The sequence below is a fragment of the Nannobrachium achirus genome, assembly GCF_963921795.1.
Source record: "Nannobrachium achirus genome assembly, chromosome: 5".
Lineage (NCBI taxonomy): Eukaryota > Metazoa > Chordata > Actinopteri > Myctophiformes > Myctophidae > Nannobrachium > Nannobrachium achirus.
In genome coordinates this window covers 46,092,755-46,214,650 of record NC_137814.1, presented here as the reverse complement: position 1 = coordinate 46,214,650, position 121,896 = coordinate 46,092,755, and the positions used below count along the sequence as shown (strand labels likewise).

The following is a 121,896-nucleotide window of genomic DNA, read 5'->3' as shown; positions in this document are numbered from 1 at the left end:
ATGCTGTGATGCTCACATTGTCAAAGAGTGGCACAAGATAAGAGTGTCAGTAACTTCTCTCTCTCTCTCTCTCTCTCGCTTTAGAATAAATTACCAACCAGATATACAGGACATCCAGCCAATGGTGGAACATACCGTAACTCAATTTCACAGCATTAAATGAAATTAATATAATTATAATCTAAAGAAACAAAAAAAAAAGAAAACTTCAGATTGTGTTACATTGAATGCACAAATATAGTGTAGCAAAAAAAACTAAAAAGATTTATACAATTTGCAAAAACTGTTTGCCCTTGAATGGGAAACCCCTTTGAATCAGGACTCAGGCTGACCCATGAAAAATAGATATGGAATAGATATGGAAATGAGAATCCAATCTGACAGCGCATCTGCCTTCAGTCATCCCTCCAGTTGAAAATGAACCAAAGGATGCTTATTATGCACCGAATAGAGTCTGACTGGAGGAAATGCAGACAGACCACCCCCACTGCCAACGTGACTATCGCCACAGTTTGGCTGAAGTTTCCTCTAGCAAAAGTTTGTTGGAGTTCTTTTTGAACTACTGTGCTTGCAGACGTGTGGAGGAGGTCACTTTAAGTTGGAGGGCGGCTGTTGTTTTCCTTTATGTTGTTGTTTCTGCACTTCTGTGTTCTGCATTACAACCATCTTCTGCTTGACTTATGGTTCAGCAGATTGTTCGAGTTGTTTCATCTGCTCCCTCTCGCACAGAAAAACAAGAGTGCCTTATATTCTTGGATTCAGCAGAGGAAGCCAAAATGTTCAATATTCTATAGGTTCCTCATCCTCACCACCGAGTGGTCATAAACAAAACTCTGGACTGCATGTGCACCGAGGACAACAATCAACCAGCCGGGAATAGCAATGCGCAACTTAACAATTCTATGCGTTATACCGTAGATATGTCTTGGGAATTGTAAGGATATGAACATTAGTGAGTAACCCATAAGGAACATGTGCTTCATGTCTTTACATGAGATTGCCTCGTCCCTGGAGAGCAAAGTGCCAGTGCCAACCTGTTCCAGCCAAGGTCATGACAGCTGCCAGGACGGGTTGAAGAACTTGATGGCGTGTGTCTTGGCCCATTTGGCAAAGACCGCCTTTTCTGTGATGAAGCGGTGGCCACCGTAGGGGGCGCTCTCATGAAGCGTGTACTCGGCGCACTCGTCCCGGCTGCCTGCCTCGTAGTAGTGGTACGGCACCTTTCTGTAACCACCCGTCCTGAACAGGAGGAGCGAGAGAGAGAGAGAGAGAGGCAGAGAGAGGGAAAGAGAGACTGGTTAAGTGAATTGAAAATGTGCATCTTAGTTGACAATAGTTGTCTCACAGATTTCCCCTGGGAGTTGTAACAGTCTAAGTTACAATTTGCGGTTTTACACACCTTACCTAAGGGAAACTGAGGTAGTTGTGGAGAGAGCGGAGTGATTCTCATTCACATCCTCAGCCCATAATTTCCCCACTGGTTCTGAAATTCTAAAGCGGGGAACGGCAGGGCCTCTTCTTCTCCAGCGACTGGAGTGCCATCGCCCCACACTGGTCGTGTGTGAGAGAGAGAGGCTTACCTGTGAATCTATGGCCCTTTTTGTGAGAGGGAACGATATGGGGCAGAACAGTAAACCCGCTCCACTGCAGACTCTAATAACAAGCGACAGCTTTACAAGAGGAGGACTTGTGTAACAAGTTTTATTAGGGGGATGAACAAGCTTAGGGTAGAGGGAAAAACAGCAATCATAATACCCAGCCGGTGTGTCCACCACAGCGGATGCACGTGCAGACAGTGGCCGGCTGCCAGTTTAACGCATGGCCCCCTGCAGCAGCCGTTCATCTCTCTACCTGTCCTCTTGTCTGTGTCACACAGTGGCGCACGCACACGCATATCAGCGTTAACAAATCGTTGTTGTCGGGTGAAACCTTGTATGTCCAAAACCGTTTGTTTTGTATTTATAATTTTTTAAATGATTTAAAATAATGAAAATAGATATTTTCACTAGTTTTGTGCGACAGTCTTGTATGATGAAGCAGGAGATACGAGGTTTCTGCCCGACAGTGATGAAATGCTTTCAATTTTGGCGCCTCTGCCGTGCCTGTTGAATCTCGATTACTGCACAAAGTGAGCTAAATTGGAGCGTGACAGGGCAAAGAGATGACCTTCCTGCCAAGCAGGCCAGTGCATCCCCAAAAGTGTGCTCTCCGCCACCTTCTGTAAACCGTCTACTCCGAAACATGATATGGTGTTGTCTCTCACTAGACCAAAGTCAATGAGTGAGACAGAGCTAGCGAGAGAGAGCGTGGCTCCACCCTGCTGCTAAAACTATCATCCTTATGATCTGCTGATGAACCTCTCTCTCTTCATCCCTCCATAATAGGTAAAGCATTTGATTCAGAGTGTGGGTGGGTGTAGAGAACTAGAGGTGGAAGTGGAACTGTGAGAGTAGGGCAAGCGACGGCGAGAAGGGATGCGAGCCGGCTTCGATTATGGAGACATAATATGAATGAGCAACCATGCCCTGAGCAACAACATCTTGTTGGTCACCCTCCCACCGCCTCACAACCAGACAGTAATCACACGCCCGAGAGTCAATGAGAAGATTCCAGCCCCAAAATACAAATAAACCTTTAAAAGGGCAGAGGATTAGGGGTCCTGGGGTCACAACTCCCCTGCTACGAGGGACAGCCTGCTCCGGCAACCTGCTGGGCAAAATGTAATGGTATTTGCTTTTCTACGTTTTGCAGGGGAGGGATGTATATTTCTGTGGTTTCTGTCAGGTGGAAACCATGTTCTAAAATACTTTTCAGGAAATGTAAAAAGTGAACCTGTGTTCCAATGGATCCAATGTAGTTATTATTTAGTCACAAGCTATTCTAAATACTTTTAATTGGTTAGCCCACAGCTAGAATTGATCACTTGAAGTTAAAAAAATAGCTACAAGCTCACACTGTGTTACATCGCAGATTCGTGGTGCATTGTGAGCTAGTAGATCAGCTCTTTTTGGTACTTTTGTGCGACGGTGTCGGATGACGAAGTAGAGCATTAATTTATGGGGAAAAAAACATGAAACATGAAATATGGAGATTTCTGCCCAACAGCAACGATATTCTAGTTGGTGTCTTACTTGCAGTAGGTGTCATTGATCATGCCGTAGATGTGGATCTCCTTGCACATGTCCATGGCTAAGATGAGTGTGAACCAGCCGGTGCTGAGGTAGGAGCCCGATTGGATCCTAAAAGTAAAAGTAAGATAAAGACAGATTGTATTCTGTTATAGAGGTATTTTCTTTACTGTATTCATCAACCATTCAATCAATCAGCACAAACACATTTAATCCATTTTTATCGTCGTAAAATCTTATTATACTTCACTGTAAAATGGTGGTGTAAAAATAGTGAAAAGGCCAATTTACAATATAGTTCACAACGCGTTGCCACACAATGTTAGCCTCGTAAACCAGACTCTCCTTTCATTCGAATCAGAAGGCAGGAGGAGTCTAGTTTACTAGGCTAACACAATGTGTCTTAATGGAGGCAAATATTAAAGACAATTGCATTGCATCCTACTGTTCAACATTTTCTAACAAGCTCTCTTATATTTTATATTCCACACTGCTCTATTAGACAATACAATGTTGTTAATACAATAATATGTATTAACACATCACTCCATACAATAGATCTCTTTGCCGTAAGTTAATTTCTGTCTTTTCAATAGTAGCCTACTGTACATCTAGTGACAGGGTCTCTGTTATTTGTTGTTACGTTTGTCTGTGCAAGGCCAAAGACCTTGATGGAAATAAGTCTTTGACGTTTTTTCTTTTATCCTTGAAGTGTTATTTCATTGAAAAGCATGTATTTCATGTACTTGTCCTTTTAACATGACATCCAAATAAGTCAAATCAAATCAGGGCTCTTGAACTTTGCACTCCTTACTTGATTACTTGTAAAGCAAGCAATCTCGTGGTGTAAGGGACTGTATTGTGCTGCTGTACTCTAGTTTGAAGCAACTCTATTGAATACGCTGCAGATAAAGTACAATATGAGCCCATATACTATCGTCTCAAAGCCAAAGTAACTACGAACAAAGATTTGACTGAAAAATGATCTTAAGTTGCACTCATTGTGTATCTGTTATTTGAGGTAATTGTTTATCCAAATCACGACGGCTAATTTGATATTAGGGTACACAAATAAGTCAGTGTGACATGAATTGATAATGGCTCAAAAATCTCTTTATTTTAAGTACCGGTACAGGGCGTTGTGTGTATATAATAACTATATCAACATAGACAGTGGAGATTGTGTGCCCTTTGCGAGGCGAAGCATTTGTACTCTGACATTACTGTTGTTCAACTTTAAAAAAAAAACTGTTCTCACATGGTTTTTATGTTTGAGAGATGCAATTAACTGTGATAGAAAGAACCTAGAACTGCAAAGGTCACGAATGGAGGCGGTTTCATGGAAACAATGGGGGAAAATGTCAATGTTAATTGCACGAATGTAAGTGTGGCGCACAAGTGGATTCATAACCATGTTCTTACCCATACTAACTACAAATACCGACATGCCGGCACACACACACACACAGACACGCGCACACACATATATACACACACACATATACTGTATACGCACGCACGCACGCACGCACGCACGCACGCACGCACGCACGCACACACGCACACACACACACACACACACACACACACACACACAGCCTTTGAAAACAACAACTGGATAGCTTCCCCCGGCAAAATGTACAAATAATTGTGTGTGGGGGCGTCCGGGTGGAGCAGGGGTAAAGTGCAGAGACTAGGGGTTTAAATCCTTCATGGTGCCTCCAGCTTGGCCACCATGCACTCCGACCGAACCCAATTGGAGGCGTGTTTGTATACTGTATGTGGGTGGGAAGTCGTACTACTGACTCCTACAGGTTGTTTGGGGTGTCTGTTCAGCACGCGGTGGAACTGGGAAGGACAGTGTGTTCCTCTAAACTGGTCTTAAGACTAAAATGACTTTGCTGTCAAAAAATTACTTTGCAGTCAAAAATCAAGAATAAAACAAGAAAATAGGGTTAGAATGGGCTATCTTTTGATATGAAACATTTTGCATTTGTCATTGTGCCATTCTATTCTGCATAAGGTGCTGTGTGGATAAAGTTAATGTAGGCTATGTTGTGGGTTGACTGGTGTAAGCATGTTGGCTGACTGGAGTAATGATTAATGTAGTAAACAAGAACTAAAGAAAATGTAGTCACCATAAATGTGAGGAAACAAATGGCTTGAGTTGAAGAGACAGAGAGGGGGCTAACAAGGAGTATTCCGACTAAGCTACAGAATATTGTCTCAGACCACTTAGCCAGCCCAGTGCACAATCGTACACATAGACTGGGGTTGTATGGTGAAACCACATAAAGGGCCATCTAACATATAATTTTCCGAATGTCTGTCTGTCTGAGTGTCTGTCTGAAACCGCGTTTCTCCTCAGTGGCTGGAGCAATTGATCTGAAATCGCATCACCATCAGCATATGAACACACCTGACATAACTGTGAAGCCCGTTTGTCACTTTCACAAATCGTATGCTGTATAATTGCATTTTTATGGTGTATCTATATCTATTTAGCCTACAGTACCTTTTGTGACCACACATGTTAAGGGAGGGGCGCTGTTGTTCAGGCCATGCACAATCACACACAAACCCACACACACACAGACACACACACACACACACGGGGGGGGGGGGGGGGGGGGGGGGGGGGGGGGGCGGGGGGGGGAGGGGTTGGGGGGGTGGTTCTGGCCCTGTTACAGATGTTGTCCAAAATCATGCAGATCGGTACACAGTATCTCTGTAGCCGTTAAATGGAACGGGTATTTCTTACATTGATGCTCCTACATATTAGCATGCAAGCACCAGTTAAAGTTACTTTCCATCCCTCATATACTGTGTGCACAGTGCACATCCCATAATCCACACACTGCACATCATTTCGGAGCTCATATCTTTGAACGGGTAAGGGCTAGTTTGTAGTAATAAGGGAGTAGCATAGGAAAATGGCATATTTTTATATTCTGTCAACACCATTACTGTGTATATTCATCAGCTATTAGCCACTCTTGCAGTCAGACTGCTTGCGTGCTTCATGCATAAACACACAACACAAAGACAGAGACCCTTGCGTCCATGCACTCAGATACAAACAACGCACGCACGCGCGCACACGCACACACACACACACACACACACACACACACACACACAGTCACGCACACGCACGCACGCACGCACGCACGCACGCACGCACGCACGCACGCACGCACGCACGCACGCACGCACGCACACACACACACACACACGCACACACACACACACACACACACACACACGTGCGCGCCACACCTCAGCTGATTGCCAAATATCCCCTAGAAAGCTTGATGGAATAATTAAGGAGGTAGGATCTGCTGACCTGATACTTTCCATTAGATTTTGAATCAGATGTCTGGAACTGGGGAGAAGGATTGACAGATTCAAGGTCGAGACTCGAGAGCATACCGGTACCATGTGTTTACCACTGATTATTACTACGCAGAGCTAGGATTTAACTGTGAGGGGCCACACAGTGAGAAGTTTCACCTGTCCTGTAGGATGAAATGCAGTGCAGAGTGCCGCGTACCGAGTGCCGCGCTGCGAGCTTGTAGATCTGCTATTTTTGAAAAACTGTGAAAATGTGTGCAAGTCTTTGGATATCTTTGACACGATCTTTGACCCGACTTCTAAATCCTTCCTCTAAATCAGTGCTTCTCAAACTTTTTCATGTGAAGGACCCCCAAAATGACATGTATTTGGCCAAGGACCTCCATTTCGAAATATTTTGTTTCAGGGACCCCCAAAAGCAAAGTTTGAGTTAAAAACATTCACTTTAAAAATACATATATTCAAAGATTTGCACACATTTTCACGACTTTTTCAAAAAATAGCAGATCTACAAGCTCGCTGCGCGGCACTCGGTGCCGCGCTGTGAGCTTGTAGATCTGCTATTTTTCAATAGTTAAAGCATTCACCTGTAGGATGAAATGCATGCAGAGGAACACGCCATTACTCTCCTTGTTTTTGTCCTTCCCCCCTTCTGCCACCCAGGTGGAAGAACGCATTGCTGCATGTCTGGCCGACATCTCACAGTGGATGTCAGCCCACCACCTTAAGCTGAACCCGGACAAGACGGAGCTACTCTTCTTCCCAGCTAAGTCTTGCCCCATGCAAGATCTCACTATTTCCATAGATAATGCATTTGTGACTTCAGTTCCTACTGCTAGAAACCTTGGTGTGGTCCTGGACAGCCAGCTATCATTCAAGGCACACATTGCATCAGTCACCCGGTCATGTAGGTTCACACTCTATAACATCCGTAAAATCAGACCCTTCCTCACCCAGGAGGCAGCCCAGCTCCTCATTCAGACATCTGTCATATCAAAGCTTGACTATTGTAACTCTCTCCTCACTGGTCTCCCGGCATGTGCACTTAAACCTCTCCAACTGATCCAAAATGCCGCGGCACGACTGGTCTTCAACCAGCCTAAGTTCTCACATGTCTCTCCCCTTCTCCGCAGCCTCCACTGGCTCCCGGTTGCGGCCCGCACTGAATACAAAACACTGATGCTGACCTTCAAAGCAGCCAAAGGTATGGCTCCTCCATACCTCCAGAAGCTGATCAACCCCTACACCCCCACCCGGTCACTTAGATCAGCCAACACAGGGATGCTGACAGAACCCTCGCTCAAAACTCCAGGGCAAAAATCCACTCGTCCGAGACAGTTTGCCCTCCTGGCCCCCAAGTTGTGGAATAAACTCCCTGTCGCACTTAGAACAACGGACTCACTCGCTAGCTTTCGCCGTGGACTGAAGACTCACCTTTTCAGACTCCACCTAAACCCTTAGCACTACAGAAAAAGAATCAATGAATACATGAAGCTAGTTAGCATTTGTTTTTGTTTTTTAGGTTTTTTCAGAACTTTGATTATATTGTGTTTTTTCTAGATAGATATCCATTTGCATTTGTTATATTGTTGATGATGTACTGACATATTATCTTGTTTATTATTGTGATGTTATCTGCTTATTGTAAGTCGCTTTGGATTAAAAGCGTCTGCTAAATGCCTAAACTGTAAACTGTAAACTGTAACTCTCGGTTACGCACCGCGCTGAACAGGTGCCCCAAGCAACCTGTAGCAGCCACCAGTCTGGCTTCCCTCCAGCGAACAAGGCCAATGGCGTTCACTGGAGCACAGATGATTGAAACCCTTAGTCTCTGCGGTGGTGGACAGTAACTTTATCTTTATCTGCACAACCTGCATTTCCTGGCAGATTTACCTGTTTGACTGCATACCCTCAGAGCCCACGGACAGAGGTATAATGTGATTTGCTTGTTTTGTTAGAGAGAAAGCACTAAACACAATGCTTTGGCTGTGCTGCCTGTATCTAAGCAAGCAAACAAACAAACATGGTGGCGTGCGGCCTGTCTCAATGTTGCAGTGCTATTTTCGCTGAATCATTTTGGATGTGCTCCTGCACAGCCTTGTTGAAAAACAGAACATAATAAACTATATTTTGAGTATAGTTTGGACCAAGACACCAACATAAAAAAATATATAAAACAATTGAACTCAAATAAACTCAGCGAAAGCCATAGTTCTTTCTCTGTCCCTCCCACTCTCCTAATCTTTAAATCTACAGTGTACATGAACCTGAGACAATTGAGGCAAAGGGATTGAGACTGACATGCTAGAACGCCATGGTGCTGCTGCCGCAATGCATTGGAATGAAGTCTGACACTTTGAACTGGGCCCCTATAAGTAAATAATCCTCAAAGTCTGACAGAGCTGGAGCTTGTTGTTCATTACCTGCTGAGTGCTGAGGGTGCTGGGAGGCAGGGCAGAGCACTGCCCACTGACTAGTTCAAGCCTGCTCTTCCCTGTTCATTATTCCAAAGGATGCTTTATGATGGGCTGTGCACTCGCCCCCAAACAAGAGATGACATCTGTCAAGAGCACTTAGCGGTATAGAGCTCTTCATTCCACTATGAGAAGTATTCCTGTAGACCTGAACTACTTAGCTATGGGATCAACTCAGCAACCCTAAAGGAAACTTCAGACATCATTTCACGAAAATGCAACTGCTCTGAAACTCGCTTTGGCGCCATTCAGAGCAATATTCCACAGTAGAGCATCTAGCCTTATCAGATACAGCTGGGGGGCGTAATTCTAACATTACAGGGTCAATAGCGAACTCGGATTCGAGTTGATGAAACTGAAGCGCAGTAAATTAATCAGGGGAGTGTAGGAACTTTCACTATTTCAGCGAGGTCAGCACTTGCTGAGTCTATGGCCGATGGAGCGCATTCATCCTCCATTTCAGGGCCAAATAGGAGGCAGCGTTCCACTAGGCCAAACAAAGCCTGTCGCCTTCTACGAAGAGGATGGACATTATATCAACCTGCCTGCCTCTCTCTCTCTTTCTCTGTCTGTCTATCTAACAACTAGTAAGACACCTGAGGGTGGAATGCGACTGATAGTACAATATGTTATTGTTGTTTAACATGGTATAGATATCATTCTCAGTGTTAAAAGTCAATGCCATGATGTTTTGATCTGATAACTAATGCACGAGACGAGAATCTGCCCCACTCCAGGGACAGAAAGATTGACCAGCGAAATGTCAAAGTGTCCCGGACACTGGATAATGAGAAACCAAAACATTCTACATCCTTGCTTCTGAGTTCACGAGACTCAGTCACAACACCATCTCATGATCCATTGTTATGCTTAATTGTCCAATCATAATGTGACTAATGTATTTTATGCTGTACACATTCAACTATATATGTGGAATCATTATGCTTTGTACTCAGAGAGCTTACGATGGGTGATTTTGCTATACTGTACTTGTACAGTACTTTGAACTCTGACTAAACTTCAACACAAAAACGCATATTCTCCGGTGTGGTCTCATTCATTGTGTGGAGTATTTTATTATGATTGGGGAAACTGTTTATCCATATGGAATATGATCCAAAATTCCATCAAATGGTCCATTCGATTGCCGGATTAGCTCCGAGGAGATATTGGTCTCTTCCGCTGCTAGAACCAGTTAACAACCAGCCAGGGATATTATCAGACGTTTCCCCTGACTCCCACGGAAAGGACTATCTCCCACACGTTTTTTCCTCCTGCGCGAGGAGAAATTACCTTGGGACGCCCCGAGCACAGGGAGGCAGAAAACACCTGCCGAAATCTAAACAACCTTTTTACAAACGGAACAATTGCACCATTTTTGAGCTTGAAGCCTCTCTCCAAAGCTTGGAGAATGAACTGATAACAGCCGTAACGGCTAAGATAGACGATGAGGAAATGAAACAGTTGTTTCTAGGTGCCCCACAATTGCACCATTTTTGCCCATATGGAGAAAGGAATTCAGATATGATGACTCTCTCCCACATCAACATATCGTCTGAAGAAAGACGAAATGGAGGCGGCCAGGGTTGGCTCTGGCACAGCGTTCCACACCAGGGACCGGACACAGACAGTTTCTCTCACAGAGACTTGAGAGGCGGGCTTCATTCTCACACACTGTCCTAATTCAACAGAACCCAGGTCATACGTTTATACCTGCTGTCTTAAGAGTCTAGCTAGCTCTTAACACAGCTGCGTTTTTATTGTTTAATGTTTTGTAGTCTATTGTTTTTTGTCGCTTTTTGTTACATGTTTTGAGGACATAGCAGCCGTTTGGCCACGGAGATTGCTTGTCTAAGGTTGGGTTTGTATCAGTACGAGACTTCAATATAGATTTCATTTTATGCTCTAGAACGGCTGTTTCAAGAAGTTCTGAGAAGAAATCTTTTTATTTGGGGCCAGAACATATTTTGTTCTGAAGGAATGTCTCTTCGGCCAGTACGATAACCCAATACGGCTGATTAGAGCCACTTAATCACATAAGAAATAGCGTGGTTATTTTAATTAGGAGATTTCACTTTATGCTCTAGAACCGAACGTTCTGACGGAAATCTTCATGCTTTAAGCTTCGTTTTCGTCTTATCTTATTTTATTTTTAATTTCCGTCTCAGGCCACTCTGAGATGTTGAATACAGGAGCTTTTTATCTCAGTGCTCCCAAGAACATTTTTAAAGAAACATGACCATTCAAGCTAAAGAAGCCCCTGCTCCGAGAAGCAGTGTTTTTATCGTGTAAAACCTGGAACCACACGGATGAGATGTTACAATCTACTCTGGAACCAACAATACCTAAAACTTTTCCTGGAACATGTCAATGGATATGTGCGGAGCTGTGGAGAAATCGGACATTATTTGCCACTGGATGTTCGAACCTCATCAGGAAGGAACAGAGGACGCAAGCAATGTTTTCAAGATGCTGAAGGGCTTGACAGAGCCCCCCCCCCCCCCCAGCCGAACCTGGCTGGCCTTTCACTCACAACGCGATGGGACGCGTTGTGAGCTTGTCGATCTGCTACGTGACTTTCATGGATTACAATGTCCCGAAAAGAACAAACACTCTTGACCCTTGGGACGCCCCGAGATAATGGTACTATATATTTTGTTTACTTTTGACTAAGAACGACTTCTGAAAAGAAAAAAAAAAAGAAAAATCAAGTTCTGACTGACAAACCTGTGGGTTAAATGTTTTTGATAATCTATGTCTGTCTAATCCTCTCTAATCCCATTTTCCTCCCGTGGTTACATTTTGGCCTGTCTATTATGAAAGCAGGAAAATCAAACCAAGTATAAAGTGAGCGGTGCTACTTCTGTGTACAATAAGGTACAATATGTGCTTGGCTTATGCTGCTTGCTTGCTCAATGCCTGCTGCTTGCGTGAGCTGCTTACGCTGCTTATAGGCTGGCACGGCCTATGTGTTATTTTATTGTTTTATTTTGAAAAAAACTATGAGGGGATTGCTGGAATTGTTTTTTATTTCATTTTTCTTATTTTTACCTTGAGAGGCCACGAGCCGTTTCAGTTTCTGTGTGACCTTGCTCTCTCTTTCTCTCTCAAAAATGGGTTTCATTCGCTCTTGTTCTGTATAATCTACTGTTTACATTCTAATACAGGGCTTGATAACAATGTGCTGGGGTTATATTTGAATCTGTCTTATTTGAATCTGTCTTGGGTTTTTCTCCCTCTGTTTGTGTTCTAACTCACTTGCCTGGTTTGCAAAACTAGGAATTATTTACACATATGACTGTCTCTCTCTCTCTCTCTAAAAAGGGATCTCATTCACTCTTGGTATGACTACACTCGTACTCAATAACAACCAACGCTTGGGTTTATTTGAATGTTGCTATGTGATGCCCCTAACGTCTTAATAATTTTTTTTCCCATCAATGACAGGTGGGCTTTATTTTATTTTAGGGGACAGGACGGACTAATGACATGGCAGAACAGGTATAGTGGAACTAACTCCACTAACTCGCTACCAACTTAACTGACTGATTATCAGTGACTGACTGACTGACTGACTGTTTTATTTCAATTTTATTTTAACCTGTTTAATTTCATGACTGTTTATTTCATTTTAACCAGTTTTTCTCCTGTCCTCCTGTCAAAAACACCATATCCTGTGAAAACCGTTCCTCTTGCAGAGAACGTGTAAACAACTGACTTGTTGAGATTGTTTTCATTCCTCTCTAAAACAACTGATGGCTAGAAGACATCTGGCCTCCAAGGTCAAATGGTCTGTGTGTGTGAGATTTGTTGAACTTCTCTCCTTCAGTTAATGTCAACATCCCCCAACCAACTCAAAATAGATCCTCAATTATTTAGTAATCCTTTTCTTTTAAACCACATCTTAGGGACATGTACCAAAAACGTTTACTTTCACCAATATTTGCCAAAATCCAGTTTTAACGCATAAACTGCAGTTATGCGTTAAAAAAAAGGAAAGGCTAAACCCTGTTTTATTCAACCTTTTAATTTATCTATTTGGGTAATCCTTCATTCACTTTGATTACTCCCTCAACAGGCTGAGACCATTCCAAAAACAATTTAAATAGCTGGGCTCCATTCAAACCCTTTCAGTCAAATTCCACAATTATTACAACCCTACTGGGCTTATACGGGATAACACATTATGAGAAAGAAAAAAAAAAAAAAAAAAAAATGACATTATGATTATGTTATGTATTTTATTATTATTATTTTACCTATTTTTATTATTATTATTTTACTTCTTTAAAGTCTCTCTCTCTGGGGCACTTTCAGTAGAGAGGCTTTCAGCAGGCCTCGCTAACTATTGTTTTGGGAAAACCTTATCTTGTTATGATACACTTCCCCCCTCACAGGCCTGGAAGCTCACTAACTCTGACAGTGAGCAGAATCACTGTCCATCCACAAGGTTTACTGTACCTCTGGACCATCTGTTTCTCATTTAACCATATTGCCTCCAAACATCAACAAAACAATTTTTGTCACACCCAATATTTTTGGCTGTGGCAAACGGGAGGGAATGTGTTTGGAGAATTAATATTTAGAATTAATATTTTTTCATTTTAATTTATTTCTTTCATATTTTCATATTTTCTGAATTCATATTTCATTTTCTGATTTCATATTTTCATATTTCATTTTGTTTTCATTTCATCCCATTTAAATATATTTCATTTTGTGAAGTTGATTCCAATCCTCAACAGGGTTAATCTGTTTCCCCTAACAGAACAAACTGACACAACTTGTGTCCCCTTTTTGGTGATGTATCTAAACATTTCAATTTAATTCCTATATATAAATACCTTATTGCCTTACAGTATGGATTGATTTGTCCCTTAGGGAGGGGATTGGGCTCCCCGAACCTAGGGGACAACAGGCGGCGGCGGAATCGCGAGGTTCCGAGGGCACGATAAAGACTGTATATAGTGCTGGGGAGTTACTGAAGGCCCCCGTGTCTAGTGAAGGGTGAGTTAACATCCTGCCGTGGTACCGTCTAGTCGGCGTGATTGTCGCACATCGTGAGACCCTGTGAGGCAGTGTGGAGGCAACACGTGGTACGTGGATGACAGTCCACACCTAGCAGAGGGTGCGGTTTTTGGGACGACCTCTGTGAACAGGCAAGGCTGGTGAAAACGGTCAAAGTTTCAATTCCCATAGCCAAGTGGGGTTGGGATCAGACCGTCGGCTTCCTCCCTGGGTGACCAATCATCACTACGGGGTCAGGGGTCGCTATCGACTGGGTCACCGGCCGGTCGGGTCACATATGGCAGTAAGACCATGCAGTGCCTGTTGAGGACTGATGGCCGCTGTGCTCGATCCAATGTACAGTCAGGCCACAGTAAGCCAAAAGCGAATGCGTCAGTAGGCGAGCTGTGTCTCCTGTGATCGGTGGGCTTTGAAAAGAAGACACCGGGAAGCAGGAGAACTTGAACTCTCTGTCCAGGGTTGCCTGGGCGCAGACCTCGAGTGGAAAGGGGTCTCTGCCCGGGACTGCGCCTTAAATGGAGGTCCGAAAGACTTAAGTGGTCTTTTCCCTTGTCTTACAGATAAAGATATTTTGAGATGATAATTGAGAATGATTTGACAGACACATACTTCACTACATGTCTGTCCAAAGTGGAAATGTCAAAAAGGATGAGTGAAAAATCCATATGTATTTCGTGAGTATGAAACTGCATCACACACGTTTTCCCGCTGTAAAGTGTTTTCTTTTAGACCTTGACTCGGACAAAAGCCAGTAAGGAGGAATAGACAGTTGGCTTTAAGGCGGCTCCGGTTTGACACCTCACTATAAATGTCCCCAACCTGCAGGGACAATTAAGACCACTCATTACCTAAAGGTAACCTCGGAGGTGTACGAATTATGACCGCCAAACGGCTGATTTTCGGATGCTGTCTAAATACATTTTGAATGCTTTTGTCTTTAACCTAAATTATGGTAAAGAGTCAAGTTCGTCTTGTTTTGACTAAAATCGGCCCCAAATTGTAATAACCACCCGGGAGCGTGATGCTGATGTGTTTTTATCTTGCTTGACATGGATAATTTCCAATCAATCTTCGACACATTGAACCTTTGTAAAATACATATATATAATAATTAATAATTAAGACAATAAAAAATCTTTTACCTCTACTTAAAAAAACAAAAACAAAGTTCAATTATGATATTCTGATTTAAATACCTTTGGAAATATACAGTTCTTTTGACTCTACTCTTCAAAAACTATCGAAATGTTTTTGACTTAAATTGTTCAATTATTATGTTCTGTTTCAAATACCTTAAAAAAAAGTTTAACCCATGTTTTCTTCCCTTGTTGTTTATGCTGCCTTGACATTTAACACTTCAAATGCTATCTCAGGAGGGAATTGATAGTACAATATGTTATTGTTGTTTAACATGGTATAGATATCATTCTCAGTGTTAAAAGTCAATGCCATGATGTTTTGATCTGATAACTAATGCACGAGACGAGAATCTGCCCCACTCCAGGGACAGAAAGATTGACCAGCGAAATGTCAAAGTGTCCCGGACACTGGATAATGAGAAACCAAAACATTCTACATCCTTGCTTCTGAGTTCACGAGACTCAGTCACAACACCATCTCATGATCCATTGTTATGCTTAATTGTCCAATCATAATGTGACTAATGTATTTTATGCTGTACACATTCAACTATATATGTGGAATCATTATGCTTTGTACTCAGAGAGCTTACGATGGGTGATTTTGCTATACTGTACTTGTACAGTACTTTGAACTCTGACTAAACTTCAACACAAAAACGCATATTCTCCGGTGTGGTCTCATTCATTGTGTGGAGTATTTTATTATGATTGGGGAAACTGTTTATCCATATGGAATATGATCCAAAATTCCATCAGCGACCTCAGGGTGACATGCGACCTCGCCCTAAAGGGCGAGGTCGCGCCAATTCTTGACTATCTGGCCAACCACAGCGTTTCTCTGACGATTCTAGTTGTTATCATTCTGGGGGGAGTTTGTTCATGTTTTTGTGAGGGTATCAACCCTAGGAGACACGGGGAGAACATGCAAACTCCACACAGAAAGGCCCTATCGCCAACCCTACCTAGGGTGTGAGCGATAGGGCCTAAACATGGAGATGTGGAGAACACTATATATGGAGATAGTCCAGTCCATCATGTCATATGGGACTACCGTCATAGACAGTAGCCATTGTTAGGCCGGAGTCAATGGCTGTCTGTCTGACTGTCTGTACAGGAAGTGATGTCACATGACATACTTTTTATGCCCATATATGAGTCATTCTGTACCACATCTCCATGTTTGGGCCAAACAGGTTCGCTCCATTTCTCCATGTATAGGACCAACGTCGAGCTTGACAAGGAGGATACCGCACATTGTACCTCATCCACCCTTTCTTCTCTCTCCTTTTGGTATCTTTATCCTCCTCCTCCTTTTTTCTTTTTTATTCTTCTCTTTTTTTCACAGCCGCCCCCATATTTACTTTAGAAAATATATATTAAATTCTAAGAACGTTTCGAGTACCAGTTTGATACAAGAGCGAATAAGCGATACACTTCTGGAATCCTGTGCGTCGACTTAAAGTCGGATCCAGGCCTAATAACTTTATCTAGCCGCCCCCGTTGCCACCTCCTTTTCTTTTCTGAGACACATTGTACCTCATCCACCCTTTCTTCTCTCTCCTTTTGGTATCTTTATCCTCCTCCTCCTTTTTTGTCTTTCTTAGTCTTGTGTATCCTTCTCTTTTGGCTACTGTCTATGACGGTAGTCCCATATGACATGATGGACTGGACTATCTCCATATATAGTGTTATCCACATTTCGTGTAGCCGCCCCGTACAGGAAGTGATGTCACAACTCGCTGACATCACACTGACATCACAGAGGTTACGGAAGGAAGGAAGGACACTCAAGCGACACGGTTTTTCAGAGTATATGCGACCTTCGGTCGCAATCACTCGTCCTTTTCTCTTTCTTGACCTCCTTCCATGCCTTCCTCTTTCTGCTCCCTTTCTTACAGTACTCCTTTTCTATGTCTTTAACCGGCTTCCACCCAATTTCTCTCTCTCTCTCTCTCTCTCTCTCTCTCTCTCTCTCTCTCTCTCTCTCTCTCTCTCTCTAGTTCTCCATCGTTCTCAAGTTGTCTTGCGCTTCTTCTCTCCAGCCTCCAAGATGGGTATTATCCTACGTTTATCTCACTTCTGCCCATCTTTTTCTCTCTCTTCATTTCTCTCTCTCTCTACTCTTCTGCCTAAAAGAAATTGCCACTCATGTGAAGTCCCTGTGGTTGGGCTAGTAGAGGGACCATAAAGCCATCTTGGAGAAGCACATTTTCTTCTAATGAGGTTTTTTCTACCAGACTGCTTTAACAGCCATGCATCGATCCACATGGCTGTTCTCTCTCTCTCATTTCTCGTTCCCTACCTGCACCCTGACCTTACCCAACCATGTGACCTTTCTGTCCTTTCTGTCTCCATCATGCTCTCTCTTTCCTAGTAGGATGCATTGATTTGCTTTCTGATGCAAATGGCTGTAGCATTCCATAATTGATTGGCTCATCTACAATAACAAGCAAAGACATAAGTCTGCAGAGAGAAAGAGCAAAGGGAGGCAGGGAAAAAAAAGCTTCTCTTTGCCTCTGAAAGAGCAGCAAAGCCCCCCGGGACAAAACAATGACAAAACGTGAGAATAGAACCATGGGACGAATAAGGGAGGTCCTTTATTGTAGTTTTTGAAGCTTTTTTTCACATGCTGTACCACAGAGCACAGCAATTAATTTTAACAATGGGGATAAAGCAATGTGGTCGGGCTGAGCTGTTTCTTTAAAGTCTACCGGAGGCGGTAAGATGAGGCTTTTGTCGGGTGACCTTACGAGTGAAGTGCAATTTGCTTACCTTCTGTTTACTTTCAAGTAGTCTATGCAATGCTGTTAATAAGAGGAGCGGGGCAGGCAATATTATTTATCATCTATTTTGTGAAGATCATTTCCGTTGTTTGTGTCGAACGTGTCGGGTCAGCAGGAAGTCCTCTGGTGGTGATTATTTTTCATGTCACACTCTCTCTCTCTCTCTCTCTCTCTTTCTCTCTCCAATGATGCTCTGCCCATCCCCCTCTCCAGCTCACTCTCAATTCAAGCCTCTTCTCTCTCTCTGACTCTTTTCAGCTCACAATAGACCGCTCTAGTCCCATTCAGGGTAGTTCTCTCTTTTTGTACATCCTCTCTTGCCACCATTTTCCCCACCATCTCCCCGATGATGACCCCTTGGCCTTCACCCATTCTATTTTCTTCACACTACGTTTATGACCCTATCTCTCTTGATCCCTCTTCTAACCTGCCTGTCTGCTCTCTCTCTTTCTCTCTCTCTCTCTCCAGCAAATCATTCACTTGCCCTTTCCTGTCTTCTCTATCACTCTCTCCTCTACTGACCCTCTCTCTCTCATCTGTCTGCTCAAATGCGACTCATCTATCCCTGTCTGCCACCTCTCTCTCTCTCTCTCTCTCTGTGTGTCTCTCTCCTCTCTTTACTTCTATCTCTGAATCTCTTGCACTCGATGTGCCTCCATCTCGCTGCAACCTTCTCTCTGCTCTGACCCTGTGTTCCCTTTACTTCCTGTCTCCACACCAGAGTTAATGGCCTTGTTGTCCACTTACAGGTTATGTCATTGGCTCTGGACTCCCCGTGTGCCTTCCATCCTAGTCAGACCGCCAAATAGTTTTGTGACATTGCACTGACTTTTCGTGCTGATCCTCTTTTCTTTTGCAGGGGGAAGGCCACCCGCTAAATGGGGCAGTCCTGGCTGTAACACGGTAAGCGTTTAGTCATTGCTGCCAAACTGTTGTTGTGGTTCTACTGACTAGTACCATAATGCCATAAAAAACCCAACCTCTGTTTTACTGTGAGCCTAATGGATTGAGGAGATGGGCTGGGTTACATTAACCCTTGTGTAATGACGAATAGAAGAGGGCAAGGTACAACAGCAGGCCGAATAATGTTTAAAGTAATCTCTTATTTTCACAATTACATGATTACGATTAATTGTGCAGCCCTACTGGCAGCGAAGTGCTCAGTGTTGTTTTGCCTGACGCAGTCCTGGACATTTTTAAGCAGCAATAGTGGATCTACAAGTTATTTTGTAGATCATGTATTTTCGCTTATTCTTTGGGGGAAAAATATTTTTTTTTTTGATAAAAGTTCGTCTATAACGACATTCCCAAAATAAGAATGCCAAATTTAAGTTGTTAATAAATTAATGGATGCATACAATAAACCACTTTTCTAAATTATAACACGTGTCACATCGATTGGGCTGAAATCAGGTTAATCTGCTAAAACCCTGGTAGTTGAGATCACAATGAATGCAGACTTTGAAGAGTGGGTGTGGTCCGAGTAAGGGATCTAGTGGAGCAGGAGGCAGGGAAGAGGCCATTGGCCCTCCTGCTTTCCTGGAAACAGTGTCACCCCTGTGAAAGAACCCATCTCTCATGGCTGCCCCGTAGGGGTCTGTGTTTGTTGGCGTTAGCCATGCTACTGACACATCTGCACGTGTAGAACATCCATCAACCTGAAGTGGCATTTATATGTGGTCGCTTGCCAGTTTCACGTGCTGAAAATAGCACGTCTATAAGCCGTTGCGCGTTTGTGAACTCGTAGATCGTGTATTTTAGGCACGCGGCGCCGATGCATAAATTAAGCATAACTCTCACCACACTCGCAGACCTGACAGGGGTCACTAGTTCCCTTGTTGCGTCTTTTTTAAATATTTTTTAATAAATAAAAAGAGAGGCATGGGGAATTGGCTTACCCAATTGGCTAAATTGGGTATACGAAGGGGAGAAAATGTTTTTCTTTTATTACCTTTTATGGGCAGGGTTTTTCTATTTCCTACACTATACTTTGTTCTTAGATAGCCTCAGATCTCATGATATTGTGTGCTAACAATTACTGTGATGGGAATGGGATTTGGGGTGTCATCAATATGTATACCTGCCTCAATGCAACACTGTATTTATTTTCAATAGAAAGATTTGAAAAGAAAAAGATAAAACGAGGAAAACATCAGTGGTGTAAAGTACTCAGTACTGTTACTTCTACTCCACTACATCTGGGATCCAAATATTGTACTTCTACTCCACTACATTTATTTGAAACCTTTTCAGATATAAATTATAATATTATAAAATATACATGAACCACTTTAGCCCTATTTTATACCGTGGCCATTTGAAAATAGCCGATCTGAGATCTGAACGCATCGCGACGCGTTGTGAGCTTGTAGATCTGCTATTTTAAAACATTTAGTACTTTAAGTACATTTTGATGCCAATACTTTTGGACTTTTACATTTTACATGGACACAAATACATTTTGAATTCTGGACTTTTACTTTGTAACAGAGTATTTCTACATTGCAGTATTGATACTTTTACTTAAGTAAAAAATGTGATAACTTTATCCACCACTGGAAAACATCCAAATGCCCGGATGACCAGATGGCGCTAAACGATTACAGCCAAAAGAACATTTCTTTTTCCACTCTTCCCTGCTCCTTCCTCTCCGCCTCCTGAGTGATCCCCATCCGTATGCCGGCCCCTTCCCCTTCCCCTTCCCCTGCCAGCAGTGAAACGGCACGGAGCCCTGCAACAAGGAGCCCCCTACACAGAGTCCTGGGCACCGAGCACTTTAATAATTCTCTCAGTGGTGGTAAAGAGAAATCTAATGCTTTTAAGCCCCCCCCTCCCTCCCCCCGCACATACACCACCCCCAGCAGTTTTCTCTCATTAGTTTGGTAGCAGCCTGGCTGGCAGAGAGAGAGAGAGAGAGCTCTCCTCAGAATGAGCATCTGAACATCAGAGCTCCAGAAACACAAAAGTCACATTCTAATCCCTTTTTTTCTTTTTAGAGATTCAGAAGAGTCTCTGAAGATGGCACACTCGCACGCAAGAATGCATGCGCGCACATTAAACACGCACACACCACTCCTTCTCCCGAGTAAAATGAATGGTGGATTCCATCACCAAGAATATACGGAGTTCTTTTGAACAGTCGCGGGCTTCCCAGGATTCTCACAAGCACTGTGTTACTGTGAATTAATTACAGTACTTTATGGCTCTGATAATGAATTAGAATCTGTGCACGGCGTGCAGCACAGACTGCGCCGATCCCTAAAATAGAGTATTGTACAAAGTTTTCCTGCTGCCATTACCTTTGAAAGATAGAAAGATCCATAAACTGAATTCATTTAAAAATGTCCATCCATGGCCCCAGGGATATATTTTTTTACTGAGTGAAATGGTGTGTTTTGTAATATCACTCCCATTTATTCTCTCAACCGGGTTCGTTTGACTGCTCTCACATAACTGATAAGTGTTTGAAAGCCAAAAGTTCTGGCAAAAGCCTGTGGTGATAAGTTATTTCACATTTACTGAGATGGCCTTTTTTTTACACTCCTGTTTCATCCAAAAGTGGATATATATTTCAAACTGATTACAAAGTTACGTTTGCATTCCAAAAGCAAACTTAGCCAATGCTTATCTCTAGAGTAGACGATAGCAAACTGTAGAATATTTTTTACATTACATTAGCAACATCAACCAGAACCAATGTGTGAGGGGTACAAAGTTCAAATTCTTAAATATTCCTGCACTATGTCCTCAAAACAACACCGGGATATTCACAGTCACATTCACAGTAATGTATATACAGTATTTATTTATTCACGGTCTGCCCCCTTCATGTTTTGATGTGAGTAAGCAAAGCCACCTACTGTACAGTATGTCACTTTGTTGAACCAATAATGATTAGGTGCCATGGGATAATGGAGACAGGCCAACAACCTTCCCATCTGTCAACAATTAAAACACTAAAACTTAATGGGCACGAATGGCAAGTTAGGGTTTTCATGAGCCTGTTCTAAAAGCTTCCATGATGATGAAGAGGCAGTGACATCAATTAGTAGAGACTAGAGAGATATGCTCACCAGTGCCCAGAGCTCTGCCAAGGAGGCAGCTTGTCCATAGAGCATAGCGGTGCCATGGCATGAAGGCCTGGCAGGGTGGACAGTAACTAAGTACATTTATTCAAGTACTGTACAAGAGACGTGCTGGGCCCCTGATTCAGCCCGGGAAAAAGAGTTGGAGAGGCCCTCATTGCGCACTATAGAGAGAGATCTCTCTCTATAGCGCTGCTGCTACTCAAAGATTTGCCATTTCAGATCATGACAAGCCAGTGGGCCAATTACTGTACATGAGTTATATTTCGTCGTTTTTGGGTGGAAACCTTGTATGTCCAAAACCGTTTGTTTTGTATTTATAATTTTAAAAATGATTTAAACTAGTGAAAACAGCCGATCTACAAGCACACAACGCCTCGCAATGCGAGGCGTTGTGTGCTTGTAGATCTGCTGTTTTCACTACTTTTGTGCAACGGTGTTGTATGATGAAGCAGTGCTTTGCTTTGCGAAAAAATACATACATTTGAAACTTGGAGATACAAGGTTTCTGCTCGACAATGACGATTTACTTTGTTGGCCGCCCAGCACCCAAAATGGAACGAAGGCCAACATTTTATTTTAATTTTTTTCCTAATGGCCGGCCTGGAGTTGTCCCGCTTTTCCCAATGGCCAGCACGTCCCTGTACTGTACCTTTACTTTACTTGAGGATTTCTATTTTTTGTTTCTCGATACTTTAATACTTCTAGTCCACTACATTTCAGAGGCAAGCTTTATCACTTTTACTACACTACAATTATTTGCGAGCAGTATTTTGCAGGGACCAAGTTGATTTCCTCAGCTTAGAGGAAAAGCAAATCAATGCAAATCAAAACTTCTCCTGGAAGAAAAGATAATAAACTAAACTAATGAAAGTTAATATGGACACAGAAAACAATATCTTAGGTTCAAGCAGTTCAGCAATATGCTGCTTGTTTGCTTAACCCAGTAAGACCTGAGGCCGACAACACTTACAAATTCAGAAATAGCAGATGTACAAGCTCGCAGAGAGCTTGTAGATCTGTTATTTTTCAATAACCAACACTAAAATCTAAAATTACACATATTTTAATGTTTTTAATGGGTTAAGTGCCTGCTTGCATGAAATACATCCCATAAACAGAACCTGACTTAAAGCATTTCTAACTTACTGTGTATGTAATGTTGGGCCATAAGAAATAAGCAATTGAAATTTTGGCAATATCCTTGTCATGGTGCAGAAAGTTATGATCCACTCCAGTAAGTGAGTTTTTCACATGCTTTATAATGTGGTAGGTTTTGTAATTTGTATTCATGCAATTTCAAGTATTTTTGAACAAAGGTTAATGGTACATTTATGGTCTTATTAGCAAAAACATTGGCCAGCATTATTTCAGCAAACTAGACAGATTACCCTGGACCGTTCAGTTCCACTCAACAAAGTGCTAGTTAGAAGCTTGTTATTGTTATCTTGTTATTTTTATCATCATTATCAGATAAAGGGGTGACAGTCTTAATATGCTTTACAAATGGTACAACCAAAATTAGGACACTTCACTCACTTGGGAAAAACACAAAGGTACAAAATGGCAGAACATGCAAAAGGTGGAAGAAGAGAAATATAATTATTTGGAAAAGGATTCCATTTTTATAAGATATACTGTAATTTGCGATTCAATTGGGAAAGGAAAATAGGGACAGAGCCTAAGTTTACCACATGCATGCATGCACCACTGACCACAGTGTCCTTACTATGGCCATGTCATACAGTAGGTGAACATTCGGCAAAAATAGGTAAAATTGCTGATCTTATACAACAGCTATTTTCACTATCTGAAATTCAACAATGTTTTTAGGGTTTAAGTGGCTACAACTGCACAGTGCACACAGCCTATTCTACATGCTGTAGATGTCCTGTCCTACTGGACCCGTGACCATGGGAATAAGAACCAAGGATTAGCGAAACAGATGAAGACGAACTTAAGCTATTTCCATGGGGACCCAGAGATCAAGACAAAGACCTAACAACATCCCAAATTACATGCAGAACTACTGATTATTATTGATTTGAGGCTCAATAATCAATTAATCCTAGATGTAGTGCTGAATAATTTAGAGCGGCCTGTTCCTCTAGCTTTGCACCGTGGATAGCGAACAATAGGGAGTAATCCTGCAACTCAGGTCCAATGACCATAGAACTATTAAGTTCTCTAAGACCTTTCAGTCTGTTCTTAAGCCGCACAAGGTCTGTTCTTTTAGCAAGGACCATTTAATTAGTTCTGACCTTATTAATATGTTTCATTTGGTACAGTAGTTTCACACATCTGCAGGGCAGGCGAGGAAACACATCTCAGACTGACAGATAGGTACGGTAGGTAGAATCAGGTGATAATAGATTTTTGACATAATTCATAATTTAATAATAATGTGTGAGGGAATTATTCTGAGAAGGGAAAAACACGACGGGAAGTCTGTTGCTATGATTACAATGATTTGTACATCAACACATTTAAAACCAAGGAACAAAATACTTAGCAATAACAGCCCTGTTTCTGATTCATGCACATTGATATGCCCATGTTCTCCAATCAAATGATCGAATTATTATTTGTTGTTGCCGGAGATACTCTCGAGGATGGGTGGTTGTACGGTTTGGAGAGATGGCAGCTTGACAATAGCACAAGCGGATTTTAATATTGAGCTGCCAGGAAGGGATTTCTTCCCTTCTCCTGTATAGAATTATAACTATAATAGACTGATTCACATTCCCTGTAGAAACAAACGTGAAAATAATGGTTAAAGTGGTTAAAATCTAACGCGACTCGTGCGCGTTCCAGGTATTTGAGTGATAATAGACTGATTCACATTCACTGTAGAAACAAACGTGAAAATAATGCATTACAGATGATAAAGCAAGAAGTATCAGGACTGCACTTATGCACTTATTTCATTGTCACTGGTAAGAGATCGGTCAATATTCCACGCCAAGAGCATCACAAGGCATTGATTGAGAGAATAACAGCAGTCAGTGTACCCCGCCATCAGAATGACCAATTTGAAATTTCAGGCTACAAAATATGAACTGCAATGAGCGGAGGTGCAAATGCTGGTGCATTGGCAAGTCTGAATTATGATGAAAGCTGTTCTTAGGCTCTGACACATATCTTGGCTTGTAGAACACACCTTGCCCTTTACTGAAAAACAAGTCTAAGTGGCCTATTTTAAGGCAGGCAGATTGGCGTGAGGTGCAGCGGATGGGCTGAATTGACCATTTCCGGAGGTGAATTGCTGGGTATTTCGGGGACACACAGTGCTCAGGTGTGGGAGGAGAGGTGCAGCAGGGAGGGTGTCATTTGCAATTTAGCAGCACACTGCTATTTTGGGGTCAATGAGGACCACGATCTGCACCATCTGCCGCTTGCCTGCTTGCACCAGCTCAGCTTGAGCATGCGCTCGTTGCTATTCTTGTTACTCTGGCTGGTGTAGGTGCGTTCAGATAAATGTCTCCAAAATCACACAAACCCCCTTTATTCATGTTATGCTTGTCTCTTCTAGCTTCGTAAACCAGGCTCCCCTACCTCGAATCAGAAGGCAGGAGGAGTGGTTTACTAGGCTATGTCTCTTCCACTTTGTTACGGATTCCCTCAAGCTGGAAAGCATCCTTTAGCACGTTTTTGGAGCGGTGAAAGCGCTCCCAATAGACAGGTATGTCTGTGGCTGGCTGGCTGGCTATGTGGCTGGCTGGCTGGCTGGCTGGGTATGTCTGTAGCCTGGCAATACCTTGAGTGGCCACACAAGTTAAAGGAGGGGCGCTGTTGTGCAGGCACAAACGCACACACACACACACACACACACACACACACACACACACACACACAGACACATACACATACACACACACACACACACACACACACACACACACACACACACACACACACACAGATTCACCGCTCCACTTCGAACCGAGGTTTGATTTTTTTAAATGTATTCTAACCCCCGCCCCATGTGACAAAGTGGTGTGCGTCATGACACACACAGAGAACACTTAAAGCATAATATCCATATCGATTTCTCATTCATAAAAGGCACAATGATTGGTCAACTAGATAGACTATTAAACATACTGCCAGGTTCTGTTTGGCTCGTCTCCAGACATCACTGAACTGTGTAGTGTTTAAACAGACACACTGTAGGGCAGGGTTCCCCAATAGGCGGCCCGCGGGCCGCAGGGCTACTGTCTGGCCCCCACCAACCCCAGTAATAATGGTGGTATAAGAGAAGCAACAACACTAGTATATTGTCGATGTCGGGTGGAAACCTCGTATCTCAAAATGTGTATGTTCTTTCGCAAAGTAAAGCCCTGCTTCATCATACAAGGCCGTCGCACAAAGGTAGTGAAAACAGCAGATCTACAAGCACTGTGTGCTTGTAGATCGGCTGTTTTCACTAGTTTAAATCATTTTTAAAATGATAAATGCAAAACAAACGGTTTTGGACATACAAGATTTTCACCCGACAACGACGATATCTGAACTGTCGCTGGAGTAGTGGGAACGCTACCGTCGCCCCCTACAATGCTGTGGCCCTCGGCTTGGTACCCGAGACATAATTCGGCCCTTGGGGAAAACTAATTGGGGGACCCTGCTGTAGGGCTACAGGGATGGAGAGTCCAGCAGACTGTCCATGGCCTTTCATAGTCACGCCTCCTAGGAAGAAGTCTGTAGGCTGAATATATTTTCAGTGGGTATGTAACAGATGAATTCAATCATGACCAATCAAATGATTGCTTTTCATTTCCTTTAAGAGCAGCGCACTGTGCTGAGCACAAGGGTGTTCTGGTCATTTTCACAGTGTCATGGAAGAAAAGCCTCAGAACGCAGGTTCGTCAGACAACAAATCTACAGCACCTCAAACAGGCCGCCAAGAGCAGATGATGTAAGATTATCTTGGGAGGATATTATAAAAATGCTGATATGCCTGGCACTGGTCCTCTGGGAAGCATTATTCACAGGACCCTGTTTCATGAGCTTAATTCAGAATCAAATAGCTTATACTACATGGATGGATCCACTGACTGTGGACCTCCTAGGACCTAGGAGGTGGATGTCTGTTCATAGTGCTCAGGGTCCATTTTGGGTCCACTATATGTTGGGTCCGCTAAATACTACAAACGGCCTTGTGGTTAGAGTGTCCCCCAAGATTGGGAGGTCAAGATTCCATTCCTCGGCCAGGTCATCAAAGATTGTGTAGCCTACAGTATACAGTAAGGGCTCGAACACACTGCCCGAGTTTTTGAGCCGATTGTGCCGTCGCCGACCATTTTTGGCACTCTCTGACAAAAACGGCGCTCTGCCGCAAGATCGGGCTTTGCTCGCCATGGTTTTGCTCGTTGTGTGTGAAAAGCACTGCGAGAATATCTGGCCACAATTATAGCGCTCGGAGATTTCTTCCCGAACGTTTAGATATCATACTGTATGTGAAAGAGGTTGCGCACCCTGAGAAGATCTGTGTTAAATGAGAGCAGACAGCATGTGATCACAGACAGAACGTCTGACTGTCTGTCTGGATAAATGGATTTATATCATGAATAGGCTAATAGACCTTTATTCCGAGGGTAAATTCAGGTGTCATATTGGTAGTAGGCTAATATTGCTGTTCAATAATAGTCTGTTTCATGACTTTCATCATGATAATATAGGCCTAGATGCTGTTTCCTAGCAATATAAAACCAACGCATCTCACAATATGTTGATAAAACCATGCAGCAGCAGAGTGTGCTGTGTGTGTGTGTGTGTGTGTGTGTGTGTGTGTGTGTGTGTGTGTGTGTGTGTGTGTGTGTGTGTGTGTGCGTGTGTGTGTGTGTGTGTGTGTGTGTGTGTGTGTGTGTGTGTGTGTGTGTGTGTGTGTGTGTGTGTGTGTGTGTGTGTGGCACTGCGCGCGCACATGCATGCACAGCAAGAGAGGAAAATCATTAGCGCCCGCTCTCGTGCACAATTAGAATAACAACAAATGTAATATTGGCTATGTATCGGGGATGCATCCTGGTGAAATATCTTTAGCGCCCGCTCTCGTGCACAATTTGAATAAAAACAAATGTAATATTGGCTATGTATCGGGGATGCATCCTGGTGAAATATCTGGCAGTGTGTGACACCTTGTCGGTAATCAATCTTGTCGGCGAAAACCACAACGAGACGATTTCAAGAAAGTCACTTGTTCAGTGTGAAATACTCTAACAAGCTGATGACTTGCCGACCACGCAATATTGAAGGCTACAGTGTGTTTGAGCCCTAACACATGAGTCGTATACACTCACGCTAATAAAATAAATCACACTGTAAACTATGATGGCTATAATGTGACGTCAAGGTTAGGGTAAATCTTTCCTTTTCCTTTTCTATACCAAATCTCTTCAAGCTCACAATGTGTCGCAACACTACACGTTGTGAGCTTGTAGATCTGCCATTTTGGCTGAATGTTCCCCCCAGAAAAGGGATGCTAGGGTTCAAATGGTTAAAAACAACAGTGCAGCCCTCTCTGTACATTGAATATAAGACTGTGTTTTGAAAGCCTACATTAAACTATATCTAACATAACAACAAGCATGAAGTATTTTAAATGACGGACCACTGGGTCTGTCACTGGGTCCATTCTCTAAATATTACAGAGGGAAGGTTACTGATGTCTGTGACCTAGAATGCATGAGACATATAGGATTAAGCCCTGGTTAGCCCTTCCCTGCTGCTGACAGGTCAAACATTCTGCACTTCAAATGTCAGTCAAACACTGGCTTGGGGAAAGAGCCGGAGGATAACAAGCAGTACAGATTTACAGCATAGTCCTGTGAAACGTTCTCAGCCCTGATCACAACATTCCACTTTTTATTTCCCCTTTCACAGCCAAAGGCTCGCTTCTAGCAAATACAACAGTGTGCACTATACACACACACGGCCATCCTTTAGTTTAATTTCTTAATTTCTGAGTTCACATGTCTTAATTTACCTACTGCCTAAAACAGTCAGTCTAAAACTGACATATAGTTAGTGATTTGCTGTGATTAAGTGAAATAGGAAACTGTGAATTTGGCCTTGGGCAAAGATGGGCAAATGTTTGGGGTCAAAATTGGTCAATTTAAAATGAAATGACCAGTCTAATGGATATCCTATATGTACAATAATGCATCAGAATCACAGAATGACCGAATCAGTGAACAAAGCCAAAGAATCAGTGTACAAATCCAGTGAGTACAGACCCCTTAAAGGTCCATTTGGTTCCTATCTACCGGTAACTAGCATGTAGCTGGGGACCCCCTCAACGGCCCACAGGGGGTCCCTGTGCCCCTCCTTTAGAACTAGTGGATTACACCATCTCTGTCAATGAGATTGATATGATGCACAGTATTTTACTGTAGCTTCTATCACCTCTTCTATGAAGAGGCGTCTTTACTAACTCTAGAGATATTTAAGATATTTTCAGTAATAGGTGGTCCTTGAAATTCTTCACCCAATTAAAACATTTCGATTGAGAAATGCTCAGCATTGTAAGAATATCATAGAAAAATACATGAAGTAGGACATGAATTAAAGAACTTTCATGTTTATGCTAAAAGGTAGAAGGCACTTAAACGGTGTCATTTTGACATCTTTGATACATAATGCATTAATTCAAGACCAGAATTATCCACAACCCGAATAAAGTGACAGCGAGTCAATCTACAAATCTATTGCTGACAAGAGAATAAAACCCATGCTTGATATTTATGAGTCTACCGAGTGATGAATTCCAAGCAACGTTTCTGTGAATATCTGGATGAATCAACCCCTTTATAAAGACGGAATACTTGCAGCAGAAGATAAAAGGTCTTTTGCTATTAATGCAGGCCGTTGCTGATGTCCCTTCGCCACAAATAGTTTCGCTCAACATCCCAACACTATCATTATGCTATTGCCACATAAATGCTAATGGGCTTTAAGGAACACTGCACCCTGACGATCGCCTCATTTCTCTCTCAGATGGGGTCATAAGAATGCTGAAAATGACTGGGTGCTTACCCCCCCTTTTATTTTTCAAAGGGGAAAGTTTCATTCTTTGTCGTCACTGTTGGAGGTTTTGACCTATGGAGCCCAGCCAGAAGATGGGGGTCATTTTGGATGAGGATTGCCAACCGCTCCACTTAATAAGATAATTTCACAGTAATTACAGGCAATCCGACGCGGGAATGTAATGTGATTACACACTTGCGAAGCGACAAATGCACGGTTTGGATGCAAGTCATTACATTAAACACATTAAATGGAGGTTCTATAGAATGAGAGCCGCTGCCTGACACGGCTGAGAAATGCAATGAGTCCTACTCTCTTTCGGGTTGCGTGTAGTGGTAAGCATGACATTATGGTTGTGTGATGCTGTTTCCTAACTGCAGCAGCTTGCGTTTCACTCCAACAAACCCTGAGCAGATGCTACAGTAACTGCAGATTTATACAGCAACTGCATCGTCCATAGTTACCCCTTCTCTTAAAGCAAAACATGCAAATCAACTTCACATAATACTGTACAATGCAAGAAAAACAACTGCCGGTACAGTCACCTACTATAGGACCAGTATAAAATACAATCTGAACTGGAGGAGGAATATTTAAAGCAATGACTCTTCAGGGAATGAATAGCAATATTCTTGACGTTCCTAAGCTGTTCTTGTGAATCCAGCAGGGTCAGGGATCCTTTAACTACAGCAACTCATTTCTATACATTAAGGAACTCTCTCCAAAAGCCACAACTAAGACTAAAGTATAAAAGTCAGCAGATGCTGTGCAGACAATGAATGGGAGACTGATTTTAAGGGCTGGCAGAATGTTTAACTACTGTTAGTTTAACAGAAAGTTTTCTGCTTAGGCAGCAGTGTTGTCAGTTCGTGAACATGTACCACTATCCCCACCAATGGGGATCTTTCATGTCACATTCACTGTGGTCATGGTTGGTTACAGGGACACAAATAATCTATTTTTCTTCTTCTTCTTCTTCTTCTTCTTTCCACTTGGTGTTTGGCCAGGAGGAAGTAACAGACTATGAACTCTCCAACCTGCTTTCCCCCTGCAAACACGGTCAATTGTCAACTTTACTAACCGCATATGCTGAATAATACTATTTTAATGGAATTAAGACAATACTAAGTAAGGGAGAAGTATATAAATATAATAGTAACCGCATTTACTAACCGCATATGCTGAATAATACTATTTTAATGGAATTAAGACAATACTAAGTAAGGGAGAAGTATATAAACATAATATTAGAAAAATGGACATACAGTATGAACACCTCAATTGCACTTCTGCTGACGAGTTAAATAAAGAAATGTTGAAATTAAGCAGTCATCCAGATAGGCTGGCGGTGACATTAACACCTAGTATCGCTAAAGACACGGCCACTTCAAACATACCCAGTCACGTTGCGTCTATGGATTCAAGATACAGCCAGCTATTGCTGTTTAGTAAGTTACAGAAATAATTTTGTGAGCACATCATACTATGGCAGAGAAATCACACATAATTAGCAGAGCTCACAAAATGCTTAATTAATTGGACACAAATTACACCATAATCAGACAATATTCAGTCCCGTATTAGTCACTAAAATAGGCACCACTCAAGTAGACACTTTAAAATGGTGATGAAGAATATTTTCACAGGCATAAAGAAAGCTAATTAAGTCACGCCACCTAACAGTGCTGGATTACTTGAAATATAGTCTGACAGGGTGGCAATGCAGGCAAGACACAGAACCCCAACAGCTCCTGATGAGCAGGTCGGTGCCTTCAATGCCTTGCATTGGTGTGTGTGTGTGTGTGTGTGTGTGTGTGTGTGTGTGTGTGTGTGTGTGTGTGTGTGTGTGTGTGTGTGTGTGTGTGTGTGTGTGTGTGTTTGTGTGAATGGGTGAATGTAATGCACATGGTAAAGTGCTTTGGAGAAAGGCGCTAATACTGTATATACTGTAAAAGCACCATTTACAAATCAAAGAATCTGTCTCCCAGAGAAGCTATGTTTCAGCTTCTCTGGGGCATAATAAATTAGGATGGTAGGAACCGCCGGGCTAGCAGGTTGTCGGGTTTCGGTTATCGAAAAAGAGCAGATCTAAGCACACCCTCTCATGCATGCTCCGCTCGGTTTGTGAATTGTTTTGGGAACTATCAGAAAGACACAATTCATTATTGTCTCTAAAATGTTTTAACTGACATTTAGGGATCTAAATAAATTTGCTCATTAGGCTACCGTTTTGCTCTTAGAGGGAAGAATATCCGGGCACAGATGAACTTTAGACTGACTTTAGTATCTATAAAGACTGTCTGGGCTAGATAAATTCCTCCGCAGAGATCAAACCAATGTTATTAGTTTGCATAAGTGTCTTCCATTGAAATGGTTTATGATGCTTACTCCCCTTTGCTATTACAGAGTCTATGGGTCCCAAGCCACAGGTCCAGCATAGTCATAAGCTGGAGGGAGATAGCCAAGCAAGCAAGCATCGTCATGCTGGGAGGATGGAGAAAGCCATGCCTTTGCTTTTGATATGCATTTACTTTTAGGGGAAATGCTTGTATGTTGATATACCGTACTGTACAGTATATGTTTATATGTTTGATATTTACAATACATTGATACATTTCAAAAAAATAAATTATGTGTATATACTGTATATAAACGCACACACACACACGCGCACGCACGCACGCACGCACGCACGCACGCACGCACGCACGCACGCACGCACGCACGCACGCACACACACACACACATTATACTGTATATCATTTGACCAATACATTTTAGTCAGGTACAGCCCTAGTGTCAACCCCTGTAAGCTTAATTTTAAGCTAATGGTGGTTTTGTTTAAGTTCAGTTATTTTCCCTTCCCCCATCTTCATGCGTCTTGAGAATATTATAGTTCTTGCAATAATTTACTTGGCTTATCACTACTGCAATTAAATCTTGCTCGTTCACTTAGTTTTGTCTCATCCTTCTTTATACTGTACATGGGTTAGGGTTTATGCATGTTGCTGCACCCCTAGACCAGTGGTTCTCAACATGAGGTCAGAGGACCCTCAGGGGTCCTTGAGGAGATCCAGGCTGTCCCCAGCATAACGGGTAATAATTACAGTAATTATTATTATTACCCTTATTATTATTAGTGGGTTATGGAATTCTGAACCAAAATCATATACAGTTTACTGTAACAATGAAACTCTTATTAGATTGGGGTCCAGGAGACTAAATCTAATGGGGTTCTGTAGCCTAATCATAATCATGCATAGAAAATCAGGGTCTGTGAAATTAAAAATCACACCCGTGTGAACTGAGCGGTGGTTCTCCCCCCCCCCCCGTGTGTGTGTGTGTGTGTGTGTGTGGCCTGGACAACAGCGCCCCTCCCTTAACATGTGTGGTCAGAAAAGGTACTACACAGGCTTGAGGCTACATACAGACCCACCCACATACAAACTAACAAACTAACAAACAAACATACCTACACACACGGCCACGCTATGGAGACGGTGTGACCACCGCTCAAAAAGGTTGAGAATCACTGCCATAGACAACCACCATGGGGACATCTATACTATAATTTTGCGAATGTCTGTCTGAGTGAGTGAGTGAGTGAGTGAGTGTCTGTCTGTCTGAAACAGCGTTTCTCCTCAGTGGCTGGAGCAATTGATCTGAAATCGCATCACCATAAGCATATGAACACACCTGACATAACTGTGAAGCCCGTTTGTCACTTTCACAAATCGTATGCTGTATATTAGCATTTTTATGCTGTATCTACTATCTATTCTGCATCTAGCATGAGGCGCATCTATTCTGCATCTAGCTTGAGGCAAAATGCTTAACCAGCTCTGTGTGTGTGTGTGTGTGTGTGTGTGTGTGTGTGTGTGCAGGCAGGCGGGTGTGTGTGCAGGCGGGTGGGCGGGCGGGCGGGCTGGGGGGGGGGGGGGCTGGGCTGGGGGGGGGGGGGAGGCTTTTGGGGGGACAGTATCTCTGTAGCCATTAAACGAAACGGGTTTCTTACATTGATGCTCCTACATCATGCAAGCACCAGTTAAAGTTACTTTCCATCCCTCATATACTGTGTGCACAGTGTACATCCCATAACCCACACACTGCACATCATTTTGGAGCTCATATCTTTGAACGGGTAAGGGCTAGTAATAATAATAGGCAGGATATCGAAATTGACTTTATATTAGGCCTAAATGGTAGTAAAGAGGTCTATTTTGTAGACCATGGACAACCTGCAGTAGGCTATATGTTTATCTGGCCCATGGCAATGTGGTTGTTCAGCACCACGGAGAGAGGCAGAAAAACATACATCCAGTAACCTAATAAGAAAGCTGTTATGGTTGACCTATTATCTATTTAATTACAAAAAGTTGAACCAAAATGAAGCTACTATAATAAACTCCTCTCTCTCTCTTTCTCTCTGCCGGTTGTGTGTACTTATAAGAGAGATGCTCATATTCACAATACAGACTAACTACACTACAGTATATTCTAAAACTAAGTGGTTTTCGCTTTGTAAACCAAAAGTACTTCATTAGAACCAGAGTACACTGACAGCCAGAGAGCTACTTTAAAGGTACTTATAAAGTGAACAATTTTGAAGATTACAAAGGATGAGTGCACAGCCGCAACATTCACGGCAATGTAGATTAAAGAAAAAACTAAAATCACACACGTTCAGAAGCTAGAGAGAGCAGAGCATCTGCGATAAAAGCTGTCCACACATTTTTTCAGTTGAAAATACGTAATCTTTAGCAAGACACTTTTTATACATTTGGCTGAGTCAGTCATGTCGAGGAATTCTCATTTGAAATATGCGTTTTCTATGTTTTGTACTTCTTCATGACCATCGCTTTGACATAAGCGTATGAGCAGCCCTAAGCGAAGGTTTGACATCAGTGAGGGCTAAAAGCTCAGCTCTGGAAAGGAAAACAGACAATTACTGTACAGGTAGGCATGAGCAGACGGGTCATGCATGCTAAAACGCAATATAAAGGGAGGTTCTCTCTCTCTCGCTCGCACGCACGCACGCACGCACGCACGCACGCACGCACGCACGCACGCACGCACGCACACACACACACACACACACACACACACACACACACACACACACACACACACACACACACAGGTTCACAGATGAATGGTCAATTATGCATTTATATAGCGCCGTTATCCAAAGCACTTACATTCACCCATTCACGCACATTGACACACCGACGGCAGAGGAAACTATAGAAGCAGTGCTCTTCCGAGCACAGGTCTCCACCAGGTGTGGAATGTTGGTTGTGGGTGTGCATTGGGTGGTATTGAATGAGGTGCTCATGAATGAGCGGGGTCAAAAGCAATCCAAGGTGAGTGGACAAGTTAGCTTCAGAGACAGTGAAGTTATGGCAAATAAAACCACAAATCAACCTGTTATAGCGCCACCTGGAGTTATAGGTAAAACCACAAATCGGCCTGTTATAGCGCCACCATGAGGCTGATTTCAAAATTTGAAGTGGTATTTCTTCCTCGGCCTAGTGGAAACGTGTGTGCACGATTTCAGGATGGAATATGCAAAATCGGACAGATCTATGTCGATCACATGACTGTCAGGATACTATTTTTTGACAAAATCTGAAGAGTAGTGTACAGAAATGTAAATCTGCCTCATGGTGGCGCTAGAACAGGCCCATTTGAAAAATGTGGCTCAGAGGTTCTGAATTGGCATCCAGGGAGTGTGTGTGCTCATTTTGGCAGCGACCGGGCCAACGGCGACTGAGATTATGTGGTAACAAACTGCGAGGACGCACGCACGCACGCACGCACGCACGGACGGACGGACGGACGGACGGACGCACGGACAGTCGGACGGACGGACGGAGACGAAAACATACTCTTCCCCCATGCCTTCGGCTGGTGGAGACAATCATGCTCAAGCCCCAACCTGCAAGGCCGGGGTACTTTTACACTAACCCAGGGTAGGGGGAGTCGGTGATCAATCCAGGAACCCTCCGAGTCCCAAGCAGGCCACTCTACCACCTGATCCAATGCCGTCCCCCAACACACACATAAACTGTATGTAACGCCCGGACAGTCTAATATCTTAACCACGAGACCAAAGGGACATCCCTATGGACCGGGGGAGACTTTTGAGGCCATCAGGCTGAGTCACTCTGCTACACGTACAAACACAGACAGTTGGACAGACAAACACAAAGACAGACAGAAAAAAACTAAGATACATGGCGCTACAGAAACCCCACTATACCATTAGCTGAGCAGCTGACCGGGGAAAAGGAACCCCGGTCAGGCCGGTCCAGGTGGTAGTGCTGTAACGTGACAGTGTGATTTAAGTGTCCTGTCGCAGTGAAGCCTGTTATCTACCTCCACTAACCGTGCTGCACCGATACGGCCCGACAGCCACTGACAACAGCTCAGAAAGTCACACTGATAATGCATGGGTCCTGCCCCAATGACTTCTACCCTGTGCGCTCATAATAGTATGCAAACGCTGAATCGCACGTTTGAGTGGCTGTCATATACGTTTATGTCATCATGAAAGAGTCTGTGGTCGAGCCCCATTGCCTCTGTCCCTTCCCATCCAACGAGCCTAACTCAAAGGAGCAGAAATGACTGAAGATTTGCTCACACTTTCCTACATCTCCTTTAAAGATGGCTAGGTGGCAGCCGGCTAGCGCTGCGTTCTGCCTGATCAGCAGGCAGTGGCTGAGGCAGCGTGTCTTGCAGTCTCCTCACAGCAATCTGGGTAATTAGAGTTGTGTTCGATCACTGTTCTGTCTCCAACAAGCCGATGATTATCTCCAGCACCGCGCAACGAGTGCTGATGGGAGCCCAGTGAACACAAACAGGCACGCACGCACGCACAAACACACACGCACGCAAACACGTACGTACAGTGAGCGTTAACTCTCGTCTCTCGTACACACACGCACGCACGCACGCACGCACGCACGCACGCACGCACGCACGCACGCACGCACGCACGCACGCACGCACGCACACACACACACACACACACACACACACACACACACACACACACACACACACACACACACACACACACACTAAACTTAACTGTAAAGGTGTTGTGCTGTCGTTCACAACCATATAATGCTAAAGGTAGTATTATAGTCAATAGTCTTGATGAATTGAATACATAGGACTACAATGGAATCAAGCCCTGAGGGCTTTTTATGTTATCATTTTAATTATTGTATAACCATACCACTGTACTTTTTGCAAACTCAATGAAGAATTCAATCAGTCAATCAATAGGAACCCCCTGTGCTTAGTAGTAGGCAATGAGGTCATTTCAAGTGTGACAGTAAAATACATTGGAATCATTGCCAACAAATTGTAACTAGAAGCAGTGCTCTTCCGAGCACAGGTCAGGTAGGTTATTGTTAGCCTGACACTTCAGTCCGCACATCACCACCCCCTGCTGGTGGGTGGTGTGTAGTGTGGACTGAAGCTGCACACATTTTAATCTATTTCGAAAGCGCCCAAAGAGCGGGCGCATTGAATGGGCCAATCAGGGTTGTATGCTTGGGGCACGTGGTGTGGCTGCTCCGGTCCCAGCCCCCTCCAAACAGAGCTCTTGAGCTCACGTGAGACTCGCTCGTGGACTCTGATTGGTGTCCTCTGCCCACGTGAGAGTCTAGTGGACTCTGATTGGTCCGTGAAAACTGTCATGGCGGAGTCAGACTCGACTCGTATTATTTTAATAAACTATGAAATAGTGCCGTTTCTTCACGTTTTAATACCATTTTGCACTAACGTAAACATGCAGACATATAATATGTTATGAGAAATAACGTATTTTTGCAATGTCACGCCACGTCGCCGTCGCGTGTGTGTGTGTGTGTGTATGTGTGTGTGTGTGTGTGTGTGTGACGTCAATAGGCTTTAGCCCCCCCCCCCCCCGCCGAAATAGAATGTCTGCCCTCAATTTCAGACTCTCATCCCGAAGTGAAACGTAGTGTGAGATGTCTGGCGCTCGCAGTCAGGCAAGGTTATTGTGGCCTCTTGGAGGCGCTATAATAGGCAAGTGTGAAAAGGGTTCCATGTCATCTGCGGCCTGATTTGAGGCATGGAAGGACACGCATGTGGATGGAAGGACACGCATGCACGCACACGGACAGACTGACAGGGGCTCTTTGCTAAACTCCGCCAGGCCGAAAGACATGGCCGAGACCATGATGTTTGTAATGACTCCAGTGTGTTTTAGTCACGTATTGCCAACTATCAATGCATACTAGCATACTGTATATTATAGCGTAGATATTTAGCATAGCATTGCTAGTCGATCACATAATGTAATGCAGTATCAATAGATACTGTCTCAATAGTGTTCACCAGACCCTCGTCCTTGACAAAAATATTATGGTCCAAAAATGCTAATATTTTCCAGAAAGATTGGCCAGTCGATCTGCATTAGAGACGCCCTTATTTCCAGGAAATAATATGCCCTTTTCATGACTGGCAAACTTCCTGCCTTCCTTCTCTCTCTCTCTCTCTCTCTCTCTCTCTCTCTCTCTCTCTCTCTCTCTCTCTCTGTCAGCCCCTGTGTCCTTTACCATACATCAGTAAAATGACTGCTGTCACTGTCTGAGGCACACTGAGGTAGTGTTACCATGGACACTAATTATTTCCTAAGACTGGAGCACAGCACACACAGGCAAGCACTAGGCAGATATGCAAAAACACTAAACAAGTCAACAAACATGAAAGCAGACGGAAAAATATTTTCATTAGATGCGTCCCATTGTCACACCTCCAGTTTGGGTGCGTAATTAGTGGAGCGGGGTGTTGCACACAGGAGCATTGCGCAGGGGCGTCACAAGGGGGGGGGACGGGGGGGGGGGGGGAGTTACTAGGGCCCAAGGTGGAGGGGCCTTAATTATTTTATACTTAAGCTATTGAAAAATAGCAGATATACAAGCTCTGTGAGCTTGTAGATCTGCTATTTTTGAAAAGTCGTGAAAATGGGAGCAAATCTTTGAATATGTGTATTTTTTTAAGCGAACATTTGTAACTCAAACTTTGCTTCTGGAGGGTCCCTGGAACTAAATGTTTTGAGATGGGGGTCCGTGGCCAAATACATGTCATTTTGGGGGTCCTTCACATGAAAAGGTTTGACATAGAAACATATATATATATATTTTTTTTTTTAAACTTCAAATAGTTGCACAAATTTTCACGGTTTTTCTAAAATACTAACGCACTGAATCCTTATACCCAGGGCCCAGAATGTGGTGCGACGCCCCTGATTGCACACAGGAGCATTGCGTCCTGTAATGAGATTCCTCTCCGTAATCCCACATCTGTATGTGTGTTGCCCAGACCCTCAGAATGCCTCAGACTGGCTGAAGTATGCGGTACATGAAGCGCGCATTAACCCCGCCGCTGTGAATGAGAAGTAGACTAGACAATGGAACTGAATAGATTCTACGCTTATTATTGAACATGTTAATCCGCTTACGGAGTTAAGAAAGGTCTTGATGACATGTGGGAGACGCTGAGGAGTCGAGCTGTATGGTAATGAAGTGAAACATAGGGAGCGAAAGGACTCTGAGGTTCACTACAAATAATGGCATTGCCCAGTCTGGCTTTCATGCTTATTAACCTTACTGTATGGCAGGCTTGGATAATAAAAACAATACCTTTTTACCAAATTATACGGTCCAATTTTAGTTTATTTGGTTTCTCTAAGAAACAAAATACACCTGCAAAAAAAAAGTTGATTTATCCTAGGTTAACCTGCAGCCTGACTTATATCTAGTGGTTTTGGGGTGTTGGACTGATGAAAGAAGGGCTCAAGATGCTGTGTCAGTGACGTTCTGCACAGTGACGCTAGCTGGGTTGTTTCTGAAAGACTGCCAGAAGAAGCACGCTAGCTCATTAACTGGAATTTCCCCAGACCAACGTTTGGCTGATGTCTTAATTTTTACCGGTTCATGTTTCTGATGCAAGGGTTTATCAAAAGGTAATTTTTTTTATAAATGTCCTCCAGCACAGTGCTGAGGCTCTTCAGGGGGAAGTGTAGCTACTGACAAGACTGATAAGACATCATGAAAGCGAGAGTGCTGGGGGGGAGCATAGAGCATCAGTGAGAGCCATCGTGCTTCCATAACGTCAACCATTTCATGAGAGGGAGAGGGTAAACGATCTTCCAGAAAAGACGTCATGAGATGCGAGAGTGTGGTCTAGCCAACACCAACTTGGGACTCCTGTGTCGCTGCCCTCCACGCTCTCCTATAAAACATCAAGGTCTTGAGCTTTGCAGTGTTGTTAGCTAAGCTGTCGCGCCGCAGTGCATCTACAAGATAGCGCCGTCCATGGCTGCTGTGGTGACTACGTGTGTAGCGTTCTGTCGGTGTTGTTACTTGCGCCCATCAGAAAAGCGAGGCGCAAATACTGCGTTCAGTTGAAGGTTTTTTGTCTGTGGCACACATAGGAACACTTTAATACCAGTAAGACTCCCTAATCGGGAGATAAGCGACCGTTGGTCGCTTATCTCCATAAATAGAGCAAAAATGTGTTTTTCCAAAATCTTCCTGATCCATGTTGTTGACATGAGTGTAGACATACTGTGTAGTGATTTTCGTGATTTTAGGGCAAAATCTGAATCGGCCTCATGGTGGCGCTAGAGGGCCATGTGAGAAATGAGGGGTGGGGTCTCCTCGCCGCCAAGGCGGACGAATAGGTACCGGCCCCGGCTCTCCCGGTCGCTCCTAGCCCGAGTTACGGCATTTTATGTGAGCTGCAGTGGCAGGGGGTCCTCCACTGGGGGCGCCACCACTTTTGCATCCGTTCTGGAGCACCAGGAGTGGGTGGTCCCCGGGAATGCCCCGTGAGCAGCCCCGTTGGGGTGGTCATTTGGTCATTTTTGCACATTTGGTAATTTTTTACACCTGGGGGTCCCCCAGGGACCTGGGGGTCCCCGAAACTCCGGGGGTCCTTGGAGGTTGTAGTTTGGCAGGCAAGGAGTGTGTGTGCAAAATCTGGCATGGATCGGGGCAACGGTTGCAGAGATATGAGCAGGGCAAAAGTGTGACGTGTGACGTGTGACAGAGGGAGTGACGGAGGGAGTGACGGAGGGAGTGACGGAGGGACAGCCGGTGGAGGTTTGGATAGTGTGCAAGTAACTGCGACCTACGGTCGCAATAATACATATATATGTATATATATAATATATCGTCGTTGTCGTGTGGAAACCTCGTATCTCCATGTTTCAAATGTGTACGTTCTTTCGCAAAGTAAAGCCTTGCTTCATCATACAAGGCCGTCGCACAAAAGTAGTAAAAACAGCAGATCTACGAGCACACAACGCCTCGTGGTGCGAGGCGTTGTGTGCTTGTAGATCGGCTGTTTTCACTAGTTTAAATCATTTTTAAAATGATAAATGCAAAACTAATGGTTTTGGACATACAAGGTTTTCACCCGACAACGACGATATATTTTTGTGTTTGTTTTGTTTGTTTATGTTATATGTGAAAAAAAAATATTTGAATGCAAACATGTAGTATGCCAACACAAATCCCTATGTGTATTACACAATGGAAAATAAAGGAATCTGAATCTGAATCTGAATCTACGTACTGTAGGTACAGTAGTGCACTTTTTGCCTTTCCTGGCTTTGCCCTGGACGTCAGCTGTGTGAAGGAAGGAAACAAACGCCACGCGTCTCTCACGGAGAACCTCCGACTCACCTGTCCTTCCCCGTCTCCTTCTTGAACACCATGTCGCAGTAGTTCATCCTGTCCTCCGTGGTGACGTAGATGCGCGCCTGGGGGTAGTTCTCCGCCGCCTGGCGCAGCATGTTGTACACGATGCCCTTGCCGTCTTTCCTCATGTTCCTCAGGGGCCCCCACACCACGTAGATGGTGTCGTTGGCCTGGCCGAAGAAGTACTGGGGCTTCTGCAGCAGCAGCGGCACGCTGGTGTGGGAGACCACCCTCAGGGTGGTCCGCCGGCCCACGTCCTGCTCAAAGCCCCGCGTGGGCGCGTTGTTCATCCGCCAGATGCAGGCGGAGCGGTCGATCTGAGCGCCGGCAGCCTGGCCCAGCATCTGACCCGAGCTGGACACGATGCTGCACAGGTCACAGTGCAGTTTCAGGGGCTGGAGGAGATAAGGACAGATGCATTTTTTAAATGTTCTTACTTTGATGTTTTAAAAGAATGTACACACGTACTAGCCTGGCATGGCCAGACTATTTTTTTTTTGCACTGGCAGATTTGTCTGGCTTCCAGGCTATGCACATTCCCCCTGAACATATGTTCAGGGGAATGTGCTGGGTTATCATCCACTTTACACAGTCAGAGGAGCATAGGCCCTTATCTTACAAAATGTTAGATGATCGCACACAAAAGTAAAACTAATTATGGCTTGTGTTAACGGATAAAGTTAGTAAGTACTTGGCTGACAAAAGGATGATAGTTTTACAGACTCTATATTGAATTTCAGGTAATGAATCCCTTCTCAAATGGACATGGAGCATCAATGACCTCTTTAAACACAAATGGCCTCTTTAAACACGACATGTTAATTTAGCCTACAATTTATGCTAATGGCATTACATTTAAGCACTCCACATTTAAATGTATAATTGAAGTGTTATATTGGCATATCTGTCATAATACTGTATAAATTGTGAATTGGTAATTATCTATGCAGATATTCATCAGCATTTTATGGCCTTTATATTATTTTCGCTCCCTTCCAAAGATCAATGTCACTGCACTCAGACATTGATTAAGTTAATTGAATCTGCCCCCTCCGAGATTACAGTACGGGCTGAAATGGACCGATCAGCTTTCCTTCCCCCAACGACAAACTGTCTTATTGCCACGGTGCATTATGGAGGAACAAGGAAGCTGCCGCATCCATCCACACCATATTGCAGCGGGAGGATTTGTAGTGAACCTTCAATAATTGCTCTTTGCTAAGCTCTGCCAGGCCGAGGGAGGTAGAAACTCTCTGCACTCTGAATGATGCTGCCTTGGCTGTGGAATGGTGCATTTACCTAAATTAAAATCCATTCAGAACGGGTACACATTATTGTGTATCGTTATTTTATGCCTTAACTATTGAAAAATAGCAGATATACAAGCTCACAGTGCGAGCTTGTAGATCTGCTATTTTTGAGAACCGATTCTATAAGTGTCTTTTGAATCCTTCTAAGATTTTTGGAAAAACCTATGTTTCTATGTCAGCAATCTGGCCAGCCATCACCAAGAAAAGGTACCTTTTCACTTAAATGGAGCTCAGTTAGTCTGTTCTTGAGAGACTACTATGTCAGTGGTTCTCAAACCTTTTCATTTGAAGGACCCCCAAAATGATATTTATTTGGCCACGGACCACCATCTCAAAATATTTTGTTCCAGGGACCCCCCCAGAAGCAAAATCTGAGTTACAAACGTTCGCTTTGAAAATACATATATTCAAAGATTTGCACACATTTTCACGACTTTTTCAAAAATAGCAGATCTACAAGCTCGCAGCGCGGCACTCGGTGCCGCGCTGTGAGCTTGTATATCTGCTATTTTTCACTGGTTAAAGCATTCAATGCAATTCTAGGCCTAAATGGGTTAAGTTCATATGTCTGCTTTGTTTTGATAAGGTTAAGCGTGCGCAAGTAAATCAATGCTGGAGAAAGTTGGGAAAGTTGAGAAAGGCAGTAAGGAAAGAAATAAAGAACAAACAAACAACTGAAAGTTCATGTGCCAAGGGAATACAAATGTCACCCAACTGTATATGAATTACATACGTTTTTAATGCATTATGCTAGTCTGTAAAGGGCAGCTATGACACATTAAGAATTACCTTTCTCTCCTTCTTTCACGTTCCAACACATCATAACACAATAAGCTTTTTTTTTTTTCACTCACAGAGTAAGCACTAATTAAATTCCAACAAAGATCCTTTTATCTAACAAATGAGATAAAAGGACAATGCCATGACAAGTACACACTAGCGTTCCTGATGAGCTCCTTACATCCACTATCGTCACAGCCATGGGACGGTGCCAGGCAACACAAAAGAGTAGACCAATAGCCGATCTACATGCTCACAATGCGTCGTTACGCGACTCATTGTGAGCTTGTAGATCATCTATTTCCATAATATACCGGTAGGCCTATATACATTTTGGGCATTTTGGCAAATCGCGATCAGATATTTTCATAATATATACAGCCATTTGAAAATGGCTGTATATAGCTAACAATTTTCTCAAATTTGAAATGGGACATTCTGCATAATGAGTTTTTTTCTATTGATTACTCTTGCCATGGAGACTTGAGTTCAATAATATCTTGTTGTTTTAGTCGCATTCCTAAGACAATAATTTCATCACAAAAAATGTACCCCCATTGATTTCGGAAGGGGACCCAATGGGGGTAAATTTACGAAAATCGAATTTGGGAAAAATACAAAAATATATTATTGAAATCAAGTCTCCATGGCATGAGTAATCAATAGAAAAAAAGTCATTTTGGGGGTGAACTACTCCTTAAAGATGGGGTGCCATGATTTTCCCCTCTATAAAACATGATTATCTACTATTATGATTATACTAGGAGGAAGAATTTTTCCAAAAAAGTGTACAGAAAGAGTTCAAATTATGTTTTTATGTGGCCACACCCACGTGTGTTGGGTGAATGGTAATTAGGGGAGGGGTTGATTCTATGATGTAATAAGTAAGGGTGTTTTTGGAACGGCACGTCTGACCCAGCAGGTGGCATCCTCCAGCTAAAACCCCAAATAAAAAGAGAATGCATAATTGCTCATAACAACCACACCAGGGGGTCTAATGAAGTACTGTCAACCTCCTAGACACATGAAAACCAGAAAAAGTACAACACTATGGCCACTATGTACCATTTTGATGCCAATAATTTAGTAGTTTTACAAGATTTGATGCCAATAATTTAGTACAAGTACACTTTGAATTTCTGACTTTTACTTGTAACAGAGTATTTCTACATTGCAGTACTTTTCCCACTACTGGTCATCAGTCACAGCCATAGGGCAATGCCAAGCAACACAAAGGACCATGTTGGTTTTTCCAGTGTCACGCCTCTATGGCACAGTTCAAGGGAGCACCTGTATACACTGTCTCTTTCTCTTACTCTTTCCCCCCTATAGGATTCAATGACGGGTTAAGGAGTAATCTTGGTGCCCAGGCTTGTACCTCTCCATTTACCGTCTGGTTGAGACACACATCACTGCAGCCCTGGGCTGTCAGCAGCTTGTCCATTAGCCTCGCCGCTCCCCTCAGCCTGACTCATAACTCCATCACGCCTCTCAGCACATATAGATTGGGCTGGGCTCTTTGGGGACCTGCTGCCTGCCTGCCGCCTGGCAGGCTGCAGGTTCACTTAACCCTCTGCGGGTTAAATTAGTTTAACCACATGAAGCCCTATAGCGCCCCGATTCTGGGAATGTCATCATAAAGGTGTACATTTAGCAAGAATATAGCTGATCTATAAGAGTTAGGGTCACAATGCAAGAGATTTATTTGGTGGCCTGGGCCGTGGCTAAACAGGGGTCCGCTCACTATCCCGACTATCCGCTGTTCCGACATGGTCGGCAGGTTAGTTACTAAAGCTGGCCATACACTACACGATAATCGGGCCCGACTGAATCGGGTAGAATTAAACACTACAGGATCATTTTTTCAGATTATCTGGCCAGAGAATCTAAACGGGCTCACACTAGCCGTTTTGAACAGTCGGGCGCACCGCACGCTACAGGATTCTATTCCGATTGAGTCGGGCCCAAACACAGCAATAATAGATAAATAATTTATATAATGAATACAAAACGTCACTGTTCCGAGAGCTTCGCCTTGCAACACGCGCGCAGACGCACATACAAACAAACACATTATGTTATCCACTCACAAACACACCATTGCCTCACGCAACGAAAAAAAAAAGCTTCAAATGATACTATGACTATGAGTTCACTTTGACGCGTTTCATGTTCATCCATGGATCAACTCTGATCGACTTTCCCCCTCTCTCTCCACTGCTAAAGTCAAGTGCTGCGCGCTGTCTGCTGGTGCTTCCCAGGGTGCCTGATTTATGATTAGTCGTATGACTGTGTTGCGCAGAGAACATATCAGATCTCCAAGATCAAACTGCTGTTTTCAGTCCCAAATATACTGCAATGCTTTAAAAAGGAAAGGCCTATATCCATTATGTTTCTTTCATGTCCGCTCCAGGTTTATCATTGTCAGTTTTGATAAAGTCATTTTATTTTATAATAGTTAAGGTAACGTGCGCGCATATTTTCTAAACCTGCTGTCTGTTAAAATACGAAACGCCTGGCTATGCGGGGCGCGCTGTGCCCGGAGTAGCCAGGAGTTGTTAACCCAGCTGGTAGATCAAACAACGAGTTGATGATGGCCCATTAATTAAGCTACACGCTGTACCTATGGCCAATTGGAACTTGAAAGGAGTAGAGATTACATAACTGCACCGTGCACGGACCATCAGAGAAAGTGACTGACGTGGGGTGAGCTGCTGTTGTAGGCTGCTTCCTTCCACCACGGACGGTTCAAGTTCAAGACAGGTTCAGTTCAAGACAGGCACGTGTCTGCTTTTACTTTAGTGGCCATGGCCTAGGCTTTCAATCATGATTTCCCCTGTCTTTAAATTATCGCGGTGTGGGCGGATGGATCAATCAAATATAATCATTAAAAAAAGATCCGAGGGCACGGAGATCCACATCCAATGTCCCAGAGAGAGAGAGAGAGAGAGAGAGAGAGAGAGGACGGTTCTGTCTGGTCCATTTGAAGAACTGTAATCCAGCATTTTGAGGTGGAAACATGGAGAATGCACAGGTGTATCATACATTTGAGAGTGAGAACCATAAGTTTAATGTAACTTAATTGGAGTTGGAGGAGGAGAGCAGAGCTGGAAAGTTATTAGCGAGTCCAGACTTGCACTAATTGGTTTGGCCTAGTTTTACGTCTTTGTTGATTGATTGATTTCGTGTGTGTGTGTGTGTGTGTGTGTGTGTGTGTGTGTGTGTGTGTGTGTGTGTGTGTGTGTGTGTGTGTGTGTGTGTGTGTGTGTGTGTGTGTGTGTGTGTGTGTGTGTGTGTGTGTGTGTGGAGAGAGAAAAAGAGATAGCTCTGTCACTCAGATGCTCAGAGACTTGCGCGGCTGCTGTAGGCTACCTATTTTCAATCAGTCCCCTGCTGCTATTCCAGACCAGTACTGATCCAGGAAAATATCAAACATGTTTGAAAAGAGTCGGGCAACCCCCGATCGTCCTCCGAGCCACTCGGCTGGGCTCCGAGTGGATCTGTGAGACCTCACGCTAGACGACGTTCATGCCCGATTGTCGGGCCCGTTTCAGTCGGTGGCAGCCCGATTGTCGGGAGGGTAATTAAATAGCCCGATTATCGGCTAGTGTGCGGCCAGCTTTAGCGTCGGCAGGTTAGTTACTTAGCGTAAGGCAGGTTAGTTACTTAGCGTAAGGCAGGTTAGTTACTTAGCGTAAGGCAGGTTAGTTACTTAGCGTCGGCAGGTTAGTTACTGAGGTAAGGTTTACTGAGGTTAGGTTTAGGGTTGGGGGTAGAGTTAGGGTTAGTTTTAGTGTCGGAATACCGGCCCGTCGGCACACTGCTGCGGACCCGGCTAAACAATCCACCCATGTTAAAACAAGGTGGGGATGTATATGTTACAGTTAGTTTGAGAAACCAGTTAGATTGGGAAAGGAGCGCTTGTTTTTGTTCACCTGGACGTGGAAGGAGTTCACCTGGATGTGGAAGAAGCCCATGTCTCAGTGGTAGCTGGTGAATGCTAACCTGGTGAATGCTACTATGCCTAAACCTAACCCTAGCCCTAACCTCAGTAAAACTATGCCTAAACCTAACCCTAACCCCAGTAAAACTATGCCTAAACCTAACCCTAATCCTAACCCTGACCTCAGTAAAAATATGCCTAAACCTAACCCTAACCTCAGTAAACTATGCCTGAACCTTTATCTTGGTATCTTCTGAATTCTGAATCTTCTGAATGTGTAAGCATTGTTACTGTTACGTTTTCCATCTGTTCCATCTTGTTGTTGCCAATCTCCTCACCTGGTCGTCATCTGCAATCAGCTCCAAAGCCTACAAGAGCTTCGCCTGTTTGCAGCTCGGGGGCCAGATCTTCACCACTCTATGGTTGGTAAAGTAAACAGCCATATAGTTTCCCAGTTTAGTAGAGTTAGCCAGTTTTTGCTCCTTGTAGCTGCTGCGTGCACTACTATTCTTTGTGGAATTATTACTGACTCTGCCTTTTTCTCTCCTTCCCAGTTTCCGGTTCTCGTGCTGGATTGGAGCAGCGGCTGAGTCCCATTCCCTTTTTGCCCCCCTCGTGCTTTTAACTCTGTGTTCCATTGTTAATAAACACGTCCGAGTGGGCTTTCAACCTTCTACTGCCTCCTCCTTTGCTGTGCATTTGGGTCAAACTCTCGGCAGTCGTAACAGTTACCTCCTGTAAACCAGTAAAACATTATGCTCCCTCTTTGTGTATTTCTAAATGTGTTACTCAAGCATGATTAATAATTCATGGCCAACTGGTTTGTGTTTACATGCTGGAGCATACACTAATCAAAAATGGCAATTCTCTTTTTAAATCCCAATAAATTCGCCCCTTCTTAATACGAACAAAATCTACTCTACACACGCAGTCAAAGCCTCCATTTTAATTCCTCCAAAAGAGTAGGTGATTAAGAAAATGCTTAACGTGATGGTCGTGACTAATGGCAATGGGTTGTGCACTTAACCTTGACATTCATTAAAATGCTCAAAACATGATTAATTAATGGGTGATAATTACAACATTAATATGCTATAGGCCTACATCTCTGAGACTCGAGAATCCCACGATGACAAAAAATAAGACTTTGATTAGCATTAGCTAAGCTCATTGTAGCAGCTTTGTACAATGCAACAGGGCACAATTCAAAGCATTTTTGGGTGGCTTAAGTTAAAAGTTGAAATGTAATTTACTTCTGAATTCCCATTTCAGATTCAGAGAAGTCTCAATAGAGGCTGCAGAATAATTGCTTTAAGCTGCCAGGCGTTATTCTCCTTTGTGTTCAGTGAATTCTTGGTATCATTGGGTCATTTTGAAACGTCTGCATGGCAGCAATTTCTCATTAAAATTATCAAGAAAGCAATCCGAAAACCGGCACTCTCCTGGCACTTCTGCCATTGTTTACGTTTCCTTTTTTTTTAATGGCTGAATTTCAGCACTTTCACGTGTGAATGAAAATATTGAATTTCTGCCTCACACCGTGATGGACCTGAGACGTGAATTCCAAAAGGCGGTCGGACGAGGAGCAGTGTCACAAGATGAATGTATTCCATTTCAACCAGAAAAAGTAGAGTGGGAACAATGCATCACCACTCCAGACAGACTCAATCCAATAAGGGAAATAACGCAGGCAATTCGCACACCGCTGGGGTTATGCATTATACATGCTCAAGAAAGGCTTATAACACCTCAACTACTGTGGATCAAACCAGAATATCTCAGTGTCTGGCAGGGACGTGCTGGGCCCCTGATTCAGCCCTGGAAAAAGAGTTGGAGAGGCCCTCATTGCGAGCTACAGAGAGAGATCTCTCTCTATAGCGCTGCTGCTACACAAAGATTTGCCATTTCAGATCATGACAAGTGACAAGCCAGTGGGCCAATTACATATATTTCGTCGTTGTCGGGTGGAAACCTTGTACCGGTATGTCCAAAACCATTTTAAAAATGATTTAAACTAGTGAAAACAGCAGATCTACAAGCACACAACGCCTCGCACCGCGAGGTGCGAGGCCTTGTATGATGAAGCAGGGCTTTACTTTGCGAAAAAATGTACAAATTTGAAACTTGGAGATACGAGGTTTCTGCCCGACAGGGACGATTCCCAGCCCCCAAAATGGAACGAAGGCCGACATTTTATTTTTATTTTTTTCCTAATGGCCGGCCGTTCGGGAGTTGTCCCGCTTTTCCCAATGGCCAGCACGTTCCCTGGTGTCTGGCAGACGCGGAGAAAGTATTCCCTGTTTCTTGAAGTGTTGCTGCTACAACTTGTGTGCAGTGGACTTTTTTTCTTTTTCTTTTTTCTTAACTAAACGTTCAAGACACCTGACACAAGGCTATCAGGCTGTAATATCCTGTCTGTTGTTCCCCCTTCATCATGAATTCTGGAAGCATTTCTGGAACACTGTTGACATTCAACTTCAGCTAAATCACTGCCTCTTCTACTTTGCCACGGTAAAAGTCACTGGCAATGTGAGGGGGAAAAAAAGAAGCCTAATTCCGCCGTGGCCGCCGCCAGCCTTTCGCATGATTTTCATAAATCGCTGTGGGAGGGGGAGAGACGAGGTGATGGGTGACTTAAGCAGGCTCGTCTGAACCCAGAAGGAGGAGGTGCAGACGTGGGGATGTGGTGTAATGCGTGACTGCCTTCTGGGCCTCTGTCGTGTGCTGGAGGAGTCCCTGGAGGAGGCGGGGTGACGCCCCGCATTAATCTAGCAATGCAGGCGGCATACAAGGCATCCGTTTCTCATTGAGAGGGAGGGCAACCAAGAGACGCCACCCAGGGGGCCTTACTAAGGTTAACAAAATTAAGAAGATTCCCGGAGCCTTGAGCTGACAGAGATTGTCAAAGGTTCCTACGGTTTATAGACTATATTGTTCAGTAAATATTGGGGGGTCCGGAGCGACGTGTCCAGGGTTCCAAGCTACAACTCCCGGTTCCATCCTCTCCAACAGGGAGGAGACAGAGAGAGACAGAGTGCAATATGCTAATGTTCTTTCTCCGTCAGTGGGAAAGATTGCATCATGTTTGCATGTCTCAGTGTAGGAAATGTATTTTTCCTGCGCGCAAGTGCCCAATATCCACCGCCTCTATGGCTTCCATTTCAATTTCTGTCACTTCCTGCCCGAAACAACAAACATGCAGCTTGGTCTTATATTTTGACGTGCTGGGAATTAAAGGGCTTTGATATTTCAATTTCCATAAATTGTATGGGGATATAGGCTACCGCATAGTAGGAGAACCATGGACCATGGACCAAGGTACGCAAAATTACAAAGGAACAATGTTCACCAGAGACATCAAACAGGCTCTTTCAAAGCCATCACAGAAGAAACTGGTATATTATAATGAGTAAAGAAAATCCTTTTGTAGGTTTGGCCCTTTGTGCAGCTTGAATACATTTTTAGCATCAAGGTGAAACATAGCCTCGTTAGATGATTATATATCAAATATTAATCAAAAGCTAATGCGTGGTTATGACTCACAAGGAAAACATTACCTGAATACATGGGCGCATGGTACTGAAATAAAATCAAAACCGTGATATTTAATATGTGAATATGCTAAACTCACACAAGGCTGTGAATGTTATTCTCTTTTATTCAACAATAATGTAGTGCAGGGGTTCCCAAACTTTTTTGTCTCAGGGCACCCCATAAATTATTTTTAATCCGATTATAATTTTTACTCCCAGCACCTTATATTTCGTTTTTTATCGTTCGTTTTGTATTCATCATCTATAAAATGTACTAAACTAGTGAAAACAACAGATCTACAAGCACACAACACCTCGTGATGCGAGGCGTTGTGTGCTTGTAGAACGGCTGTTTTCACTAGTTTTGTGCGACAGAAGCAGGGCTTTGCTTTACCATTTGAAACTTGGAGATACAAGGGTTCTGCCCGACAGTGACGATATTTGAGTGATTATGTTGCGAGGAAAACATTGAGATAATAGCCATTTTGGTTAGAACTGACTGAAAATAACTTTGTACTTCATATTTTTTCAAGTGTCCAAATAAATTCCAAATGTTATCAAATTATCTCGCGGCACCCCTGGACTGCCGTCACGGCACCCCAGGGTGCCCCGTCACCCACTTTGAAAACCCCTGATGTAGTGGACTGTCGTGCATTTGCTGCAGAGCAACATATTGGTACGGTATACTGGAAAATCACACCATAGACACACACCATACACAGAGACATTGGAGGCACCCTTAGCAGTTGTTTACCAATGTGTCCGACTGGAGACATTTGGTTCTGTTTTGGTTTGGTTTGGGAGACAGAAAGGATTTTAAAAAACAACAACAACAACAGCAGAAATAACCACCCCATTGCCCAACCTCTCAGCATCAGTGTTGCATGTGCACCATGCACAGCATTTTCTCCACAAAACCCCATAAACTAGTTCAGCTGCATCATAGCACTGAAAGGAGAGAATGTCTAAAGGGCAACGATTGCTAAGCTACTATATAATTGCTCCCTACCCTCTTGTATTTCCATAAGTTATATGGGGATAAAGGCTACAGCATAGAGATTTTCTGACGCCCCCTTAATGACTTTCGACAGGGCATTTGGTCCATTTTGAGTGCATTTTGCCCCAACCCATTGTTTATTTCAAACCCTGGGTGTTCAAATAAGTCTATAAGTGACTATACTAGTGACTAGAACAATTTATTCCAGATCTGGATTCAATGGGGGTACATTTATTGTAATCAAATTGTTGTCTTAATGCGACAAAAACCAAAAGAATATTATTGAACCCAAGTCTCCATGGCATGAGTAATCAATAGAGAAAAAGCCATTTTGGGGGTAAACTACTCCATTAAGGCACAGTGTTACTGTAGTTTGAGCTGGTTAATCGGCAGACTCGGCCAAGAACTATCCAACACCGTCTTTTTATCCAGGTTCCATGCAATCTCCCATCATGATTCCTGAGTATTTTGAGCTGAGACCATCACCGTGGATGTGCCGTGAGTCAGCAATATTCCACTGACATTGTGCAAGTTTGACTAATGACAATCATATACTGTACTATCTAACCAGCAGATAAATATTATGACGTTCCTGTCATTACCCTTTATTTGGAGAACCACATACAGAGTAGAGACTGCAGGATGCTCAGACCCATCAAATGGTGAAATATAAAGCAATAATTTCCCAAATCTGTCAGAATTGTGTTTGACAGCCCTGACACAAGCCATGTGTGTACATGTGGTGAAGAATTACTAAATATGTAACTCAAACTATAAATAAATAATATGAGCTTGCTCGGCCCAGGAAGAATCTACAAGGGTAAAAGCATAATGAGTCAAGGTTATTTTGAAAGTTTCCAGATATGTCAAACCAAGTGCCCCCCCCCCCCCCTCCCCCCATTTAGACATTTAAAGACTCTTTGAAACAGTTTCCTACAAGGAGGAGGAGGAGGAAATAGAGAATTCACATTGGTGGACATCACCTGTCCCTCCGGGCGACACGTTTTGTGACAGTGTCCCGTCACAAATGACAGACGAGGTCGAAGTGCTGACCAGAGTAATGTCCACTCAGACCCTGCGGCAACACTTGGGGTCGCCAAGGACCCTCGGCTACCCCATATAACCCAATTATCAGCGGATCACTGGACAGATATATCCACATGTCGTCGTTGTCGGCTGGAAATTGTATGTCCAAAACCTATCCTTTTTTGTTATTTGAAAATAACTGATATGCGAGGCGTTGTGTGCTTTTAGGTCTGCTATTTTCACAAGTTTTGTGCGACAGTCTTGTATGATGAAGCTGGGCTTTACCTTACGATAAAAACATACACATTTGAAACTTGGAGATACAAGGTTTCTGCTTGATAGTGATGATATCATGGCTGTCCGGGTGGAAACATGTCCAAAACGGTTGCTTTTCCAGAAGTGGAAGGAAAAAAAGAACCTGTGTTCCAATAGATACAATGTCATTTATTATTTAGTTTAGTATTTTAAAAAACATCCTTGTAGATCTGCTACTTTTGAATTTGAATCCTGAAAAAGTAACAGTTTTGGACATATTATGAGGTTTCCATCCGACGCGAGTTTCACATTACACTGATATGACAAAAAGTTGGAAGTAAGCCAGGCTGAAATAGTCTTGCCACAACAAAGCTCACATGCGTGCATACACAGAACCATACCCCAGACATACTAGATTAATATTTCCCACACACATACCTCAAATATAAGTTAAAGCACAGTACAGTATGTGTATGTGTGTAGAAACTAGAAATACATTTTGTTGTAGAATACAGATTATTCATATAGATGTTTTTTATGTGCTGGTACACTGTATTTCACATTTGTCTATACGTACTAACTTTGTGCACATGGTGTTTGCTTGTGTGTGCTTGTGCGTGTGTGTGTGTACATGTGTGTGTCTGTGCATGTGCGCGCGTGCGTGTGTGTGTGTGTGTGTGTGTGTGTGTGTGTGTGTGTGTGTGTGTGTACCTGCACGTGCTCGCGTGGCTTCATGCATACATACGTGTGTCTGTGTGTGCTTGCATAAAAAGTATTCATGCATTTACATAGACCAGTGGTTCTCAACCTGTGGGTTGGGACCCCCAGGGGGGTCCCCAGTTAAAATATGATTATTTTGGGGGGTTGCGGCCTGAAAAGGTTGAGAACCACTGACATAGACCAGAGAAGGCCCTCACCTCCTGTTTGGGAATGCTGACGTAGCCAAGGTGGGGTTTGAAGGCCTTGTGTGGTGGTCTGGAGAAGCCGGGAATCCAGTGTCTGCTGAACGTCTGGCCAAAGACAGGCTCCAGGAGGAAGTAGGGCTTCTCCGTGTACACCATGACCACAAAGAGGCTCACCGCCACTATCAGACTGGACGCTATCATCAACTTCCTCTGAGGACCAAGAAACAAAGAAAAGATACATGTAAGTCACTGAGGTTTCAGAGAAATCATTGCTTTTTTATGTAAGATGAAATTCATGAATATGATTTCATAACTTATAATAACTAGTAACTGTAGCCAACTAAAGAGGAAGAAAGAGGGACAGAAAGAGAGAAGATCTGTGAATGACTTTGTATAAGAACCCGCTGCATTCCTACGATGTAAATGTTGTGTTAATGCTGGGGGCAAAAGACAGATACAGACTGAAACGAAAACAACCATTAAAAATGACTCAGTTTTCTCAGTTGCAAGGCCTTGACAGCATCGGAATGAGAAGCTGAAAGAACGGCACCCCTGATTTGCAGATATGAGCCCACTCACATTCAATCGGTATTGGAAGCGTCCCACAATTGACAGAGAGAGAGACACACAATGCAAAAGCCAATCGTTATGTTGTCTGTTCAAGGCAGACAATGTTCTCTAGCTCACTTTTCTTTTCACCCCAGATCTATGAAATACTCCAACTATTTGATGGCATGAAGAAGACACATTGAACTATGCTAATACACCCCTGTCGTACATGGCCGAGAGGACCACTTAATCTCTGTTCGCTGATCCGGAGAGCTTACACTGTTCAGTAGATGGAGCTGTCATTTCAAATACTGCGAAAGAGCTGATGCCACACAATCCACAGAAGTTGTCATCGCGTCCTTTTTTACGGGTGAGAGGATTAGGAGAATGTCCGGTTTCGCCAAGACGGCACATTGTCGTTTTCATACGTCGGGCTAAACGACAAAATGATCAACCGGAGGACACGACCACGAATTAAAACTTGGCAGAAACAGTTGGGCAGCTATGAAAGTTATGCGTATCCATTAATCATCAGTGTGGAGAGGAGAGGGAGAGGTCTCACAGAGGAGACATTAATGGCAGGGTTGATGCAGGGATCAATGCACAGAACAAAGGAAGAGAGAATGGGAAAGAGAGACAGTGTGAAGGAGAGGGCAGTAGAAAGAAAGACAGACAGGCTAAATGACTATAGCACACTAGGATATCTTGGACCCTGAGGTGATGGTGTCCACTGTCCAGCAGAGACACTATATTTGGGGAAACTTTAATACATTTCTCCCAGCCAGCAATGGGTGGGAAAAAAGTATTTTATTTTCTTTCTCCATTTTTCATAAAAGGGTGGTGCTTCTTTCTAGTTTTGTCCGATTGTGAGAAGATTGGATGCGGTGCGAAGAAGAAATAAATTATAATGTGGGGATGGGGTTGCATGGCGGGGTGCTGATAACCAAGCCAAACTGCATGCAGTGGTGTAAAGTAACTAAACAGATTTACTTAAGTACCGTACAATTTTGAGGTATTTGTACTTTACTTGAGTATTTCCAATAGCTTTACTTCTACTCCACTACACCTCGGATCAAAATATGGTACTTTTACCCCACTACATTTATGTGAAAACTTTAGTTTACTAGTTGCTTTGCAGATATAAATTATAATATTGAAAAATATACTTGAACAACTTTAGCCTTATTTAATACCGTGGCTATTTGAAAATAGCCAATATACAAGCTCGCAACGCTGTGAGCTTGTAGATGGTCTATTTTCAAACATTTTGTACTTTTACTTTTTGTACTTTAAGCTTTTACTAGTAAGGGTGCCCTCACACCAAAATACCTATGAGAGTGGAATCTGCGTTCCGCCAATGCATTTCAATGAGAGTGAAGCGGTTTCATGCCAGCAGAGGATTTCTCCAAAAAACGCTCCCTTCTCATTGAAATGCATTGGCGGAACACGGATTCCACTCTCATAGGTATTTTGGTGTGAGGGCACCCTAACGAGTATTTCTACATTGCAGTATTGATACTTTTACTCAAGTAAAAAGTGTGAGTACTTTTTCCACCACTGACTGCATGCACCACCTACATGCTCTGATCTTCCACACATCAGAACTCCCAGGAGAGAAGTTGGAGGCCCCACCTCTCTGAGGAGGATCAAACAACGCGGGGCGGATGAAAAGAAAAGCGAGGTGACCGTTCACCGACAAGACTCTCGCGTTTATGTCGCAATTGCATGTACGTTACATCACCGGTAGTTTTGAGGCTGAATAATGGTATCTTTGATCAAAGAGGCCTCGACTTTGATCCTACAAAATGAACACACAAGAAGAGGCTGAGAGACCAAGAGTGAGCTCCTTTTAGTGTCTTATTTTTCCACCAAACCAATGTTGCTTATCCAGAGGGCCATTTCATTGACTGCTAATGTTGTGTAATGGCCGGCCATCAGGAGGTGATTACGGAACATTAAGAAAAAAGGGAGGCCTCGCCACATACCTGCTGCAGTGATACAGCATCCATCTGTTCTGGTGACAAGGGAAAAAGAGGAAAGAAAATGTCCTCCTCTCCTCCGACCTCAATCTGGCCACAAATCACGAGGGAAATAATGTGTCACAGTCGTATTGAGGCAATTGGATGGCTATAAGAGGGGGTGTTATAGGGGACTGGGCGTCCATCGGATTTAATACAAGAGAACCCACAATTTCTAATTTCCTCATCGGTTACGGTAATTACGAGGTGGCTTGTGTAACATTCCACAGAAAATCTGCGACCGTGTGACCATGTCATGACCGTAATACTGGCAAAGAAAATGATTATATGGAGGCATGAGGAGAGAAACCGAGAAGTATAAGATTAAGGGCAAACCTCAAGAGGAGAATTCTAACCTCAAGTCTTTTTTAAGACAATTTATTTGAGTTTGTCTTATACAGTACGTGACTCTAGACTCACTCGCTAGTGACCTTATTTGTTTTTCTGTGATATGTTTCCGTGATAGACATGAACATTACCCGTACCATTGGCTACGGGTCAACCCAAGGAACATTTCAGTTAACACCTATCACCCAGAAGCAACCAGCGGGCTATTTCCGTATCTGTGTGGAGGCACTAAAGCTATTGATCCTGGTTCACAGACATAATGTGGATGGTGTTGGTGGCAGTAGAGAGGGGACTACGGTGGTGGTTCATTGTAACCCAGGACACAGGAGGCCATAATTCTCTCCAGCCAGCCTATCCTATTTGCGAGACTGTGTGACCAGATTTCATAAAATCCCATATGGGAGAAGAATCATCAGGAGGATATTGAATGCTACCTCGACAATTCGTAACACCAACCTTATTGGGATGAAGTGAGAAATTGGGCAGATGAAAACTGACTGCACATTCCCAAGAAAAATTGAGGTGTGTGTCGAATGTGAGGGTGTCATTTTCCTCCATTGATATTATTTTCTACTCTTCATTTTTGATCACCTCAAAATTGCTCAGGCAAACGATCACGGCAGCAACGTGCCTGTTTTTTCATGAACACAAAATAGGCAATAAATCAGTAAATAATAAAATGATCAGCAAGCAATGCCCCTTGAATAATAAATAGGAAACGCAAAGCACATTAGCCATGTATTGTGCGACCGAAATGTCACCTTCATCGAGCTCCATCCAGGCATGAAAAGAATATATTTTCAGAGTAAGACCACTCTACTAGCGCCTTGGCTCAGTAAACAATGGGGCCCATGCTGTATTTCATTTCAAATGCTGATCGCGATGGGAATTGAAATAATGAGAACCCTCAACCTGATGAAAATGGCTCATGAAAAAACATATCTCCCAGTTATTTTCAGTGTCTCCTCCTGGGCAATAGCAACGACAACAAAAAGAGGAAACAAAAATTACATTTGCATTGCAAAATCACTTCCTACTTGGCACCTGATTCTTGCCATAATGGTCCAGTGAATAGTTAAAATCTAATTTCAATTAATCAAGTATTCAAGAAAATATTATTACCAGGCCTCCATCTCTCTCTTGCGCTCCCTCCCTCTCTCTCTCTCTTTCTCCCAAGCCAAGGTAATAACTGCGACCGTAGGTCACAGTTTACTATCAGAACCGTCACAGCTTTGTCCGTAGACGGCCGCCACTGTGACATCACAGGTGACATCACAGTGATGTCAGATACTCAGAGCAGGGATCTCCATATACAGGCATAAACAGGTGACATCACAGTGATGACAGATACTCAGGAAGCAGGGATCTATACTGTATGGACATAAAAGGGATTCTGTTAGGGATCTCCATATATGGGCATAAAAGGGATTGTATCCCAGATGATGCCCTGTTAGGAGAACCACATTAACAGAATCCATAAATGGCCAAGACAGATGGACAAGACAGATGGCGCGACCTCGCCCTTTAGGGCGAAAAGTGAAAACTGAACTATAGAGCATCGCAGCGGAAGTGGGTTCCTGGGGTCACTTAATATTCCCCATTCATTTTCGCCATAGACTTTTACAAAAATATTTATAACAATTATGTTAAGCCTCGAACCAAGCCATTCAGGATGGAGGTGAATCATGACCATATAACCTTTGATCCTATGTGAAAACATATTTTAATATTACATTATTTGATATACTACATTTAACTCATTCTGTGCCTATCCCGAACATGTTCGGCTCTATTTCAATCCAATACAATTTTTTTTTTATTAATTGACTTACCCTGAGCTGCTTGTAGAGTCGTGGGTGGTCCTGGCTCGTCCTACGCTAGCCAGCTAGCCATTTTACAAGGTCCGACGATATATTCCATTAAAAATGGTTTAAAATACATTTTTGAGCCCCCCAATGTTCACCAAATGTTCAGCGCCGCTTCCGGAACGACGTCCAGTGTGCCTATCCCGAACATGTTCGGCTTTTTTAATGAAATGAATAAAAAGATCCAAGGCCTTCTGAAGCCTGAGCCTAAATTTAAAATCCAGTGTTCCAAATCCGGGGGCCGCCATGCCGGCCGTTAGCCGCGAACGGCGCCGCGAATCGCCGCCGAATCCAATGAAAAACCACATCTTTGGAGGCCCATATCTCTGGATTGTGTTTTTAGGGATGTGGCGCGAGGTTTATTTACGGCGAAATCGCCTAAAAATGATCTTTTAAATGACAAAATGCTAATAGCTATTCTGTAGCCATTTTCATCCGGGACCTTTCCATGACGTGCACGAACGTGAGCACGCGCGTCACTGCAACGTGAGTCCCCGGATGCTAATGCGCTCGCCTATGGGACAAACCCTGGCATTCTTTGGTGCCCTCTAGGGGCTGGCACTGGAAGCGTTAATAACGACCCTTTGTTTAGCGATTTTCAAAATGTTCTTTTCATAGAAAAAAAGGTTATATGGTCATGATTCACCTCCATCCTGAATGGCTTGGTTCGAGGCTTAACATAATTGTTATAAATATTTTTGTAAAAGTCTATGGCGAAAATGAATGGGGAATATTAAGTGACCCCAGGAATCCACTTCCGCTGCGATGCTCTATAATATATGGACCTGCAGTGCTGTACATAAAGCAGTGGCACCTGCACATTGGCAGTGGTGTAAAGTAACTAACTACATTTACTTAAACTGCACTTAAGTACAATTTTGAGGTATTTGTACTTTACTTGAGTATTTCCAATTTCCAATACTTTTACTTCTTTTATTTGAAAACCTTATTACTAGTTACTTTTCAGATATAAATATTATAAAACATACATAAACCACTTTAGCTCTATTTTAAACCTAGGCTATTTGAAAATACCCCATCTGCTATTTTCAAACATTTTGTACATTTACTTTTGGTACTTTAAGTACATTTTGATACCAATACATTTGTACTTTTACTAGTACATTTTGAATTCCTTGTAATATAGTACTTCTTCATTGCAGTATTGATACTTTTACCTAAGTGTAAAATGTGAGTAGTTTTTCCACTCATTCCCATATGAGGAGAAGAGGACACGGATGCTGGCTCTCCAGCGCCACCTGCCTGCTGCCACACAGCTCAGGACTGGAGGCTGGGTGACATCATGGCAGAGATATAGCAATGTGCTGATCCCTGCACAGCCCAGCAGAGGGGGCACTCCCCTCACACAGCTGCTCTGTGGTGGGGCAAACCCACAACTGTACAGCAGGGAGGAGGCTGACTTGCTGCTCCATCACAACTTAACTCCAATTTCAAGGTCTCCACCTCTGGGACAACCATATCTTATTTTATTGTTGTTTGGGACACGATCAACACAATCCTGATTTCTTTTTTTTGTTTTGTTCAATCTGTGTTTTGAGATATTTTAATATTTCAGCATTTTGCAGCATGATGCATCATAATGATGCAAAATGCATCACTAGTCATGCTGAAATACTAAAATATCTCAAAGCACAGATTGAACACAAAAATTTACTCAGGATTGTGTTGATCGTGTCCCAAACAAAAAAATAAAAAATAAGATCTGGTTGTCCCAGAGGTGAAGTGGGCCTCTAACTCTGACATCAGTTAGAGTTACAGACTTGTATGGGTCAATTTAGACCCCCCTAAAGGAATCCACAGTGTCCCTGGAATCCACTTTGAGAACCACTGACTTAACTAACCTGGTGTTTTGGCATGTCATCAATGTCATTACAGTCTAACATTTAAAAAAATATACGATTATTCAAAAAAGTTCAAATCATTTTAAAGTAATGCCATGGCCACCCTGTCTAAACTTTAGCTATCGATATAGCAAGTTACTAAGTGTGTAGTTTGTGAACAAAGCCACACAAATCACAACATGGTGTTTACTGGCAAAACGGAATTAACAGGCTGGCTGCCAGTATGCATTTGCTGTGTCGCATTTGGCCAAATGGAAACAATGATCATAATTATATGCTTCACCGTGTGTGTGTTCAGGCTTGGATCAACGGAAATAACGTAGTATACTTTCTCTTTATCAGTATCACAAAGAAAACTAATTTGTCAAGGTTTTAAAGAAAAAACATGACATTTTATGACATGTTATTGTTGGTTTACATTTTCCGATGATCCCTCAACAACAGACAATCACTTAATGCAGTGATTGGTTCACTTCTTACAGCAACAACATTATTCAAATCCTATTGTCTATTGGTGCGTCCACAGTGCATACCGCTGCTATTTTGTCACCCCGACAAACCCCCCCATCAACGCTCACATTTGAAAAGGAAATCCCTTGATCAGGTCAACAACAACAACAACTAATCTGTCCTGGTGGCATAAAGATACTGCACACACGCACGCACTCACGCACGCACACACACACAGTTTGTGTGTGAACATTCTGATGGAGGGGGGGGGGGGGGGGGGGGTGTGAGAGCCCAGTCAAACCCATTGACTTCTCCCCTCGGTTTCCCTTTTTTTGTTTGGGTGTGTTTGTGTTATTGTGTTTGGGTGTACAGTACATACAGTGTACAGTATGTAGCCTATACGCTACACTGTATTTATGTGTGTGTGTGTGTGTGTGTGTGTGTGTGTGTGTGTGTGTGTGTGTGTGTGTGTGTGTGTGTGTGTGTGCAGATGGATATATACGGTACATACTGTACATGGCGTGAGTGGGTTGAAATGCTGTCAAACCCCATTTCACTAATGCATATCTGATATAAAAATGTATAACATAATCCCCATGACGAGCATAAAGGATTAAACATTTCATATGAATTTACGTCTGTCAACCTTCTGGGAAGAGGGAGGAAAAAATGATTTGACAGGCAAAGGTTCCGTTATGAGAATTGGAACATTGTTCCGTGAAGCGGTAGTCCACCTTCCGGAAGCAAAGCACAGCGAGACACCAGGACTAGTACTGGAAGTCTTCCTGGATGCCAGCAGCAACCCACTGTGTCGTGCTGAGACTGACACAGCTGTCACTCTTCAGCCCACCAACCCCCCCCCCCCCCCCCCATTGCAACAACAAGCAACAGCACTTAAAACAATTGCCTCCCCCTGGACGTGCATGGGCTCCCAATCTCATTTGATGATGTTATTGCGGAGAGGTTGATCATGTTAATGTGACCTACAAATGCTGCCCTGGTAGGATATATACACTACAGCACTGGTTCTCAGCCAGTGGTCCGGTGACCACCAGTGGTCCTTGAAGGGATTCCAGGTGGGCCCCAGCTAAATGATTTATTTAATTTAAGATTTAAATTATTGTCAGACATCTGCGTTCCTTAATTTACAAGAAATCTTCACGATTCTTCTACAAGAGAATGTAGAAGAATTGTTATTTTTGATCAACATTTGCCTGTTATGTCACCTAACACATCAATACAGCAGGGAATTGTGGCCAAAATCTTATCCAACGATGAACATATTTGAAATCTCATCAAATGGTGATATGAAAAAGATTGAAAACCACTGCATTACAGAATGATCAACTAAATCAAGGCCTTTTAGGCCTATAGTTTCCCACAAGATCTGGGTCAGCCTGATGGTTATGGAGATATGGGACAATGCAAGAAATCACTTTCAAGTATTTTTCTCTCGTAAACCATAGGAGCTACAGTTTCAAACCTCGGAGAGGAGATTCATAATGATTTTAAGAATGAATCGAAAAATAATTACATCACTCGGCCTCATGGTGGCGCTATAACGGCCCACTTTACGTTTTGCCCCGTAACTCTTGAACCGTAGATCGGAAAATTAAAATTCTTTTTTCCCTGGATTCCTTGGATCAAGACGCATCTCCCCATATAGGCCACGCCCATTTGCGCCAGGATAGATTTTCCGCCATCTTGAATTTTCTCCAAAACACACTTTTTGCTCCTTTTCCTACATATTTTCTTCAAATGTCACAAAAATCGGTACACATGATCTACACACACACATACACACACACACACACACACACACACACACACACACACACACACACACACACACACACACACACACACACACACACACACACACACACACACAGCTCCACTTCACACGGGTGTGATTTTTTTTAATCTGAGGCACCACTACATTATAATTTTCACTCTATATTTATAGCATATTGTCGTTGTCGGGTGGAAACCTTGTATGTCCAAAACCGTTTGTTTTGTATTTATCATCTATAAAATGTACTAAACTAGTGAAAACAGCAGATCTACAAGCACGCTTGTAGATCGGCTGTTTTCACTAGTTTTGTGCGACACAGTCGTACACATTTGTTACCCCACATGTACCCCTGGCCTAGAGTAACAGTACAGCATGAATACCAAATATGCAAGGTGGGCAAAAGTATACTTAAGTGTTAAATACCATATCTTAAGTTCAAGTGCTACAAGGAAGTCCAAATGCAATGCAGAACAGATGCCTATACTGTAAGTGCTCTATATTAATAACCTGTATTTATTATGATACATTCTACCCTTTTCATAGTTAGAAAACCGAGCATAAAATGCCAATAACAACCTTCTCACTCACTATCTACAATCTACATTTCTTTAACTCTCTCTATTTCTCTTTCTCTCCCTGCATTTGAAGAATAAAACCAGTACAGGGCCCGGCTGTTAGGAAAAGCATCGACAAAAGAAAATCTATTTCAATTTGCCAGATGAGTGCGCAAGATTACTGACATTTAGCAACTGATATTTGCCATGAAACTCAATGCTGGCCCTTGTACAACTTCATATTTTTTATCATAATGTAGGTCCTGACTGCTCACACAGAAGTGATAAAGTGTGACAATGTATGGGAAGATTATGCCATATCTGATTTCATGGATGGATGGATGGAAAACCTGTCCTGCTGATCCAGACACAGTCATATCAACAAAGGATATAAGTATAGTATATTTCAAAAAGTATAAAACATCAGAAAAATATGAGTGGGGGTATTTCATTGGCCTACTGGCAGTGTGCATATAAGAGACACTCACACACACACACACACACACACACACACACACACACACACACACACACACACACACACACACACACACACACACACACACACACACACACACGCACGCGTACGTATGATGCTAGCCGACCTTGCAGGACCATGGTGTAAAAACAACAATTACCATTGCTGCATTTCACTCACACCTCCACTTGTATAATACAGACATCTGGCTTCTACTGAGATATTCCATTAGATTAAGTTGTTGAAAGATGTGTCCAGCAAGGAATTTGCAGACAGAAGTCTACCGGAGTCAGAAAACACAATGCACCCTGAATTTTCATGTGCACGACTCCAATATACCTCTCAGATACAAACACACTGTGATAAGCGCCAAGGTTATTTTCATCTTCACTGTACTGTAACATTTGAGGGTTTTCATTCAGTCACCCTTGTGTTCCTTCTTTCAGCCCGGAGAATAGCAAAGAAAAGAGTACAAAACACCTCTGCTAATACCCAAATCTGACTTCTAAAGTTTCTCCAAGGCAAAACGCAAAAGCTCCATTCAAAAGGTCTGCCAGGAGGAGGTTGGGCATTCAGTGCCAAGCAAAAGAAAATATCTATTCCATAAGAAAGGGAGGATGTGGCAGGTTCAATGTCAAGCTTCCTGAGCCTTGGATCAACAAATACCTTAATGAGGAGGGAAAGCGTGCTTTTAAAGGTCCAATCCCTCACCGTGTGTTGCTTCCTGTCGAGCGACTGCTGCCAGCCACACCATAAGCTCCATTTACACAGTGATTTATTAGACATTATTTTTTAAATTCACTGACTGTGCTGATGAGATCAAATCATACAATATTTAATGGCTAATGGTTCTGAACCTATGAAAGGTTTGATGACACGTGTAATGTTTTGGAAAATGGCACAAAAGAGGTGGTGATTGGTTGACAAAGCTCTTTTAAAAATCCCAAGAAAGCTCTTCAAGTCCACACTGTACCTTTAAGATACAAAGAAAAGCCTGTATTTATATAGGAAAGGTAACAAATAAGAAGACAAAAGGAACTCTCCAAACTAAAAGAATATCCCTTTCCCCTTGTTGTCGTCATCCTCCACTCGCACTACGGCAAATAAACCGTACCGCTCTGACTGGAACAACCAACAACCAGCACAAAATAAACAAATTATTTGTTAACGGCAGTGCTTTTAGTGATGTATTAATGCCCTTGTATAACTTTATGTTACAGTTTTCAGTGTTACACAGTAAAAAGGAATTTCCCCACGGTGATGAAAGTTAATCTTCCTGTCATCTGTTTCTAATGCAGAGCATTCTAAAACATAAATGTACTACAGCTGTTGCACACTGTAAACACTCCAAACAAGTGGCTCACAGGTCACAGATATACTGCCAATAATAAAGTCCTTCTATGTGAGTCTGAAGCCTGATTTATATTCAGTTGCATGCCAGTGTGAGCTTGTAGATCCACTATTTTCGGCACGCGACACTAGCAAGCAACTAAGTATAAATCAGGATTGACTCTGCACATTCAGAAGCTGTTGTGTACTGTAACTAAAGCAACGAGGTACCGGTAGGCACACTAGGCGTCTAAGAATATCTTCTTATTAGAAATATTGTGTGTGTGCGCGCGTGTGTGCGTGTGTGTGTGTGTTTGTGTGTGTGTGTGTGTGTGTGTGTGTGTGTGTGTGTGTGTGTGTGTGTGTGTGTGTCAGTGGAGGATGTCGGGATCAGTGACAGCTGCAGTTAACAAGCCAAAAATGACAGCAACGACACACACAGAAAAGGATATCCACCTCCACTCGCCAGGTGTAGGAACACAAAATAGAAATCTGCATAAACAAAAGACGCCACTCGGCCGGGAAGGCCACCCCCCAAAAAGCGATGCGACTGGAAATATAACAGACTCGGTGAGTGCTGGAAAGTCCTCCCAGAACAACAGCAGGCCTGCAGATCAGCTGCAGTTTACACAGAGAACACCATAGATTGTTGAGCTGCTGCCCATTCCCTTTGTGGGATGCGTGTCGCTGTTACTACATGTCATCTTTTGGACACCCGTCTCTAACCCTCACCCTAACCTCGCCTACCAGTCTTTCTCGGGAGAAAGCCTGGTGTTCGTTCACAACAGACCGTTTGGTTTCCGCCTAAAGCGCGGAAACCACTAGAAGAAGCGGCGTCGCTTTGATTTAGTTCCCCTCGTTTGTTTCCCCAATCACTATTAAAATGCTCGAGAAGCCTAGTGTAGTCTTGCCAGTTGCTATGAGTTGGACTAAAAGATCACATACCAAACAAATTTTTCGAAAGCAAAACTACGCCGCATCAAGGTGTTTATTAGGTACCGTAGGCCCTAAAACTATGTCCTTGGGTGCAGGGGAATATTTTGGGTTAAAACTGAATCCGGTTGATAGTTCCGGCCAAAGTGTAGTCCGTGTAGGACTACAACATGACGTAAAGTGGTTTCCGCTCCCGACCGGATCAAACCTCGTAAAGTGAAGTGATCCCAGACTACCCTCACCCTAACCCTAACCTCCGTGCAGCGAGTCGCTAACCCTCCGGTCGAAATGATGGTCGTTCGAAAGAGCGCGATTTCCCCTCCCTTTGTTTGTAACGACCCCGGTGCAAGAAAAGAATCGTACAGCTTTTGGCAACGTTGCAGAATTAGACGCGTACTGAGGATTGATTTATATATACTGTATATTGACTGCATTTTATTGTATATGCTCAACCATCAGCGTCCCTATTTGCTGCTGTCAGCCTGTTGAGTCTGCAGAGGCAATCTGCTTCCCCAATGCAGGAGCCCAGAGCACTTTAGGCCTTCCATTAGAATTCCATTGGGGAAAATAACAGGAACAGTGTTATTTTTTATTAGCTGTCTCGGTCGAGCCCTCGGCTGTGACCAGACCTGGCTCCTTGTTGCCACGATGCTGACTTTACAGCACAACTGGACAAATACAAGGAGAGAGGAACTGAGCGCTGAAAAAGAAATCACACCTGTGTGAAATGAGCAGCACCGAACAGCACCGATCGCAGTACTTGCGCGCTCTGATGGCACACAAGTAGGCCATATATGGCCATGATTGCACAAGGCGCAAGTTGGCACCTCGACAGAGAGCAGTCTAGTTATATTGTCCAATCAGAAAAGGATCATAAGAAACAAAATAAGTACTGTATCTGATACAAACATGGACATACCCACAAAGAGACAGTGTTTGTTCAGTAGTAGTGCGTGCGCGCACGTGTGTGTGCGTGCTGGGGTGTTGGGGGAAAGAAATCATGTAAATATGTTGATTGATACTCTGGAAATATATTCATGGCCATAAAATGGCCATGAACTGAATTCTAATAAAAGAGTCTATATATAGACGCACACACGCACGCAGTGCCACGCACGCACGCACGCACGCACGCAGAGGTTCTAGATTGGCATCCAGGGAGTGTGTGTGCTCAGTTTGGCAGCGATCGGGCCAACGGTGACTGAGATTAGCTGCTCACAAACTGCGAGGACGCACGGACGCACGCACGCACGGACGGACGGACGCACGGACGGACGGACGCACGGACAGACGGACGGACGGACGGACGGACGGAGGGGAAAACATACTCTCCCTCAGCCTTCGGCTGGTGGAGACAATAAATAGAAGTCTAGTTTGACATCCCCCACCAATGATGCCACAGGCAGGTAAATATTCAAGCTATCCAGCGTGCCTCTGAGACACAGAGTGAGCAAACATAAATTGTGCCACCGTAAAAGTGTTACAGTATGTGGATGAGATTGAAAAAAAAAATTGAATAAATGTTCCTTTAAGCCTTCAAAACATGGAATGCATTTCTCCATCTACAATAATTGTTGTCAAGGGCTTTATTTAGAAGATCAAGGTTGCCATTTATCTAAGGGACCTGAGTCTGTTAAAGAGCTTTAAAAACAAGACTTTTAAAGAGCTTTAAAACAAGCGTCCTGTGTTCTCTCATCTATCCTATTGTCAAAGGCTACACTAAGCACTAATATCAAGGTCAATACTCTCTAGGTAAGAGAAGCAAGCCAATGTTGCTTAGCTACAAATCACATAATGCCTTCACAATTTATAATGTGTTGCCAAGCATTAGGCTATTTTTAGTTCTAGGATCAGGGTCGTAAGTACTCATTTAAGACAACAGAGACCTTGAAAAACGTGTTCCTTTTTACTATCTATATCTATAGCATCTATTGCCGAAATATATAATTAACAGCCTATAGTCTTCCAGTACGATAATGAAGGCCTAAAGGTAAAACTGAAATAATCTTCTGTCCCCACAATCTATAATATCTATTGTTGGCACCAACAAGAAGCTTGATTGATACTTGTTGGCTTTCTCTAATCACCTAAGAAGAAACAGAAGTGCACTCAGCTGCTCTGCCATTGAAGATGACTACTGCTGACATTTAGCCTATACTTTTGCCAAAAGCCAATTTAACATAACCTGATCTTGGTGGACTTTTAAGTGCTGCTGGCTGTTACAGTCACAGATGACTGGTAGAGCATGGCAGGGGAGAGAGCAAGACAAGGCTATGCTGGTGAAAACAGCAATAGCCATGGTGTGCCCTCTCTCAAGGAGGCCAGAGGAATTATGCTGGACACAAGTCAGGGCAGTGGCCAAGAGTAACAGTACAGCATGAATACCAAATATGCAAGGTGGGCAAAAGTATACTTAGATACCATAACTTAAAGAGGTGGTGCCATAGTTTTGTACTTTTTCTGTTTTTCATGTGTCTAGGAGGTTGAAAGTACCTCATTAGACCCCTGGTGTGGTTTTTATGAGCAATTATTTATTCACTTGGTATTTGTTTGTTTTCTCTTGGAGGCTGCCACCTCTGGTCAAAAGTGTCAGTTAAAAAACACAGATATGATGACATCACAGAATCAACTCCTCCCCTAATTGCCATTCACCCAACACTGTGGGGTGTGGCTAACTCAGCTAGGTCACCACCCACCATGACATCCATGCATACTTAATGAACTGGGGGTGTGGCCACATAAAAACCCAATTTTAACTCTTTCTGTATACTTTTTTGGAAAAAATCTTCCTCCTAGTATAATCATAATACCTGATAATCATGTTTTAGAGGGGGGAAATATCATGGCACCACCTCTTTAAGTTCAAGTGCTACAAGGAAGTCCAAATGCAATGCAGAACAGATGCCTATACTGTAAGTGCTCTATATTAATAACCTGTATTTATTATTTATGATACATTCTACCCTTTTCAAAGGTAGAAAACCGAGCATAAAATGCCAATAACAACCTTCTCACTCACTATCTACAATGTACATTTCTTTAAATCTCTCTCTATTTATCTTTCTCTCCCTGCATTTGAAGAATAAAACCAGTACCGGGCCCGGCTAATAGGAAAAGCATCGCCAAAAGAAAATCTATTTCAATTTGCCAGATGAGTGCGCAAGATTACTGACATTTAGCAACTGATATTTGCCATGAAACTCAATGCTGGCCCTACAACTTCATATTTTTATCATAATGTAGGTCCTGACTGCTCACACAGAAGTGATAAAGTGTGACAACACATGGGAAGATTATGCCATATCTGATTTCATGGATGGATGGATGGAAAACCTGTCCTGCTGATCCAAACACAGTCATATCAACAAAGGATATAAGTATAGTATAAGTAAAAATAAAAAAGTATAAAAAAAAGTATAAAACATCTGAAAAATATGAGTGGGGGTATTTCATTGGCATACTGGCAGTGTGCATATAAGACACACACACACACACACACACACACACACACACACACACACACATGCACGCACGTACGCACGCACGCACACGTATGTGCGATGCTAGCCAACCTTGCAGGACCATGGTGTAAAAACAACAATTACCATTGCTGCATTTCACTCCCACCTCCACTTGTATAATACAGACATCTGGCTTCTACTGAAATATTCCATTAGATTAAGTTGTTGAAAGATGTGTCCAGCAAAGAATTTGCAGACAGAAGTCTACCGGAGTCAGAAAACACAATGCACCCTGAATTTTCATGTGCACGACTCCAATATACCTCTCAGATACAAACACACTGTGATAAGCGCCAAGGTTATTTTCATCTTCACTGTACTGTAACATTTGAGGGTTTTCATTCAGTCACCCTTGTGTTCCTTCTTTCAGTCCAGAGAATAGCAAAGAAAAGAGTACAAAACACCTCTGCTAATACCCAAATCTGACTTCTAAAGGTTCTATCAGGCAAAACGCAAAAGCTCCTTTCAAAAGGTCTGCCAGGAGGAGGTTGGGCATTCAGTGCCAAGCAAAAGAAAATATCTATTCCATAAGAAAGAGAGGATGTGGCAGGTTCAATGTCAAGCTTCCTGAGCCTTGGATCAACAAACACCTTAATGAGGAGGGAAAGCGTGCTTTTAAAGGTCCAATCCCTCACCGTGTGTTGCTTCCTGTCGAGCGACTGCTGCCAGCCACACCATAAGCTCTATTTACACAGTGATTTATTAGACATTATTTTTTAAATTCACTGACTGTGCTGATGAGATCAAATCATACAATATTTAATGGCTAATGCAGGCATTGACACTAAGGCTTGCCCACCTGCCCTCGGCAGGTAAATAAAATGTCAGGGCAGGTGAAGTTGGCTTTCAGGTTGCCCGACAGGGCAAGTGCTCATTTGAGAGGGGACACAAATGTCTATAAACACGACACAAGATGTCTGTTGTAACCTGAACGTGGCCAGTGCGCTGTGTCTTCTGGTCTGTGGAATGTAAAATAAGAGCACTATTTACCTATAATGTGCTGTTTTTACTGTTGCTACATTTAAAAATATAAAATAACAAGTGTGAAACCATAGACATATTCAATCATAGCTAAAGTATTTGGTATTTGGATTTGGAGGTATTGAGGTATGACATTTTATCGCACAGCCCCAGAAAGTAAAGAAATAAGTGTTAAATTGAGCGGTAATTAAAATGTTACCTATCATTTTATAATGGACGATTTACTTTTCGGGCAAGTGGGCATTACCTTTGGGCAAGTAGAACATGACCTGTACTGCCCGATGGGCAAGTGCCTCTGAGACAACCCCTGGCTAATGGTTCTGAACCTATGAAAGGTTTGACACGTGTAATGTTTTGGAAAATGGCACAAAAGAGGTGGTGATTGGTTGACAAAGCTCTTTTAAAAATACCAAGAAAGCTCTTCAAGTCCACACTGTACCTTTAAGAAACAAAGAAAAGCCTGTATTTATATAGGAACGGTAACAAATAAGAAGACAAAAGGCACTCTCCAAAGAATATCCCTTTCCCCTTGTTGTCGTCATCCTCCACTCGCACTACGGCAAATAAACCGTACCCCTCTGGAACAACCAACAACCAGCACAAAATAAGCAAATTATTTGTTAACGGCAGTGCTTTTAGTGATGTATTAATGCCCTTGTATAACTTTATGTTACAGTTTTCAGTGTTACACAGTAAAAAGGAATTTCCCCACGGTGATGAAAGTTAATCTTCCTGTCATCTGTTTCTAATGCAGAGCATTCTAAAACATAAATGTACTACAGCTGTTGCACACTGTAAACACTCCAAACAAGTGGCTCACAGGTCACAGATATACTGCCAATAATAAAGTCCTTCTACGTGAGTCTGAAGCCTGATTTATATTCAGTTGCATGCCAGTGTGAGCTTGTAGATCCACTATTTTGGGCACGCGACACTAGCAAGCAACTAAGTATAAATCAGGATTGACTCTGCACATTCAGAAGCTGTTGTGTACTGTAACTAAAGCAACGAGGTACCGGTAGGCACACTAGGCGTCTAAGAATATCTTCTTATTAGAAATATTGTGTGTGTGCGCGCGTGTGTGCGTGTGTGTGTGTGTGTGTGTGTGTGTGTGTGTGTGTGTGTGTGTGTCAGTGGAGGATGTCGGGATCAGTGACAGCTGCAGTTAACAAGCCAAAAATGACAGCAACGACACACACAGAAAAGGATATCCACCTCCACTCGCCAGGTGTAGGAACACAAAATAGAAATCTGCATAAACAAAAGACGCCACTCGGCCGGGAAGGCCACCCCCCAAAAAGCGATGCGACTGGAAATATAACAGACTCGGTGAGTGCTGGAAAGTCCTCCCAGAACAACAGCAGGCCTGCAGATCAGCTGCAGTTTACACAGAGAACACCATAGATTGTTGAGCTGCTGCCCATTCCCTTTGTGGGATGCGTGTCGCTGTTACTACATGTCATCTTTTGGACACCCGTCTCTAACCCTCACCCTAACCTCGCCTACCAGTCTTTCTCGGTAGAAAGCCTGGTGTTCGTTCACAACAGACCGTTTGGTTTCCGCCTAAAGCGCGGAAACCACTAGAAGAAGCGGCGTCGCTTTGATTTAGTTCCCCTCGTTTGTTTCCCCAATCACTATTAAAATGCTCGAGAAGCCTAGTGTAGTCTTGCCAGTTGCTATGAGTTGGACTAAAAGATCACATACCAAACAAATTTTTCGAAAGCAAAACTACGCCGCATCAAGGTGTTTATTAGGTACCGTAGGCCCTAAAACTATGTCCTTGGGTGCAGGGGAATATTTTGGGTTAAAACTGAATCCGGTTGATAGTTCCGGCCAAAGTGTAGTCCGTGTAGGACTACAACATGACGTAAAGTGGTTTCCGCTCCCGACCGGATCAAACCTCGTAAAGTGAAGTGATCCCAGACTACCCTCACCCTAACCCTAACCTCCGTGCAGCGAGTCGCTAACCCTCCGGTCGAAATGATGGTCGTTCGAAAGAGCGCGATTTCCCCTCCCTTTGTTTGTAACGACCCCGGTGCAAGAAAAGAATCGTACAGCTTTTGGCAACGTTGCAGAATTAGACGCGTACTGAGGATTGATTTATATATACTGTATATTGACTGCATTTTATTGTATATGCTCAACCATCAGCGTCCCTATTTGCTGCTGTCAGCCTGTTGAGTCTGCAGAGGCAATCTGCTTCCCCAATGCAGGAGCCCAGAGCACTTTAGGCCTTCCATTAGAATTCCATTGGGGAAAATAACAGGAACAGTGTTATTTTTTATTAGCTGTCTCGGTCGAGCCCTCGGCTGTGACCAGACCTGGCTCCTTGTTGCCACGATGCTGACTTTACAGCACAACTGGACAAATACAAGGAGAGAGGAACTGAGCGCTGAAAAAGAAATCACACCTGTGTGAAATGAGCAGCACCGAACAGCACCGATCGCAGTACTTGCGCGCTCTGATGGCACACAAGTAGGCCATATATGGCCATGATTGCACAAGGCGCAAGTTGGCACCTCGACAGAGAGCAGTCTAGTTATATTGTCCAATCAGAAAAGGATCATAAGAAACAAAATAAGTACTGTATCTGATACAAACATGGACATACCCACAAAGAGACAGTGTTTGTTCAGTAGTAGTGCGTGCGCGCACGTGTGTGTGCGTGCTGGGGTGTTGGGGGAAAGAAATCATGTAAATATGTTGATTGATACTCTGGAAATATATTCATGGCCATAAAATGGCCATGAACTGAATTCTAATAAAAGAGTCTATATATAGACGCACACACGCACGCAGTGCCACGCACGCACGCACGCACGCACGCACGCACGCACGCACACACACACACGCACGCACACACACACACACACACACACACAGCCAGTCTGTAAGGAGCAGCCATGGAACTGGCCTTGCACTTGGACAACACTAATGTAATTACAGGAATGTTCTGCTTGCTCACTTCAAGGGTGGAGTACAGTGGAAGGCTTGCAGAACAAAATCAGACATTACTCAGGGCTGAAGTGCTGCCAAATCTTGCCACCCCACTGCCTGCAAATTATCTTGACACAGTAATACACAGGATTACAACGGTAGGGCTGAGGATCTCAGAAAGTAGACAAAAAACACGTCTCATACTTAGGATTGAACCAATTGGATCCATTTATACATGCATGGCCTCGGATCCCATAACTGCACTGCTATAATGCTAGGTGAGAATTCATTATCCGAGCAGGTTGTGCCATACCTGCCCATTCCAAGCTTGGCGTTCAAGGACCGCTTTAGCTTATTAAACAAAATGAAATAACACAGTGCAAGTCAGCACCATATTAATAAGAGGGATATTCTCTTATTTAACATGACGCCCTGCCCCCTTTTAGCCCTACAGTGTGCCATTGGGACAGGTCAGACCATGAAGTGTAAAATGTACAGGCTGACCTTGTACAATGTACCGTAATCCAGCAATGATGCAATAATCAAATGAATCTGACAATTAGCTGAAACACTGAAAGCTTATAAGATTTGTATTGCTTTTATACATTAAAAATAAAGAATTGCCCTGGGAAAAAGGTAGCAAGGACACCAATAGTCGCACACAACGCCTCGTGCTTGTAGATCGGCTGTTTTCACTAGTTTTGTGCGACAGTCTTGTATGATGAAGCAGGGCAAAAGACGTACACTTTTGAAACTTGGAGATACATGGTTTCTGCCCGACAGTGACGATATTTTAGTGATTATGTTGCGAGGAAAACGTTGAGATAATAGCCATTTTGGTTAGAACTGACTGAAAATAACTTTGTACTTCAAGTTTAAAATGATACTAAATATTTTTTCAAGTGTCCAAATAAATTCCAAATATTATAATATTATCTCGCGGCACCCCTGGACTGCCGTCACGGCACCCCAGGGTGCCCCGTCACCCACTTTGAAAACCCCTGGTGTAAAGTAACTAAGTACTGTACTCAAATACACCTTTTGAGGTGTTTGTACTTTACTTGAGTATTCCAAATGTCCAATGCTTTTACTTCTACTCCTCTACATCTCAGATTCGAATATTGTACTTTTACTCCTCTACATTTATTTTGGAAACTTTAGTTCATATATTAGTTAATGGGACAGAGGCCAGAATTTCATGAAAAGCAATAGATTCTGGTGGCAAATTCTAATGATGATTTTTATGTTCCCACATGCCCATGGTATCATTTAAGCCCTGGTAGCATCACCAACCTCGTAGCTTTCTACCTGTTACCACCACTATTATATGAGAAATAACCGAAATTCTCGTTTTTTATTACTTTCCATATAGTATCCTTATAATGCAATTGAATATGTGAAATCATGCCTGGAATTGTGACTGAATTATAAAACATTGTAATGCAGAAGAATATTACTTAGAAATGCAAAAAGTTAGTATACAGAGAAATTATTTAAAAAAAGGGTCAAATTTGATACATTTTCGTTTTTTGAAGGTCACAAAATGTGCTATATTTTCCTAAATATTTAACACAGAGACTTGCATTTAGCATTAAAATGTGCACATAAGACTCTGTGATGTTGTGAAATATAACTATTAAACAGAAGAGTTTGAGCTTAGAAACCTCTTAAGCCCCAGGGGGGTCCAGGGGAAAAATCTGCCTAAAATGTATGCCCAAATTGGAACAGTTGTGGACACAAAACTACCATGATTGTGGCTACTCTTGACTCACCAAATGTCAGCTAACCCCTGAAAATTCACAAATGCAGTGTAAAACATCACATTTCTCTGACCAAATTGTCCTGCTGTGATCATTTACCAAGGAAAGGATGATTGAAAAAGACCTCCGCCTATGGAAATTTTGCCTTCTGAATAGTGAATGAGCCTCAAGACCTCATTTAAAACATATATAGTGAATAGAAAAATTGTTCACCAAGGTGTCACCAATTGATAGGCAAAATTGTATGAATATATTGCAAACTATGTAAACTCTACAGATGTTTTAGTGAGAGTAGTGCTGTAATATTAGTAATGTTAAAGTATAGGGTGAAAAATGATAAAAACGAGTAACAATAAGTAGTAATAATACTGTAATAGGAGTAATGTATGGATGAAAAGTACAATGGCAGCTGATTACTATGCTGTAGGACCACTGTAACAATAATCAACAAAGAAATTGTAGTTTGATTTGGTCTCTATTGATTTATTGACATTTATTGACAGCTGTTCAGAGGTCAACACCTTTTGCCCCCGCCGGCGGGGGCAATGGGGCTCAAGAAGCTAACTTAGGGAATTATGACATCGAAAGACCATGCCTCGTTACATTATTATCATTATTACCTTCCTGAAAATGATTCATTTTCATGTGTCATATTCAGAGATAATTAATCAAAGTTATCATCATCACTTGCAAGTGAATCTATGTGTTCAGTCACCTAGATCAGTGGTTCTCAAAAGGGGGTACGTGTAACCCTAGGGGTATGCGGGGGTACTGCAGGGGGTACGTGAGAAAAACTAGAAAATGAGAATATGTATTTTATGGTTAATGATAAAACATTGACAGAGATGGTGTGAAGCTGCTCATCTGTACATTTCTAAACCAAATTACATCAATTACTTGACTAGTGGTGACTGTTATTGAATAGAAAGCAATGTTTATTTGCCATTATTTTGAATGTAAAGGTATTGGAACTGGACTTTTGTTGTACATTTTGCTGTAGTCAGGGGAAGGGGGTACTTGGCTTCGGAAATCAGTGTAAGGGGGTACTGTTACTGTAGCCAAAAAAGATTGAGAACCACTGACCTAGATCATCATGGACATTCTGACAGTCCTTTAACCAACACATTTGGGTGCACTTCAGTCCATTTACAATGCAAACGCAGATTTTCCAATCGCTCACATAACCGTGGTTACAAACATATCGCTATATTGGATCGCTCCAAATTATGATAGTACACTACCAGATCAGTCGGTGATCTATCAATAAGAACTACGAGTTCAAGTCCTCCCTGTAGGAAACGGACAGCTCCAGCTTACAGAGACAAGCCCACTGTCTCCGAAGGAGCAGAAGCAACCCCCATGCAGAACAGCTTGTTCCACCCGATTCTCAGGGACCACGTTGACACAGTAGAACCTGGTAAAGGTACTAGGCGATGTCCAGCTGGCCGATGCACAGATGTCAAAAAGGGGAACCCCCCTGAACTATATTCCCAAGAGGTGGCCATACCCTGAATGGAATGTGCCACTACAGCGGATGGCAGAGTCTGTCCGGCCAAGCGATACGCACAAGCAATGGTACCAACAAGCCAATGTGAGAGTCTCTGTTTTGAAATCCTTCAGCCCAGGACTCTATCACCATATCATACAAAGAGCTGATCAGTCAGCCTTTGTCCATATGACATACTGTAAGTGTCCAAAGCTCTCACCGGGCAGAGGACGTGCACCTTCAGTGTGTTAGCCGCCCAGCCCTTATCCAGCAGTGACTGCAGAAAGTGCATTACAGTCTGAACATGACAGTGTTCTGGATCAGCACTGTGGCTCTCGCACCATGTGTGAAACAGTCCCTGTACGGCACAATAGTAGAAGGCTCTGGAACTAGATCTGACCACCTGCGCCTCTCATCTGGAGCTGGAGGCGATCGGAGCCCGGGTGCCACAGGGTCCCCTGAGCCTGTGAAGTGTGAAAGCAGGTCAGGCCTCAGAGGCAACAGCATCCCCATGAACAGAGACAGCAGCATCCTGAACCAAATGCAAGTCTCTATGTTAAATATTTAGGAAAATATGTTTTTTGTGACCTTCAAAAAAACGAAAATGAATCAAATTTGACCTATTCTTTTGAATTTTTCCTCTGTATACTACCTTTTTGCATTTTGCAAATAATATTCTTCTGCATTACAATGTTTTATAATTCAGTACCAATCAATTCCAGGCATGATTTGACATATTCAGTTGCATTATAAGGATACTATACGGAAATTAATAAAAAACGAGAATTTCGGTTATTTCTCATATAATAGTGGTGGTAACAGGTAGAAAGCTATGAGGTTGGTAATGCTACCAGGGCTTAAATGATACCATGGGCATGTGGGAACATAAAAATCATCATTAGAATTTGCCACCAGAATCTATTGCTATCAACCCCACTAGCCCATGGCCTATATGTCAAACTCAAGGCCCGAGGGCCAAATCAGGCCTGTTAACCCATTCAGGCTGGGAACACATTTTAGTGTATGGGAGGGGCTTACAGTACATGTACAGTATGTAGCAACATATTTGTTTTTGTAGGCTAATTTCTGATTTAGGCCTAACTATAGGTTAGGCCTAATAATCTTTGTCCTGCGGGATGATATTTAATTACTATTATTAGAACTGGCCCGCTGGGATATTGCAAGCACCAACATAGTACTACAAGTCCCACAATGCATTGCGAGTGCAATGGCGCGCATCAAGGGCTCACAAGCACAAGCCAGTGTCTTCTCTATTCATCAGCAGCGGAAGCATATCGCCTGTGTTGAACTTTCAGCTACCCCTCTACCCAAAAATGACTAAACGAAAAGTGAAATTATACCGTAGCCTGCGAGGTGAGTTCTGGCAGATACACTTAGATTAGAAGTTCACACTGTGCTGTGCTGCCCTATGTGGGTGTGTTCAGTATTGAGCAAGACCCACACGTCATTCTCTGACACGGCAATCAGCTGACCAATTAGGTGGGTATTTAAGGTCACCTGAGCCTGTGCTCATCCTGTGTTCCTCTGAGCATGCCTCTGGTTGTGAGGCTTTGTTTGCTCCCACCGCCACCCCAGCACCACCAGTGGGCTCTGCTATTAATTATGTTCCCCATGGGGGGGTTGTTATTATATATATATATTTATATATAGATCTCCCGGCTCTTAATGGTTAATGATGGTTTTCTGATTGTGCTGAGCAGGGAGAAAAAGAGTAGCAGAGCCTGAACGCCAAGATTAAATATTACATATACACTTGCATTCTCATGTTTCAATAATAAAATATATTGGTTCATTAATTCTGTATTGGTTCATTCTATATTGGTTCATTCTAATCGTGAGTTATCTGACAGAACTCTGAAAACAGGGGGTCTCAGGAGGGAGACAGAGTACATGTTCACGGATGTAAAGGACAAACCTGTGTGTCTTCTGTGTGGATTTGACTTACTTTCTAATTGTATTGTATTTATCGTGCTAGGGACATATAGGCCTATTTTATTTTTGAAGGAGAATTACGTTTTTTTGCAGTTTGCCTGTTAAAATAAAACATTTTCACTTGAAATTAGTGACAGAGCCATAAGAAAATATTTCAGCTGATTTTATTTATGTTTTACTTCATTAATTTAATGATTAATGTTCAATCATATAGGCTGTGTATTAAGGTCCAGGTTCAATGTGTAATCAAGTTTTAAATAAACATTGAACCAGACCGGCCCTCGACTTGTACCACTATTTTCAAACATTTTGTACTTTTACTTTTGGTATAAGTATATTTTGATGCCAATATTTTTTTCGTACTTTTACTCAAGTACATTTCTGACTTTTACTTGTAACAGAGTATTTCTACATTGCAGCATTGATAGTTTTACTTAAGTAAAACAATTGAGTACTTTTTTCCACCACTGCTCCTGCTATTCACCTTATATACAGGAGTTTAACTATGCTGAACAGACACCTGCACCGACCAGCAGGAGTCACTAGAGCAGTGACAAAGACATACAGTAATCTCCTGCTTGTTGCCTGTGAACACAAGCCAATTGTGCTTGGAGTGCTGCAAACTTTGAAGCTGGTACAAAAAGGCTGCAGGGCTCAAGAAACACAACGTTAACAGACATCAAACCAAAGCCAATATGGGCTCTATTTTGATTGTCTAAAGTACCAGCTGTTATGCCTTAACTTAAGCCAAACTCCACTCCTCCAGGTCTTAAGTTAAGGCATAAGAGCTGGTACTCAAAATAGAGCCCTATGTCTCATGTAACTCTGGTCCAGAGCGTCAGGTGCACTGATGCTCTGACAGGCGGCTGGCTAAAAGATTAGACCAGGATTTCTCAGCCCCTACGAGGGCTCAACTTCAGTCACAATAAACTAAACTACTTCACTACTCACCTAACCAAAGGTAGTTTTGCGTTGTTTAAAGTCTATTCTCCGCGGTGGGAAACCTCTCAGCACCCCACCCACTCTGTAAAATACATTATTTTTGTCATGAAATAAAACGCACCCATCTTGAGCCACCCAGCGGCCACCGCAGACACAACCTGGAAATAGGCGGTGGTCGAGTTGGATCAAGTTGGATGAGCTTTATTTCATGACAAAAATAATGTATTTTACAGAGTGATTGGGGTGCTAAGAGGTTTCCCACTGTGGAGAATAGACTTTCAACAATGCAAAACTATCTTTGGTTAGGTGAGTAGCGAAGTAGTTTTGTTTATTTTGACTGAAGTTGAGCCCTCGTAGGGGTAGAGAAATCCTGGTATAGTCTTTTAGTCAGCCGCCTGTCAGAGCGTCAGTGCAGCTGAGTTAATATAATTAAGCATCCCGCGAAGCTTGGCCAATGCCAAGCTCTAGCTGCGAGACAGACATACGGACGGACGGACGGACGGACATACACTTAAAGCCAGATGTACTGTAGGAGCGTTTAGCACCACTCAAAAAATATATATATCCAGAGACATTTCCCCTTCGACAACAACAACAGCACCACTAGTAGCAGAAAGAGTATTCTGGCTGATCCCCTCCAGGACCATTTTACACACAAAGGCAATACACCAGCAACATAGCCATGGAGCTATCAGAGCCAAATACTATTATCTGATCACTGAGGATCTGCCATCTCGGCTCGGTCTTGCTGTCTTGCACTCAGTCCTTATCTAATATTGGCTCCCCATTTCTTACTGGAGAGTCGAGTGTTACAGTAACAGGTCGGCCTTAATCCCAACATGGTATGGCCTTCTAATCCTCCTGCAGAACTGGTCGCTCCAGGACTGCTGAGCGCATCAGCGCTGTCAGTGGATCAAACGGGTCCAGTTAACACCGTGGGCTATTATCCTTACCTTCCTAAGCCCACAAAAATAAACATGGTAAGCAGTGGAGAGGGCTATCTGTGATACAGGAATTAAAGCATTACAACTGTATGCTTTTATTAAAGTTTTACAAATTCAATTCAAGAGGCATTTCAAAACATAAGGACGGAGGCAAATATCTTGCAAATTCATAATGGCACTGGATTGCATTCATAAACATTCTAGTGAAACCTATGCTATCCAGAAATAGACTAGAACGTCTTCAGACAGGTTTCATTCTAAAAACAAGATTATCCACCATTTAACTACAAAATAACTTAAAAAGACAAAACACAAATCACACACACACACACACACACGCACACACACACACGCACACGCACACGCACACGCACACACACACACACACACACACACATACACACTGAGAATGTTTCCTCAAAAGCATTTATTTTTTACTGCGATTACATCAGAGTGGTTTATTGCCTTTACGAACAAACCTCTTAATTATTTGCATCTGTCTAGAACTGCAGTTATACTTCTTTTGTTTGTGTTTGTTATAAATAGGGGTGAAATTACGAGGGACCTAAAAAACTGTCAAAAGAAAATGACCAGCATCGATCTTTGCAATGGTCACCCAAAGGGAAACCTCCCCATTTGGAGCAGAACAGAATTGAACTACCAAGGATTTAATTGTGCTGTGATATGCATTAGGCTCAAATAAAGCCGTCATCTCTCCCAGATATGACAAATGTAATACACATTGGGTCAAACCCTGCTTATTACTGTTACCACTGGACTGACATGGGCTTGAGCCTATTGCCCTTGGCTACCATCACGGTTAAGCTAAACTGGCACTGACTTTTCTACAGTATTCATGGCTTAAGCACCATTCCCATTTCCCACGGGGCATGATAACTATAGAGATAACTATAACGTTCACAATTGTATATTTTTATAGTCCGTGTGAACACTGACATCCACTTGACTACCGGTATATATATTTTTTAAACTCTGCTTTTTATAGTTATAGTTATAGTCTCAGTGTGAATAGCCCTTGTGAAAGTAAGCACTGATTTCAATGTTTATTTATATACTTGCTTCTTTGTACATGTGTATATTTGAGCAACAGATGAATGTATTACTATGAAACCTGCTGTAACTACTCAGCTATCAGGTCGCCCCCAGTCTCAAAGTAATTTTAAGCTGTTTTTTGACAGTGAGGGTGAAGAATATACATACTGTACATACAGTATGTATAATATATGGTATATATTGTATACAATCTTAGTTCTATTTAAAACACATTTACAATGTGCAGACTATCTGCTTCAACTCTTGGCGTCTTGCGGTATGCTGTGGCACTTTATCCATCTGCATACTGTACATGGCATATTTATAAGCAAACATGCTGTATAAGAGGGCCGTGAAAAATAGATTATGACTTTATGTGATGCTTTTTGTATTTAAGTATCCATTAAGAAAGTGTCTACCTGGGACACTAAGCAATTAACTGGGCCTAATGTTTAACTGCAGAAAATATATAGCCCAGACAATGTGGGCTACTGTGCTATTACAAACTGCCAAACAATACGATTCCATTAAACTCTCAACTCCAAAGGGAGACAGACTGAACGGAGAAAAGAACACAAAGGGGGATTTGAGTGCCAGTTTAGCAGCAGTGTGAATGTAACAAGCTGCCTTTAGACCCATTCAGCGTGTCACCTGTGCCCCGTGCTTTCTCTCCAAACTGTGGCAGGGCGGTTTTTACCAGCCTGCCTTCCGCTGTAACACACAGGGGAGTCAGAGACGTGCCATTCAGCCCTGAGAGCGTTGAGAACTGGGACACCCACAACATTTACTTCTGTACAGACAAACAAACACACACAAGAGTGTGTGTTTGTGTGTCTAATGACTAATGAGCACAATACACGTGCATGCATATAGCATAAGCCCTGCAGGGCATACAAGAGAAAATATGAAACGTTAGCCTTGTTATGCCATATGCACAGCAAACTCCTGAGTGCCAGCTATTTTAACTCATAATGGGCCCATAGGATTTTGCAGAGTGCAGCTATAAGTTAATGCCCAGCACCGCCATTCCCAGATTAAACATGATGGAAAAAACATTCTGAATAGTAACGATGGACGGCAACTGAGGCCTTTCCGAGCTCAAACACGGCTCTTCACGGATGAACTCACACCAATTAAAACACAGGCTAACAAAGAGAGGACCCCTGCATGTCAGATCTCTCTCTCTCTCTCTCTGGATTTTTCTCACTAATTAAATTACACAAAAAAAGACAAAAAGACAAAAAGACAAGGACTGGCAGCGGGCTGCGATTTAAATTAGAGACACAGTTAGTTGTGTGTTTAAGCTCACAGCATCATCTACATTTTCACAGTAACTGTAGCATTTTTATTATTTCATTTCATTTAACAGAAAGCCAACTTTAGTTGACAATAGTCACACAAACTTAAAAGGTAGGCTAGTTTGTTCACCAAATCATCAACACCGGTAGTAATTAAAATTATTGTGATAAAAATAATTATAATTTTGTTACATCCAAGTCATACAGCCCTAACTTAAGAGTTCAATGTCATGAGCCATCGTATAATACAGCTGCACTGACTGTAGCCTAACTGTGATGTGACAATGAAGTGAAGTTGTTCATTTGGACATCCCATGGTGTGTCAGTGTCCCACAGCGTAGGGCTGTCCCCATAGAAGAGATTCAACTAAAATAGATGGATAGAAAGCAATATCAAGTTGTTCTTTTAATAGACAATATACATCATCTACAAAGTCAGCTTGTGTACACTTATTGTTCCCTTTCAAATAACAGAAATTGAAATTCCGCTTTATTAAAGAAGTGTTATACGTTCCCATGCCATAGCTATACACAGAAACTATTGTTTGTTATTATGGGTAACTGAGTATAGCATAACTAACTACTGCCTATTCATAGCACACAAATTCCTGAAAACCTTGGCTGACAATAAAATGTCAGGTCTGCAAACCCACAAAGCGTCATAACACAACTTGCTGTGAGCTTTCCGCTTGCAGATCGTCAATTTTCTGCTAAGACCTTCGGTGTGTGTGTGTGTGTGTGTGTGTGTGTGTGTGTGTGTGTGTGTGTGTGTGTGTGTGTGTGTGTGTGTGTGTGTGTGTGTGTGTGTGTGTGTGTGGACACTATAGAGTCAAGAGGCCAGGGCAGATTTGGGGTGACATGCCAATAAATTTGGCAGCCTCGCCAGGACAAGGACTACAGGATATGGCTTAGGTCAGTGGTTTTCAACTACTAGTCTGGGAACCAGGACCACCAGTGGTCCTTGAGAGGTTCCAGGTTGTCCCCAGCTAAATGATGGAGAGTTGGTAACCAACTTTCATTTTATGCTCTTAAGAGTTAATTATTGTTAAATACTTGCATTACTTAATTTACAAAAAGTCTATACAATTACAGAATGTAGAATAATTGTTATTTTGATGTATACCTGTTATCAGTCAGTTATGAAAACCTAGCCCAGCCCAGCCCTACCCTCCCCTGCCCCTTCTTTGTATATACTTACTGTTTGTATTGACTTAATGTATTTTGTTCTTTCATTTTTTTCTTTTTTTTACTGACTATATCTACTGCATACTAGTACTGTGTTCTATTCGTCTGTCATTCAATGTTATATGAGATACTTAAATGGTTTCCTGAGGAAATAAGCTTAGTCTTTTCTAGGATCTCCTTTTAGTAGACCTTGTACCAGTGAACTATACCGTCATGAAACTGTACCTTTTCCTATGCAAACTTCTAATAAAGTCTTCAATCAATCAATCAATCAGTCCTATGGTACCACATCAATACAGCATGGAATCCTATCCAACAATAACAGAATATTCTAAGTTTTGTGTCTGAGAGGCTAAATCTCATGGTGGTCCGTGGCTCGAATGCGAATAAATAATGGGCCGACATGAAAAGGCCTGAAAACCACTGACCATTAGGTTGATCTGCTTTCACATCACCTATGAGCAAGAGGGACAGACAGGTGACAAGTTGTGAAAGTAAAGGATGTGTACCAGGTGGTTGTACAGTAGGTACTACTGTGGCAAGAGCCATACAGTATAAGCCTATACTGCTCCAACACAATCGTACACATGTAAAGTATGGCAACTTGGCAAGTTTGTAGGTGTTTATGCAGAGAGAGAGAGAGAGAGAGAGAGAGAGAGAGAGAGAGAGAGAGAGAGAGAGAGAGATAGATGGGGATGGGGATGGGACAGGATGAGAGACTTTGGTGATTTTGCCCTAATGAACACTTGCTATTTTATCGAGAAAAACTTATCATGTAAAAAGCCCAAAAGCTTTCTTGAGGTGTTTATCCTTTTACTTGAGCTTGTACCCATGAACTGTAGCCTACTGTCATGAAACTGTACCTTTTCCTATGCAAACTTCTAATAAAGTCTTCAATCAATCAATGTAATAACTGAATATTTACAGTGGGATTTGTGTGTGTGAGTGTGTGGCTTGCCGCAGTGGCTTATTGAGAAACATGAGAGACATGGTTAGAATACAAATATAACACAATGTTATAAACACCCAGGCCCGATTCTCCTTTTATATAGATGCTTATACCATAGCGAATTGAGAAATGGTTCGCCAGATAGAAAAAAAAGGCACGTTGCAAACATCTAGAGATGGGTGGTTATCAACGTATAGCATCACAGAGCCATCGGTCACATCTGGCCAAATGCATATCTAAACGTGGAGAGCAGAACCACGTCTGCTCCTTATTATTGCTGTGCAGTGTGCAGTAATGTATGTGAGAAAACCAACACACACTTACCTTCCACATCCAGGCCATTCTAAATTCTATGCAGACAATGGTGGACCGCTTGTTTTCGCGAGCCGAAATGAACACCATTCTAGCTGTGTGTTTTGAGGGGTGTGCATGTATTTATGCACGCAACGCAGACGCTGCCGTGTGGATACGAGCGGAGATCATCTCCATAAATATTGTAGCCGTACCGTTATTCGTGTTCTCTTTGCGTTCTCCATGGAGCTGCTTGGGACTGACGCTCACACTGCTGCCACTGGCCGGCGAACGCCATGCACCGCCTCCTCCTGGCTCACGTGACCACGGCTGATTCCTTGACTCTTTTGCTGAGCACGGTGAAACCCGAGGGTTCATCGATATGTCCATACACGGACACAAAAACTGTCTGGCAACTGTTTTACAGTTACACACCTTTATAATGTTCTTATTTTGACCATAATACAGAATTTCTAGTCTCCAGGTTTTCTTTAGAATTTGTTTCACACTTATTTACCATCCAAGTCTTCAATCATTCCATTCACTATGCTATCTTAGGAGTCCAACTGATTGGTTGATTGATTGATTGATTGATTGATTGATTGATTGATTGAAGACTTCATTAGAAGTTTGCAAAATGTACAGTTTCATGACATTACAGTTCACTGGTACACACGGTCAACTAAAAGGATACCTCAAAAAAGCTTTTGGGCGTGTCTCAAATGGGGTCCTTTTTTTAACTTATAACAGAATGACAGACAAATAAAACACAGTAGGCGTAAAACACAATGTAAAATGAAAGGTCAGGGGGAGGTAAGGATCTAGGCTTTTTTTCTTCAGTGTTGAGTAGCTGCCATCCTCTAAGTGGCTTTTCAGTGCTGTTTTAAAGGAAGGTTAGTGGTTCTCAAATGTTTAATTATTTACAAGGACCTCCATTTGTACACTCTCAGAGTTACAGACATGTTATGGTCATTCAGGGCTGTCCACAAGCCAACATGGTGATTACCCCTGGTAAAACATCATCTATACGCCGTAGTATATGACAGTGTCACAGTGGTTCTCAAACGTTTTCATGTCAAGGACCCCCAAATTGACACTTATTAGCCTGCGGACCCCATTTGAAAAGATATGCCATTACCCCCATAAGAAATAATTTTTATGTCTCCATGGCAGTGATTCCCAGCCATTTTAATTTCAATGACACCCATTGTGACATGCATTAGGCTACGGACCAGGTCCATTTGGTTCCTAACTATCATTTAGCTGGGGACCCCCTGGAACTCCCTAAGGACTCCTGGGGGTCCCCGGACCCCACTTTGAGAACCAATGCTCTAAGTATGATGTTCCTGCAAAGCCAGCAGGAGAAGGGAGTGTCAGAACTAAACACAACATGCCAACACTTCTAGAACCTAAAACCACATTTTTGGTTGCACTTTTATTGTGTCTTGAACTGAAAATCTATAGATCTATAAACTGACAACAAACATATAGGAATCGCATCACAAAAGAACGTGAGCCTGTAGATCAGCTATTATTTTGGGAGTGAGATGTTGGTGCCTGGATAAATATAAATCAAATCAGGCTTAACATGAACCTTAACCCTAAACTACACAATTCTGCAGGGTGTCCGCAGATCCTCGTGCATAAGTGGACTTGTTGTGATGGATGGTATCAGGATTGGTTTCCAAAACAGTTTGTTAGACAAGGTTTTCTCCACTGACCCTTCATATTGAATTCAGATATTGGTAGGCAGAGGCAAAGTTCAAGCTTATTCTCCCAAGATAGGCAATTGTGCTGCAGCAAATATATAAACATAAGAAACGTGTAATATAAGATTTCAAATGAGCTCTGCTCTACCTCCTGAGCTACAGCCGCATGATGGGACTTATAGGTCTGCTTGCAGGTGCTAGCCTGGAATCAGACGAATCCACAGGTGCAAAAATAAATTGCCCTTGGCGGATTTGGGTCTGGCTCTGCTCAATTGTGAATCCATTTCCTGCCCCAGAAGAGTTTGTGACCAATCAGGAACAAGTATTGGTCTGGTAACCCATTCTTTCAAGAGCCATTTTTTTAACACGCCCCTTGGAAAAAACCCTTCCATATAGAAGTACCAGACTCATATCCACGCAGTGATATAGTCTGGTTACGCAAGGCTACGCAGGTGCTGCTATCATTGTGCTGTCATGCAGGATGTGCCAATCATATTTCTTCTGGCTAAATCAGCTAAGATCTGGAGGGTGCGTTGATGGCGACATCAACCTTTTTGACATGTGGGCTTCTGCTCCAGACTGGAGTGCAGTATTCAGCTGCAGAGAAGACCAGGCTTTGTGCGGATTTTCGTAGTGTCTTGGCAGAGGCTCCCCAGGTCATGACCCTTGACCTTAACTTCTTCTACTGTAGGTGTTACTTGAAGGACAGTGTTCTATCTAGAGCAGAGTTTGAAGGCTTTCGTTCCCAAGTCACTGCATCTGTGATGTGGCCTCAGCGCATGCCATTTGAGGGGCACAAGGCCAAACTGAGGTACAACGACAGCCATGGCCTTCATGGCCTCCATGAAATTCCTGCCCTGGTGTACTGTGTACATCACATTTTCTCATAAACTAGTACTAGTTGGACTCCTAATATGTCAAAATGTCACAGTAAATATTCTTAAGAAGACCTTTAGACTTGACATTTAGTAACTAGGTCTTATGATAAAAAATAACAACATTATAAAGTTGTCTGTGAAATGTTTTATGTATGAAACATAATCTTTTAGCTAAATTTACTATGTGTATGTTTCATTGTGCTGGGTGCCAATCAATTATGTTGAAGCGTTTTCTTCAACAAATTTGCTATATTTCATGATCTAAATTCACATATGAATATACTATATTATAAGGCACCAAGACATGTTTCAGATGTTAGGTAGATGAATTTATGACATTTGAGAAAGATTTTATCTTTGCCAAAATCAATATTGCAAATTTTACAAGCAAAAACAGCAGCATAATATTTTTTGTTATTCACTTTTATATACATTTCTGGCTGGTGACAAAAATCGTACAGTTGTGCGGAGAACTTTTAACCTTAAAGCTATACTGTGTAAGATGCCCAACTAGTGGTCATTAGCCCTATAGCAAACCGCGGTCGCGTCCGCGTCTTTCGGCCGTTTTTCGTACCTTCAGACCCCCGCGTCTGCCTCCACCTCGCTGAGATCTATCTTTTGAGGGGTCCCTTGTTCCTGTGCGTTCAGTAATTCCAGAGATACGGACTCCTTCACCCTGCCTGGTAGGCGAAATTACCTAGAGAAGGGATGGTACAAACGGGCGACAACAAATATGGCTGCCATAGCGACCCCACTTCAAGATGCGCTGTGATAGGCCGGCAGTTGTATAACCCTCGCTGTGATTGGCCGGTAGTGTGATGACGCAATTTTGGCGCGAGATCCGGTCCACGGCAAGGATCGCAGTTTACATATATAGAGAAGGCTTTACAGGCTGAAATTCACGGAGTGGGTGTTCTAAAACTTTAGCGATTTAACAGTTAGGACAATTTTAAGATTTGTTTTATAAAAAAAGTTACATGGTACAACTTTAAGTCCACAACAATGGTATTGTCTATGCGACAATGTAAAGAAAAAGTAGTGCCCAGACGTGGAAACGAAATTCTTTTTGTCTTTTTCTAATATCACAGTATGGCCTATCCAAGGAATATACACTTTTGATTCTACTCTATACCAGTGCCTCTTGACTGGTGGCACCCTGGGTTTGCGGAAGTGTTAGTCTGAGGCAGCTCTTCAGTGAAGGCTTTCTCCAACACCTTCAGGATAGACTTACGAGCTACATCCTTGAAATCCTGACCCATGAACACGTACAACAGTGGATTCAGGCATCTGTTGATAAATGCCAGGCTGACAGCTACGGGTAACCAAATGTGGATCACATTATCCAGCATTTTACTGTACTCACTGAGATTCACCAACGCAATTGGTTGAATGATATGAAAGGGGGCCCAGCAAAGGAAAAAAACAGTGATAACAGCTGTTATGATTTTGAAGGGCCGACCCGATTGGCTGGCTAGTGAGCGATTCCTTCTGAGCCGGTAGATGATGACAGAATAGCAGGAGACGATGACAGTGAAAGGGACAATGGATCCCATGAGGAAGCGAGTGATGATCAGGGCCCCAATTTGAAACCTCCACAGCTGCTTCCCTGCGGGTGTAGGGTAGTCACCAGTGAAGCACCCAATGATGTCCTTATCACGTAATGACGGCCGAGTTGTCTTGAGGATGAAGTAAGGCGAGCTGAAAACTAAGGCTAGAACCCAGACACCCAAACTCACATAAGACGCCTTTCTGACACTGCGGTGGTTCTTGGCCCACACTGGCCACACCACACATACACATCTGTCAACACTGATGACCGTCAGAATGTAGACGCTGGCAAACATGTTTGTGTAAAGAACGATGCTGTTCAGTTTGCACAGGAATATGCCAAACGGCCAGCGGAAGTCCATAGCTCTTTCTGTGATAGTCAGGGGCAGGAACGCTGTAACGAGGAAGTCGGCCACGGCGAGGTTGAGATACCAAATGGTGTTGATGGTTTTCTTCATTTTGTAGCCTGTCACCCAGATGACAACACCGTTACCCAGCACACCGAGCACAAAGACCAGGCTGTAAATGGTGAGGGACGCAATCTTAAGGGATTTGTTGAGTCCATCCTTGGCCACTTCAGTGGTTTCATTGTGATAGACTGCAGTTGTGGTCATTATCTCCATTGTTCTAAAAAGTATTAAAACAAGACAAAGGTACATGCTTTGTTTTACCACAACATTTCTCAATTGTCTTAATTTCTTCCTGCATATGGCACAGTAAGACACCATTACCATGTATAATGTCCTGGTCTAGATACAGTTGATGAATCATTTCACGCAGTAACATTTACAACCCTTAATTAATTAATCTTTGTTAAAATAAGCGTTGATAGTTATGTTCCATTAGCAACATTGTTGAATACCTCGATATCGATATTACTCACGATATTAGTAAAAACAGTTGCATTAAATGGTTTTTAATGTTTTTCTGCTTTAGGTCCACAGCTTGCCCAGATAATGAATAGAATATCCATGCATGCACACTCACACATAGAATAAATAAATGAAATGCCTTATTTCCATTTTCCAACAATGGTTTCATTGAAATAACGACAGATGGACTGCTTGCATGCAAATAGTGTGTCTGTTAATTAATTTGATGATATACCTCGCATGTTGATACCTCGATATCGATAATTTTTCGATATATTGCCCAGCCTTACCTTGAACTGTCTAGATAAAAAAGGAGAATAGATACCTGTTTCTACTTTATGTGTTGAAGTGATGTCAGCCAGAGAAGTGATTTCTTCAAACTGTGGTCAGTGAATGCTGAGGAGCTCCTATCACTATGAAGGGCTGATGAAATGTCTGACGTCTATATTTATATCTGCGTACGGTACTGCACAGGATTATGAAATTATCTTTACTGGCAGTTTTTCATTCCGTGTGAGGAAACTGATTGCAAACAGATAAAAGAGAGACGTATAAAAAAGCTGTCGATGTGACCATCAACTTCCTCCTGTTTAAATGCGTCCTTTAATTTAGATCATATCACGTGGACAAAAAGTGACAACATAATTATCCAAAGTAATAGCACAAAATAACAAATTAAATGCATCTAAAGTGTACAAAAGAATGCATGCTTGAGAATGTCTCACATGAAAAAGAAGAAAAAAAAGAACAACGTTAGTAGACTGATTGGAGTCTCATCATAATATCTCAGCTTTCATTTGATTCATGTGTCCGTTGGACTCGAGTTTCTTATGGTGAGGCTTAAGAGTTTGAGATCCTTGTGTCCTTGTGGGCGTTAGGGCTGTCACTATTACATCATTTAAAGCAGGGGTCAGCAACCTTTTGGAAATGAAGTGACACTTTTTTATTTTCTAGAGTGTCAGTGTGCCATGTCAACATACATTTTAATGACAAATACTTTGTCATATTTTGATTGGCAGGACATTGTTATAAGGATCATTAGACCCAGAGCAATAATCCATCCATCTCCCCGACTCCCTCCCCAGTCAGAGTTCAGAGTTTTAATGAACATAGAATTTTGTGCGAGATGTAATTTGCTATACATTTGCTACTTAATTTAATTGACCACGTTTAAAAAAAGATTTGTTTTTAAAATAAAAATCCTCTCTCTCACACTTCTGCCAGTGTGCCGGTGATCACCTTCCCCTGTGCCAATGTTGGCACCCGTGCCTAAGGTTGCCTATCCCTGATTTAAAGGAATAGTTCACTGACAAAATTACTTTTCTTCTACTCACCCCATAATATTGTTTTGTTTTTGTCGCATTCCTAAGCCAATAATTCGACAATAGTAACCAGTAAGACACCCTCGCTTCTTAATACGGCACAGTTAAGAAGGAGGAGTTCAAATCTGTCTGGTCAAGTCATCATTGTGATGTCAGAAGAACAGGTCAGCTATATCCATATCTGGAGTCCGTGAGGTCAGATGTAGAGGTATTGGCCTGCTCCATATATGGATATGTCTTGGCCATATATGGAGCGTGACATGAAGAGTCCGTGAGGTCAGATGTAGAGGTATTGGCCAGCTCCATATATGGATATGTCTTGGCCATATATGGAGCCTGACATGCAGACGTGGCGCACGGACGGATGGATATGATCTGCAGGTTACAGTCGCAAAAATATAACCCCATTGATTCCGGATGGGGACACAAATGCATGACCCAGAATCAATGGGGGTATGCAGTATTTACTATATTTACTATAGTCAAAACTGATATAATCCATCCTAAATGTCGGGAGCAGTGGGCAGCAAGTGAACAGTGCAGAGTCTATAGCTCTCTGACTACGTTCTTGGGAGTGCACAATCTGCACGCACATCAAACATATAATTTTCGGAATGTCTGAGTGAGTGTCTGTCACAGCGTTTCTCCTCAGTGGCTGGAGCAATTGATCTGAAATCGCATCACCAAAAGCATATGAACACACCTGACATAACTGTGAAGCCCGTTTGTCACTTTCACAAATCATATGCTGTATATGTATATGTCGGTTGTCTGGCCCTGTTACAGATTTTGTCCAAAAATCATGCAGATCGGTACACAGTATCTCTGTAGCCATTAAACGAAACGGGTATTTCTTACATTGATGCTCCTACATATTATCATGCAAGCACCAGTTAAAGTTACTTTCCATCCCTCATATACTGTGTGCACAGTGCACATCCCATAACCCACCCACTGCACATCATTTCGGAGCTCATATCTTTGAACGGGTAAGGACTAGTTCAAAAGAATAAAAGGAAATCAAGGTCATACACAGAGCTGTGCATTTGAAATGACCATTGAATCATTAAGAGGCTGTGGATGGATACTCTGTCACATTTTAAGATGTGATAAGCTATCACTATCGTGCACAGAACGGCAAAAGGTAAAGGTAACACTATGCCTCTGAGATAAAAACAGGTCTTTTTCCACTCATCTGTCTCAGATCACTGTCTCAGACATAGAGGGTTCATCTTACCAGATCTCATGACAACCAAGTCAGCCATCTGGGCCACCAGGGAGCCATCCTTTCAGGCGCATTAGTGGAGTTCCCTTCCAAAAATGAGATAAACGCCAATTGAAGACGCAACAACCGTCTCTGTGACAGTGACAGTTTGCACAATGTTAAAGCATGTTATAGCATTTTAGATCACTTAAGACCGCAAGGAAAAACGTGACAGCAATTTTACAGCATCTGTGCTCTATACTATACAAATAGAACAAAGAGGATATTGACCAAAAACAAAATGCATCGTTCTGATTTCTGAAATTGAGCAGTTCATTCCATACAGTATATGACATACTGTATGACTTTCCTATGAAAATAAAACAAGACAGGGTCCAATAATGGCGTGGCTCCCATTTGGATTTCTGACATGTCTTGCCCGAAAAGCTAAACTATCTCGTACATACAGAGGGCCACAACATAATCCCACTATAAATGTGCGAAATCTCTGTGAGCGTGTGAGCACGTTTTTAATTCAAATATCTCATATGGATGATGTTTGTTGGTGCTCTCGACATTCATAAACCTTCAGACAGATAGACAGACAGACAGACAGACAGACAGACAGGGACCACCGGCTAGCCTGCCCCGCCCGAGTGTAAAAATGTGTATTTTAATAAACCAACATAACCATGTCATCACTAATGAATGACTGATTACATGGCCTAATTCTTTATTCACTATGTTGTTGTTTTTCTGTACCGTTTGTATTATTATATTGCATTGTATCATGGAATGTCAACATCAAGGTGGTAAGTCATCTTTTTATCACTGAAACTGGCACAAATGTAATGGACAATAGGACAGTCAAATCTGTTTCCCCAGAGCTTTGCATGAGGCCATTGTGTAAACAATCAAGTTCAAGTTCAACACTTCACTATCCAAAATGGGATATTTGGTTTCCTTGTATGCAGGCAAGAAACTGAGTGAAGAAGGCCCACAGCCCCACACTCTGTCTTACTTCAGTTTCAGATTCAGCTTTTTCAATGAATGTAAAAGATTATATTGTAATGTAATTGTGAAAAAATAAAAAATAAAAAATACCCTACATTATTTCCTGTTTTTAGAGATGTTGTGCAATGACGTTTCACAAATTTGTGGCTTCAGTTCTCTGCTTTCTGAATACCTTGCTTAATGAGAGTGCTGGTCCGTGTGGGTTTGGTTCCCAGACTTTAGTGAGAGGATGGTTGAATGATGGGCCCTCCCATCTTCTGAAACCCTCTCCCTGTACTGACAGACATATACACAATGTCACAGACAGTTCCCAGGTGATGTCTGCGATTCGTCCCTTTACAAAGAACCGGTAGAATCAGTTTGCAGGAAACAGTGTAGATGTGAGAGTTGGAGATGGGAATGGACACGACAGAGAGCAATTCAACTATGAAAACAAGATAAGTGGAATTCTGTACTGTATCCCACATCAAAAGAGACAAAATGACTTTGAGTACTGATTTGAGTACAGTATTTGGCTTGGTATCACTGTTGAAAGGTTTACTGAACTTTTCCCAAGTTCGTATATACTTCTTTTATCAAATAATTTAAAATAAAAAAGGTGCCACATTCACCTAAAACAGTAATACTATTTCTGTAGTTGCACTTAAGTGAAACCCACCCAAAACAGTAGTCTTCAAGTGAAGGTATCTGATTATAGATATTACATCTATCAATCAATTGGCCTTCTGTGGCCATATCCCACGGGGGGGTTGGCATCTCTCTATGTGGAACATGCATCGTCTTAATTTCCTCCCTCCAAAAGACATGCATGTTATGTGCATGCTCCTACTGCTGTTAGCTACAGTACATGCACCTGGCACCAAAGAATGGCTGCCCAACACTGATCCTGGTTAAGATGAGTTAAATGCTGAGGAGAAATATCAGCTGAATGTACTTGGTAATATATAGTGTGTTCCATCAATTCCATCAACAATAGTACTCTATTACTGTATAGTGCATTGTATAGTGAAAAATACAATAAAAAGACCATAGACCTTAAGCTTAAACTCAGTTTCAACAACAGTTGAAGGCATTTTGTGTGTGATAAACATCTCCCTCAGGTACTGTGTCTCTCATTGCCATGGTGCTTGACAGCCAGCCCAGAGGCACAGCGGTTGAAGAGAACAAGTGGAGGCTTATTAGGGACTCAGAAGCTACTGAGGTGTTAACATGAGCTGCACCAGCAAAAACAAAACTGTCTCAAATATGAAGGAAAGAAATACCAAAAAGAAACATTATGCGCTTGAACAGACAAGAATGGAGAAGGATCACTATCGTTGTCTATTTCTGATCAACGAGGAGATGCGAAATGTGAAGAGGACGTTAAGGGATGTAGAGGCGACTAGTGGATATTGTCACCAAATGCAGCAGTCCCTGATTCCAAGAGTGCACTCCTCCTCGGCTGAGAATTCCACAACTTCCATTCAAAAATTTGAAAAGTTATCTAATAAGCAGGACTTGCCAGGTTTGGAAGGAAATACGCTGGAGGTATTGCTGAGTGACACCCATAGGGGAAGAAGGAATGTTCAAGAAATGTGCGTATCATTGCTGCCGCGTCCTCCTTGTCAAGACACTTCATCTGCTGTGGGGAGGACATGCAATTCTCTTCAAGATGGCTTCTCTTCAAGAGGGTATGGCAGTTTGGACTGGTCACATACAGACATGAAAAAGTCTCCCACCAATTCTATCATCACTGGTAGGTTGGTGTCGAAGGAAAGGGTTGGTGCTGAATTGCCACGAGTGACAAATGACCTGGTGATGGGATGCAAATTGTTCAATTGTAAATCAGGATTATATGCAAATGATTGCAGTCTGAACAGGTGCGTGAAAATTTCAAAAACTGCAATTGAAGAGGGCCTCAAAAACCTTGTTCTGGAACACAATAGGCCTATGGCACCTATTGAAAAGGAGAGGCAGAGACAGAGAGCTTTAAGAGTACAAGTAAATGAATTCATCGAAAGGCTTACGGACACTTCTTTGCAAGGTGTTGGTGTTGCATGCAGACAGGATAGCAGAGGCCCAGTCTAGACAGAAGACACTATCAATGTGATATCATATCTTTGCCCAAAGACTTTGGAAAACTCTGCTAGTAGCCTAGTGGATTCCCTGGCCCTCAAGTACAGAGCAGAGAAGTATTTATTTAAAGCTATTTTTATAACCTGATCCTGTCTGTTATTGTTTTGCATGCTGTTTATTATGTGTGATGTGTGATGTATGTGATCTTATGGGCCTTGTTAACTTGGTTTTGATATTTGTAAGTGTTTGTATAAGCTGTGAAGCACTAAACCATGTTTTGGTAATAACTCAGCTTCTTCTATGCGACGGTAGAGTCTGTTCTCCTATATGGCAGTGAATGCTGGACCCTGAAGCCAACTCTGCAGAAGTCTCTAGACAGGTGCTGCACCAGAATGTTACGTGTAGTGCTCAACATCAGCAAGAGTACACAACAAGAATCTGTATGCTGGAATATTAAGGGTGAGCGATAGAATAGCAGCCAGGAGAATGAGACTTGCAGGACACTGTCAAAGACACCAAGAGCTGCCAGCCAGTAAACTGGTGCTGTGGGAACCAACACATTGCCACCGGTCACAAGGACGTCCGGTCCCATACTAACATATGTGGATGTACTCAAGAAAGACGCAGGAGCGCAACGCACCAACGAGCTGGCCGGATGTATGGAGAACCGGGATGACTGGAAGCGACGATGGAAGGCTCGTCTGAGGATGACCCAGAGAGATACAAGGGTAAAATGCTTGGGTTTTGTTTCCTCGACATTGAAGAACCAAGACAAAAAAAAAAGCTCAAATAATCATAATAAATAACAGTAGGTTAAATAATACCAAATAATAATTATAACTGCACACTACACTGAGCACTTTGGTATGTCCTTTATGCATGGCTTATTATGGTAGCATAACAGCAGCAGCTGTCGTATGAGTGGGGATACAAGTCGACTTCATAGAGGAGACACTACAAAAATGTTACATAACTTCACTCTTATTCACTATTGTGTCACCAAAGTCACTTCACACGTAAACTTAGTTTGGGAAAACCTGCTTTTACATAATTTGGGGAGGATTTCTATGAGGAGAGCTGTTCCATACCATCACTCTTCACTGTAGTAAGCCTGCCATCAAATTCAGTTCAACCACTGATCAGTGAAGCTCTGTGCTTTTGCAACAACATATTCAGTGTTGCTTGCAGAGGCCCACAGATGTGTAATGAGATTGACAACACTATAACTCGTATCAGTGTCTGTTTTCAAAAATTGCTTAAGGCAGCAGTTAAGGTTACTATAAGGAAGCTACTAAAATGCTGTATGTTAAATCCCCCATAAACAACTGGGGACTTCTATAAACTAGTTAGTGTTCTCTAAAATCCATTTAACTTGTCCACTTTTTTTCCCCACTTGTCATAATGTATGTGACTGTCTATGCATTGTATCTCTAGCTCTTTAATTGATATTTTGACTGATGAAATAAATGTCTTGGGACCATCTAATACTCTCCTAGGCTTGGGTTTACATGCGTAGCAGCACGACAACATCCATGAAAAGGGCCATGTGATCAGGTTCCAGACCCTATTGAAGTCAAACATGACAGCCAGTATAAAGCCCATGCTGAGACAATGCTAGCGAGTAGCACATCTCCACATTCATTGGCATCTCCTTGGCATCAAACAACAGGGTTCCCACACATTTTTACAAATTCATTTCCAAAACATTTCCAGAATATTTAACCCAATTTCCAGGATTATATAACAATAATTCATTACATTTTGAAAATAGCAGATCTACATGCTCACAACGCCTCGCGTTGCGAGGCGTTGTGAGCATGTAGATCGGATCTTTTCACAATTTCTACCTCTAATATTTGACAATTTGGCATTTCAGAGGTATTCACAAAATCAATAACCAAAGACAATGCATAGCTATTTTTTCCAGGACCTTCCAGGACCCTTAATCAATTCCAAAACTTTTTCAGTACTGGAAAAATATGTTTATAATTTCAAAATATTTCCAGGAATTTCATGACCGTGGGAACCCTGAAACAGTGAGCAGAACCCCACCATGAAAACATAGGGACCACATAAGTGCATCAGATGCGGCCCGATGTGTCACCATCTCTACCCAAGTCCTTCCCAGGAGTGCGTTCCTTTTGAAAGACATGATTTGCTGTCGCTACCTGGAAGTCTGTGGAAAGTGTCCGACTTCAGCATCAGGACCTGGTCATTCTGAGAGAATGACTCCCACACTTGACTGGAGCCGCTGGCAGGCAGCAGCATACACGTGGGCAAGGGTGTCACGCCAAATTCTAGGACCTGACTACAAGGATTCACTGCGGGCCCCCATGAATGTTCTTCATAGGGGGAAGGGGTTTAACCCATTTAGACTGGGAATGCATTATTACGCGTTCTTTTGTGCTTTAACTATTGAAAAATAGCAGATATACAAGCTCACAGCACAGCACAGTTTTTTGAAAAAACTATGTTTCCCATCTCAAAATATTTAGTTCCTGGGACCCCCCAGAAGCAAAATTTGAGTTACAAATGTTCGCTTAAAAAATACATATATTCAAAGATTTGCACACATTTTCACGACTTTAAAAAAATAGCAGATATACAAGCTCACAGTGCGGCACCGAGAGTGCCGCACTGTGAGCTTGTAGATCTGCTATTTAAATTTCAATAGCTAAAGTATAAAATAATTAAGGCCTTGAGGAGGAGCTGTTGGCGGGCAGCAGACACGCGGGCAGAGGAAACGCTATGGAACAGCAAGGCTTTCATTTTTACAAGAATTTGAAAAAAGAAAAAATATTTAGAATGGTATCATGCAATAGTATAATAGAAATTGAACAGCACAAAAACCCTGCACATAATCTTCTTTAAATTATAGTCATTCCAACTTGTTACACGAAAACGTGAAAGAAAGCAATATATTTTTACAATGATTTATCACTGTAGAATTCCCAATCCTTAGCAAAATAATTGACTTTTTTCATGAAATATATACCGGTATTGTAACATCTTTGTAATGTAAAATCATACAGTATGACTTTTTTGGATAATAGTAACATCTCTTTATAATCGTATAATATGCACTGTAATAAGTGGAGAAGATGGATGGCTGTTTCCATGCAGGTTCCATGCAGGTACAGGATCATTCTCTGTTAACATGACTACAGTACAGCGAGCTTGCTGTATGGAAAACAAAACATTTAAGGGGCCGTTCTCACAAAATGCTTTTTGTCTGTTTGTTTGTATGTATGTACGTAGTACATGTATGTATGTATTTATGTCCCACACTTTTTTTTCCAGAACGGGTACACATTATTGAGTATCATTATTTTATGCTTTAGCATTGAAAAATAGCAGATATACAAGCTCACAGCGCGGCACTCGCTGCGAGCTTGTAGATCTGCTATTTTTGAAAAATCGCAAACATTAGAATTTTGACCCGATTCTATAAGTGTCTTTTGAATCCTTTTTGAAAAACCTATGTTTCTATGTCAACAATCTGGCCAGCCATCGTCAAAGAAAAAGTCCTTTTCACTTAACTGGAGCTCAGTTAGTCTGTTTTTGAGAGACTACTATGTCAGCGGTTTTCATGTGAAGGACCCCCAAAATGATATGTATTTGGCCACGAACCCCCATCTCAAAATATTTAGTTCCAGGGACCACCCAGAAGCAAAAATGTAGTTACAAACGCGCGCTTTGAAAATACATATTGAAAGATTTGCACACATTTTCATGACTTTTTCAAAAATAGCAGATCTACAAGCTCGCAGCGCGGCACTCGGTGCCGCGCTGTGAGCTTGTAGATCTGCTATTTTTCACTGGTTAAAGCATTCAATAATTCTAGGCCTAAATGGGTTAACCGGAGTGCTAAAGTATCTATCCATCCAGGTGGTTTCCGTGTGATTCGCAGAGATTTGGAGAATGTTTCCAGAGAGTATGGTGACAAACTATTGTTCATACAGTATGTGTCTTGTGTGGTTCCAAAGTTTATATATTTATTTTCCGTCTCGGGATAAAAGATCAACCTCGTGTTTCCCAGTGAGCAACCGAGCTCTTCCACTCCCAGAGTGACCTGCCCTAGCTGCCATCTGTCTTAATCTGGCTTCAGATAGGCCTATTTAGGAATGACGCAAACCTTCTCTAAATAAGAAAAACGTCACACCTCTCTTTATCAAAATGTTAAAAATGACCAGCTGGAGATCTATTAATTTGTCATTTGTAAAGAAATAAAGATGAATGTTGTACCCAAATTCCTCTACCGTTTTCAGTGTCCCTGACTTTCTCCCAAAGTCACCGTTTCAGTCCATTGATCATCATTTACAGCAGTGGTTTTCAACCAGTGGTCCAGGGACCACCAGTCCTTGAGGGGGTTCCAGCCAGGTGGTCCCCAGCTAAATGATGGAGAGGTGGTAACCAAATGGACCCTTATAGATCTCTAACTCTTGAGAGCGTAAAATGAAACCGAATAGCCCCGTAAGGGTCCATTTGGTTTCATTTTACGCTCTCAAGAGTTAGAATATTGTTAAACATCTGCATTACTTAATTTACAAGAAGTCTACACAATTAGACATTGTAGAAGAATAGAGGGTATGCACGTCCACTGGGACCCGCCCCCCTAATCTAGACTGAGTGGCAAAACATTGAGCAGCATGGAGCAGTGGAGTTTGGAAGTGCTTGTTGCAAATCACTCAACGGCCCTGCATACCACCTGTTTCTAAATTGCACATAATGCAGGAGGCAGCAGGATGTTGTGTTGTTGAAAACGAGCGCTTCCAAACTCTGAAACTTGGAAAAATAATCCCCAGCACAGAATGTCTTCACAGAAAGAAGCACATAACATGCCTATGGTGGATTTTTATGAAACAAAAACTTTGCAGATAGAAAGAGGATAATTCAAGCTTTTAGTACAGCCGCAATGTTGGTGAGTTAACTTTGTTTAATACAATCAGAAAGGACTTTTGTGTGGATGTATGGGCTGTCAATGGCAGAAAATAGTTTTTTGCCACTCAGCAGGCGTTCCCACATAATGTCCAGCAACAGTGATGTCACGTGCATACCCTCTATTGTTATTTTGATCAACGTTTGCCTGTAGTGTTCTCTCTCCTAATACAGCATGGAATTGTAGACAAAAACGTATCCAACGACAACAAAATATTCTAAGTCTTTGGTCTGAGAGGCTAAATCTCATCAAATGGTGGTCCGTGGCTCAAATGCTGAATAAATAACGGAACTTGATATGAAAATGGTTTAAACCCACTGATTTACAGTATTTGGCGGGTGGTCACCAGAATACAAAAATAACTCCTATCCTGCAGCAGCATGCTTCAGGTCCCAGGGCAGACTGGGCCTACCAAATGTTCTGTATTATCACTGGGTGGCCAATCATCAGAAAATCCTTTACTGGGTCCAAATACCAAAGCTAAGCTGGTACAAAATTGAAAATGAATCATGCCTTTTAACATCCCTCCCCACCCTGGTTACCTCTAATCCCCCTCTATTTACCTCACTCTCCACCTCTAACCATGTTGTTGTCAAGATAATTCTGGTCACAATTTCAACTTGTGACACTTTATAGGCTTTCTCTGATCTGAAAACATATTCCTCTTTCCTTAACATCTATCTAAAATATTCTACCTTCTTCACTCAAGTAATTTTCAATACATTCAGAAGCAAAATCTTGATTTTGATTATACTGTGGCATTCATCCACTTACTTGCAGTTAGGAGAATTCTGCTGTATGGAAATCCCCCAAACTACAGAGTACCTAACTATGGATGAGTGATCTTATGCTTCACTTAAATAATGTAAAGATTAACTACACACTTAGGGGGTCCAAAGACAACGTCTACTCCGCCTGGAACCCAGCGATGTCTTATTTCAGGTAACAACAACTCTGATAAAGCAGCACTATGTAACTTTTAAACAACAATATAGCATGTCATGTCCCACAAAATTATAAAGTTATGTTTAAGCCAGTGGTTCTCAAAGTGGATTCCAGGGACTCTCTAGGTTCATTTATAGGGGTCTAAATTGACCCTTACAAGTCTGTAACTCTGACAGTGAACCAAATGGTCCATTTGGTTCCATTTGTATACTGTCAGAGTTAAGGGAAGACCTTGAAATATAAATATTTGAGAACCATGGGTTTAAGCAATAACAATCATCCTTTCATACATTTATAGACTCAGGGGGTCCCTGGGTTGACTGCACAGTATTACTATGTAGTATGTACAGTATATAGGGGAGAAGATTTGTTTCATCCTGGCATTTGCAAAGGCACTAAGGCAGAACTGTCTTTCAAAGTGAAGCGACCCCCTTGATCCCCCTGGTAAAGGGGGTCTGAACTCTATATGTGAGGGTCACGTAGTGGTCCAAACCTCTAGTTGATTTATAATTGCCTTCTGTGCAAAACGTCATTCTAAAGGTCAGTACATTTGACCTTTGAGAAGGTCAATAGCAATACAAACGTTTCGAACAGGCTTTCCGAACTATACTGCTCAAATAAATGAGGGGAACAAAGTGTTCCCTTAATTTATTTGAGTATAGTATATTGTAGTACTGCTCAAAGAAATTAAAGGAACAAAGTGTTCCCTTGATTTATTTGAGTATAGTATATTGTAGTACTGCTCAAAGAAATGAAGGGAACAAAATGTTCCCTTAATTTCTTTGAGCAGTATAGTTCGGAGAGTCAGGAAATCTGACTGGGGTGCAGGAGTTCTGAAAAAAATCAAACCTCGGTTCGAAGTGAAGCGGTGAAATTTTATTCTATGTGTTCTAGAGCTATGAAATCTGTGTTCTAGATCTATACATTCTGTGTTCTAGATCTATACTTTCTATGTGCTTTAGTTCTATATTTTTATGAATTCTGAATGAATGAATGATTTTATCTGGAGGGCCAAATTGTCATGTATTGCGCTCAACTATCGTCCCCCTCCTTAAGATCAATGCTTTATGATGACATCATCCATACAGTATCTCCTTTTATGGACATTTGGGGAGTCAAAGCTCTGGACAACAAGATCTCCATACTGTATACGCTTATGGGCATATTGGTCTGGTTGAACATCTGCATTTATTCATGATGCTGCACTGACGCTGAAGTGACGTCACTGCAGCATATATACAGTAGCGTGTTCACTGCTCCTTACTCAGTTTCAAGGTGCAGTAGGTTTTTATTGTTTATTGTTTACTGTTTATGTTTACCCCAGTATTAATCGAAGAACATTATTCTTATCTGTTAGCTAATAATCCTTTTGCTCTGATACATGTCCTGTACAGTTGATACCATGAGTGAGCTGGTCAACCCAGAGGATAGAGAGGAAACCACTGATTTGCAGTCTGGCATGGATCTAGACAAACAGACAAAAGATGAACCTCCTCGTAGTTTTCCCAAGACACTGGAGGGGTTTGGATATGCCTTTAATGAACAGGGCCAGCTGAGACATGTGAAGACAGGAGAGAGATTTGTGTTTAAGGTCAGGGAGGACGACGGTGACTGGAACCAGAAACATTACGAAGCACTGGGGGAAGTCCTCAACCAGCACGTCTATGAGCTGCTGGAGAAGAAGTGCAACTTGACCAGAGTGATGGTGCCAGTGGACGCTACAGAGAACGAACACAGCACGTTCATTTTCCTCAGCCCAGACGCCCTGACCAACCCGTCCAAGTTGATGGTTCTGATCCAGGGCCTGGGCGCGGTGAGGGCTGGCCAGTGGGCCCGCAAACTCATCATCAACGAGGACCTGGACTCGGGAACACAAATCCCCTTCATCACCAGGGCCATGGAGGAGGGCTACGGTGTGATGGTCCTCAACCCCAATGACAACTACTTGGAGGTGGACGAGCCGACAAGAAGCGTCAAGAAGAACGGCAAGTCTCAGAAGACTAGGATCCGCACACGGGAGAACGGCTCTCCGTCGGAGCACGTGCTGTACGTGTGGGATCACTTTGTGTCCAGAGCCCAAGCCAAGGATGTCTTCATCGTGGCCCACAGCTATGGAGGATATGCTTTCGTTGACCTGATGAAATGTAGGGAGACTGAGGTGAAGAGCAGAGTGGTTGCTGTGGCCTTCACAGACTCTGTGCACAGCATCAGGGGTCAGAAGTCCAGCCAAGGTGTACTAAACTGGATGCGGAAGCGCTGTCGTAACTGGGTGGTGAGTGAAGAGCCTTTGGACACCTCAGAGGAACCCACGGAGCTAGGCGACTGCCCCTGCGTCTCCGCAGGCACAGATATGCACGATTTGACCTCCTGGAGGAGCTTCCGATCAGTCTTCAGTTTCTTCAAAAAGGCTCCGCTGAAGGAGGACAGGAGGAGATGAAGACGGGAAGGGTAGAGTTGGTGTGTTTCTATATTTGAACATTTCAATCAATACAGGTTATTTTCAAATATATTGTGGGTCTTTTTCATCCTTCATTGGTAGTCAGTGGGACAGACAGGAAACTGGGAGAGAGAAGGGGAGTGACATGCAAAGAAGTGTCTGTCCGGCCCAGGAGCAAACCGGGAACTCACCGGGAAGTCAGGATTATAGGCTAAGTGGTACACACCCTACCCATTCAGCTAGCGGGTCTCCCCCTGATCAATACAAGATACAGATTAGACAAAATAGACATCACTTAGGCTGCCAGACATCATACAGACTTATATACAAACTAGAAAGGTGCTCTCCTCGCAGCACAGAGCGAGGAAGCTGCGGGCGAAATATAATAGTGTTTCAATAAGGGTCGATTCATACCCCACTTTTAGAGCCTAATTTCTCCACCAGCCGAAGGCATGGGAGAAGAGTATGTTTTCGTCTCCGTCCGTCCGTGCGTGTGTGTGTGTGTGTGTGTGTGTGTGTGTGTGTGTGTCCATCCGTCTGTTACCAGCTAATCTCTGGCGCCATTGGCTTGGTCACTGTCAAACTTTGCACACACACTCCCTGGATGCCAATTCAGAACCTCTGCCCTACATTTTTCAAATGGGCCTCTTCTAGCACCACCTAGTGGCTGATGTTCGCAAAACACATTTCTGTACACTTACAGATTTTGTCCAAAAGTCCTACAAATCGGTAGGCAGTATCTCGACAGTCATGTGATCGACACGGATCTGTCCGATTTTGCATATTTCATCCTGATTGGCTAAGATTGGCTTCCAAAGTTTGTAGGATTGAGCCGTTTTGAACAAAATGCCTCAACTCCCAAATGCAAAGTGCAATTATCATGAAAAAATCGGGCACACATGTTCCCACTAGGCCGAGGAAGAAATGCCACTTCAAATTTTTGAAATCAGCCTCATGGTGGCGCTATCAGGGTGATTTGTGGTTTTACCTATAACTCCACCGATCAGTTTCAAACTTTGTACGCGCACTCCCTAGAGGCCAAGGAAAAACCCTTTCCCTGCTTTTTTCACATCAGCCTTTTAGAGCGCCACCATGAGGCCGATGTTTGCAAAACACATTTCTGTGCACTACTCTTACAGATTTTGTCCAAATATCCTACAAATCGGTAGGCAGTATCTCGACAGTCATGTGATCGACATGGATCTGGGGCGGGTAACGTCATTAATTCGGCTCCGAATGACACCATATCATAGTTTAGACAGCCGAAATTAATTAGGCTCTAAAAGTGGAGTATGAATCGAGCCTTAGACTGTAGCGTTTCATGTTTGTGGCTGCCCCTATATGGGCAGAATTGAAAGGTCTTTTTAAGGTACAATCAAAAGCTGATTTACAATCTCACAACACGTCGCATTTTAATGTGTTTTGAGCTTGTAGATCTGCTATTTTCACTACTTTTGTGAGACACTCGTATATGATGAAGTAAGGCAGACTTGTGAAAAATATAAGGGTATAGGCCCATTCCCACTGGGCCAGATAACAGATAAAAAAATATCTTTCTCCAGATATTTTTCCATTCAAAGTGGATGGTAGATTCAGATAAAAAAACAATATCTGCCACGGATATTTCTTTTATCTGTGGCAGATATATTTTTTTATCTGTATCTACCATCCACTTTGAATGGAAACAAATCTGGAGAAAGAGATTTTTTTATCTGTTATCTGGCCCAGTGGGAATGGGCCTTTAAAATATGGGATACAAGGTTTCTGCCTGACAGCAATCATATAATATACAGTATATGGGCCTTTCTCTATGGAATAGGTTCCGCACACAAAGGTTTTTAAGACAATTACCGGCTAACAGAGTATGAATATCAAAAACCCTGTTTCTTGTTAGGTGTGTGGTTCCAAACCTAACAAAAAAATAAGAAAAAACAAACAAAACATTTTTTTTGCCTTAAGGATCTATGGAAGAGATTTTATGCTGATTTGCAAGATTGGTCCCAGACAAAACACACACAAAAACAACAACAAGAAGGTATGCCAGCGCAACAACAACAAAGTTGTCGCTCCTTGGGAACCTCTAAGATCAACTACCTCTAAGATCAACTGGTTGGCTGACCTCAGTGCTCTGCATGGGGTGTAGGGCTCCAACAGTTCAGACAGGAGGTATAAGGGGGCCAGGCCGTGCAAGGATTTTTAAGTAAATGGAAGAAGCTTAAAATCTATTCTGAAATTGACAAAGAGCCAGTGCAGTGCAGCTAAAACTGGGGTTATGTGCTCTCGCTTTTTTGTGCCTGTGAGGTGGCGAGCAGCCGCGTTTTGCACCAGGACATCCCCATCTTTTCTGTTCCATGATCCCTACACTGATTCCTACACTGCCCTGTCTGCCAAACTCAGGAGAAAATCAAGGACTGCTTCCCAGCATTGGACTGAGCTTGTATCCTCAGTGGGGGTGATGGAGATCCCCAGGGGTTGAAGTAGCAGCTGAGGAAAGTATACAGATAATGTAAGAAAACAAGGAGGATATAGATCCAGTTGAGGGCAAAAAGGGGGAGCAGAAAGAGTAGAAAATTATAAAAAATAAATAAATAAAAAGGGCAGTGTGAATAAAGATCAGGTAGAGGACTCATAAGAAATCATGTTATTATTATAAAATGCAAGTTTACTATTTCAAAAGTACGAAACGTGGAAGAACGTCGGTGGCCTATGGGAGCAAGCATGAAATATCAGCTCTGCAACAGACAGATGGAATGAAGGAGGTGGGGTAGAGGAGGAGAGAAAGGACCTGCAAACATAAGAGCCCTTAGCAGAGCCCATAAATGTGTATGGAGATTAAGGAGAAGTTGGAGCTATGGGAGAAAACACTTCTCTCCAAGGACAAAAGTGTGGGAGATGATGGCAAGCAGCTGGTGTGGACACCAATTGATAGGAGTTGGCGAAGAAAGGAGGAGATGTAGGAGAGTTGGAGAAGAAAGTGAAGGAGGGGATGATTGAGGTGGTGGAAGAGAGGGGGAGGCAGAGAACACATGAAGATGTCAATGAGAAAAAGAGAGGAAAGGGGGCTGGAGGAAGAGAAATGATGGTGATGGCCATGGAAAATCATGTGGAACATTTTGGAGATGAATTACGTCCCTGTAACCTCACTCCACAGTTATTCATTGTGGACATGTGGCGACAACCAAGAGTTAATTAGTAGTGTGTAATCGATGCCATGCAATATCTATAGAAGTGCATTGGAACAATCTAATTGCATAATGCATCATTCTAAACATGACAAATTCACAGCATTTGCAAGGGACGCCTTGACCAACCTCATACAAGTTGGGAATGAGTATGTTGCAATGTACCAGGTTGCACTAATCATGGGATGACTGGCCGTAAAAGCAAACATTATACTCCAGTTTCACCCTGATGCATACAGTATGTTGCCCAGACAGTTTCAACCCACAGGTATCCAATGTGGCTGGTTACACCACTTTTGAAACCAGCTACCAGGGGAAAGAGGAGGTAAGTAAAAGTATCTGAGCTGAGCTGTGATGAATTATGAACTCTAAGTAAACAAACCCTGGTTATTTTTCTAAGTCCCCCCCCCCCCCCACCCCCATGCCAGGACACATTAGTTGCTGCATCATATCCAGAGCCACTTGGCCAGTACAGCAGAGACTTGCTGTCACAGTAATTTATTGTGTCCTTCTGTTCAGAGCTTCTGCATGTCTCAAGATGTAATGCTGATTCTACTAAGTAGGGTGAAAATTCAAACAAAGCTCCCGCTCCATTTAACTAAAACAAAATGTGAGTTATTGTTAAACTCACAAATAATGGAATGACCTAAAAATGTGACCTTATCTTTCCCCACTGTCTCTCCATTTCCTCCCAGGCTTATACTAATGAGAGCCAGTGGGGTTTCACAGTAGCTTGACAACCAACAGAGTCCCTACCCTGACACCAGGGAAGCACAAATTACTGCTCTCCTGTTGACTCAAAAATAAACAAGTTTGCTTGCCGTTAGTATTTTGCAAGTCCCCGAACACCTGGAGTTCTACACGACGACAAACGTGTGCCTCGCAACGCCAATGAGCATTACAGCAAATTAAATACTTCATTAGTGGGCTCACTCTGAGCAAGTCCCCATTAATAGGCGTGTGTTATTTACATCATAAAGAAGAAAATATGGAGACATACTATTATCATCAATTTCACCATTGCATCATCTGTTGTGTTAGCTACTGTATAGAAAGCCATTAAGAAATAAGATCAGATTGCACATTGCAGGTCCTCCCCCCTTCTTTTTTTTTTACGTAAGCCTACCTATTTCTTAGGGGATGAATCATAAGTAGGAATGGATTGTTAAAGTAGCAAGATATCAGTATTTATTCTGCAGTTATAAAAGACTACCACAGTCACAAAACATACCAGCCGAGTTGTGGGATGACAGCAAAAACTATATTGATACAGCATAGCCTTAGAATTTAAATGTAAAACCTTCCTAACTATGGTAAGGTTGCCACCTAGTGGAGCCTGTTGGTCACTTGACACACTTCAATTGTATGGTCTAGAACAGTCGTTTTCAACCCTTTTCATATCAAGGTCCATTATTTATTGCAGGGCATTTCAGTCACTGACCATCTGATGAGATTTAGACCCTAAAACCTATATTCATTATTATATTTTGTTATCGTTGGATAAGATTTAGAATTCCATGCTGTATTTATGTGGTACTATAGGAGAGATAGCCGGAAAAACTTTGGTCAAAATAGCAATTCTTCGACATTTTCTAATTGCGTAGACTTAAATCAAGTAATGTGTTTAACAATAATTTAACTCTTGAGGGCGTAACATGAAACCAAATGGACCCATAAGGGTTCATTTGGTTTGGACTGACCTCATTAACCCATTCAGAACGGGTACACTATTTGTGTATCATTATTTTATGCTTTAACTATTGAAAAATAGCAGATAAGCTCAGAGCTTGTAGATCTGCTATTTTGCTATGTTTCTATGTCAGCAATCTGGCTATAGCCATCGTCAAAGAAAAGGTCCTTTTCACTTAAATGGAGCTCAGTTAGTCTGTTCTTGAGAGACTACTATGGCAGTGGTTCTCAAACCTTTTCATGTGAAGGACCCCCAAAATGATATGTATTTGGCCACAGACCAGACCCCCATCTCAAAATATTTAGTTCCAGCCTTCCAGGGACCGCCCAGAAGCAAAATTTGAGTTACAAACGTTCGCTTTGAAAATACATATATTCAAAGATTTGCACACATTTTCAAAAAATATTTTTCAATAGTTAAAGCAGTCAATAATTCTAGACCTAAACAAAACGTACTGGGTTACACTAATCCCCCACGTTTCCTCTCACAACGGAGGTGTATCCTCGTATGCTATGTCAAATGTACAAGCAGGATTCACATGAGAAACAAACTATGCTAATGGTAACTTTTTTTAAACTTGTTATTTTTCTTGTGTACAAATACATCTTGAAGCACACTTCAGGTGATATACATGGTTAATTTATTGCTAGCCAAGATGACACACTAATAACACTATTACTCACTCAACAATCCCAACACATACGAGAGCACAAATCTGTTGAATCTATGAACCAAACAAGCAAAGGATTCTAACATAGACAATTAAATATTTGGGGGTAATTTTAATGTTTGATAGATTTTTTTCATATACAAATCGATTCAATGCTGGCATCCTAACAATGATCATAAATACACATTGGTCTTTGATAAAGTGGTCTACATGCACCTGAAGGTACCTAAACAATATAAATTAATTAACTCCTATCATTGTAGTAAGATTAACTGTACTTTTCAATTGGTGCCGACAGTATTTTCTTTGTAATCTATCTCCAAATAGGCCAACACTTATTACAGACCGCATCCACAGAGATTCAGTTCATTTGGCAAGACAAATGGACGTCAGTGCAGTTGGTGGACAAATGAAACAGCAGCTACATGTCAATATTGTTGTTTGCAAAACAAGAAAAATGTATTAACCAAGACATCTCTCTACTACCACCCTCTGGCCTTGCACAGCAGCTGCCATCTGGCATCGCAAGATCGCAACTCTGTTCTTTGTGAAGCGAACCACATGGCTGTGCCATGTTACACAATCTCCAGAATCATGAGGAGTTCGAATAAAAATTATGTTACACATGGGTAACAAACCTACCCATTCTGTACTTCCGGTAAACAGTTGACAATGTTGGATAGAGTAAAAAGACCATAACAAATAAATAGTGTAGTTATTATTGTGCATAAAATATCACTGATGATGCTACCATTACATGTCCAAGTAGTATTAAGTATTTCCAGTCATTACCTTATGTTTATACTTTGTCAAGCAACACTTTTGTTCAACAGATATGGAGGTTTTCCCACTGAAAAACAGGAGTTTTAAATTTCTTCTGTTGAAAATGTGTCATATTGGGCATGCAAAAAGCTCACACAACCACATTTACAACTGAATTTGCCTTAACAGTGTCCACCAGTGTCTGTGTATTGCAAGCTAGAGGTTGTTGCAACACACTAACTTGATACATAAGCAACAACTTGAAAACAAAAAAAAAGAAGTTCCCCGATGCAACTCCAGTTATGAGTCCTGGTATAAGACCTGGTATTATTAACACAGTAATAACTTGCCTTTTGACACTTGTAAGCCGTTACATTACAATGATGGAAGCTACAGATGGAAGCTACAGTGTTTCATCTGAGACATGAGGAGGTGAGCGTGAGCCAATAAGAAACAATGCAGGGTAGGAATGTATTGCAAGCTAGAAGTTGTTGCAACACACTAACTTGAATGAACGGAGAAAAGCGCTCATTTTGAGCCTGGTGAATAGGCTAACATTTTACACAGCAACTGTTCTGACAGCTCTTTTTAGTGCTTACAATAAAAAACAAAAACAAAAATCACCGTTGAACAAAGTGATAAAGAATAAATATGGGCGATTTCTATGTTGGATACCAATCAGGATTATCATTCATCCACCATCACACAAAGTCATTGTAGCACAGACATCTACAGTCCATAATGACCGTAACCAACAACAAAACACCTCCACCATCTGGTTCGCTAAGGCTCAGAGACAAGCAGGAGGAGCATGAGGACAGGAGGAAGTTGCTAACAGTTATAATAGTTTGGTAGCTGTGAAATGTTTGTATTTTATCCCATTGATATTTTACTAATTCTATTTTCTTTACATCTATTACAAAGTAAGTCGAAGTGTCATGGAATGTTAAGCAAAAGAACAACCGTAAAATCCCATTCTCTACACGGCTTTGACCCAGTCCCATAACAAAAGAAAATGAAAACTCTTTTAACGGGTTCGTTCTCCTGCAGAAAACTAGAAAGGTGACCTGAGAACCTTATCGGAGCTAATACGTGAACCTCAAAACGTCAAGACTAGAGAGCAGCAAAGCTGAAAGCAGCCTAAATGTGTAGACTTCAGCTAATGCTAATATGCACAGAGGTCCTCTCTGCATCAGAAAACCTCCGTTACCTTGCTCTAGGGGTGATTGGTGTGTGGCTGGCTGTGCTTGGCGGGGCGGTGATACTAGTAGTAGAGGTGGTGGTGTTAAAGAGTGTTAGCTCAGCAGGTCTGGCTGTACGCCTATCCTCCGGAGAACCTCCTCAGGCATACAAAACACAGGGTTCACCGCCTTGATCTGTTCCTCGCCCAGCAGGGACAGACCTGCCACTCCGAACAGCGTGTGGAATGGATCCACCTGCAGCAGACGACAGGGGGAAATAAATCCATTTAAACCATTAAGATCTGAGGCCGATTCTACAAACAGGGTTCCCACACATTTTTACCAATGAATTTCCAAAACTTTTCCAAAACCTTTCCAGAATATTTAAGCCAATTTCCAGGACTATATAACAATAATTCAGCGCAATAACGAGTCACTTACTCCTATGTGCAATGCCCAAAGACAGGCAGTGTAGCAAAAATAAAGTGTGCACGCTGCGAACAGGGCGTGGCGTGCATGCGGATCGTGCACAATGGACACGTGCCCACTAGGGATGGGAGATTGGGACGATATGTAAAATCTGGTCTGGGGACCCCCAGGGGTCATAGTGGGGGTTCCAAAGGGGTCCCCAGCTAAATTAGTTCAATTATTTTGTGCCAGGGGGTCCCTGGCACAGAATATCTTCAGATGGGGGTCGTTGACATGAAAGCCTTTGAGAAAAACTGCCTTAGAGTTCCCATTTGGTTGCATATCGTCTTTGTCGAGCAGAAACCTTGTATCTCCAAGTTTCAAATGTGTACATTTTTTCACAAAGTAAAGCCCTGCTTCATCGTACAAGGCAGTCGCACAAAGGTAGTGAAAACAGCAGATCTACAAGCACACAACGCCTCGCACCGCGAGGCGTTGTGTGCTTGTAGATCGGCTGTTTTCACTAGTTTAAATCATTTTTAAAATCATTTTTAAAATGATATGCAAAACGAACGGTTTTGGACATACAAGGTTTTCACCCGACAACGACGATATGTACACTCTGTGAGTTCACTTGACAGTCATGGTTTTGATGTGTTCCAACTCAATCAGCTCACCATGTCTCCCGGCCTGTCAGCGAAGCCTCCCGTCTCGTCATCCTGACAGGCCAGAATGAAGGCGCGCAGCTTGGCCTTGTCGATCCAGTGAATCCTGCCAATGATCTTCAGCGAGGCCAAAACCCACCAGGAGTAGCACACGTCTGGGAGCTGAGAGGAAGAGACAGAGACAATGTTTGGTCTGTACTGAAATTGTGTTTTCTGAAGAATGACTTAAAGTCATGTGTGTTGGTTCTCTCAAGGCAATTTATTTTGCACTTCTGTATTGAAATACTAATCTCTAAATAATTGCTGGATTGCTACTGTATAGTAACCTATAATAGCGGGTACTGTGTGGTAGATACATAATGATATATTATATATTGTCGCTTTCAGAAGTAAAGGAAATCTTGTTTCTTTTCAGGACATGGGGGGAAAAAAAGATCCTGTGTTACACTTCCAACTGATATAATTTAGTCTGTAGTATACTGTAGTATAATTTAGTCTCTTGTTAATACTTTATTCAATATTTATAAAAACCCACAGATGCACTTTTGTTTTTCACAATCTAGAGTGTCTATTTTTGCTACTTTTGCGAGACACTATGATAGGGCTTTATTTAATAATTTAATTAATGTTGAAATATGGAGATGTTTTGAGAGTTTTTTTGTCCGACAGCGACAATATGCACCTAATATGTTGATCTGAGGATTCTGAGGAAACCTCTTTGCAAATATGGTGTATCCATAACTGCTAAATTTAGACTCACTAAACTACGTTTAATTTGCACGCAGCCACTGACCTTCTCAGGACGACCATTGAGGCCTCCAGATGGCAGCTGCCTCTCACAGAGCCACCAGCCCAGCAGGTCGGCATTCACCTGGTGGAGCTGACCCGTGATGGACAGGAACCCAGTACAACAGTAAATCTGTAGGCCATTAAGGAGGGGGGGGGGGGGGGGGGGGTTCAATTAGGGCTGTCACAATTATTACATAATCGTCTAATCGCAATTAGTTGACATAATCGCAAATATTTTGTCATAATCGTCATAATTGTGAATGTTGAAAAATGTTCATACATTTACAAACATTTTCAGAAATAGTGGAAATAGCAGATCTACAAGCTCACAACGCGTCGCGATGCGACACGTTGTGAGCTTGTAGATCGGCTATTTCCACTATCAATGTTATTTTTTAAGTAGAAAGTTGATAAATATGTCAGTAATTTCTTTGTATATTTAAGTTATGTGTCATATCTGCCATGTGCAACTTCAAAGCCTAAAAGCCAAACAGAAATGTAATTGTCAACGACAAATACACAATGAAATCGTTAATCGCAATTATTTGAGTGACAATTAATCGTCATGTAAAATGTCATATCGTGACAGCCCTAGTGATGTGTGAAAAATCATTGGAAATGTTTGCGGAGGAAGGAGACCTACTTGACCAGCGTGAGACTCTGAGCCGGGTCGACAGCCAAATCCGCCATCAAAGTTCATACAGGACAACACAAACTCGACAGCCTTGTCGACATTTATCGCGTCCAGTTTGCCCTTTAAAAAGTTTAAAGAACAAAGATTTAAGTACAAATAAATACATTGCTATGAATATAATGAGTCTTGTCTTGTAAAACGTGATGCAATCCAAAGTAATACTGCATGCATAATATATGCACATACCAGTAAGTCAAGAGTAGCAACAGCACAGAAGGAAAACCTTGTGTCGATTTCCCCTGTACCAAACAGAAAATATAGTATAATCCTAACACGTTACACATGCACACATTTTGGGGAAATGTGCCGGAAATTTAAGATATAAAAAATATGACCATTATTATGACAGAGCCTTACGCACCCCATTTGTCCCCTGCAAACGAGCCATCTTCTTGCTGCAGTTGTCTGACATATTCCACCACTTTGTCAACATCAATAGCGTTGACATTGTCATACAAGGACAGGATCTGTGAGAGAGGAAAAAAGGTTTTTACATATTTTAATTAGACCTCATGTCCAAACCCAGAGTGATGTTGGTCATCATAAAGTTCCTGTGAAATTACATAAGTAAGGACCAGATCTTTCTTGACAGAGTGACAATTTAAAATGTTTTTGCTACCAGGCTATGAATAAACCTCACTATGTATATGCAGGCAGTGCACGAGAATTTAATATTTGGAATGAAAATTCTTCGCGAGCGTTTTTTCTTTTTAATTAATTGGTTAGTTCTGTTTATTCCCCACAGCGTCGGCCAGCAAGACATGGGCATACAAATTCTGGACATCGACACCCATGGATGAACTGCAACTGCGAACTCGTCTCTACCACCACGCTCTGGCAACTCTGGTGCGTTGTCCAATTAAATGTTGAATAAATCATAACTTGGAAGGTCTATCCACTATACAGCCTTCATCAGTGTCATTCCTGCTTGTTTTGACACAACTTGGTATAAGTTATTCACTAGAAGTATTGATACATTGGACATTAGCACATGCATAGTCCTGTGTTCTGACATGACAGAATGCAACAACGAGGCTCTTGCTCTTTAAAGATCAATTCTAGCCAATATGTTGGAACTACTTTCTTTAAAATATGGTTTCAAGATATATTGTCTGTATGTTTTTGACACAGCTCAGAAGTGCAGTATTGAGTTTGAAGTCCATTGGAACAGTGGTTCTTCGAAGCGGCATGATTCCATAGAGTCAATTAAAAAATGCGGATACATAGGAATTAGACAACACAAATGACAGGAAGTGCTAAAATCTCCGATAGGTCACTGCTCCATACCAACTGTCTCTCGTCTGAATCAATAAATAAAACAGTGAAACATCACCTGCACTGCACTGAGGGTGTAGAGTAGATGAGGATCATGTCCAATGCTGGCACTGAAGCCTCCGCAGTCATGCTGACAGGACTTAATAAAATCTGTGATCTCTTCACGGTTCATCCTAGGGAGCTCACCCATCAGGTCCATCACCGTCAGGCCCCAGTAAATCCCACTCATCCTCAGGTACTCAGACAGCGTGTACTCCTGCCCCAATGAACAACAGCGGTGTAAAAAGGTTAGAGTTGGCGTGACCAACCATCATCCTGTAATGACTCTCCCAAGTTCAATCACTGCCCCCATCATATGTCTTGTCTAATGTCTACCCATCTCAACCGTCCATCATAAATGTAATTACTTAATGACTACAATTGAATTTAGCTTAAATTTAGCAGACGTTCTAATACCCAGCAGCAATTTACTAAGTGCAATATCGGAGTAAGCACTAAGCTGCATGAACATTTAACAACCAATAACCGGTGGTTGAATGATTAAAGTGATAACAAACCTGTATGCACTCCAAACTAACTATGAATGGGTAGACAATCAAACTAGCATCAGTCCCAATAAAATACTAAAATAACAACTGGCCTCTGTGAACAAGCAGTACAATACATGTATCTTTTAAATGTATTATTTAAATGTTTTATTCACACAACCAACAAACATTACACAATAATACCAAAACCAACAAATACTAAAAAAAAGAAGAAGAAAAAAAAAAAACAATACATCTATCTAATGAACACTACACAATATCTATGAACAAGCAAACAAACATGGTGTATGTAAATAATTACTACCGTGTATCTATTCTAATTAGGCAACAATTACATACGTAGAGAAAAAAAGAGTGTTGCAGGAAGTGGTATGCCATGCCCTTGTTTGCCTTGTAGGTAACATAAAAAAAAGTAACATAACATGTCTACACTGAGTTTTTATGAAACAAACACTTTGCAGATAGAAAGAGGATACAAGCTTTCCATACAGCCCCAATATTGGTGAGTTTGACGTTGTTTATTAATACAATCAGATAGCAATAAAATGTTTTGATCCTATGGGGGGTATTGCAAAAACAAATCTAGTGTTGCTAGGACTGAGGAGTGGGAGGCAGCCTGAGTGGTGAGGAGACGAATATAATGTAAAACTACAACAGAAAAAATACTAGATGACATGATAGAGAAGGTTGCCAAATAGCCACGGTTACTTACGTAGTCATCCTTTTTGGAACCATAGGCTGCTATGTAATCTGCATGTTTGTCTAACAGAAGACTGCTGGGAGCATCAGGCTTGATGACAACATCTTTTACTTGGGTACCCTAAAATAAAAAATAAAAACAATATTGATACTGTATATAAACAGGGCTCAACAAATAATGTTACATTCATTGGTGTGATATGTTACATGTGCAGTGGAAGAATATAGGGATCATTGAGGGAGTTCCAGGGGGTCCCCAGATAAATGATAGTTAGTTAGGTGTACATTTCGTGAACAAATGGGTTAGGGTACATTTGTACACTCTCAGAGTTAAATTAAAATTGATTTTACAATATAAATTGCGGTCTCAGAGATAGAGATACCATTAAATGGGGGTCCGTAGCGTAGCCTAATGCATGTCAAACTGGGGGGTCCTTAAAATGGTTGAGAATCACTGCTAGAGCGAAAAAAATCATCTCATAATGAGGTCCCTGGCCATTGGGCCATATCTTTTCAAATGGGGGTCCGCTGGCTAATAAGTGTCAATTTGGGTGTCCTTGACATTTAAAGGTTTGAGAACCACTGCTGTAGAAGAGTAAACAAAACACAACAAGTGCTGAAACCAACAGAGGATAGGCTAATCATTAGCCACCCAGACAGTCGTGTTTCATAGATAATCAGCCAAATAGAAAACAAAAGTTGAAGAAAATGTCGACAATGGATAGTTCAAACAACATGTATTGCGATACGATTAGCATTACAACGAATGATAGTGAAATGTAAGGAGATTTATTATGTAGAACGCTGCTGCTTACCATTCTTTAGCATGATCAGGCGTCGCGCTTATACTACGTCATTACAGTGCGAGTGCGTGAGCAACGTGAAACTGGCGAATATAGGACTTCCGGTGTAGGAGCTGGCGAATATAAGACCTTCAAAATAAGATGTCAGTAATTAATATTTGTAAAGACCGTACATTTATTTAAAATGATACATTTACGATGTGTGTATTTTTAAATTGCTTATACTGGTGTACTTCAAAGTGCCCTAACAAGTTTTTACCGATTTAAATTGGCTATTGATCCCCAGTAAATGGGTACTTAGCCCATTTTCCATACAACTTCTGATCATGCACAATGTGATAATTGCCACAATTAGCACCTTCTGCCAGTGGTGTAAAGTAACTAAGTAGGCCTACATACTTAAGTATGTAAGCCTACTTAAGTGCAATTTTGAAGTATTTGTATTTTTACTCCACAACAAATTATTTTTAAACTTGAGTTACTAGTTACTTTGCAGCTGTTTTATTGCAATACACACATTAACAACTTAGCCCTATTTAAAACCTAGGTTATTTGAAAATAGCAGATCTACAAGCTCACAATGTGTCGCATCGTGACATGTTGTGAGCTTGTAGGTCTGCTATTTTTTACTTTTACTTTTGGTATAAAGTATATTTAAGTATAGTAAAGTGTATATAAGTATATTTTGATGCCAATACTTTCATACTTTTACTCAATTTCATTTTGAATTCCAGACTAGATTATCTGGATATCATGTTAATATCTGTGCATGTCTACCTCTAGGCCAGGTTGCTATGTAAAATTAATGTAAGCAAATAAAGTGATAAAACAACAACAAAATATGCTCCAGATAATAATGGTGGATTGTGCAGGTGAGATACAATACCAGTAATAAATGCGTCTATTATTTAACAACATGATATACAAAAAGTCCCATTTTCAGACTCTAGAATATGACTCCCAGGCAGTGAGACTGTGTTGGCTGGACGGGAGGCGGCTCTTTGCGTCGGCACTTTGAACACATGCACGCGTTCGGGGAGACCTACTCTTCCACACCACACTCTCCGCTAAGCAGGAGAGGCGTAAAATCAATTTCTGTTGGCTTTCCAGTGCAGCCACCTCCTCAAAAAAGTGACATTTTCAGACATTTTCAAACTCTAGTTGGCGCTGGAGAGCAGACGGCTCGCTGCGTCGGCACTTTGAACACACGCACACGTTCGGGGAGACCTCCTCTATCACACCAGACTCTCCGCTAAGCGGGAGAGGTGTAAAATATATTTCTGTTGGCTTTCCAGTGCAGCCACCTCCTCAAAAAAGTGACATTTTCAGACATTTTCAAAATCTAGTTGGCGCTGGAGAGCAGACGGCTCGCTGCGTCGGCACTTTGAACACACGCACGTGTTCGGGGAGACCTCCTCTATCACACCACACTCTCCGCTAAGCGGGAGAGGTGTAAAATATATTTCTGTTGGCTTTCCAGTGCAGCCACCTCCTCAAAAAAGTGACATTTTCAGACATTTTCAAAATCTAGTTGGCGCTGGAGAGCAGACGGCTCGCTGCGTCGGCACTTTGAACACACGCACGCGTTCGGGGAGACCTCCTCTATCACACCAGACTCTCCGCTAAGCGGGAGAGGTGTAAAATATATTTCTGTTGGCTTTCCAGTGCAGCCACCTCCTCAAAAAAGTGACATTTTCAGACATTTTCAAACTCTAGTTGGCGCTGGAGAGCAGGCGGCTCGCTGCGTCGGCACTTTGAACACACGCACACGTTCGGGGAGACCTCTTCTATCACACCACACTCTCCGCTAAGCAGGAGAGGTGTAAAATCTATTTCTGTTGGCTTTCCAGTGCAGCCACCTGCTAAAAAAAGTGAAGTTTTAAGACATTTTCAAACTCTAGTTGGCGCTGGAGAGCAGACGGCTCGCTGCGTCGGCACTTTGAACACACGCACGCGTTCGGGGAACACTTGGCCTTTGGTGTTGTCCATTGTTTGAGGGCACAAAGGCCAAATGCCAGGGCAGGAAGGCCATCAAATAAAACGCAATTTTAGTCCATTGAAAGAATTATGTTGAATTTAAGGGTTAGGGATGATAACCTAATCTGCAGTGAAATAGATAAATTCTGGTATGTACAACCTGATCAATGCTCAGCCCTGCCACCAATCAAAGTCACTGGATTGGTTTAAAGATGGGGTACGGGAGCTAAGATTTCATAATCTCAACAAAAGACAATACATGACAAGAAAGAGACACAGGTGTCTACTGATGAGAAAGTTTTACAGTCAGCTGGGGCATTTAGGCCACTGTGGCCTCACTGAAAATGGGAAATTGAAAATGTCTGAAAATGTCAATTTTTTGAGCAGGTGGCTGCACTGGAAAGCCAACAGAAATAGATTTTACACCTCTCCCGCTTAGCGGAGAGTGTGGTGTGATAGAGGAGATCTCCCCGAACGCGTGCGTGTGTTCAAAGTGCAGACGCAGCGAGCCGTCTGCTCTCCAGCGCCAACTAGAGTTTGAAAATGTCTTAAAACTTCACTTTTTTTAGCAGGTGGCTGCACTGGAAAGCCAACAGAAATTGATTTTACACCTCTCCTGCTTAGCGGAGAGTGTGGTGTGATAGAGGAGGTCTCCCCGAACGCGTGCGCGTGTTCAAAGTGCCGACGCAGCGAGCCGTCTGCTCTCCAGCGCCAACTAGAGTTTGGAAATGTCTGAAAATGTCACTTTTTGGAGCGAGTGGCTGCACTGGAAAGCCAACAGAAATTGATTTTACACCTCTCCTGCTTAGCGGAGAGTGTGGTGTGATAGAGGAGGTCTCCCCGAACGCGTGCGTGTGTTCAAAGTGCAGACGCAGCGAGCCGCCTGCTCTCCAGCGCCAACTAGAGTTTGAAAATGTCTGAAAATGTCACTTTTTGGAGCAAGTGGCTGCACTGGAAAGCCAACAGAAATTGATTTTACACCTCTCCCGCTTAGCGGAGAGTGTGGTTTGATAGAGGAGGTCTCCCCGAACGCGTGCGTGTGTTCAAAGTGCCGACGCAGCGAGCCATCTGCTCTCCAGCGCCAACTAGAGTATGAAAATGTCTGAAAATTACACTTTTTGGAGCAAGTGGCTGCACTGGAAAGCCAACAGAAATTGATTTTACACCTCTCCTGCTTAGCGGAGAGTGTGGTGTGATAGAGGAGGTCTCCCCGAACGCGTGCGTGTGTTCAAAGTGCCGACGCAGCGAGCCGTCTGCTCTCCAGCGCCAACTAGAGTTTGGAAATGTCTGAAAATGTCACTTTTTGGAGCGAGTGGCTGCACTGGAAAGCCAACAGAAATTGATTTCACACCTCTCCTGCTTAGCGGAGAGTGTGGTTTGATAGAGGAGGTCTCCCCGAACGCGTGTGTGTGTTCAAAGTGCCGACGCAGCGAGCCATCTGCTCTCCAGCGCCAACTAGAGTATGAAAATGTCTGAAAATTACACTTTTTGGAGCAAGTGGCTGCACTGGAAAGCCAACAGAAATTGATTTTACACCTCTCCCGCTTAGCGGAGAGTGTGGTGTGATAGAGGAGGTCTCCCCGAACGCGTGCGTGTGTTCAAAGTGCTGACGCAGCGAGCCGTCTGCTCTCCAGCGCCAAC

General features: G+C 42.4%; 4 protein-coding genes across 4 annotated transcripts; 1 reads left to right on the top strand and 3 right to left on the bottom strand.

The window, feature by feature from the left end:
- Positions 1-1,049: 1,049 nt before the first annotated feature.
- Positions 1,050-86,040, bottom strand: st6galnac3 (ST6 (alpha-N-acetyl-neuraminyl-2,3-beta-galactosyl-1,3)-N-acetylgalactosaminide alpha-2,6-sialyltransferase 3; the record flags this gene model as incomplete). The annotated part of the gene is made up of 5 exons (XM_080726277.1): positions 1,050-1,239; positions 3,132-3,239; positions 41,746-42,155; positions 54,522-54,719; positions 86,023-86,040. The coding sequence occupies 5 exons, from the start codon at positions 86,038-86,040 to the stop codon at positions 1,050-1,052; spliced, it is 924 nt and encodes a 307-aa protein (XP_080582403.1).
- A 3,657-nt stretch (positions 86,041-89,697) lies between these two features.
- On the bottom strand, positions 89,698-90,747 carry LOC308285121 (chemerin-like receptor 1; the record flags this gene model as incomplete). Its single annotated transcript, XM_080725839.1, has 1 exon — positions 89,698-90,747. The coding sequence occupies one exon, from the start codon at positions 90,745-90,747 to the stop codon at positions 89,698-89,700; it is 1,050 nt and encodes a 349-aa protein (XP_080581965.1).
- Positions 90,748-103,877: 13,130 nt separating this feature from the next.
- On the top strand, positions 103,878-104,912 carry LOC308285120 (cotranscriptional regulator ARB2A-like; the record flags this gene model as incomplete). The annotated part of the gene is made up of 1 exon (XM_080725838.1): positions 103,878-104,912. The coding sequence occupies one exon, from the start codon at positions 103,878-103,880 to the stop codon at positions 104,910-104,912; it is 1,035 nt and encodes a 344-aa protein (XP_080581964.1).
- A 7,488-nt stretch (positions 104,913-112,400) lies between these two features.
- Positions 112,401-118,341, bottom strand: rabggtb (Rab geranylgeranyltransferase subunit beta). The gene is made up of 9 exons (XM_080726573.1): positions 118,291-118,341; positions 117,489-117,596; positions 116,287-116,484; positions 115,315-115,420; positions 115,140-115,192; positions 114,903-115,013; positions 114,264-114,389; positions 113,483-113,632; positions 112,401-112,652 (listed from the first exon to the last, which is right to left on the bottom strand). Exons 1-9 carry the CDS (start codon positions 118,291-118,293, stop codon positions 112,512-112,514), a joined length of 996 nt encoding a protein of 331 aa, XP_080582699.1. The 5' UTR covers positions 118,294-118,341; the 3' UTR covers positions 112,401-112,511.
- Positions 118,342-121,896: the final 3,555 nt, after the last annotated feature.

Coding starts and splice junctions, on each gene's coding strand:
- rabggtb (XM_080726573.1), bottom strand. Junction 115,193..115,314: donor GTTTGCAGGGGACAAATGGG/GTGCGTAAGGCT, acceptor TGTTTGGTACAG/GGGAAATCGACACAAGGTTT. Junction 115,014..115,139: donor TTGCTACTCTTGACTTACTG/GTATGTGCATAT, acceptor AACTTTTTAAAG/GGCAAACTGGACGCGATAAA.